Source organism: Medicago sativa, chromosome 6 (genome assembly GCF_051527215.1).
Source record: "Medicago sativa cultivar Bolivia chromosome 6, Bolivia_mono, whole genome shotgun sequence".
NCBI classification, from domain to species: Eukaryota; Viridiplantae; Streptophyta; class Magnoliopsida; order Fabales; family Fabaceae; genus Medicago; species Medicago sativa.
The window spans coordinates 92,361,877-92,475,892 of record NC_140754.1 but is presented as its reverse complement, the minus strand read 5'-3'; the positions used below and the strand labels follow the sequence as shown (position 1 = coordinate 92,475,892).

The 114,016-nt window shown below is 33.6% G+C and overlaps 9 protein-coding genes and 2 long non-coding RNA genes across 12 annotated transcripts; 9 read left to right on the top strand and 2 right to left on the bottom strand.

Moving 5' to 3' along the window:
• The first annotated feature begins 2,720 nt into the window (after positions 1-2,720).
• LOC146918262 (uncharacterized) lies at positions 2,721-3,029 on the top strand. Its single transcript, XM_085722033.1, has one exon. The coding sequence runs from the start codon at positions 2,721-2,723 to the stop codon at positions 3,027-3,029; it is 309 nt and encodes a 102-aa protein (XP_085578159.1).
• A 24,987-nt stretch (positions 3,030-28,016) lies between these two features.
• Positions 28,017-31,618, top strand: LOC146918261 (uncharacterized). Its single transcript, XM_085722032.1, has 2 exons — positions 28,017-28,050; positions 31,245-31,618. Exons 1-2 carry the CDS (start codon positions 28,017-28,019, stop codon positions 31,616-31,618), a joined length of 408 nt encoding a protein of 135 aa, XP_085578158.1.
• A 15,000-nt stretch (positions 31,619-46,618) lies between these two features.
• On the top strand, positions 46,619-46,927 carry LOC146918260 (uncharacterized). Its single transcript, XM_085722031.1, has one exon. It carries the CDS (start codon positions 46,619-46,621, stop codon positions 46,925-46,927), a length of 309 nt encoding a protein of 102 aa, XP_085578157.1.
• An 8,803-nt stretch (positions 46,928-55,730) lies between these two features.
• On the top strand, positions 55,731-56,039 carry LOC146918259 (uncharacterized). Its single transcript, XM_085722030.1, has one exon. It carries the CDS (start codon positions 55,731-55,733, stop codon positions 56,037-56,039), a length of 309 nt encoding a protein of 102 aa, XP_085578156.1.
• Positions 56,040-62,121: 6,082 nt separating this feature from the next.
• LOC146918258 (uncharacterized) lies at positions 62,122-62,594 on the bottom strand. The gene is made up of 2 exons (XR_015014278.1): positions 62,505-62,594; positions 62,122-62,346 (listed from the first exon to the last, which is right to left on the bottom strand). It is a non-coding gene; the product is annotated as an uncharacterized LOC146918258 (long non-coding RNA).
• Positions 62,595-64,834: 2,240 nt separating this feature from the next.
• On the top strand, positions 64,835-68,733 carry LOC146918257 (uncharacterized). The gene is made up of 3 exons (XM_085722029.1): positions 64,835-64,868; positions 66,003-66,071; positions 68,360-68,733. The coding sequence occupies exons 1-3, from the start codon at positions 64,835-64,837 to the stop codon at positions 68,731-68,733; spliced, it is 477 nt and encodes a 158-aa protein (XP_085578155.1).
• Positions 68,734-74,432: 5,699 nt separating this feature from the next.
• LOC146918256 (uncharacterized) lies at positions 74,433-77,049 on the top strand. Its single transcript, XM_085722028.1, has 2 exons — positions 74,433-74,466; positions 76,676-77,049. The coding sequence occupies exons 1-2, from the start codon at positions 74,433-74,435 to the stop codon at positions 77,047-77,049; spliced, it is 408 nt and encodes a 135-aa protein (XP_085578154.1).
• An 8,230-nt stretch (positions 77,050-85,279) lies between these two features.
• Positions 85,280-86,883, bottom strand: LOC146918255 (uncharacterized). Of its 2 annotated transcripts, none has more exons than XR_015014277.1 (2): positions 85,638-86,883; positions 85,280-85,537 (listed from the first exon to the last, which is right to left on the bottom strand). It is a non-coding gene; the product is annotated as an uncharacterized LOC146918255 (long non-coding RNA). The 2 variants fall into 2 exon arrangements; XR_015014276.1 differs by having other exon boundaries at positions 85,393-85,537; positions 86,610-86,883.
• Positions 86,884-90,362: 3,479 nt separating this feature from the next.
• On the top strand, positions 90,363-90,671 carry LOC146918254 (uncharacterized). The gene has a single exon (XM_085722026.1). It carries the CDS (start codon positions 90,363-90,365, stop codon positions 90,669-90,671), a length of 309 nt encoding a protein of 102 aa, XP_085578152.1.
• Positions 90,672-96,885: 6,214 nt separating this feature from the next.
• On the top strand, positions 96,886-100,313 carry LOC146918253 (uncharacterized). Its single transcript, XM_085722025.1, has 3 exons — positions 96,886-96,958; positions 97,593-97,661; positions 99,940-100,313. The coding sequence occupies exons 1-3, from the start codon at positions 96,886-96,888 to the stop codon at positions 100,311-100,313; spliced, it is 516 nt and encodes a 171-aa protein (XP_085578151.1).
• Positions 100,314-111,238: 10,925 nt separating this feature from the next.
• LOC146918252 (uncharacterized) lies at positions 111,239-112,643 on the top strand. Its single transcript, XM_085722024.1, has 2 exons — positions 111,239-111,550; positions 112,581-112,643. The coding sequence occupies exons 1-2, from the start codon at positions 111,239-111,241 to the stop codon at positions 112,641-112,643; spliced, it is 375 nt and encodes a 124-aa protein (XP_085578150.1).
• Positions 112,644-114,016: the final 1,373 nt, after the last annotated feature.

Genomic DNA, 114,016 nt, shown 5'->3' with positions numbered 1-114,016 from the left:
GCTCATGCTGGAATGTTTATCATTCAACCGTTGGGGGCTTATGCCGTGGAATGTTTATCATTCATCTGTTGGGGGCTTATGCCACAGGATGCTTTAACCATCCAATTTGTTGGGGGCTTATGCCACTGGGATGTAGCATTCAACGCGCGTAGATTGGTACCACTGCATGATGCATAGTTGTTGTTGTCGTAGCATTGTTGAGTCGTTGTTGTCGTTGTAGCATTGTCGAGTTGTTGTCGTTGTCGAATTGTCGAGTTGTCGGTGTCGTTGTAGATAATGTTGTTGTTGTTGTTGTACCTTGTTGCTTTGAAAATAATTATGTTGTTGCTTATGTATTTATTTATATACTTTATTAGTGATGCATGTTGTGATATGTTGTTGTTTTCATTAATTCGATGAATTATATATTATTATTATTGGATAAGTTTCTCGCCCCTTGCGTATATGTTGCCTCGACCGTGGGTAATGTGCAGGTAATGATGGCTTGTAGGTTGATTGGCTCGAAGTGTCTAGGGCTGCGATACATATTAGGATGGGGATCGTCGCGAATGTCTTCTTCATTTCTTTTATGTATCACATATTTTGGAAAAGACTTGTTATTGGAGCTTCTTGTTGTTGAAAATAAAGTTGAATTATGTTGAGGCCTTTGTGCCAAGATTTTCATTGAGGTTGAATTTGGTTGAAACTATATTTTTAAAGAATTATTCATTGCGAGTTTATTAAGATATTCTAAACGTTGATTTTAAATAAATAGATATTTCCTATTTATGAATTTTTGATTAGTAGTGTGACACTCCGTTGTGTGGTTACTACGATTAAATTAACTAATATTACGTTGTTGGGAGAACGGGGTGTTACGGTCACGTTTTAAGTGAATCGTGACACGTTTTTACCTTCTGGAGCAAGAAAGCTGAATTAGGGTTTCTCATAATCGTGTCACGTTTTACCAATCGTGACATGTTCCCTTAATGTTGAACCCATGCTTCGGTCTTCACCAAATCGTGTCACGTTTGTACCAAATCGTGACACGTTTGCTTTCTTTGCATTTTCTTCGGTTTTTTTGCTCTTTTTGCTTTGCATAAGTCTTCTTGTGAACTCCTTTTTGTGATGAAATAAAATTACGTAATGACAAGATGTCATCATTACCAAAAAAATTATGAGAAAATAGGATGCGAGACTTTTTTACTTTTACACTATCATCTTTTTCCTGCCCCTATCACCAAAAAAATTGATATGTCCGCCCCTAGTTGAAAACTATTGATAGAAATGCCTGTTCTTCATTTGAATTGGCGAACATAACCATTTTTTCAACATCTTGCTGCTTTTTCTGAACCTCTCTGCTGCTCTACATTTTAGTTGGCGAGCATAATTTCTTTTTGTTTTTTTCTTCATGTTCTTTATTTTAAATGGCGAACTAGCCATTTTAGTTTTTCTGCTCTTTGTTTAAAATGGCGAGCATGCCATATTGATTTTGTTTTTGAACTAACCATTTACATAACAGGCACCATGAATTGATTGTATTATTGCATGTGAGTGCTTTACATAAGAGCACTATGAATTGATTTACATAACAACACTATGAATTGCTTTTATTATTGCATGTGAGAGAAATTCATGTGAGAGCAACAATGATGACCGCATGAACAAAAAAATTGGAAAAAAAATGGGCATGGTCGCCATTTTCATTGGCAAACATGTAAAAAGTAAATGAAAAAAACATGCATGCTCGCCATTTCAAATAGAACGGGAAAAATAAAATAAAATCATGCTTGCCATTTCATTTGTAGAACTTAGAAAAAGCCCGCAACTGCTCGGAGAGTAGAGAAAAAATGGTTATGTTCGCCATTTCAATTGGAGGACAAGGGTATTTGTATCAATAGTTTTCAACTAGGGGCGGACATATCAATTTTTTGATGATAGGGGCGGGGAAAAAAATTTCACCGTGTATCCCAGCCAATCATCCCACTACACCCACCCCACTTTAGTGGTATGCTCTTAAGAAATAGTTAAATAATTTTTTGTTTGTGTCTTTGCAAGCGGTTTTTAAACTAGTCACCGACTCTGTTAATATTTTAAACTTGTCATGTTTTTGTCAAAAAAAAAAATTAATTAGGTGATTCGTCATGTGATAAAGACATAAAGACAAAAAGTTTTACATGTGTATTTAATGATATGTTATTACATCGTTTTTAATGAATAAAAGACATATAACTTATTACCAAAAAAAAAGACATATAACTTGTGGTACTTCATTAGTTGATGTTGCAACACATTGTTGAATATTTGGTACATGTGCAAAACTTTTGTGTCAACCGTATATAACTTTTTTAAGGGAAAGGTATCTAACTTAAACTCTACACCTTCGGTCGCAAATATAAGTAAAAATCCATGTTTTAGATTCATTCAATAAATGATGTATGTGGTTTTTATTGTATACAACATACATCATTTATTGAATGAATCTAAAATATGGATTTTTGCTTATATTTGTGACCAGAGGGTGTACTTAAAAAAAATAAAGTATTTACCTATATTTTCTTCATGAAAACTTAATTACCTATACTTATCCACAAAAGAACTATATTTACGATGTGACGTGTAATTAAAAATATCAATACAATAATTTTTGAGAATTCTATCTTCCTGGTTTCTCAGGTTTTATTCCGTCCTCTACTGATATTTTGCACGCAAAGCTTTCAGCAATTTCTCACGGCCTTAAAATGGCAAAAGATTTGGGTTTTGCCCCTGTAGCTTGCTATTCAGACTCTACTCTTGCTATCAATACGATCAAGGAAGCATTCTCCAAATACCACGTCTACGCGGTGCTTCTTCATGAAATTAAAGAACAGCTATCTCAGGATAATGTGTCTCTTCATCACACGCTCCGTGAAGGAAACCAATGTGCCGATTTTCTCGCCAAGTTGGGAGCTTCATCTGATGACAATCTGGTCGTGCATCCTCAGCCTCCTGATGACCTCCGCCTGCTGCTTAGGCTTGATGCTCAAGGAACTTTGTTCTTAAGAGCTTAGTTTCCCTTTTTTTCTCTTTCTGCTGTTTCCGTTTTTCCTTTATTAGCTTTGTAACCAAAAAAAACTTTTCTTTTGAGTAAGGTTAAATTATAGCCATTTAATTTCGTCATTTCTTTTTTCTGGAAGAGCAACCTAATTAAAACTCACACCCACATCATTCCTATTCTCACATGTTCATCTCCCTAACACAAACAAATTTTTTCCTCCATCAAGAAAAATAATGCGAGCCTTCATAAATTGATTCGCATCAGTTTTTGGTAAATACATGTCAAATTGATTTTTTATTTCAATGTTAATTGTGGAACCTCTGTAAACAAAAATTATATAAAAAAAAATAAAACCAAATTACAAAATTAATTCAACGATAGAGGAGTAAAAATTTAAATCAGTGAATTGAAATATATTTAATTTAAAAGATGAAATGGACTAACGAGTTCATCCTTATAAATTTTTACCATTTTTTTTCTCTTTATTTTGTTTTTTCTTAATTTTTGTAGCATATTTTTGATAATTTTTTTTAGGTTTGTATATATCCATTCTTCATAAGCATATAAACCTACTATTCGTTTCTCTATATTGTGTGTATGATTGTTACCATAATTTCTTATAAATCAAAACCACGAGTCCTTCACAATTTCAAGCAAAGAAAGAAATCATCTCTCTTTCTATATAAAAAAAAAAAATCGTCTCAACCACCACAACATCTACCATCGACACCAACGTTAATACATTGTTACCATGACATTTGAAAATCAATAAAGAATCCGATGCGCAAAAAATCATCAGCACCACTATGTCCCTCATCAAACATATGTGATATGAAGCACAAACACTCGCTTAAATTAGGTGTGTTTCAATGTCGATCGCGTGTGGTGTTCGACATTCAATACATATAATTACACTAAATTATGTAATTTTCTCGAATCACTAACATGTCAATGTCCGTTTATGTCTGATGTCTGTATCTATGTATGTGTTTCATGGTATGAATACAGTTGGTGGCATCAAATAAATCACCACAAAATACACATCAAGGCATGGAGTCTTGTACATTCTGACTTCTCTCTATGTTCACGCGGTCCCCTCTCCTAAATGATCCATTGGTTCATATGATTCCTTGACTATTGTTCCACCACAATAAATTAGATGGACATGAATAATTAGAAAATCACGTGATTAAATTGGGGACATTGGTTTCTGAAGAGAGAGACTATACAAGCTAACCAGAAAGAAATAATTAGGGTTTCGGAAGTGGAGAGAAAACAATACAGTACTGCTGCAGCTTTGGAAGACCGAATGAAGGCTGATTTAATTGACTTTGACTCTCCTAAATGCACTCATTGGTTCATGCATGATATTTTTTTCTTCTGACCCTCAGTCCAAAAAAATTATACATATGCCCTTTGTTGAAAAGTATTGATAAAAATACCCTTGTTAGCCAAATAAATTGGCGAACATAGGTTTTTTCAATTTTTTTATACATGTTATACTGTGTGTTTGGTAAACATGTAGGTGTGCAGGAAAATTGCAGGCTTTGCCATGTTTGTTCTTTTGTTTGGCGAATATGTAACTTCCTTTTCTTTCTCTTTTAAATTACACCAAAAGTCTTTTAAATTGTTTATTAATTGTAATAAGTAAATCCTTTAAGTATTTTTCGTAACGCTTAGGTCATTTAAGTTAATTAATTGTAACTTTTAGACTCAACGAAATAACATTTTTATAGTCAAACTTACTTAAAAGATATAATTGGAAGAAGAAAAAGTTATCCCAAAACGGCTTATAAATACATTTTAATTAAAATATTTTAATTCATATTTTAATTAAAACATATTTTGATATCAAAAAATATTTATAATCCTTATAAAAATATCAAAATATGTTTTTTAATAAAAAAACAAAAAAAACTAATTCAATTTCAATGTTCGCCGGATTATAAATATAACACAAGAAATTTTTTCAACAAAAAATAACAAAAGCGGCCATTTAGTCCTTATAACATAAAAAAAATTGCATGTTCGCCAAATTTAGGAACAAACATGAAAAAGGCCTGCAACTTTTCTGTGTGCACTGCATGTTCGCCAAACTGACCATATAACATGCAGAAAATAATTGAAACAAATCTATGTTCGCCAATTCATTTGGCTAACAAGGGTATTTCAACAAAGGGTAGATGTATCATTTTTTTGGACTGAGGGTCAGAAGAAAAAATATCTTCATGCATCCCTTGACTCTTCATCATTAGAAAATCACGTGATTAACTTGAGGACATTGGTTTCTGAAAAGAGAGACACTAACATAAGCTACTAACGACAAAGAAATAATTAGGGTGAAGGGTGATTTAATTGGCTTTTGACGAATATCATGAGTAGATAATTTTTCTCTTGTTATGGATGAGTTGTATTGACAAAAACATGACCTTAATGCTATCCAACCTTAAATTGATGTAAGATTTACAATTTGAAATGAGAGTGAAATTTGTAAATATTTGAGATTAAATATATTCTTACTATCGTAGTCTAGATATAGTTGTGAACCCTTGAAATTATTATAATTTTTTATATTTGTAGTTTAATCTTGATTTTAAATTTACTAAGAGATTAATTAAGGATTATCTCAAGGTTAAAGGTTTGATCACTAATAGATTAGAATTAAACAATCTAAGAAATTGATTTTTTTGAATCCAATCTAAGAAATTGATAGTAACATGAATAATGAATTAAATTTATAGGATGAGATGAATAGTGTATAGTTTGTAACCAAGCCGTACTCAATTTTCGTAGTTGCAAAAATTACAAACAACACACTCGTACCTTTTTGTTCAGTTAAGTTTTAAAATACAATTCGACAATATGACGCAGTCCTCAAGTTCAACACTCGGTTTTCCGTTTTAACTTTACTAATTGTACGATTTCGTACACTTGCGAAAATCGGCATTATCTTGTTACTCTTTCTCTCTTCCTCTTCCTCTATCTATTGTTTTTGCCTCAAAAGAATAAAAAAAAAATTGTCCTAAAAATGGATGTATACATATATTATATCTCTACTAACGTTCAACGTACGCAGTTTCTTTATTACGTTAATACATATAAATTATGAACAATAAAATAATTAAAAACAAATAAAATGTGGCTATTTAACTTGCGAAAATCGGTATTATCTTGTTACTCTTTCTCTCTTCCTCTTCCTCTATCTATTGTTTTTGCCTCAAAAGAATAAAAAAAATTGTCCTAAAAATTTATGTATACATATATTATATCTCTACTAACGTTCAACGTACGTCGGTTTCTTTATTACGGTTAATACATATAAATTATGAACAATAAAATAATTAAAAACAAATAAATTGTGGCTATTTATGCGGTAGAATATGTATAACAAATATTTCAAAATTAAAAACAATTAAGTTTCAAAACAACTCTGTTTTATCTTGGTTTTTCGGGTGTCAAACATTGATTAAGTTTGAACCTTTCTAACCTTTGATATCTCATTTTTTCTTGGGAAGGGAAAAATAAGAAAAACCCTTGAGAATCGAGGTCCGGGAGTTGTTTTCGTCATGGGAAGGTGTTAGGCACCCATAACGACTATTGTATCCTATAGGAACCGTCTTTACTTTCTACGCACGCGCTTTATTTTTAAATGCTATTTGAAAATGTTATTTACACCTAAGGGTTTTGCTAGGTTAAGAATTGGAGGGAGAAGAATGTGTTTGAATTTTTGTTTTATTGGAATTGGAGAAGTTTTGACTTCTTGCATACATACCCTTTTAAGGGATCAAAATCCATGTAGTTCTCTTCCAAAAAATGTTTTTGTTTTTGTTGGTTGATTTTAATTTTGAAAATGGAATTTTGAAGAATAAGAGAGAGAGGCCTCAAGGGCATAAGATTTGGAAAGTATGAGGTGGAATTAGTTATTTTGCAAAAAAAAAAGTCTAAGTATGATTAAAATTCATTAAGGTTTTTGTTTAAGAAAATAAAGGGAAAATTCAATGGGATTTTGATCCCAAGGTTTCTTTGGAAAATTATTTGAGTGAAGTTGTTCATGTTTTTGGAAAAGAGGATTTTTCTAAGTATCGTGATTCCTAAGCATACATCTAAAGTATCCATGTGATGTGTGTGCATGTGTCGGTGCTTGTGTCGGTGTACATCATTAGAGTCCATTGTCCATTACATAGGCCCTAGTTTACATGCTATGGTCTTGCAAGAATTTAAATTGCATAAAAGAAATTACAAAATCCCTAAGTCTTTACATGCTAAGTCTTGGCAAAATTTAAAGTGCAAGAAATAAAAGCTAAGAATATAAGATGGAGGATGAGATTGTCATGGAATGTATGAAACATGATGAAATTGTTAGTGACAAAATTAACAACAAAAAGAAAGCATCAAAACTTAACAAAAAGAAGCAAAATACATCTAAGAATGCATCACAAAAACAAAGCAAATACATGACCTCTAATCCTCACATCATGACAATTTTTCAAAGGTTTTATTTCAATCATAATCATGAGAATTAGGAGAAAGTATCAAGCCAAGATTTATGATACATTCATAGACACATTTTACACTTTATTCACATACTAAAGTATTCACATAACTTGTAAAACAAGGTATTAACAAATTGCATTCACAAACGGTAAAAAAAAAAAGACACAAATCGAGGCAAACATATCACAAGATCGCATATCAAGTATCAATATCAAATTGACAAGATATCATAGCAAAACATAGCAAGAATTTGCAAAAATTTAACAAAGAAAGCAAACAAAACACAAGAGACATCACATATATTTTCCATCAATTTTTAACATGTAAAACATTCACAAAAATATCAAGAAACACATCAAAAGCACATAGGAAATTTTTTAGGAATTTTTACAAGATTTTTAGGTAAAACGGTGGTGTAAACAACAATATACGGTGTCAAAATAGCAAGAAAAAAGATCAAAACAAAATTAATCAGCAAAATTAGGCCCAAGCCCACACGCATATGGGTTACTGGATCACCGGGGATGCTCTGGAGCGTTGGATTGATCCATACGAGATCAAAACCTAGATCCAACGGTTGAGGAAGAAGGGAAGGTGAACCAAAGGCTGAACCGGACCGGTTCGAGTGTCTATAAAACCCTAAACCTACCGGTTCAATTCATTTCCTTCGTTCACTTCTCTCTCTAACTCCTCTCCTAGTGAGAGAAGCTCTCACCTCTCTCTTTTTCTCCGTCGTCTTCTCCGACGAACACAACGGCGGAGGTACGGTGGTCGCCGGTGGCGCCACCGTACACGAACGTTTTACGAAAAAAATTTACATCGTTGTGTTCGTCTTTGTCTCCTCTTTATGGTTACTGAAACTAGTTTTTGAAACGAAACTTAGATAGGAGCGGATCTATACTTGAACCTTTCTGTTTCAACGTTTTCGAATCTTTTCAAAGCTTCTTGAAACGAAACCCTAATCTAACCTATTTTTCACCGATTACGAATATGAACTTAGATTTTGCAAATAAACGGTGAATCTTCGTAGATCTACGTTTTAGGGTTCGGTTTTCATTTTTTGCAAAGTTTTTGAAAGAACAAGTCTGAGACTTGTTTATCTACCTTGATTCACGGTTTATCTGTTCCTATGAACCTTCGTTGAGCCTTTGCGATGAAAATGAGAAGGTTTTTGTGATTACTGAATTTTGAATTGGAGATTCGAACAAAAGATCCGTAAAAGCTTACGAGTAAGTTTGAACCGAAAATAAATCGGTATTCTTCTCTTCTTCTTCTTCTTCCTTTGGTTCAATTAAAACTTCGATCCCTCTTCTTCTCTCTCAATCTCTCTGTGATCGTACGAATTCACACCTCCGGTGGAGAATTTATGCTTGAATTGCGAGAGGAGCACCGTTCAATGATGAAGATTCAACTTTGAATCACTTGAGAATGGTGAAGAAGTAGCTTCAATTTGGTTCAATTTTGCCGGAAAAGTTTGGGTTTCAATGTGTTCTTCGTGTTCTTGAGCTTTTCGAATTTTTGATCTAGCGCCAAGAGAGAAACTCGACTTTGTTTATGATGTGGCGTTTACGGAATGGTGTGATTCGACACATGTGATGAGTTGGCTTTGTATTTATAGGCCGAGTTTGTGATTTTTGATCCAATGAGTTCTTGACACTGTCTTGGACTAAGAAAGGCTCGACCTTGGACTAATTCTGGACTTTGGGACCTTTTTTGCAATTTTTGGAAATTAAGGGACTAATCTGCAATTTTTAAAGATACGGGGACCATACCGCAAATTGAAACACAAATAAGAATTTACTGCAATTCTTAAAACTTTGAAGGACTAAAATGCAAATTAAAAATAAAATTGGGTAAAACATGTAAAATGGAAAATAACGTAAAGTGAAACAATTAAAAAAACACAAAAAGGACTAAAATGAACCAACTACAAAATGAGGTACTTTAAAGTAACCTCTCTCTGTCAAAATTTCATGTGAAATGACCAAAATGCCCCTAGGGACTAAGCGGCTCAAAATGACTCAAATGTAATTTTTGAAATGGATTTTAACATGGAATTAAAGCAAGGATTTATTCAAATAAATTGAAAAGACTCGAGAGACAATTTTCGGGGACTAAAATGAGTTTGAATGCGGGAAATGACTAAAATGCCCTTTTTTATGAATTTGCAAATAACATTGAAATAAAATGCGAGAGAAACATGCAATTGATCGAGAGGGACTTTCCAATAACTTGTAATGCAAGAAAAACTTTTTGGATGGCTTGAAATGCAAGAAAACATAGACAAAATCACAATTGAAAAGATTTTCAAAGCAAAATTGGCGAGATAAAGCAAGGCAAAATATCGGGGTAAACAATATCAAATTGGCAATCTCTCAAGAGTAATAGACACATATCAAAGATGGAAAAACATTTTGAGCAAGTATTTTTAGGTCCAAAATTAGGGTATGACGGCTGCCCCTATTTAAGTTTCTTTGTCGGAGGGTCGAGACGAAGTCTTTGATGTGACGGGACGAAGATACTTAAATATTAACATCTGCCTGCTTGTTTTTGGACATAAAAATACGTTCTCACATTTGCAAAATCATGAATGCCATGCAACATTTTGATTATGAATGCAAGACAAACAATGGAGTCTACAGAGCATGTCATATCACTAGGGATCTAGGTAGACATTAACGGGGTAGACAAACCGGGGGACAAAAGATAGGTACAAATTTGTTCTTTGGATCGAACTTGTCACTTGACCAAATAATACAAACAAAAGGTGGGTACAAGCTATTCTTTGGATCGAACTTCTGCTTATTGGGAATAGAAATACAAGGCAGTACAAGTTGTTCTTTGGATCGAACTTGTCACTTGACGGAAACATAGACATATAGGCGGATACAAGTTGTTCTTTTGATCGAACTTGCTACTTGACCAAAAACATAGGCAAAAGACGGATACAAGCTGTTCTTTGGATCGAACTTGCTACTTGATCAATATCACAACATGCGGGCAGGCGCAAAGCTGTTCTTTGGATCGAACTTGCTAAAGCGTTCTTTGGATCAAACTTGTCGTTTGACGGAAACACGAGCATATAAGCGAGTACAAATTTGTTCTTTGGATCGAACTAGCCACTCGACCGGTAACAAAACATATAACAAGATACATTGGGAGTTTGATTCAACAAGATACAAATTGAGGGTAAATTGACATTGACTTGACTTGAAGATAGACATGACCATCATCGTTGGCCCAAAAGGAACTTTCACAGAGATATCAAATTTGCGGTAGAAACATGGCCAAGTAACGTTGGCTCACGGGAGTTTCACGGGAGTTTTTACATAGACATAAACGAGACTTTAATAGAGACATTAACAGAGACATTGAACGAGACATTGAATTGAAAATTGAGATTGAAAGAGATATAGGCATTGGATTGAATTGAAAGTTGAGATAGAAAATGCAACATGTATGTATGGTATAACAATATCATCAAATGTGTGAGCACATAGAATGCATGATCATGCATGTATGAATGCTTGAAATGCATGATTGGTTCATAGTTTGGCGGAAAGTTTCACGAGAGACGGACAAAACATTGGAAGATTGGGCACGTAATGGCTCGTGCTATAACATATACACATAGGAATCCTCTTTGAAGAGACCGTCGTTGAGAGACGTATCGAGAACCATGGCTGAGGGCAATATATCACTTCACATATACAAAACTTACAGAAGAGGGAACCTTGGAAGATTCTTTGATACGGGTCGCCATTGCTAGGCGTGTCGATCTTTGGGTAAACATTGGATGTTCGCATCGGTGGTCAATGCTTTTCATACCATTTTCATTCTTTCATTTTTCATTCTTTCATTTTTCAATCCCATTTTTGCTGAACCGCCCTTTCGGGTTTTCGATTCATCGGGAATAAATTATTTTCATTGCCCCATTTTTGCCTGGATTGCCTTCATAGGTTGTCAATCGGCGGGGTGCTCATTTTTGCCTAAGCCGCCCTTTCGGGTTTTCGACTTAGCGAGCTTTTCATTTTCATTTTTCATTTTTTCATTTTCATTCTGTTTTTTCATTCTTGCCATTGACCACGGATCATCTGGGGAACCACACCTTGTAACATGTATTGAAATGGACATTGACACACATTTATTCATGCATGTTTCTTGGAATGTACCCTATTGCTCAAGTTTGCTTCCAAAATAGACAGAAAAAGGTTTTTCAATTTTCAAAGATGTTTGTTTCGAGATATTGACATTTATCAAATAGAAAGAAAATATTTTGTATATAGCATTGAAAATAGAAGGAAAATAGAATTTCAAACAAAAGCACGAGCTCAAATTGATGTAGAAGAGTGAAAGTCGGCCAAAGGCATAACTCCACGGATTTACAAAGCTTGGAAAATGGTAATTTTATTGGTTGGTGGTACATTGAACACGATGACCACTACATTTCATAGAAATTTTGAATTCACGAAGTACGAAGCTTCGATGAAGACGATCATTGACGAGTGAGATGCCCCGATGGGTGATGGTGATTTGCCGAGATATAGTTACTTGTCTTTCATTATCAATCTCATTTTTGCATGAACCGCCCTTTCGGGTTTTCGGCTCATCGAGACGCTCATTTTTGCACGAGTTGCGTATAATCTCAACGAGCTTTTTTCATATTCATTTTTTTTGTCCCTAACTTTTGCTGGACCGCCCTTTCGGGTTTTCGATCCCTTAGGGAAGCGCATTTTTGCCTAGGCCGCCCTTTCGGGTTTTCGACCTACCACACCGTTCTTTTCATATTTTTAGACAAAGTATTTCTTGACTATGTCGGCATTTACGGGATTCGGAAGTTCAACACCATCAATTTGTGTAAGAATCAAAGCACCGCCAGAGAAAGCCTTCTTGACAACATAAGGACCCTCATAGTTAGGTGTCCACTTGCCGCTTGGGTCGGGTTCTTTGGCTTATCCTTCTTTTCAAAACAAGTTCGCCTTCCTTGAATTCTCGAGGTCGGACTTTCTTGTCAAAAGCATTCTTCATACGCACTGATACAACTGTCCATGAGCCATAGCACCCATACGTTTCTCTTGATCAAATTCAGCGGTCGTATCGACTTTGGCACCATTCAACCTCGGTTAATTTTGCTTCCATGATCACCCGAAGAGACGGAATCTCCACTTCCGGAGGGAGAACTGCTTCCATGCCATATACAAGAGAGAAGGGAGTTGCCCGGTTGAGCTAGCCTTGTAGTTCGGTAACTATGCAAGGCAAAAGGTAGCATTTCATGCCGGTCTTTGTAAGTAGTGACCATCTTACGAACAATCTTCTTGATGTTCTTGTTAGCGGCCTCAATGCACCATTCATGCTGAGGTCTATAAGGAGAAGAGTTGTGATCTTCAATCTTGAATTCTTCACATAAAGCTTGCATCATGTTATTGTTCGGATTGGAACCATTGTCGGTGATGATCTTGCTTTGGGAATACCGTATCGGCAAATGATGTTATTCTTGATAAACTTTACTACCACTTGCTTGGTCACATTCGCATGGGAAGCGGCTTCAACCCACTTGGTGAAGTAGTCAATTGCTACTAGAATGAAGCGATGTCCATTAGAAGCCTTTGGCTCGATTCTTTCGATCAAGTCAATGCCCCACATAGAGAAAGGCCATGGGGAAGAGATAACATTGAGGGCATGTGGAGGCACATGAATCTTGTCGGCATAGATTTGGCATTTGTGGCATCTCTTGGCATGTTTGTAACGGTCACGCTCCATAGTCATCCGGTAATATCCGGCTCTTAACGAGTTTTCTTGACATGGTATGGCCGTGGCATGGGTCCCAAAAGTGCCGTCATGTACATCATGCATCAATTTCTCGGCTTCTTGTTCATCAACACATATCAACAAGACCATGTCATAGTTCCTCTTGTATAGGATTTCTCCGTCCGGAAGGAATCTACTAGCCCATCTTCTCAACATTTTCTTGTCTTTGTTAGAAGCACCGGTGGATATTCACGATTCCGCAAGAAGCTGTTTGATATTATAATACCAAGGTTTTCCATCATTCACATCTTCATCGGTCGACTAGGTGCTTTTTCAATAGTAAACACATGAGCGGGTCTATCAAGACGCTGCACTTTGATTATGGGCATGTCACTCCGGTGGTTCACACGAAACATGGAAGATAAAGTAGCAAGAGCATCGGCCATCTGGTTTTCATCCCGAGAGATATGGTGCGGCTACAACCTTTGTAAAGTACGTCAACGGACGTCTTGCATAGTCACGGTAAGGGATCAACTTCTCATGATGAGTCTCCCATTCACCTTTTATACTGATTAATAACAAGCGCGAGAATCTCCATAGATGTCAAGATGCTTGATTCTCATATCAATGGCTTCTTGAATACCCAAGATGCATGTTTAATATTCAGCCGTATGTTGTTCGTGCATTCAAAAGTTATTCGGGCGAGTGAAAGGAATGTGGTGCCCTAACGGAGTTACAATGATGGCCCCAATCCCTTTACCATAAGCATTGACGGCACCATCAAATACCAATCCCCATTTGCTATTGAGATGCGGCCCTTCATTGATCGGTGGTTCTTCACGGTCCTTTGCTTTCGGATACATAATCTCTTCATCGGGGAATTCAAACTTAATCGGTTGGTAATCATCAAGAGGTTGACAAGCAAGATGCTCGGCGAGGATACTTCCTTTGATTGCTTTTTGAGCTTTATACACAATATCATATTCAGGACAACAACATTTGCCAACATGCAATCTTTCCGGTAACGACGGGCTTTTCAAAGATGTACTTGATCGGATCCATTCGGGATATCAACCAAGTTGTATGATTCACCATATAATGACGCGAGGCGTTTGGCAGCCCAAGCTAAAGCACAACAAGTCTTTTCAAGCATTGTATACCGAGTCTCACGGTCGGTGAATTTCTTGCTCGGATAATAGATAGCATGTTCTTTCTTTCCGGTCTCGTCTTGTTGACCGAGAACACAACCCATGGATCCATCTAACAGCGACGGATACATAATCAAAGGTCTTCCTTCCTTTGGCGGGACAAGGATAGGTGGTTCCAACAGGTATTCTTTAATGCTATCAAAAGCTTCATGGCATTCATCATTCCATACAACATGCCGATTCTTTACGAGCAATTTGAAAATTGGTCCACAAGTAGCAGTCATGTGAGATATAAATCTTGAAATATAATTCGGGCGTCGAGGAAACCTCGACTTGCTTTTTAGTTTGAGGGGCCGGCATCTCTACGATGGCTCGGACTTTGTCGGGATCAACTTCAATGCCTCTTTGGGCGACAACGAAGCCTAGCAACTTTCCGGATCTTACACCAAATGTACATTTGTTAGGATTCAACCGCAACTTGTACTTCCTCAACCTTTCAAACATCTTTTTCAAATATACAACATGCTTCTCTTCATCACTTGATTTCACAATCATGTCATCAACATATACTTCAATTTCTTTGTGAATCACATCATGAAACGAGTAGTAGTCATGCCTCTTTGATATGTTGCACCGGCATTTATCAAACCAAATGGCATCACTTTATAACGAATGTTCCCCATGGAGTAATGAAAGAAGTTTTTTCTCTATCTTCGGGTGACATCCGTATCTAGTTATAGCCGGAGAAACCATCCATAAAGGAGAACACTTTGGATTGAGCAAGATGTCAACGAGTACATCAATATGAGGCAATGGGAAGTTATCTTTTGAATGGCTTTATTCAAATCTCTGTAATCAACACACATTCGCACTTTCTCATCTTTCTTTGGCTTGGTACAATGTTGGCGATCCACTCGGGATATTCAATTTGTCATGAGAAAGCTCGCATCAATTTGCTTTTGCACCTCGGCCTTAATCTTAAGAGCCATGTACGGACGAGACCTTCTCAATTTCTACTTGACGGGAGGGCATTCGGGTCTTGTCGGTATCCGATGCTCCACAATCTTGGGATCTAGACCCGGCATGTCCTCATAGGACCATGCAAAAACATTTAGATAATCATGGAGAAGCCGAGTAATCTTCTTTTTACTTCGGCTCAAGTGCGGCACCAATTTTGATCTCCCGCTTGTTCTCTTCGGTGCCCGGGTTGACGAGCTCAATTTCTTCTTGGTGAGGCTGAATGGCTCTTCTTTCTTGCTCAAGCAATCGAGTGATCTCATATGGTATCTCCTCATCATCCTCCTCATCTTCGGCTTCATATACGGGAATTCAAAATTTGGAGGAACCATAGGGTCCTTGTGTTCAACGGGTTTATTATGGTTCCATCTCGCATAATATGATTGGGATGATTTTAGAAAAAGGTTTTTCATGTAGATTTTTGAAATTAAATAAGAAAATAAAGATGTTTTGGTTTTTTACGGCATTACCATTATTTCCAAGAAAAAGGCACTAAAAAGTAAAAAGAAGCAAAGAGTCGCGGAAAAGAAGACAACTTTTATTGATAACGGCAATGCCGAAACAAACACGCCACTTACAAAGACATCACTTTCGCCTTGGGCGAGCGAAAGGATTGTTATTACGAAAACAAAGGAAAGCATGAGCAACAAGACACATTACATGGAGGTATGCATGACTAAAGGAATGTCAATGGCCTCCCAATTTCTCACGGTGCCTCGGTACAACAAACAATGGCACACAACTACTCTTAGCGGCATCTTCGGCAATAGCGTTGATAAACCCGGCATTGTAGAAAGTTCTGTTGAAACGCCCGAGGTCGGGGAGAATCCAAGGCCCTCTGCGCTTATTCTCCAAGATCCGTATCACTTTGCCCCGGCCGTGACTTACCCTTCTTGAACGGCTTTACGGGCGTCTTTCAATGAAGCCATAGTAGGACTAGCTGTCCGAGGTTCTGCACCTTCAACGGTCAAGCCTTGAAATGACGTCCCTTCGGCGGACCACAGCTTCAACACAAGAGAAAGATGACACTTGGCTAACCGGATACGCTTCTTCACCATGCACGGTGACAAGCTTACCATTCCTCACAAACTTGAGCTTTTGATGCGAGTGGAAGTTACCGCCCCAACATCGTGAATCCACGGTCTTCGAGGAGGCAACCGTAAGAGGCGTTGATGTCCATGATTTGAAAAGTGACCTGGAACATCTCCGGTCCAATGGTAATTGGCGGATCTACTTCTCCAAGAACATCTTTACGAGATCCGTCAAAAGCCATAACCAAATAGTTTGCTTCCCCTTAGAGAAATTCCATGATGACTCAGCGTGTCGGTGTAGACTCGAGCATTACATTTAAGGACGATCCGGTGTCCACCAACACATTGGATATCATGTCGGACTTACGATTACCTTTGAGATATGCAAAGCTAAGTTGTGGTATTTCCCTGCTTCGGGGGTTCATCGTCACCAAACCCCAAGTTATTACAAGCGGTAATGTTACCCACTATTCCATCGAATCTGATCCACAGAGACTTCATGATCAACATAGGCCTGTTCCGGTACTTTCATCAACACTTTCTGTGAGCTTCGAGCTCGGGAGCAAAGACAAGATGGATATTTTTGACGGAGTTTGCAGCGGTTGGTCTACAATCTTATAATCGCTTTTTTAATGAACCTTAAAATCTCGTCCAAATTAGACTCTTCAATAGACTAACCCGATGGGCTGGTATTCTTGTCAACGGGAGGGGCAACCGGTGGAGTTCTTGTGGCAGCGAGATGTAACAACCTTCTTCGGAACAAGGGTGGACGGACCCTTCCACTTCTCGGATTTGTAGTTTCTTCGGCAATGTTACTAATCGCGAGTGGGGATACCGGAGACACTTCCACCCCATTCTCAATCACGGTCGTATCATACTTGTAAGGGATTGCCTTAGTAGAGGCATAAGATACCGGGCAGTAGCACGATCACCAAGGGTTCGACTTTCTTTGTACGAGGCACACTCTGGCGGGAGAATCATGAAACAACGGCACAATCACACAAACATCGCCGGCAATCAAGTGTTTGTTATCCATTAGACTTTGTATATCACCCTGCACGATACAACAGCCCATAGGATTACGAAGACACTCCGAACGGGAACCATGATCGTGATTAAACAAGGAAGCTTGGCAAAGTTTGACATGTAGTGGCACCAAAGGAGTAGCAACATTACGGACATCTAAAGCGGGGACTTCTCGAAGAACCCGAGATGTTTCAATCTTATCAAGAGTACGAGACTCTTTCGAAAGCCTCGATCATGTTAACGGCTCGCATGGTTTGGAAGTGGATTGTCAAGAACGTGTGGAATACTATTTTTAAAAGTCAACTTGTCCCCTGTCTATTAGATCTTTTACGACGTACTTCGAGCATAGCAACCTTCAACATCATGGCCTTGAGCGCCACTGATGGAATTCACATTGGAGATCTGTCGAAACACAGGAGGCAAAGGCGTAGGCGGAGGCTTGCACAGTGCAGTGAGGCAATGTCCTTTAGCAAGTAGAGTTGGGAGCGGATCGGCATCTTGCATTGGTATTGGTGGAAAATGAGGCATGGGCCGAGGGCCTGTTGTTGAGGAGGTTGCTTTGTTGAGCGGAGGCTGTTGTTGTACTTGCCGAGCAATGGCATTAACGGGTGCGATGGTTGACCGGTGGCGAGAGGATACTTCTTGGTAGAATGGTGGGAAGAAGGGATGTTGTGAGTCTTGCATATATTGGTAGGGCGAGAGGTAAGCGAGCGGCATTAATAGGAGCGACAACGGTATGGGCGGTTACCGGACACCATCCCTACTTCGGATTCCTTCTTCTTATGGTGGCCATTACCGTACTTCTTTGGCGCGCTAGTGAGGACTCACCTTTTTCAAGAACAATGATACCCTCTCGACGGCCTCCTCTAGACGAGTTCCCATAGTAACCATGTCGGAGAAATTATTTGGTGCGAGACTATCATTCTTTCAACATATTCCTTCTTTAAAGTTTTCGGGAATGTACGTGTCGAGTTCTTCCTCATCAAGCCGAGGAAAAACACGGGCGGCTGCCCCTCTCCATCTACGAGCATATTCACGGAAGGTTTCATCGACTTCGAGACAAAGACTTAAGAGAATCTCGATTTGGCTTCAAGCGGGTGTTAAACTCATAATGATTTTCAAAAGCGACGGCGAGTTCTTCAAAAGTATGGATATTGTCTTTACTCGAACCGGTGTACCGGTCTGCCGCATCTTCGTCGGACTATCCCGGAAACGGTGGATCATCGGCGCATCATTATCTGCGTAGTTGGCCATTTTCCGAACGTCTTAGGAATGACATGGCTATGTGGACAAGATGATCCATTGTATTTGTCAAAATCTGGCACTTTGAACTTCTTAGGAACCTCAAATCGGGATACCAAGCATAGATCACGAGCCTTAGCGAAACACCGTTCCCACGGCTAGCTTTGACCTCACGAGAGCTCTCCGGCTAGCTCTCTTAAGCTGTTCTCTCATAGCCTCCATTATAGGGTCCTGCCCACGCGGAGTGTCAACATCGATTACTGTTGCACGGTGTGCACAACGGGGTCGGTAACAACGAGTAGTCACCGAGGCATAGAGGTAGTTGTAGAATCAAAGGTTATTCTTGGAATGTTGTCCTTGATTGCCGGTACCGGGAATACCGGCGAGCGAGTGTTAGGAGCATAGAAGGTGAGAGTCCATAAGGACGCCCGTTGGGCATAACAAGCCGAGCATCGAAGCCACGGTAGACAATGGGATAGATGGAATCCCTTCGATAGAAGGCTGGAACGAGATGTGGCTGGTTGTTCTTGCGCGGCCATCGAGTAGACATAGTATCATGAGCCTTAGCCGGGTCTTCTTTCATAGCGGCCAATTCGGCGCGGAGCTGAGCATTTTCTTCTTCAAAGTTAGCCATGTTTCTTTTCTTGTACAATCTTGTACGATGAATTCTAGCTGGTTGGTGAACCTTGCGTGCACGAGCCACCTTTCGAATTTGCGGCGGAAAAACCGGGAGGCAATGAGCACGAGGGAAGTTTTTTGTGACCAATGAATGCATATGATGCATGAGATGTGTAAATGCATATGCAAAAAGACTCTTTTTTGTGTTATCGAAGGGTTTTAGACAAATTAGAAATTTGTAAACATTACTAAACAACTGAAACATCATAACCGGACGAAACATTCAACCATCACAAGGTCTTACAAGATAATTCCCTTTGCAATGCTAAGCCAAGGGATAGACTTTGAAATATAAAACAACATAAACAACAACCGGAAACAACAACGGGAAACATAAATCCTCGAAGCATAAGAAGTGGAAGGATCATCCTCGGACTCGGACTCGGACTCGTAGCGCAATATTGGGCATAGAAGTTACGGGCACCCCTAGCCCTCTTGGAATCCCTCATAAGCAACTTATCCTTTTCTTCAATTTCTTTTACGGCCTTAGCCAACTCCCTCTTCAATGTCAAAACCTCATGAGTCTTCTCGCTTATCTTTTCCATCCAAAGTCATGATCGGATTCTCGGCCTCATAGTACCTAGTCTTCCACGATGCTTCTCTCGGCTCTCCATAGCTAGATGCTCTGATACATCTCCCGAGTAGGCGGAGGTAGAGGTAAAGGCATGGTTGGAATAGATGCGGACACATATCTCATGGCGGGGTAAGGCATGCCAATCTTCTCGGCTGGTTTATTAGCCATTGAGTATATGCCTCAAGAGCAATACGGGACCTCACACCCATATGTTTCACCTCTTTCTTCGAATCTTGGACCAAGCCTCTATGAAATCTTCTCTTATTCATGTAGGAGCATTAGAGTAATGGAAGAAATAAGGAGATGTAGCAAGATAGACGGGCTTCTCTTTCATCGGGAAACCAAATTGTCGCAAGGCGAGCTGCGGGTTATAGTTGATTCCACCCGGGTACCAAGAAGAGGTACATTAAGAAACTTTCCACCACCGAAGATAATTTCTTTGACTCTAGCGACGGGAGTGAACCAAACCACTTCATTAGGGGTGAGAGCCATAATCCGTTGTGAAATAGTCCAATTCTCTCGGATTATCATCGAAAGACTTCGGAAGGTGCAAAATAAACCACCTATAGAGGAGAGGTACACGGCAAAGAATGTATCCACGACCACTTTCCGGATCGATCGTGAATAGCATGGTATGTGTCGGCCCGATAAAGCGAGAACCGGATTCTTGGAGCGGAAGATCATAATAGCATTCATATCCACGAAGTCATCAAGATTTGGAAAGAGGATAAGCCCATAGATGAGTAGTGCAAGAATAGCCTCGAGGGTGTCCCGACAAGTAGTTTTGAGATTGGCTTTTTCAAGTAGATACTTCGAAGTGAACCCTCGGATGCGAGCCTTAGTGACAAGATTCTTGGAGACATCGGAGGTCTTGAGATAAAGATCACGGGCAATATCCAAAGGAGTAGGAGGATGCTCAAGTCCCGCAAAAGGCGTCCCTTCGACTATGGGTAAACCGGTCAAGGAAGAATAAGCCTCAAGAGTAGGCACCAGGCGAAAGTCGGGAAAAGTGAAGCACCGATAATCCCGATCACGAATTGCACTAGAGTGTGCACAAGCTTCTCTTCCACATTAGTCGGAGAAGAGTAAGTAAGTCCCCGTAACGATGTCGGAAGCCGGTCGGATCCTTGATCTTGAGTGCCAAATCTCTCAAACTAGCCAAATCCACTTCCTTGAACTTGTAGGACTTAGTCTTCCCCATTCCTACAATGTTTACAAATTCAACTTGTCTAAGCCCTTCAATAAATGTATGACAAAGGTTTATGCATGTATGCATGTATGCATGATCACATTCAAGTACGGAGAGAACATGGTGGGTTGAAATTCAAAGTCAAGGAGTCATGGGTGGACACGATGTCCGGTGAAACTAGAGTTTTGGGTAATAGTAATGCTGGGTTCTACAAAAGGTTCCCAAGTCGCAACCTCTCTTACGTATATCATGGTGCCACGAGACAAACACTCGCTCCATGATTATCCGTAAAAAGGTCTAACTTGAGTGTAGTATCGCGTGACGACTAAAACTCGAGACAAACACTCGGTTTAGCCTCCGCACTACATCCTAAAAAATGGCCATGGATGGGTTCGGTTATCTACGGTCCATAGCGTCATAGAACAATTGGAAGCAAAGTGCCTAAACGCGACAACACATGCCGACAACATCACCCCCAAAATGCCTCGGCTATGTAGGATTGATCGCATAATCCAATACACGAGGCAACCCTCGGAATGAATTGTCGATTATATCCCCCTAAATCCTAAGTTCACTCAGCCCGGGTGTAGGGCTTTGATATTCTCACTCCCACACGTTTGCAAAAATTTAAACAAATAAGCAAGTATAGCAAAAATAAGTAAAGCGCAAACGTGAGAAATAAAGACTAGGCGTAACTCTCGAATCTCCCCGGTGAAGTCGCCACTGTTTTATCTTGGTTTTTCGGGTGTCAAACATTGATTAAGTTTGAACCTTTCTAACCTTTGATATCTCATTTTTCTTGGGAAGGGAAAAATAAGAAAAACCCTTGAGAATCGAGGTCCGGGAGTTGTTTTCGTCATGGGAAGGTGTTAGGCACCCATAACGACTATAGTATCCTATAGGAACCGTCTTTACTTTCTACACACACGCTTTATTTTTAAATGCTATTTGAAAATCTTATTTACACCTAAGGGTTTTGCTAGGTTAAGAATTGGAGGGAGAAGAATGTGTTTGAATTTTTGTTTTATTGGAATTGGAGAAGTTTTGACTTCTTGCCTACATACCCTTTTAAGGGATCAAAATCCATGTAGTTCTCTTCCAAAAAATGTTTTTGTTTTTGTTGGTTGATTTTAATTTTGAAAATGGAATTTTGAAGAATAAGAGAGAGAGGCCTCAAGGGCATAAGATTTGGAAAGTATGAGGTGGAATTAGTTATTTTGCAAAAAAAAGTCTAAGTATGATTAAAATTCATTAAGATTTTTGTTTAAGAAAATAAAGGGAAAATTCAATGGGATTTTGATCCCAAGGTTTCTTTGGAAAATTATTTGAGTGACGTTGTTCATGTTTTTGGAAAAGAGGATTTTTCTAAGTATCGTGATTCCTAAGCATACATCTAAAGCATACATACATCTAAAGTATCCATGTGATGTGTGTGCATGTGTCGGTGCTTGTGTCGGTGTACATCATTAGAGTCCATTGTCCATTGCATAGGCCCTAGTTTACATGCTATGGTCTTGCAAGAATTTAAATTGCATAAAAGAAATTACAAAATCCCTAAGTCTTTACATGCTAAGTCTTGGCAAAATTTAAAGTGCAAGAAGTAAAAGCTATGAATATAAGATGGAGGATGAGATGCTCATGGAATGTATGAAACATGATGAAATTGTTAGTAATATAAGGCATAAGGAAATAGAGGTATAGGCAAGTAAAAATGGCATAACAAAATGACAAAATTAACAACAAAAAGAAAGCATCAAAACTTAACAAAAAGAAGCAAAATACATCTAAGAATGCATCACAAAAACAAAGCAAATACATGACCTCTAATCCTCACATCATGACAATTTTTCAAAGGTTTTATTTCAATCATAATCATGAGAATTAGGAGAAAGTATCAAGACAAGAATTATGATACATTCATAGACACATTTTACACTTTATTCACATACTAAAGTATTCACATAACTTGTAAAACAAGGTATTATCAAATTGCATTCACAAACAGTAAAAAAAAGACACAAATCGAGAGGTAAACATATCACAAGATCGCATATCAAGTATCAATATCAAATTGACAAGATATCATAGCAAAACATAGCAAGAATTTGCAAAAATTTAACAAAGAAAGCAAACAAAACACAAGAGACATCACATATATTTTCCATCAATTTTTAACATGTAAAACATTCACAAAAATATCAAGAAACACATCAAAAGCACATAGGAAATTTTTTAGGAATTTTTACAAGATTTTTAGGTAAAACGAGTGGTGTAAACAACAATATACGGTGTCAAAATAGCAAGAAAAAAGATCAAAACGAAATTAATCGGCAAAATTAGGCCCAAGCCCACACGCATATGGGTTACGGATCCGGGGATGCTCTGGAGCGTTGGATTGATCCATACGGATCAAAACCTAGATCCAACGGTTGAGGAAGAAGGGAAGGTGAACCAAAGGCGAACCAAACCGGTTCGGGTGTCTATAAAACCCTAAACCTACGGTTCAATTCATTTCCTTCGTTCACTTCTCTCTCTAACTCCTCTCCTAGTGAGAGAAGCTCTCACCTCTATCTTCTTCTCCGTCGTCTTCTCCGACGAACACAACGACGGAGGTACGGTGGTCCGCCGGTGGCGCCACCGTACTCGAACGTTTTTACGAAAAAAAATTTACATCGTTGTGTTCGTCTTTGTCTCCTCTTTATGGTTACGAAACTAGTTTTTGAAACGAAACTTAGATAGGAGCAGATCTATACTTGAACCTTCTGTTTCAACGTTTTCGAATCTTTTCAAAGCTTCTTGAAACGAAACCTTAATCTAACCTATTTTTCACACTCGATTACGAATATGAACTTAGATTTTGCAAATAAACGGTGAATCTTCGTAGATCTACGTTTTAGGGTTCGGTTTTCATTTTTTGCAAAGTTTTTGAAAGAACAAGTCTGAGACTTGTTTATCTACCTTGATTCACCGTTTATCTGTTCCTATGAACCTTCGTTGAGCCTTTGCGATGAAAATGAGAAGGTTTTTGTGATTACTGAATTTTGAATTGGAGATTCGAACAAAAGATCCGTTAAAGCTTCGGTAAGTTTGAACCGAAAATAAATCGGTGTTCTTCTCTTCTTCTTCTTCAACGGTTCAATTCGGCTTCGATCCCTCTTCTTCTCTCTCAATCTCTCTGTGATCGTACGAATTCACACCTCCGGTGGAGAATTTGTGCTTGAATTGCAGAGGAGCACCGTTCAATGATGAAGATTCAACTTTGAATCACCGAGAATGGTGAAGAAGTAGCTTCAATTTGGTTCAATTTTGCTTCGGAAAAGTTAGGGTTTCAATGTGTTCTTCGTGTTCTTGAGCTTTTCGAATTTTTGATCTAACTGCCAAGAGAGAGAAACTCGACTTTGTTTATGATGTGGCGTTTTTGGAATGGTGTGATTCGACACATGTGATGAGTTGGCTCGTATTTATAGGCCAGCCGTGATTTTTGATCCAATGAGTTCTTGACACTGTCTTGGACTAAGAAAGGCTCGGCCTTGGACTAATTACGGACTTTGGGACCTTTTTTGCAATTTTGGAAATTAAGGGACTAATCTGCAATTTTGAAGATACAAGGACCATACTTGCAAATTGAAAAAAAGGACTAAAAAATGGACTTTGACACAAATAAGGACTGTTCCGCAATTAAGAAAAAGGACTAAAGAAAGCAATTTTAAAACCAAAAGGACTTAAATGCAATTCTTAAAACTTTGAAGGACTAAAATGCAAATTAAAAATAAAATTGGGTAAAACATGTAAAATGGAAAATAACGTAAAGTGAAACAATTAAAAAACACAAAAAGGACTAAAATGAACCAAATACAAAATGAGGTACTTTAAAGTAAACTCTCTCTGTCAAAATTTCATGTGAAATGACCAAAATGCCCCTAGGGACTAAACCGACTCAAAATGACTCAAATGCAATTTTTGAAATGGATTTTAACATGGAATTAAAGCAAGGATTTATTCAAATAAATTGAAAAGACTCGAGACAATTTTCGGGGACTAAAATGAGTTTGAATGCGGGAAATGACTAAAATGCCCTTTTTCATGAATTTGCAAATAACATTGAAATAAAATGCGAGAGAAACATGCAATTGATCGAGAGGGACTTTCCAATAACTTGTAATGCAAGAAAAACTTTTTGGATGGCTTGAAATGCAAGAAAACATAGACAAAATCACAATTGAAAAGATTTTGAAAGCAAAATTGGCGAGATAAAGCAAGGCAAAATATCGGGGTAAACAATATCAAATTGGCAATCTCTCAAGAGTAATAGACACATATCAAAGATGGAAAAACATTTTGAGCAAGTATTTTTAGGTCCAAAATTAGGGTATGACACACTCATGTATGTCATTGAAACAATCGACTATTTTGCCACCGAACATCAAAAGTCGGTTAATTCAATGGATCTCACATCGTTAATCGAAATGGAGATGTATACCGAAGTATATACGGTGTTATATTTGAAGCATAAAAATATACAATCGATTAGAAGGAAAAATACGAGGAATAGCTATTGATGAAATCTAATCCCAACACAATTTTATCTATCTTGGACTATTTTACTTTTGATCACGTTAACAAAAAGCTTTTGTAAAACTTTGTTTAGAAATTTGGTGAAATCGAGTTAAGCGCGATCTCTGTGGTTCCATAATTTATTTATGATAAAACATACATTATACTTACTATTGTGCGAGGATAGGGTTCCATAAATTATTTTTGAAGAAACATACATAATACTTACTATTGTACCATGATAGGAATAATCCTCCTTATCATTGGCTTATAACTTATTTTTATCAAATACACAATGCAAAGAAAAGCTGATAGAAGAACATGTTAGAGTGTCTAGTCTATCTGCTAGTAGGTATATAATATATACTCTCTCCGTCCCTAATTATAAGCAAATTTGACTTTTTTGATTCATTCAATTAATAATGTATGTGGTCTATAATATGAACCATATACATCAATAATTGAATGAACCAAAAAAGTCAAATTTCGTTTATAATTAGGGACGGAGGGAGTATTCCAAAAGTAAAAACAATTAAGTTTGAAAACCATTCTCATCATCATCACCAACAAAAGCATCATAAATCATATGTTCAACTCCAGTCACCCCACTGGTTATTGCACATGCAACTCCAATCAACCCTACTTTTAATCCCAATCTTTCAAGACGACTCCTCTTAGGTTTTTGTGGTCTCAGATTAACATGTGGATACATTGGTGGAGCCTGCAAATAAGGTGGTGGAGTATATAGATAGGTCGCTGGAACCGGTGGAGCCTGTAGATAAGCCTGTGGATAAGACGGTGAAGCGTATGGATAAGCCGGCGGTCGAGGTTGTGGATAAGCCAGCTGATCCTGTGGACAAACTGATGGAGGTTGTGGGTAAGTTGGTGGAGCCTGTGAATAAGTCTGTGGAACTGGTGGAACCTGTGAATAAGTTGGTGGATCCTGTGGATATGCATGTGGATAAGCCTGTGGGTATCCACACTAAGCCATGTTCATGAACAAAATATCAGAGAGATTTGAGAGATTTTGTGTTCTTGGTTATCGAATTACAATAAGGTCTTATGATTCTTGCATGTTTATACGACGTTGTAATAAGGTACTTTCCTCCGGCTATTTATTATAAGAATTTCTACTTTTAGATTCATTCGATAAATGATGTATGTGAGTGCATATTGTAGACCACATACATCATTTATCAACGAACCTAAAAAGTCAAAATTTGCTTATAATAATGACGGAGGAAAAGTATATATATGGAGAAAGAAAGCAAAAAAAATAAAAATTTATGGAATAGCGCGTGAGATTTTTTTCCATTCTTCCCATCTTCATGGTACTTCACTACTCAATTAGGTTTTGATTCCAATAATTGACTATTATCGTCAACTACTATATGATTAATTCATCACTAAGAGGTCATATATGCTGATGTAAGTAATGACACCCACAAAAGGACAAAAGGAACTAACATACAAAGTGTACACAATAAATATTTTTAATGGAAATGATATTTAAGAAACTATTTTATAACTCCCTAAAAAAAAAAACTATTTTATAACTACTTTTGTGACAATTTTATATTTCATTCTTACAAATGTGTTTTTGTTTACTCTCTCTATTGTTTTGATTTATGTGTTAATACATACACTACACATTTTTTTTTGAGAGGAAAAGACTTATAACATTTCATTACTTAAAATGTGTTCAATACAATACGGTATAGTAACCAAAAAATTTGGAAACTACTCCCTCCGTCCCAAATTGTATGTCGATTTAGGGAAAAAAATTGTCTCAAATTATATGTTGCTTTAAAATACCAATGCAACATTAATGTTACTTTTCCTATTATAACCTCAACTATTTAATACTCTCTCTTCTTTCAATTCTTTCATTTATCTTTCCCATATTATTTATTATGGACAATTTTGTAAAACAACTCATAATATATTTTTTCCACACAATATTAATTGCATTTTTAATAAGTGTGAAATGCCCAAAACGTCATACAATTTGGGACGGAGGGAGTAGCTAATAATGTGGCCGCTTTAGCTAATACATGGGCAACCTCATTTGCTTGTATCCGAACAAACTCCACACTAGAGTTTTCATAATATAAACCGAAAAGAGTTCTACGAGTTGTTGATAATACTTCCAAATTACGTAATATCATTGTTAGTGGATAAGAAGCTGTCAACAACTCTTTTCGCATCAAGCTCGAAGTCATCAATAGGTCTGAAGTTCGTGAACCCATTCTAAAGTCGATAATAAGCCGAGAGCTTCCCCAACATGAACGTCACATAGATGGCTGATCCATTCGGTTTTAGCCAACACAAAGGTACTCGAGTCATCTCTAATGCACATACCGATGCCAATCCTATTTAGATGTACGGAAAAGGATGCATCGATATTGCATTTGAATCTCCCTTCCAAAGGTTTACGCCATCTAGGATTTTCGGTAGGCCTATGTAATACATACACTACACATATTTGTATATTTTGATTGTCTTTGTCCAAATAACATTTAACTTTTTTAATTTCTTGATTTAGATCATGCATGCATTTAAAACTCAAACATCTTTCAAACTAGCCGACACCGATCATTACATTACTTTTAAGGGAAAAGAAGATCGCTCATCTCACATTGCGAATTGTTTAGAGGCACGTGGAAGAGTCGGTATTAACTCCGGCGGCACTTAACTCGCTAGATAAATAACGATATTTAATTGTCGGTATTGCAACGACACTCAAGTGTCGCTCTGAAAAATGACTTTTATCATGAAAGTTCCTTCCACCTCACTATTCTCGTATCTCACTTATCGGGAAAGCGCGATGGAGGTGTTATTTACTTGAAAATTTAAAATAGATTACGGTACTTCATACTACCTCCGTCCCAATTTAATTGACCTACTTTGGTTTTTCATACGAGATTAAGAAAAGTGTATAAATAAAAGGGAAAGTGGAATATATTGTATTGGGAATGATAAAAGTAGTATTATTTAGTGTTATATTGTATTGGGAATGATGAAAGTTGTATTGAAAATTGAAATGGGTCGGTTAGTTTGGGACACTTTTTTTAGAAAATAGGTCGGTTATTCGGGACGGAGGGAGTAATAATTTTCTCCCCTTAACTTCTTTCTTTCTTTTGTCAACACTCTTTATGATATTTGCGTGTGGCGGCTGAATTTTGTCCACCATTCTTCCTATTCTTGCGGCTGAATTTGGTTTGTTAGACGGCGAAGGATTTGTTTGTCTTGAACATTTGACTAAAAGCAAAATCCTTAAATGTTGAATAATAGTAAACTACCCATGCGTCTACGCAAGGGTTCATGCATTGTGCTCCGTTTTATGGATAATTCAATTGACTTTGAACATAATTCAATTGTTATTTTACATGTAATTCTCAATATATTCTTTTTAAAAAAACAAAACGATATTCATTCATTTAAATTAATATAGTACATCGGATACAAACATCGTTATAAACATGTATGATGAATGCGAACAAACTCACAACATTCAATTTTGTTGTATTTTGACTCAAAAATGAAAGTTCACAACCGTGACACGATTTGTGAAGCGTGTCACGATTTCGCAATGTCGTGAGCATGTTTTGCGGGGTGTCCAATCGTGTCTCGATTGGAAAAACGTGACACGGTTTTTGGCTTGCTTGACACCGTTTTTGGTCTCGGTGGTACAGGTTCTCCCATAGTTGTAGACTTAGGAGAAGAGATTGTTTCAGGATTCGGTAATTAATGGCTCCGGTAACGGTATTCGTGCACTAGGTGGCACCGATTGAGACAACATTTGCAACCGGACGGCTTTCGGAGTGCTCTAGCAGTTCTCTCGATTTACGGATCGTACTCTAAGTCGTCGAGCTCTGTTTACCTCGCATAAACAGCAAAATACCTTAGTAGCACTTTGCACAATTCCAAGTAATCAAATGAATACCGAAACGAGAAAATTTAAAATAAAAACGAAATTTAAATTGCGAAATCCTAAATTATAACGTAATTGCCTTGTTGAAATAAATCAACGGTCCCGGCAACGGCGCCAAAAACTTGATAGGAGATTGGCAAGTGCACCAAATACTATCGAAGTAGTAAAAATATCGATCCCACGAGGAATTTGTTTTTAATCTCAATAATTCAACTACGTTGTATTTTAGGATGTATAAAAGTTGTTTTGATTTGCCACTAGGCGATAGATTGGTTTGATTGCATAAAAGTAATTGCTGAAAATAGAATTGGTTTTTAAGAATAAGAGAGAGATGAGTTTAGGTCTTTCGAATCATCGATGTTTCCCTAATTGTTATGCTGCACCTATTCGTATGAATGATCTTCTAATCCCACGATAGTTAACAAAATAGTCCTAATCAATCCCTTGATTTTATTATTGCATGTGAGTGCTTTACATAAGAGCACTATGAATTGATTTACATAACAGCACTATGAATTGCTTTTATTATTGCATGTGAGAGAAATTTCATGTGAGAGCAACAATGGTGACCGCATGAACAAAAAAATTGGAAAAAAAAAATGGGCATGGTTGCCATTTTCATTGGCAAACATGTAAAAATTAAATGAAAAAAAAAACCATGCATGCTCGCCATTTCAAATAGAACGGGAAAAATAAAATAAAATCATGCTCGCCATTTCATTTGTAGAACTTAGAAAAAGCCTGCATAGCTTGCTCGGAGAGTAGATAAAAAATGGTTATGTTCGCCATTTCAATTGGAGGACAAGGGTATTTGTATCAATAGTTTTCAACTAGGGGAGACATATCAAATTTTTTGATGATAGGGGCAGGAAAAAAAAATTCACCATGTATCCCACCCAATCATCCCACTACACCCACCCCACTTTAGTGGTATGCTCTTAAGAAATAGTTAAATAATTTTTTGTTTGTGTCTTTGCAAGCGGTTTTTAAACTAGTCACCGACTCTGTTAATATTTTAAACTTGTCATGTTTTTGTCAAAAAAAAATTAATTAGGTGATTCGTCATGTGATAAAGACATAAAGACAAAAAGTTTTACATGTGTATTTAATGATATGTTATTACATCGTTTTTAATGAATAAAAGACATATAACTTATTACCAAAAAAAGACATATAACTTGTGGTACTTCATTAGTTGATGTTGCAACACATTGTTGAATATTTGGTACATGTGCAAAACTTTTGTGTCAACCGTATATAACTTTTTTTTTTAAGGGAAAGGTATCTAACTTAAACTCTACACCCTTCGGTCACAAATATAAGTAAAAATCAATGTTTTAGATTCATTCAATAAATGATGTATGTGGTTTTTATTGTAAACAACATACATCATTTATTGAATGAATCTAAAATATGGATTTTCGCTTATATTTGTGAAAGTATGTACTTAAAAATAAAGTATTTACCTATATTTTCTTCATGAAAACTTAATTACCTATACTTATCCACAAAAGAACTATATTTACGATGTGACGTGTAATTAAAAATATCAATACAATAATTTTTGAGAATTCTATCTTCCTGGTTTCTCAGGTTCTATTCCGTCCTCTACTGATATTTTGCACGCAAAGCTTTCAGCAATTTCTCACGGCCTTAAAATGGCAAAAGATTTGGGTTTTGCCCCTGTAGCTTGCTATTCAGACTCTACTCTTGCTATCAATACGATCAAGGAAGCATTCTCCAAATACCACGTCTACGCGGTGCTTCTTCATGAAATTAAAGAACAGCTATCTCAAGATAATGTGTCTCTTCATCACACGCTCCGTGAAGGAAACCAATGTGCCGATTTTCTCGCCAAGTTGGGAGCTTCATCTGATGACAATCTGGTCGTGCATCCTCAGCCTCCTGATGACCTCCGCCTGCTGCTTAGGCTTGATGCTCAAGGAACTTTGTTCTTAAGAGCTTAGTTTCCCTTTTTTCTCTTTCTGCTGTTTCCTTTTTTCCTTTATTAGCTTTGTAACCAAAAAAAACTTTTCTTTTGAGTAAGGTTAAATTATAGCCATTTAATTTCGTCATTTCTTTTTCTTTCAAAAGAAAAAAAAAAGAAAATTCGTCATTTCTTTTTTCTGGAAGAGCAACCTAATTAAAACTCACACCCACATCATTCCTATTCTCACATGTTCATCTCCCTAACACAAACAAATTTTTTCCTCCATCAAGAAAAATAATGTGAGCCTTCATAAATTGATTCGCATCAGTTTTTGGTAAATACATGTCAAATTGATTTTTTATTTCAATGTTAATTGTGGAACCTCTGTAAACAAAAATTATATAAAAAAATAAAACCAAATTACAAAATTAATTCAACGATAGAGGAGTAAAAATTTAAATCAGTGAATTGAAATATATTTAATTTAAAAGATGAAATAGACTAACGAGTTCATCCTTATAAATTTTTACCATTTTTTTCTCTTTATTTTGTTTTTTCTTAATTTTTGTAGCATTTTTTTGATAATTTTTTTTAGGTTTGTATATATCCATTCTTCATAAGCATATAAACCTACTATTCGTTTCTCTATATTGTGTGTATGATTGTTACCATAATTTCTTATAAATCAAAACCACGAGTCCTTCACAATTTCAAGCAAAGAAAGAAATCATCTCTCTTTCTATATAAAAAAAAAAATTGTCTCGACCACCACAACATCTACCATCGACACCAACGTTAATACATTGTTACCACGACATTTGAAAATCAATAAAGAATCCGATGCGCAAAAAATCATCAGCACCACTATGTCCCTCATCAAACATATGTGATATGAAGCACAAACACTCCTTAAACTAGGCGTGTTTCAATGTCGATCACGTGTGGTGTTCGACATTCAATACATATAATTACACTAAATTATGTAATTTTCTCGAATCACTAACGTGTCAATGTCCGTTTATGTCTGGTATCTGTATCTATGTATGTGCTTCATGGTATGAATACAGTTGGTGGCATCAAATAAATCACCACAAAATACACATCAAGGCATGGAGTCTTGTACATTCTGACTTCTCTCTATGTTCACGCGGTCCCCTCTCCTAAATGATCCATTGGTTCATATGATTCCTTGACTCTTCTTTATCATTGTTCCACCACAATAAATTAGATGGACATGAATAATTAGAAAATCACGTGATTAACTTGGGGACATTGGTTTCTGAAGAGAGAGACTATACAAGCTAACCAGAAAGAAATAATTAGGGTTTCGGAAGTGGAGAGAAAACAATACAGTACTGCTGCAGCTTTGGAAGACCGAATGAAGGCTGATTTAATTGACTTTGACTCTCCTAAATGCACTCATTGGTTCATGCATGATATTTTTTTTCTTCTGACCCTCAGTCCAAAAAAATTATACATATTCCCTTTGTTGAAAAGTATTGATAAAAATACCCTTGTTAGCCATATAAATTGGCGAACATAGGTTTTTTTCAATTTTTTTATACATGTTATACTGTGTGTTTGGTAAACATGTAGGTGTGCAGGAAAATTGCAGGCTTTGCCATGTTTGTTCTTTTGTTTGGCGAACATGTAACTTCCTTTTCTTTCTTTTTTTTTAAATTACACCAAAAGTCTTTTAAATTGTTTATTAATTGTAATAAGTAAATCCTTTAAGTATTTTTCGTAACGCTTAGGTCATTTAAGTTAATTAATTGTAACTTTTAGACTCAACGAAATAACATTTTTATAGTCAAACTTACTTAAAAGATATAATTGGAAGAAGAAAAAGTTATCCCAAAACGGCTTATAAATACATTTTAATTAAAATATTTTAATTCATATTTTAATTAAAACATATTTTGATATCAAAAAATATTTATAATCCTTATAAAAATATCAAAATATGTTTTTTAATAAAAAAACAAAAAAAACTAATTCAATTTCAATGTTCGCCGGATTATAAATATAACACAAGAAATTTTAGTCCTTATAACATAAAAAAAAAACTGCATGTTCGCCAAATTAAGGAACAAACATGAAAAAAGCCTGCAACTTTTCTGTGTGCACTGCATGTTCGCCAAACTGACCATATAACATGCAGAAAATAATTGAAACAGTTCTATGTTCGCCAATTCATTTGGCTAACAAGGGTATTTCAACAAAGGGTAGATGTATCATTTTTTTTGGACTGAGGGTCGAAGAAAAAAATATCTTCATGCATCCCTTGACTCTTCATCATTAGAAAATCACGTGATTAACTTGAGGACATTGGTTTCTGAAAAGAGAGACACTAACATAAGCTACTAACGACAAAGAAATAAGAGCAATGCTATATCTCTAGAAAAATATCATCAAGAATTCTTCAAGAATAAAGAGCAGCCAATCACAATGCATTATTTGCCACAATTCAAGGAGGTGAGACTGAAAAATAGGAAGTAAACAAATAAATTATGCAATTAAAACTTGTCAACTGTGTCTTGAAAAATTCTTGATGCTATTTTTCTAGAGAAATAGCATTTTCCAAGAAATAATTAGGGTGAAGGGTGATTTAATTGGCTTTTGACGAATATCATGAGTAGATAATTTTTCTCTTGTTATGGATGAGTTGTATTGACAAAAACATGACCTTAATGCTATCCAACCTTAAATTGATGTAAGATTTACAATTTGAAATCAGAGTGAAATTTGTAAATATTTGAGATTAAATATATTCTTACTATCGTAGTCTAGATATAGTTGTGAACCCTTGAAATTATTATAATTTTTTATATTTGTAGTTTAATCTTGATTTTAAATTTACTAAGAGATTAATTAAGGATTATCTCAAGGTTAAAGGTTTGATCACTAATAGATTAGAATTAAACAATCTAAGAAATTGATAGTAACATGAATAATGAATTAAATTTATAGGATGAGATTAATAGTGTAAAGTTTGTAACCAAGCCGTACTCAATTTTCGTAGTTGCAAAAATTACAAACAACACACTCGTACCTTTTTGTTCAGTTAAGTTTTAAAATACAATTCGACAATATGACGCAGTCCTCGAGTTCAACACTCGGTTTTCCGTTTTAACTTTACTAATTGTACGATTTCGTACACTTGCGAAAATCGGCATTATCTTGTTACTCTTTCTCTCTTCCTCTTCCTCTATCTATTGTTTTTGCCTCAAAAGAATAAAAAAAAAATTGTCCTAAAAATGGATGTATACATATATTATATCTCTACTAACGTTCAACGTCCGTCGGTTTTCTTTATTACGTTAATACATATAAATTATGAACAATAAAATAATTAAAAACAAATAAATTGTGGCTATTTATGCAGTAGAATATGTATGACAAATATTTCAAAATTAAAAACAATTAAGTTTCAAAACCACTCATGTATGTCATTGAAACAATCGACTATTTTGCCATCGAACATCAAAAGTCGGTTAATTCAATGGATCTCACATCGTTAATCGAAATGGAGATGTATACTGAAGTATATCTGGTGTTATATTTGAAGCATAAAAATATACAATCGATTAGAAGGAAAAATACGAGGAATAGCTATTGATGAAATCTAATCCCAACACAATTTTATCTATCTTGGACTATTTTACTTTTGATCACGTTAACAAAAAGCTTTTGTAAAACTTTGTTTAGAAATTTGGTGAAATCGAGTTAAGCGCGGTCTCTGTGGTTCCATAATTTATTTATGATAAAACATACATTATACTTACTATTGTGCGAGGATAGGGTTCCATAAATTATTTTTGAAGAAACATACATAATACTTACTATTGTACCATGATAGGAATAATCCTCCTTATCATTGGCTTATAACTTATTTTTATCAAATACACAATGCAAAGAAAAGCGGATAGAAGAACATGTTAGAGTGTCTAGTCTATCTGCTAGTAGGTATATAATATATACTCTCTCCGTCACTAATTATAAGCAAATTTGACTTTTTTGGTTCATTCAATTAATAATGTATGTGGTCTATAATATGAACCATATACATCAATAATTGAATGAACCAAAAAAGTCAAATTTGCTTTATAATTAGGGACGGAGGAAGTATTCCAAAAGTAAAAACAACTAAGTTTGAAAACCATTCTCATCATCATCACCAACAAAAGCATCATAAATCATATGTTCAACTCCAGTCACCCCACTGGTTATTGCACATGCAACTCCAATCAACCCTACTTTTAATCCCAATCTTTCAAGACGACTCCTCTTAGGTTTTTGTGGTCTCGGATTAACATGTGGATACATTGGTGGAGCCTGCAAATAAGGTGGTGGAGTATATAGATAGGTCGCTGGAACCGGTGGAGCCCGTAGATAAGCCTGTGGATAAGACGGTGAAGGGTATGGATAAGCCGGCGGTCGAGGTTGGATAAGCCGGCTGATCCTGTGGATAAACTGATGGAGGTTGTGGGTAAGTTGGTGGAGCCTGTGAATAAGTCTGTGGAACTGGTGGAACCTGTGAATAAGTTGGTGGATCCTGTGGATATGCATGTGGATAAGCCATGTTCATGAACAAAATATCAGAGAGATTTGAGAGATTTTGTGTTCTTGGTTATCGAATTATAATAAGGTCTTATGATTCTTGTATGTTTATACGACGTTGTAATAAGGTATATATATGGAGAAAGAAAGCAAAAAAAAAAATTATGGAATAGCGCGTGAGATTTTTTTCCATTCTTCCCATCTTCATGGTACTTCACTACTCAATTAGGTTTTGATTCCAATAATTGACTATTATCGTCAACTACTATATGATTAAATAAATCATTAAATAAATCATTAAATAAATCATTAAAACATCACGAAGTAGAAAGAAAAATCACTTTTTTTTGGTAACAGCAAAAATATTAGCAAGAGCTTAAAGCAAGAACACAACTTGTATAATCATAGGTTACATTAAAACCAAAACATAAGTAAAACGCTCAGTCTAATGCAACGTATATCCAAGAGGCATACCAAAACATCACAAACAACCAAGGTAGAGAATTCAGCAAACACAAAAACAAATCAGAAACTAATTCCAAAATACCAACAGTTTAACTTCCAAGATTTAAACTCAAATCTAACTCTTAATCATTAAAACTCTAATCCATCAAAATATCCAACAGCTAATTTCTTTATGAATTTCCTGGTTGCTACAAGGGTGACTAACAAACTCATCAAAAATAAGGTCTTCTCAATTATTAGACTATCCTACTCAAATCCAGCAAAAAAAAAAAAAAAAATTACTCAAGTTAGGCAGAACATGACATACTGACTCCCATATTTTCCTACCAACTTTTTAACCAAGAATATCATAATCAAAATTAAGATAACTATTCAAGACCATAAACAAAGTGACTCTTAGTACATATCATCTAATCGTTAATCTCCTTCACACATTCAATATCTCTAGTAACCGACCATAATTGATTAATCATACCAAAGCTATAAACTAAAACCTCAATAAGAATTTAAAAGACATTATTATAGTCACTCTATCCTATCAAACAATTAAAACGATTAGGTACACTATTTCTATAAGCCAACTAACAACAAGTATCATATCTATAGTTATTACATCATATATTAAGTCTCACCACTTTCTATCACTACAACTAAAACCTAAATCATCATAATCACTAATATTATATTCCATTAGAATGTTTAATATTCAATTTCATTATAAGTTATAATTTTCTACAAGAATGCAAAAAAAGTAAATAAGAAAATAAAAATTCATCACACATAAAGTCCTGTCAATTCTTATACTATGCTACTCAAATTTACCAGGTTAATTATTCAATTTAGGAAAAACACCACACTTAAATTCAAGATTCAACCTTAATCTAGGACTAAGATCACCATAGGAAAAAAAAATTAACTAACTTGTAGTACTTCACATCACAACTGCTAATTGAAATAATTATAAGTTAGTCACTAATATGTCATACATTTAATACTGCTAAAAATAATCCAAATTCAAACTATTAATAGCAAAACTTCAACTCAATAATAAAAAATAAAATAAAATTAAAATGCCTTATTTAGCTACTTTATTCTAACAAGCAACTAACAAAAGTTAGGTCCGCTATATCTTATATCTACAAACAAAACGATCAAAATAACACAAGGGTCAAACAAAACACAAACAAAAAAATTCACATAGATTCAAATAATAATGAAGAATGCACAAAAGAACAATACACTCATGACTTACACATAACGCACATAGTCTAACCGGACGGACCTGCTCGATACCAATATGTGACACCCTAAATCCCAAGAATAATTATTGCTATTATTTAATTAAAAATAGAGTTTGATTCGCGGCGGAAAGTGTCAAATAAAAACTTCTCTAATGATATAGGAATTCTTCCACAAAATTTAGGATATCACATTGACTCATAACAAACATAATTCATATTTCATTTCATTGAAAATTATAATAATAATAACATCGAATCTTTTTCTTTTGAAAATATTTCATTTTACATCATAGACAATGGTTTTCTTGCACAAAATTAAATAAGTAAGCATATCCCTTTTCCCGTGTCACTATCGGAGCGGTGCTTTTCCCCAAAATAATCGACGACACAAGACAAGTCCTCACGAAAGGCATGCACTTGACTCCAAGACTCATAACCTATATAACTACGGTTTCGCAACCGCAGGGCCAAGCCGGCAAACTCAAACAACGAAGGGGTGAGTTCCGAGAACATGTAATAGTATAAAAAAAATGAGTAGAACACGTAAGCAATTAAGTCAAAGTCGTTTCACATCACAAACATAATATTCAGAACCTTGAAGAATATACTATACCATCTCAATCTATATTAGTAGAAAATATCATTACAACTTAAGAACCAAAAAAAACTTCACAAACACAATGTCACAATTCAATTCCAACTAGTCACAACACATGTAGTCACCAATAACCATCTTCATAAGAACATCAACAAATAATCACATTCATCATCATCATCTCACACAATTACATTAATAGACATCACAAAGTAATTCGTTAAAACATCACAACTTAACAACTTGACTCGACAACACAACTCAACTTGACAATGCACTCTTAACAACTTAACAACTTAAATCATCGTGAAACTTCTTGATATGCAAATGCAATGTGGTACCATTCAACAACGTAAATGAGCGTAATTAGGCTCTTCAACATGTGAGCACAAAGGCTGCCGGGCCTAAAGCCCCCAACTTTAATGAGCACAAAGGCTGCCGGGCCTAAAGCCCCCAACTTTAATGAGCACAAGGCTGCCGGGCCTAAAGCCCCCAACTTTAATGAGCGCAAAGGCTGCCGGGCCTAAAGCCCCCAACTTTAATGAGCGCAAAGGCTGCCGGGCCTAAAGCCCCCAACTTTAATGAGCACAAGGCTGCCGGGCCTAAAGCCCCCAACTTTAATGAGCGCAAAGGCTGCCGGGCCTAAAGCCCCCAACTTTAATGAGCACAAGGCTGCCGGGCCTAAAGCCCCCAACTTTAATGAGCACAAGGCTGCCGGGCCTAAAGCCCCCAACTTTAATGGGTATGCAATGGACTCAATCTTCTTACAACTTAGACAACAACGTGAACATCTTATACAACTTCATAATCATAGACAACTTAAATTCTTGCAACTTAGACCGACACTTACAACTTTATGACATTAATGGTCAACATCATCAAACAATAAACATCAACATCTTATACATCGCATAAACATAAGCATCATAAATAACACATATTTAAATCACACATCTTCCAAATAGCACTTCATTATATAACACATTTTAAATAGCACCATTATGAAATACACATCATTAAATAGCACTATGGTATCCAAGACACATCTATAAGGAGAATAAATCTTATTTCAAACACATTCAAAGATAGTAAGAATAATTTCAATTATTATCTCTATAAAATCACTTAAAAAAATAAACTATTATTTATACTAGGCATACGACACCACTACAATTCCAACTTCTAATACATAACATCACATCTATATCAATCATTAAATAAATCATCAATCTAAATAGTTGCGGCAAATCAAGCATAAGCACCCGCAAATTTATCCATGACTTCAAATACCACATATTCACATGATTTAAATCAAGCAACACCTTAATAATGTTTCTAATTCTTCTTTTAACCTCCCACATCTAAATTTGCACATTAATTAATTATTCTCTCAAAGGGCTACAACCGTCGCGGTGAGCCTCGAATGAACTTTGGGAAATACGGCTTTCCCGTTCATCCCAATTAATTTACACTCATGATCTCGAACTCTTCTCTCTCACCCCATACCTGGATTAAAGGTTTCAGAAGACGTAATGAACTCAATGATAGCAACGGATTCAAACAATTCCATATGGTTGCGTCTCTTTTTCACCGGCATAGCGACAAATAACTCAAATGCTAATCGAAACAAATAGCTACCTTGTTTCCCATAACAGCTTTACTTCTCCTTCTCTCGCTCTTAGGTTACTAGGGTTTTAAGTCTCTTAATCTAAATATATTGCATATGGATCAATCCATTCTAACACTCGTTGGTTCATATCTTCTCGGGTATTAATTAGGCCCACTCGACTATATACACCCACTCATTTATTCTATTCATCCACTCATAATATAAGCTAATTTTATTTTACTCATTCATAACTAATATTTTCCCAAAAATACTATCATTTTTCTATAATGATTAGAATAATAAATCGATAAATAAAATATCTTAAATAGCTTTACTATCATCAAACTTCGGTAATTTATTATGCAAACACGCAAACCAAACAAGTAGAAATTATCACATCATATCAAAGATATACATTATAATGATAATCAATCACAATATTTTTTTTTTGACACAATATTATTCATTTTTAAGTATAAGAAAATTGGGGTGTTACAACTCTAACCCCCTTAAAAGGAATTTCGTCCTCGAAATTCAGAGCACAAGAGAAAATGGAATTAATTATTGCTTAAACATCTTCAAGTATAAAGTATTTCAAACATTAACTCTCCATAAGCCTCACAATAATACAACAAAAAATCAAAACTATTTTTTTTTTCTTTTCTAAAGATCCCCATCAATGAAAGGAAGAACTTCAAGAATCACAAGGCAAATGAATTAGCCATTCATAAAGATCACATAATTAACAAGGATAGAAATAGACACAATACCCACATCTACACAAAAATTTCAAAAATAAAAATAAAAATATTACTCTAAATCATTTAAATTATCCAATATAACATCTTGTTGCCTAATCTCTAATAACACTTTTGATCCCAAAACAAAGCAAGAAAAATAATAAATAATAAAACATCACGAAGTAGAAAGAAAAATCACTTTTTTTTTGGTAACGGCAAAAATATTAGCAAGAGCTTAAAGCAAGAACACAACTTGTATAATCATAGGTTACATTAAAACCAAAACATAAGTAAAACGCTCGGTCTAATGCAACGTATATCCAAGAGGCATACCAAAACATCACAAACAACCAAGGTAGAGAATTCAGCAAACACAAAAACAAATCGAAACTAATTCCAAAATACCAACGAGTTTAACTTCCAAGATTTAAACTCAAATCTAACTCTTAATCATTAAAACTCTAATCCATCAAAATATCCAACAGCTAATTTCTTTATGAATTTCCCGGTTGCTACAAGGGTGACTAACAAACTCATCAAAAATAAGGTCTTCTCAATTATTAGACTATCCTACTCAAATCCGGCAAAAAAAAAAAAAAAAATTACTCAAGTTAGGCGAACATGACATACCGACTCCCATATTTTCCTACCAACTTTTTAACCAAGAATATCATAATCAAAATTAAGATAACTATTCAAGACCATAAACAAAGTGACTCTTAGTACATATCATCTAATCGTTAATCTCCTTCACACATTCAATATCTCTAGTAACCGACCATAATTGATTAATCATACCAAAGCTATAAACTAAAACCTCAATAAGAATTTAAAAGACATTATTATAGTCACTCTATCCTATCAAACAATTAAAACGATTAGGTACACTATTTCTATAAGCCAACTAACAACAAGTATCATATCTATAGTTATTACATCATATATTAAGTCTCACCACTTTCTATCACTACAACTAAAACCTAAATCATCATAATCACTAATATTATATTCCATTAGAATGTTTAATATTCAATTTCATTATAAGTTATAATTTTCTACAAGAATGCAAAAAAAGTAAATAAGAAAATAAAAATTCATCACACATAAAGTCCTGTCAATTCTTATACTATGCTACTCAAATTTACCAGGTTAATTATTCAATTTAGGAAAAACACCACACTTAAATTCAAGATTCAACCTTAATCTAGGACTAAGATCACCATAGGAAAAAAAAATTAACTAACTTGTAGTACTTCACATCACAACTGCTAATTGAAATAATTATAAGTTAGTCACTAATATGTCATACATTTAATACTGCTAAAAATAATCCAAATTCAAACTATTAATAGCAAAACTTCAACTCAATAATAAAAAATAAAATAAAATTAAAATGCCTTATTTAGCTACTTTATTCTAACAAGCAACTAACAAAAGTTAGGTCCGCTATATCTTATATCTACAAACAAAACGATCAAAATAACACAAGGGTCAAACAAAACACAAACAAAAAAATTCACATAGATTCAAATAATAATGAAGAATGCACAAAAGAACAATACACTCATGACTTACACATAACGCACATAGTCTAACTGGACGGACACTGCTTTCCGATACCAATATGTGACACCCTAAATCCCAAGAATAATTATTGCTATTATTTAATTAAAAATAGAGTTTGATTCGCGGCGGAAAGTGTCAAATAAAAACTTCTCTAATGATATAGGAATTCTTCCACAAAATTTAGGATATCACATTGACTCATAACAAACATAATTCATATTTCATTTCATTGAAAATTATAATAATAATAACATCGAATCTTTTTCTTTTGAAAATATTTCATTTTACATCATAGACAATGGTTTTCTTGCACAAAATTAAATAAGTAAGCATATCCCTTTTCCCGTGTCACTATCGGAGCGGTGCTTTTCCCCAAAATAATCGACGACACAAGACAAGTCCTCACGAAAGGCATGCACTTGACTCCAAGACTCATAACCTATATAACTACGGTTTCGCAACCGCAGGCCAAGCCAGACAAACTCAAACAACGAAGGGGTGAGTTCCGAGAACATGTAATAGTATAAAAAAATGAGTAGAACACGTAAGCAATTAAGTCAAAGTCGTTTCACATCACAAACATAATATTCAGAACCTTGAAGAATATACTATACCATCTCAATCTATATTAGTAGAAAATATCATTACAACTTAAGAACCAAAAAAAACTTCACAAACACAATGTCACAATTCAATTCCAACTAGTCACAACACATGTAGTCACCAATAACCATCTTCATAAGAACATCAACAAATAATCACATTCATCATCATCATCTCACACAATTACATTAATAGACATCACAAAGTAATTCGTTAAAACATCACAACTTAACAACTTGACTCGACAACACAACTCAACTTGACAATGCACTCTTAACAACTTAACAACTTAAATCATCGTGAAACTTCTTGATATGCAAATGCATGTGGTACCATTCAACAACGTAAATGAGCGTAATTAGGCTCTTCAACATGTGAGCACAAAGGCTGCCGGGCCTAAAGCCCCCAACTTTAATGAGCACAAAGGCTGCCGGGCCTAAAGCCCCCAACTTTAATGAGCACAAGGCTGCCGGGCCTAAAGCCCCCAACTTTAATGAGCGCAAAGGCTGCCGGGCCTAAAGCCCCCAACTTTAATGAGCGCAAAGGCTGCCGGGCCTAAAGCCCCCAACTTTAATGAGCACAAGGCTGCCGGGCCTAAAGCCCCCAACTTTAATGAGCGCAAAGGCTGCCGGGCCTAAAGCCCCCAACTTTAATGAGCACAAGGCTGCCGGGCCTAAAGCCCCCAACTTTAATGAGCACAAGGCTGCCGGGCCTAAAGCCCCCAACTTTAATGGGTATGCAATGGACTCAATCTTCTTACAACTTAGACAACAACGTGAACATCTTATACAACTTCATAATCATAGACAACTTAAATTCTTGCAACTTAGACCGACACTTACAACTTTATGACATTAATGGTCAACATCATCAAACAATAAACATCAACATCTTATACATCGCATAAACATAAGCATCATAAATAACACATATTTAAATCACACATCTTCCAAATAGCACTTCATTATATAACACATTTTAAATAGCACCATTATGAAATACACATCATTAAATAGCACTATGGTATCCAAGACACATCTATAAGGAGAATAAATCTTATTTCAAACACATTCAAAGATAGTAAGAATAATTTCAATTATTATCTCTATAAAATCACTTAAAAAAATAAACTATTATTTATACTAGGCATACGACACCACTACAATTCCAACTTCTAATACATAACATCACATCTATATCAATCATTAAATAAATCATCAATCTAAATAGTTGCGGCAAATCAAGCATAAGCACCCGCAAATTTATCCATGACTTCAAATACCACATATTCACATGATTTAAATCAAGCAACACCTTAATAATGTTTCTAATTCTTCTTTTAACCTCCCACATCTAAATTTGCACATTAATTAATTATTCTCTCAAAGGGCTACAACCGTCGCGGTGAGCCTCGAATGAACTTTGGGAAATACGGCTTTCCCGTTCATCCCAATTAATTTACACTCATGATCTCGAACTCTTCTCTCTCACCCCATACCTGGATTAAAGGTTTCAGAAGACGTAATGAACTCAATGATAGCAACGGATTCAAACAATTCCATATGGTTGCGTCTCTTTTTCACCCGGCATAGCGACAAATAACTCAAATGCTAATCGAAACAAATAGCTACCTTGTTTCCCTTAACGGCTTTACTTCTCCTTCTCTCGCTCTTAGGTTACTAGGGTTTTAAGTCTCTTAATCTAAATATATTGCATATGGATCAATCCATTCTAACACTCGTTGGTTCATATCTTCTCGGGTATTAATTAGGCCCACTCGACTATATACACCCACTCATTTATTCTATTCATCCACTCATAATATAAGCTAATTTTATTTTACTCATTCATAACTAATATTTTCCCAAAAATACTATCATTTTTCTATAATGATTAGAATAATAAATCGATAAATAAAATATCTTAAATAGCTTTACTATCATCAAACTTCGGTAATTTATTATGCAAACACGCAAACCAAACAAGTAGAAATTATCACATCATATCAAAGATATACATTATAATGATAATCAATCACAATATTTTTTTTGACACAATATTATTCATTTTTAAGTATAAGAAAATTGGGGTGTTACACCGGCAACGGCGCCAAAAACTTGATAGGAGATTGGCAAGTGCACCAAATACTATCGAAGTAGTAAAAATATCGATCCCACGAGGACTTTGTTTTTAATCTCAATAATTCAACTACGTTGTATTTTAGGATGTATAAAAGTTGTTTTGATTTGCCACTAGGCAGTAGATTGGTTTGATTGCATAAAAGTAATTGCTGAAAATAGAATTGGTTTTTAAGAATAAGAGAAAGATGAGTTTAGGTCTTTCGAATCATCGATGTTTCCCTAATTGTTATGCTGCACCTATTCGTATGAATGATCTTCTAATCCCACGATAGTTAACAAAATAGTCCAAATCAATCCCTTGATTGTATTATTGCATGTGAGTGCTTTACATAAGAGCACTATGAATTGATTTACATAACAGCACTATGAATTGCTTTTATTATTGCATGTGAGAGAAATTTCATGTGAGAGCAAAAATGGTGACCGCATGAACAAAAAAATTGGAAAAAAAAAATGGGCATGGTTGCCATTTTCATTGGCAAACATGTAAAAATTAAATGAAAAAAAAAAAACCATGCATGCTCGCCATTTCAAATAGAACAGAAAAATAAAATAAAATCATGCTCGCCATTTCATTTGTAGAACTTAGAAAAAGCCTGCAACTCGCTCGAGAGAGTAGATAAAAAATGGTTATGTTCGCCATTTCAATTGGAGGACAAGGGTATTTGTATCAATAGTTTTCAACTAGGGGCGAGACATATCAAATTTTTTGATGATAGGGGCAGGAAAAAAAAAATTCACCATGTATCCCACCCAATCATCCCACTACACCCACCCCACTTTAGTGGTATGCTCTTAAGAAATAGTTAAATAATTTTTTGTGTGTCTTTGCAAGCGGTTTTTAAACTAGTCACCGACTCGTTAATATTTTAAACTTGTCATGTTTTTGTCAAAAAAAAATTAATTAGGTGATTCGTCATGTGATAAAGACATAAAGACAAAAGTTTTACATGTGTATTTAATGATATGTTATTACATCGTTTTTAATGAATAAAAGACATATAACTTATTACCAAAAAAAAGACATATAACTTGTGGTACTTCATTAGTTGATGTTGCAACACATTGTTGAATATTTGGTACATGTGCAAAACTTTTGTGTCAACCGTATATAACTTTTTTTTAAGGGAAAGGTATCTAACTTAAACTCTACACCCTTCGGTCACAAATATAAGTAAAAATCCATGTTTTAGATTCATTCAATAAATGATGTATGTGGTTTTTATTGTAAACAACATACATCATTTATTGAATGAATCTAAAATATGGATTTTTGCTTATATTTCATGACCGTAGTGCGTACTTAAAAAAAATAAAGTATTTACCTATATTTTCTTCATGAAAACTTAATTACCTATACTTATCCACAAAAGAACTATATTTACGATGTGACGTGTAATTAAAAATATCAATACAATAATTTTTGAGAATTCTATCTTCCTGGTTTCTCAGGTTTTATTCCGTCCTCTACTGATATTTTGCACGCAAAGCTTTCAGCAATTTCTCACGGCCTTAAAATGGCAAAAGATTTGGGTTTTGCCCCTGTAGCTTGCTATTCAGACTCTACTCTTGCTATCAATATGATCAAGGAAGCATTCTCCAAATACCACGTCTACGCGGTGCTTCTTCATGAAATTAAAGAACAGCTATCTCAAGATAATGTGTCTCTTCATCACACGCTCCGTGAAGGAAACCAATGTGCCGATTTTCTCGCCAAGTTGGGAGCTTCATCTGATGACAATCTGGTCGTGCATCCTCAGCCTCCTGATGACCTCCGCCTGCTGCTTAGGCTTGATGCTCAAGGAACTTTGTTCTTAAGAGCTTAGTTTCCCTTTTTTTCTCTTTCTGTTGTTTCCTTTTTTCCTTTATTAGCTTTGTAACCAAAAAAAACTTTTCTTTTGAGTAAGGTTAAATTATAGCCATTTAATTTCGTCATTTCTTTTTCTTTCAAAAAGAAAAAAAAAGAAAATTCGTCATTTCTTTTTTCTGGAAGAGCAACCTAATTAAAACTCACACCCACATCATTCCTATTCTCACATGTTCATCTCCCTAACACAAACAAATTTTTTCCTCCATCAAGAAAAATAATGTGAGCCTTCATAAATTGATTCGCATCAGTTTTTGGTAAATACATGTCAAATTGATTTTTTATTTCAATGTTAATTGTGGAACCTCTGTAAACAAAAATTATATAAAAAAATAAAACCAAATTACAAAATTAATTCAACGATAGAGGAGTAAAAATTTAAATCAGTGAATTGAAATATATTTAATTTAAAAGATGAAATAGACTAACGAGTTCATCCTTATAAATTTTTACCATTTTTTTCTCTTTATTTTGTTTTTTCTTAATTTTTGTAGCATTTTTTTGATAATTTTTTTTAGGTTTGTATATATCCATTCTTCATAAGCATATAAACCTACTATTCGTTTCTCTATATTGTGTGTATGATTGTTACCATAATTTCTTATAAATCAAAACCACGAGTCCTTCACAATTTCAAGCAAAGAAAGAAATCATCTCTCTTTCTATATAAAAAAAAAATTGTCTCGACCACCACAACATCTACCATCGACACCAACGTTAATACATTGTTACCACGACATTTGAAAATCAATAAAGAATCCGATGCGCAAAAAATCATCAGCACCACTATGTCCCTCATCAAACATATGTGATATGAAGCACAAACACTCCTTAAACTAGGCGTGTTTCAATGTCGATCACGTGTGGTGTTCGACATTCATACATATAATTACACTAAATTATGTAATTTTCTCGAATCACTAACGTGTCAATGTCCGTTTATGTCTGGTATCTGTATCTATGTATGTGCTTCATGGTATGAATACAGTTGGTGGCATCAAATAAATCACCACAAAATACACATCAAGGCATGGAGTCTTGTACATTCTGACTTCTCTCTATGTTCACGCGGTCCCCTCTCCTAAATGATCCATTGGTTCATATGATTCCTTGACTCTTCTTTATCATTGTTCCACCACAATAAATTAGATGGACATGAATAATTAGAAAATCACGTGATTAACTTGGGGACATTGGTTTCTGAAGAGAGAGACTATACAAGCTAACCAGAAAGAAATAATTAGGGTTTCGGAAGTGGAGAGAAAACAATACAGTACTGCTGCAGCTTTGGAAGACCGAATGAAGGCTGATTTAATTGACTTTGACTCTCCTAAATGCACTCATTGGTTCATGCATGATATTTTTTTCTTCTGACCCTCAGTCCAAAAAAAATTATACATATTCCCTTTGTTGAAAAGTATTGATAAAAATACCCTTGTTAGCCATATAAATTGGCGAACATAGGTTTTTTTCAATTTTTATACATGTTATACTGTGTGTTTGGTAAACATGTAGGTGTGCAGGAAAATTGCAGGCTTTGCCATGTTTGTTCTTTTGTTTGGCGAACATGTAACTTCCTTTTCTTTCTTTTTTTTTAAATTACACCAAAAGTCTTTTAAATTGTTTATTAATTGTAATAAGTAAATCCTTTAAGTATTTTTCGTAACGCTTAGGTCATTTAAGTTAATTAATTGTAACTTTTAGACTCAACGAAATAACATTTTTATAGTCAAACTTACTTAAAAGATATAATTGGAAGAAGAAAAAGTTATCCCAAAACGGCTTATAAATACATTTTAATTAAAATATTTTAATTCATATTTTAATTAAAACATATTTTGATATCAAAAAATATTTATAATCCTTATAAAAATATCAAAATATGTTTTTTAATAAAAAAACAAAAAAAAACTAATTCAATTTCAATGTTCGCCGGATTATAAATATAACACAAGAAATTTTAGTCCTTATAACATAAAAAAAAGCTGCATGTTCGCCAAATTAAGGAACAAACATGAAAAAAGCCTGCAACTTTTACGTGTGTGCCTTTGCATGTTCGCCAAACTGACCATATAACATGCGAGAAAATAATTGAAACAGTTCTATGTTCGCCAATTCATTTGGCTAACAAGGGTATTTCAACAAAGGGTAGATGTATCATTTTTTTTGGACTGAGGGTCGGAAGAAAAAAATATCTTCATGCATCCCTTGACTCTTCATCATTAGAAAATCACGTGATTAACTTGAGGACATTGGTTTCGAAAAGAGAGACACTAACATAAGCTACTAACGACAAAGAAATAAGAGCAATGCTATATCTCTAGAAAAATATCATCAAGAATTCTTCAAGAATAAAGAGCAGCCAATCACAATGCATTATTTGCCACAATTCAAGGAGGTGAGACTGAAAAATAGGAAGTAAACAAATAAATTATGCAATTAAAACTTGTCAACTTTGTGTCTTGAAAAATTCTTGATGCTATTTTTCTAGAGAAATAGCATTTTCCAAGAAATAATTAGGGTGAAGGGTGATTTAATTGGCTTTTGACGAATATCATGAGTAGATAATTTTTCTCTTGTTATGGATGAGTTGTATTGACAAAAACATGACCTTAATGCTATCCAACCTTAAATTGATGTAAGATTTACAATTTGAAATCAGAGTGAAATTTGTAAATATTTGAGATTAAATATATTCTTACTATCGTAGTCTAGATATAGTTGTGAACCCTTGAAATTATTATAATTTTTTATATTTGTAGTTTAATCTTGATTTTAAATTTACTAAGAGATTAATTAAGGATTATCTCAAGGTTAAAGGTTTGATCACTAATAGATTAGAATTAAACAATCTAAGAAATTGATAGTAACATGAATAATGAATTAAATTTATAGGATGAGATTAATAGTGTAAAGTTTGTAACCAAGCCGTACTCAATTTTCGTAGTTGCAAAAATTACAAACAACACACTCGTACCTTTTTGTTCAGTTAAGTTTTAAAATACAATTCGACAATATGACGCAGTCCTCGAGTTCAACACTCAGTTTTCCGTTTTAACTTTACTAATTGTACGATTTCGTACACTTGCGAAAATCGGCATTATCTTGTTACTCTTTCTCTCTTCCTCTTCCTCTATCTATTGTTTTTGCCTCAAAAGAATAAAAAAAAAATTGTCCTAAAAATGGATGTATACATATATTATATCTCTACTAACGTTCAACGTACGTCGGTTTCTTTATTCTGTTAATACATATAAATTATGAACAATAAAATAATTAAAAACAAATAAATTGTGGCTATTTATGCGGTAGAATATGTATAACGAGATATTTCAAAATTAAAAACAATTAAGTTTCAAAACCACTCATGTATGTCATTGAAACAATCGACTATTTTGCCACCGAACATCAAAAGTCGAGTTAATTCAATGGATCTCACATCGTTAATCGAAATGGAGATGTATGCGAAGTATATCCGGTGTTATATTTGAAGCATAAAAATATACAATCGATTAGAAGGAAAAATACGAGGAATAGCTATTGATGAAATCTAATCCCAACACAATTTTATCTATCTTGGACTATTTTACTTTTGATCACGTTAACAAAAAGCTTTTGTAAAACTTTGTTTAGAAATTTGGTGAAATCGAGTTAAGCGCAGTCTTCGTGGTTCCATAATTTATTTATGATAAAACATACATTATACTTACTATTGTGCGAGGATAGGGTTCCATAAATTATTTTTGAAGAAACATACATAATACTTACTATTGTACCATGATAGGAATAATCCTCCTTATCATTGGCTTATAACTTATTTTTATCAAATACACAATGCAAAGAAAAGCGGATAGAAGAACATGTTAGAGTGTCTAGTCTATCTGCTAGTAGGTATATAATATATACTCTCTCCGTCCCAATTATAAGCAAATTTGACTTTTTGGTTCATTCAATTAATAATGTATGTGGTCTATAATATGAACCATATACATCAATAATTGAATGAGCAAAAAAGTCAAATTTCTTTATAATTAGGGACGGAGGAAGTATTCCAAAAGTAAAAACAACTAAGTTTGAAAACCATTCTCATCATCATCACCAACAAAAGCATCATAAATCATATGTTCAACTCCAGTCACCCCACTGGTTATTGCACATGCAACTCCAATCAACCCTACTTTTAATCCCAATCTTTCAAGACGACTCCTCTTAGGTTTTTGTGGTCTCGGATTAACATGTGGATACATTGGTGGAGCCTGCAAATAAGGTGGTGGAGTATATAGATAGGTTGCTGGAACCGGTGGAGCCCGTAGATAAGCCTGTGGATAAGACGGTGAAGGGTATGGATAAGCCGGCGGTCGAGGTTGTGGATAAGCCGGCTGATCCTGTGGATAAACTGATGGAGGTTGTGGGTAAGTTGGTGGAGCCTGTGAATAAGTTTGTGGAACTGGTGGAACCTGTGAATAAGTTGGTGGATCCTGTGGATATGCATGTGGATAAGCCTGTGGGTATCCACAGTAAGCCATGTTCATGAACAAAATATCAGAGAGATTTGAGAGATTTTGTGTTCTTGGTTATCGAATTATAATAAGGTCTTATGATTCTTGCATGTTTATACGACGTTGTAATAAGGTATATATATGGAGAAAGAAAGCAAAAAAAAAAAAAATTTATGGAATAGCGCGTGAGATTTTTTTCCATTCTTCCCATCTTCATGGTACTTCACTACTCAAATAGGTTTTGATTCCAATAATTGACTATTATCGTCAACTAATATATGATTAATTCATCACTAAGAGGTCATATATGCTGATGTAAGTAATGACACCCACAAAAGGACAAAAGGAACTAACATACAAAGTGTACACAATAAATATTTTTAATGGAAATGATATTTAAGAAACTATTTTATAACTCCCTCAAAAAAAAAAAAAAATTTTATAACTACTTTTGTGACAATTTTATATTTCATTCTTACAAATATGTTTATGTTTACTCTCTCTATTGTTTTGATTTATGTGTTAATACATACACTACACTTTTTTTTTTGAGAGGAAAAGACTTATAACATTTCATTACTTAAAATGTGTTGTCAATACATCTATTTATAGTAACCAAAAATTTGGAAACTACTCCCTCCGTCCCAAATTGTATGTTGATTTAGGGAAAAAAATTGTCTCAAATTATATGTTGCTTTAAAATACCAATGCAACATTAATGTTACTTTTCCTATTATAACCTTAACTATTTAATACTCTCTATTCTTTCAATTCTTTCATTTATCTTTCCCATATTATTTATTAAGGACAATTTTGTAAAACAACTCATAATATATTTTTTCCACACAATATTAATTGCATTTTTTAATAAGTGTGAAATGCCCAAAACGTCATACAATTTGGGACGGAGGGAGTAGCTAATAATGTGGCCGCTTTAGCTAATACATGGGCAACCTCATTTGCTTGTATCCGAACAAACTCCACACTAGAGTTTTCATAATATAAACCGAAAAGAGTTCTACGGTTGTTGATAATACTTCCAAATTCTGTAATATCATTGTTAGTGGATAAGAAGGCTGTCAACAACTCTTTTCGCATCAAGCTCGAAGTCATCAATAGGTCCCGAAGTTCGTGAACCCATTCTAAAGTCGATAATAAACCGAGAGCTTCCCCAACATGAACGTCACATAGATGGCTGATCCATTCAGTTTTAGCCAACACAAAGGTACTCGAGTCATCTCTAATGCACATACCGATGCCAATCCTATTTAGATGTACGGGAAAAGGATGCATCGATATTGCATTTGAATCTCCCTTCCAAAGGTTTCTGCCATCTAGGATTTTCGGTAGGCCTATGTAATACATACACTACACATATTTGTATATTTTGATTGTCTTTGTCCAAATAACATTTAACTTTTTTAATTTCTTGATTTAGATTATGCATGCATTTAAAACTCAAACATCTTTCAAACTAGCCGACACCGATCATTACATTACTTTTAAGGGAAAAGAAGATCGCTCATCTCACATTGCGAATTGTTTAGAGGCACGTGGAAGAGTCGAGTATTAACTCCGGCGGCACTTAACTGCTAGATAAATAACGATATTTAATTGTCGGTATTGCAACGACACTCAAGTGTCGCTCTGAAAAATGACTTTTATCATGAAAGTTCCTTCCACCTCACTATTCTCGTATCTCACTTATCGGAAAGCACCGATGGAGGTGTTATTTACTTGAAAATTTAAAATAGATTACAAGGTACTTCATAATAATTTTCTCCCCTTAACTTCTTTCTTTCTTTTGTCAACACTCTTTATGATATTTGCGTGTGGCGGCTGAATTTTGTCCACCATTCTTCCTATTCTTGCGGCTGAATTTGGTTTGTTAGACGACGAAGGATTTGTTTGTCTTGAACATTTGACTAAAAGCAAAATCCTTAAATGTTGAATAATAGTAAACTACCCATGCGTCTACGCAAGGGTTCATGCATTGTGCTCCGTTTTATGGATAATTCAATTGACTTTGAACATAATTCAATTGTTATTTTACATGTAATTCTCAATATATTCTTTTTAAAAAAACAAAACGATATCCATTCATTTAAATTAATATAGTACATCGGATACAAACATCGTTATAAACATGTATGATGAATCCGCAAACAAACTCACAACATTCAATTTTGTTGTATTTTGACTCAAAAATGAAAGTTCACAATCGTGACACGATTTGTGAAGCGTGTCACGATTTCGCAATGTCGTGAGCATGTTTTGCGGGGTGTCCAATCGTGTCTCGATTGGAAAAACGTGACACGGTTTTTGGCTTGCTTGACACCGTTTTTGGTCTCGGTGGTACGGGTTCTCCCATAGTTGTAGACTTAGGAGAAGAGATTGTTTCGGATTCGGTAATTAATGGCTCCGGTAACGGTATTCGTGCACTAGGTGGCACCGATTGAGACAACATTTGCAACCGGACAGCTTTCCGGAGTGCTCTAGCGAGTTCTCTCGATTTTCGGATCGTACTCTAAGTCGTCGAGCTACGTTTACCTCGCATAAACAGCAAAATACCTTAGTAGCACCGCACAATTCCAAGTAATCAAATGAATACTCGAAACGAGAAAATTTAAAATAAAAACGTAAATTTAAATTGCGAAATCCTAAATTATAACGTAATTGCCTTGTTGAAATAAATCAACGGTTCCCGGCAACGGCGCCAAAAACTTGATAGGAGATTGGCAAGTGCACCAAATACTATCGAAGTAGTAAAAATATCGATCCCACGAGGATCGTTTTTAATCTCAATAATTCAACTACGTTGTATTTTAGGATGTATAAAAGTTGTTTTGATTTGCCACTAGAGCAAGTAGATTGGTTTGATTGCATAAAAGTAATTGCTGAAAATAGAATTGGTTTTTAAGAATAAGAGAAAGATGAGTTTAGGTCTTTCGAATCATCGATGTTTCCCTAATTGTTATGTTGCACCTATTCGTATGAATGATCTTCTAATCCCACGATAGTTAACAAAATAGTCCTAATCAATCCCTTGATTGTATTATTGCATGTGAGTGCTTTACATAAGAGCACTATGAATTGATTTACATAACAGCACTATGAATTGCTTTTATTATTGCATGTGAGAGAAATTTCATGTGAGAGCAACAATGGTGACCGCATGAACAAAAAAATTGGAAAAAAAAAATGGGCGTGGTTGCCATTTTCATTGGCAAACATGTAAAAATTAAATGAAAAAAAAAACCATGCATGCTCGCCATTTCAAATAGAACAGGAAAAATAAAATAAAATCATGCTCGCCATTTCATTTGTAGAACTTAGAAAAAGCACGAACTGCTCGAGAGTAGATAAAAAATGGTTATGTTCGCCATTTCAATTGGAGGACAAGGGTATTTGTATCAATAGTTTTCAACTAGGCGAGACATATCAAATTTTTTGATGATAGGGGCGGGGAAAAAAAAATTCACCATGTATCCCACCCAATCATCCCACTACACCCACCCCACTTTAGTGGTATGCTCTTAAGAAATAGTTAAATAATTTTTTGTTTGTGTCTTTGCAAGCGGTTTTTAAACTAGTCACCGACTACGTTAATATTTTAAACTTGTCATGTTTTTGTCAAAAAAAAATTAATTAGGTGATTCGTCATGTGATAAAGACATAAAGACAAAAAGTTTTACATGTGTATTTAATGATATGTTATTACATCGTTTTTAATGAATAAAAGACATATAACTTATTACCAAAAAAAAGACATATAACTTGTGGTACTTCATTAGTTGATGTTGCAACACATTGTTGAATATTTGGTACATGTGCAAAACTTTTGTGTCAACCGTATATAACTTTTTTTAAGGGAAAGGTATCTAACTTAAACTCTACTTTTTTCTTCGGTCACAAATATAAGTAAAAATCCATGTTTTAGATTCATTCAATAAATGATGTATGTGGTTTTTATTGTAAACAACATACATCATTTATTGAATGAATCTAAAATATGGATTTTCGCTTATATTTGTGACCAGAGGGTGTACTTAAAAAAAATAAAGTATTTACCTATATTTTCTTCATGAAAACTTAATTACCTATACTTATCCACAAAAGAACTATATTTACGATGTGACGTGTAATTAAAAATATCAATACAATAATTTTTGAGAATTCTATCTTCCTGGTTTCTCAGGTTTTATTCCGTCCTCTACTGATATTTTGCACGCAAAGCTTTCAGCAATTTCTCACGGCCTTAAAATGGCAAAAGATTTGGGTTTTGCCCCTGTAGCTTGCTATTCAGACTCTACTCTTGCTATCAATACGATCAAGGAAGCATTCTCCAAATACCACGTCTACGCGGTGCTTCTTCATGAAATTAAAGAACAGCTATCTCAAGATAATGTGTCTCTTCATCACACGCTCCGTGAAGGAAACCATTGTGCCGATTTTCTCGCCAAGTTGGGAGCTTCATCTGATGACAATCTGGTCGTGCATCCTCAGCCTCCTGATGACCTCCGCCTGCTGCTTAGGCTTGATGCTCAAGGAACTTTGTTCTTAAGAGCTTAGTTTCCCTTTTTTTCTCTTTCTGCTGTTTCCTTTTTTCCTTTATTAGCTTTGTAACCAAAAAAAACTTTTCTTTTGAGTAAGGTTAAATTATAGCCATTTAATTTCGTCATTTCTTTTTCTTTCAAAAAGAAAAAAAAAAAGAAAATTCGTCATTTCTTTTTTCTGGAAGAGCAACCTAATTAAAACTCACACCCACATCATTCCTATTCTCACATGTTCATCTCCCTAACACAAACAAATTTTTTCCTCCATCAAGAAAAATAATGTGAGCCTTCATAAATTGATTCGCATCAGTTTTTGGTAAATACATGTCAAATTGATTTTTTATTTCAATGTTAATTGTGGAACCTCTGTAAACAAAAATTATATAAAAAAATAAAACCAAATTACAAAATTAATTCAACGATAGAGGAGTAAAAATTTAAATCAGTGAATTGAAATATATTTAATTTAAAAGATGAAATAGACTAACGAGTTCATCCTTATAAATTTTTACCATTTTTTTCTCTTTATTTTGTTTTTTCTTAATTTTTGTAGCATTTTTTTGATAATTTTTTTTAGGTTTGTATATATCCATTCTTCATAAGCATATAAACCTACTATTCGTTTCTCTATATTGTGTGTATGATTGTTACCATAATTTCTTATAAATCAAAACCACGAGTCCTTCACAATTTCAAGCAAAGAAAGAAATCATCTCTCTTTCTATATAAAAAAAAAAATTGTCTCGACCACCACAACATCTACCATCGACACCAACGTTAATACATTGTTACCACGACATTTGAAAATCAATAAAGAATCCGATGCGCAAAAAATCATCAGCACCACTATGTCCCTCATCAAACATATGTGATATGAAGCACAAACACTCCTTAAACTAGGCGTGTTTCAATGTCAGTCACGTGTGGTGTTCGACATTCATACATATAATTACACTAAATTATGTAATTTTCTCGAATCACTAACGTGTCAATGTCCGTTTATGTCTGGTATCTGTATCTATGTATGTGCTTCATGGTATGAATACAGTTGGTGGCATCAAATAAATCACCACAAAATACACATCAAGGCATGGAGTCTTGTACATTCTGACTTCTCTCTATGTTCACGCGGTCCCCTCTCCTAAATGATCCATTGGTTCATATGATTCCTTGACTCTTCTTTATCATTGTTCCACCACAATAAATTAGATGGACATGAATAATTAGAAAATCACGTGATTAACTTGGGGACATTGGTTTCTGAAGAGAGAGACTATACAAGCTAACCAGAAAGAAATAAATAGGGTTTCGGAAGTGGAGAGAAAACAATACAGTACTGCTGCAGCTTTGGAAGACCGAATGAAGGCTGATTTAATTGACTTTGACTCTCCTAAATGCACTCATTGGTTCATGCATGATATTTTTTTTCTTCTGACCCTCAGTCCAAAAAAAATTATACATATTCCCTTTGTAGAAAAGTATTGATAAAAATACCCTTGTAAGCCAAATAAATTGGCGAACATAGGTTTTTTTCAATTTTTTTATACATGTTATACTGTGTGTTTGGTAAACATGTAGGTGTGCAGGAAAATTGCAGGCTTTGCCATGTTTGTTCTTTTGTTTGGCGAACATGTAACTTCCTTTTCTTTTTTTTTAAATTACACCAAAAGTCTTTTAAATTGTTTATTAATTGTAATAAGTAAATCCTTTAAGTATTTTTCGTAACGCTTAGGTCATTTAAGTTAATTAATTGTAACTTTTAGACTCAACGAAATAACATTTTTATAGTCAAACTTACTTAAAAGATATAATTGGAAGAAGAAAAAGTTATCCCAAAACGGCTTATAAATACATTTTAATTAAAATATTTTAATTCATATTTTAATTAAAACATATTTTGATATCAAAAAATATTTATAATCCTTATAAAAATATCAAAATATGTTTTTTAATAAAAAAACAAAAAAAAACTAATTTAATTTCAATGTTCGCCGGATTATAAATATAACACAAGAAATTTTTTCAACAAAAAATAACAAAAGCGGCCTTTTAGTCCTTATAACATAAAAAAAAATTGCATGTTTGCCAAATTAAGGGACAAACATGAAAAAAGCCTGCAACTTTTCTGTGTGCACTGCATGTTCGCCAAACTGACCATATAACATGCAGAAAATAATTGAAACAAATCTATGTTCGCCAATTCATTTGGCTAACAAGGGTATTTCAACAAAGGGTAGATGTATCATTTTTTGGACTGAGGGTCAGAAGAAAAAAAATATCTTCATGCATCCCTTGACTCTTCATCATTAGAAAATCACGTGATTAACTTGAGGACATTGGTTTCTGAAAAGAGAGACACTAACATAAGCTACTAACGACAAAGAAATAATTAGGGTGAAGGGTGATTTAATTGGCTTTTTGACGAATATCATGAGTAGATAATTTTTCTCTTGTTATGGATGAGTTGTATTGACAAAAACATGACCTTAATGCTATCCAACCTTAAATTGATGTAAGATTTACAATTTGAAATGAGAGTGAAATTTGTAAATATTTGAGATTAAATATATTCTTACTATCGTAGTCTAGATATAGTTGTGAACCCTTGAAATTATTATAATTTTTTATATTTGTAGTTTAATCTTGATTTTAAATTTAACAAGAGATTAATTAAGGATTATCTCAAGGTTAAAGGTTTGATCACTAATAGATTAGAATTAAACAATCTAAGAAATTGATAGTAACATGAATAATGAATTAAATTTATAGGATGAGATTAATAGTGTAAAGTTTGTAACCAAGCCGTACTCAATTTTCGTAGTTGCAAAAATTACAAACAACACACTCGTACCTTTTTGTTCAGTTAAGTTTTAAAATACAATTCGACAATATGACGCAGTCCTCGAGTTCAACACTCGGTTTTCCGTTTAAACTTTACTAATTGTACGATTTCGTACACTTGCGAAAATCGGCATTATCTTGTTACTCTTTCTATCTTCCTCTTCCTCTATCTATTGTTTTTGCCTCAAAAGAATAAAAAAAATTGTCCTAAAAATGGATGTATACATATATTATATCTCTACTAACGTTCAACATCTGTCAGTTTCTTTATTCTGTTAATACATATAAATTATGAACAATAAAATAATTAAAAACAAATAAAATGTGGCTATTTAACTTGCGAAAATTGGTATTATCTTGTTACTCTTTCTCTCTTCCTCTTCCTCTATCTATTGTTTTTGCCTCAAAAGAATAAAAAAAAATTGTCCTAAAAATGGATGTATACATATATTATATCTCTACTAACGTTCAACGTCTGTCGGTTTCTTTATTCTGTTAATACATATAAATTATGAACAATAAAATAATTAAAAACAAATAAATTGTGGCTATTTATGCAGTAGAATATGTATGACAAATATTTCAAAATTAAAAACAATTAAGTTTCAAAACCACTCATGTATGTCATTGAAACAATCGACTATTTTGCCACCGAACATCAAAAGTCGAGTTAATTCAATGGATCTCACATCGTTAATCGAAATGGAGATGTATACCGAAGTATATCTCGGTGTTATATTTGAAGCATAAAAATATACAATCGATTAGAAGGAAAAATACGAGGAATAGCTATTGATGAAATCTAATCCCAACACAATTTTATCTATCTTGGACTATTTTACTTTCGATCACGTTAACAAAAAGCTTTTGTAAAACTTTGTTGAGAAATTTGGTGAAATCGAGTTAAGCGCAGTCTCTGTGGTTCCATAATTTATTTATGATAAAACATACATTATACTTACTATTGTGCGAGGATAGGGTTCCATAAATTATTTTTGAAGAAACATACATAATACTTACGATTGTACCATGATAGGAATAATCCTCCTTATCATTGGCTTATAACTTATTTTTATCAAATACACAATGCAAAGAAAAGCGGATAGAAGAACATGTTAGAGTGTCTAGTCTATCTGCTAGTAGGTATATAATATATACTTTTCTCCGTCCCTAATTATAGAAATTTGACTTTTTTTGTTCATTCAATTAATAATGTATGTGGTCTATAATATGAACCATATACATCAATAATTGAATGAACCAAAAAGTCAAATTTGCTTATAATTAGGGACGGAGGGAGTATTCCAAAAGTAAAAACAATTAAGTTTGAAAACCATTCTCATCATCATCAGCAACAAAAGCATCATAAATCATATGTTCAACTCCAGTCACCCCACTGGTTATTGCACATGCAACTCCAATCAACCCTACTTTTAATCCCAATCTTTCAAGACGACTCCTCTTAGGTTTTTGTGGTCTCGGATTAACATGTGGATACATTGGTGGAGCCTGCAAATAAGGTGGTGGAGTATATAGATAGGTCGCTGGAATCGGTGGAGCCTGTAGATAAGCCTGTGGATAAGACGGTGAAGGGTATGGATAAGCCGGCGGTCGAGGTTGTGGATAAGCCGGCTGATCCTGTGGATAAACTGATGGAGGTTGTGGGTAAGTTGGTGGAGCCTGTGAATAAGTTTGTGGAACTGGTGGAACCTGTGAATAAGTTGGTGGATCCTGTGGATATGCATGTGGATAAGCCTGTGGGTATCCACAGTAAGCCATGTTCATGAACAAAATATCAGAGAGATTTGAGAGATTTTGTGTTCTTGGTTATCGAATTATAATAAGGTCTTATGATTCTTGCATGTTTATACGACGTTGTAATAAGGTATATATATGGAGAAAGAAAGCAAAAAAAAAAAAAAAAAATTTATGGAATAGCGCGTGAGATTTTTTTCCATTCTTCCCATCTTCATGGTACTTCACTACTCAATTAGGTTTTGATTCCAATAATTGACTATTATCGTCAACTACTATATGATTAATTCATCACTAAGAGGTCATATATGCTGATGTAAGTAATGACACCCACAAAAGGACAAAAGGAACTAACATACAAAGTGTACACAATAAATATTTTTAATGGAAATGATATTTAAGAAACTATTTTATAACTCCCTCAAAAAAAAAACTATTTTATAACTACTTTTGTGACAATTTTATATTTCATTCTTACAAATGTGTTTTTGTTTACTCTCTCTATTGTTTTGATTTATGTGTTAATACATACACTGCACTTTTTTTTTGAGAGGAAAAGACTTATAACATTTCATTACTTAAAATGTGTTCAATACAATCTGGTATAGTAATCAAAAATTAGGAAACTACTCCCTCCGTCCCAAATTGTATGTCGATTTAGGGAAAAAAATTTGTCTCAAATTATATGTTGCTTTAAAATACCAATGCAACATTAATGTTACTTTTCCTATTATAACCTTAACTATTTAGTACTCTCTCTTCTTTCAATTCTTTCATTTATCTTTCCCATATTATTTATTAAGGACAATTTTGTAAAACAACTCAAAATATATTTTTTCCACACAATATTAATTGCATTTTTTAATAAGTGTGAAATGCCCAAAACGTCATACAATTTGGGACGGAGGGAGTAGCTAATAATGTGGCCGCTTTAGCTAATACATGGGCAACCTCATTTGCTTGTATCCGAACAAACTCCACACTAGAGTTTTCATAATATAAACCGAAAAGAGTTCTACACACTACTACAAAAATGGGCTTATATAGCGCTTTTTTTGGCTTTAGGTAGCGCTTTTGAAGCGCTATTGTAAATGGCGCCGGTAAAGGTAATATAGCGCTTTTTTCTCGTATAAAGCGCTAGCTATAGCAGGGTTTATATAACGCTTTATGTCAAAAAGTGCTAGCAAAGGTTATCCTTAGATAGCGCTTTCAAAAATAAACGTCATCTAAGACAAGTTTAAAAACAGCGTTTTTGTTTTAAAAGCGCTATGTAACAATAGGTTTAGATAACGCTTTATAAAGGAAAAAAGCGCTAGGAAAAGCATTTATTTTATTTTATTTTTGTCAAAAAAATTCCTTTCCAGATAGCGTTTTTTATTAATTTAAAGTAATATATATATATATATATATATATATATAAAGTTTGAAATTTAAAGGGAAATGTATATAATTTAGGCACATTATAATTGAGACTATTATTTATCGAATAAAACATAACCATATCATAAAAAATGTATGTATATATAGCATAAAAGTCAGAAATGTATAGCCTCTAATATGGTAACATGGATATCTCTAAGAGTTACAACTAATTAGTTGACATAAAGATCAATATCTTCTATGGTATCATGCGGTCTTCATCTATCTTCTTGGTCTTCTCAACATTTTTATCCAAAACAAGCACGCAAATCATCATTCATTTCCAAATTTCGTTCACTCTCCTCCACCTGAATATATACCGAAAACGCCATTAAGCAATAACGCTATATTATATTAGAGATAAATTCAAAGTACTACCGATCATGAGTAGAAATTAAAGCAAGATTATAAATTAAAACAACTACGTACCACTTCTAGCAAATATATTTAGAAACATTAAACTCACCTTATTATAAAAAAAATCATATAACTTTTAGGCTGATCATGAACCGACACCATTCTTCTTAAATTTCTATTAGTTTATCTTTTGAGTATGTCACACACTTGAAACCATCAATGTACCGTATATATTATAACATTAAAAATAACCATGTTACTTAATAAACTTAATTATACATAGATATTATACTTTAATATAAAAACATACCAACTTTGGAATCTCATTTAGTTTTGAAATGAGAATATCTTTCATAAACCTCATCACAAAGTACTCGCAATCTATACCATTTTCTTGGCAAGGACACTACAAAAAATAAAATAATAAGTAATTGTATAAGTTAGTTTATTTGGTATGCCATGTAGAAGTCACGATGGATGATTATGGAATTGATTAGTAGGTTATACAAAAGGCATATGCATAGTGTATATCATATTATCACATCATTCAATTAGTTTATTAGAAAATAATTCTAGTCACACACAAAAAGTGTCATTGTTTATATATATAAAAAAAAAAATTGAACCAAAAGAAAAATTATTCATCTTACTAGTTGTGTAGAGTTTAATTAAACCCAAAATCTTTAATAAACAATTGTCAAATTTCAGTAATTATTCATCAAACAAAAATTTTGAATTTTCGATTGTCAAATTCATCCTAATCACAAACAGTGAAGTCTTAAATTTAGTTTGAACCTTGAAAACCTAAAATATCCGAGATGAAAATATGAAAAAAATTAAAGAATATTTGAGTTAAATTGAGGTAAGGAAAGAATGAAGATGGTACCTGAGATGAAGAATTGAGTATTGAAAAAGCTGTAACCGGTCGACGGCGGCGACGATATGATGCACCGCAATTAAGAGTGAGATAGAGGTGGTTGTTCCGGAATGAATCGAAAGAGACGGTTATGGTTTTGGAATAGATCGAAGGAAGCGAGTGATGGTGATGAATGAATTGATAGATATAGGTGGTTGGTGATGAATGAATCAATAGAGGTGGTGGTTACGGACTGAATTTCCCGCACACGATCTAATGAAAATTTTGAGTAAAGTAGTTTTGGGTTATGTTATTAATTGCTTTAAAAAATACGTTTAATGAAAATTATGTTATAGTTTTTATTTTATCTTTAGGATGCATTAAAATAGGGATTTCCATTAAAATTGGGATTCTTTGTTACTTTTGAGTATATAACAAAAAGAAGTTACGCTTTGTTGTTAGTGTATAAAGCGTTTTTTTGTGTAACAAAAAAAAGCATTTTTTTTTCAAATATAAATAAAAAAACAAAAAACGCAAACTTCATGAAAATTATGTTATAGTTTTTATTTTATCTTTAGGATGCATTAAAATAGGGATTTCCATTAAAATTGGGATTCTTTGTTACTTTTGAGTATATAACAAAAAGAAGTTACGCTTTGTTGTTAGTGTATAAAGCGTTTTTTTTTCAAATATAAATAAAAAAACAAAAAACGCAACGTGTAAAGTAGGATTTATGGAAAAGTAGGATTTAGTGGGACCAGGACATTTGATTTGTTTTTTTAGTTTGGATTTGTTTTTTGGGAAAAAGTTTAGATTTGTTTTTTTTTTAAAAGTTTAGATTTAGTTTGTTATATATAATATACATAACAAAGGTTTGTTATATATATGATAAAAGAATTAAAAAAGGTTTGTACCAAATTTTTTTTTAAAAAAAAGGCGTGCTTTGTTACTGCAATCCATTTTTCATTTTTTTTTTGAAAGATGCAATCCATTTTTCATAAAAATTCAAAAAATATTTGAAATATGCTATGCGGGGATCGAACAGGGGACCCGTTAGTTAATGTACATTAAATCGCTTAATAAAATGGCGCTTTTTTTAACCTATAAGCGCTATCTTTCTCAAGCATACGATATCACTTTTTTTAACCTATAAGCGCTATTTAAGGTTGATTTATATATAGCGCTTTTCATAAAAAGTGCCATATACGATTAATCATGTTTTTTATTTAAATAACTATTATTTTTATTTAGCCTATACCGATGCTTTCAATACAAAGCGCTATATATACTTAAAATGATAAATAGCGCTTTTTCAAAAAGCGCTAGCTAAGACCTCCGTGTTTTAATTTATAGCGCTTTAGTGTTAAAAGCGTTATTTATGAGGCGCTATATTTTCCCAATTTTGTAGTAGTGACGGTTGTTGATAATACTTCCAAATTCTGTAATATCATTGTTAGTGGATAAGAAGTTGTCAACAACTCTTTTCGCATCAAGCTCGAAGTCATCAATAGGTCCCGAAGTTCGTGAACCCATTCTAAAGTCGATAATAAACCGAGAGCTTCCCCAACATGAACGTCACATAGATGGCTGATCCATTCAGTTTTAGCCAACACAAAGGTACTCGAGTCATCTCTAATGCACATACCGATGCCAATCCTATTTAGATGTACGGAAAAGGATGCATCGATATTGCATTTGAATCTCCCTTCCAAAGGTTTCGCCATCTAGGATTTTCGGTAGGCCTATGTAATACATACACTACACATATTTGTATATTTTGATTGTCTTTGTCCAAATAACATTTAACTTTTTTAATTTCTTGATTTAGATTATGCATGCATTTAAAACTCAAACATCTTTCAAACTAGCCGACACCGATCATTACATTACTTTTAAGGGAAAAGAAGATCGCTCATCTCACATTGCGAATTGTTTAGAGGCACGTGGAAGAGTCGGTATTAACTCCGGCGGCACTTAACTCGCTAGATAAATAACGATATTTAATTGTCGGTATTGCAACGACACTCAAGTGTCGCTCTGAAAAATGACTTTTATCATGAAAGTTCCTTCCACCTCACTATTCTCGTATCTCACTTATCAGAAAGCACCGATGGAGGTGTTATTTACTTGAAAATTTAAAATAGATTACGTACTTCATAATAATTTTCTCCCCTTAACTTCTTTCTTTCTTTTGTCAACACTCTTTATGATATTTGCGTGTGGCGGCTGAATTTTGTCCACCATTCTTCCTATTCTTGCAGCTGAATTTGGTTTGTTAGACGACCGAAGGATTTGTTTGTCTTGAACATTTGACTAAAAGCAAAATCCTTAAATGTTGAATAATAGTAAACTACCCATGCGTCTACGCAAGGGTTCATGCATTGTGCTCCGTTTTATGGATAATTCAATTGACTTTGAACATAATTCAATTGTTATTTTACATGTAATTCTCAATATATTCTTTTTAAAAAAACAAAACGATATCCATTCATTTAAATTAATATAGTACATCAGTATACAAACATCGTTATAAACATGTATGATGAATACGCAAACAAACTCACAACATTCAATTTTGTTGTATTTTGACTCAAAAATGAAAGTTCACAATCGTGACACGATTTGTGAAGCGTGTCACGATTTCGCAATGTCGTGAGCATGTTTTGCGGGGTGTCCAATCGTGTCTCGATTGGAAAAACGTGACACGGTTTTTGGCTTGCTTCGACACCGTTTTTGGTCTTGGTGGTACAGGTTCTCCCATAGTTGTAGACTTAGGAGAAGAGATTGTTTCGGATTCAGTAATCAATGGCTCCGGTAATGGTATTCGTGCACTAGTTGGCACCGATTGAGACAACCTTTGCAACCGGACAGCTTTCCGGAGTGCTCTAGCAGCTTCTCTCGATTTCCGGATCGTACTCTAAGTCGTCGAGCTCGTTTACCTCGCATAAACATCAAAATACCTTAGTAGCACTGCACCATTCCAAGTAATCAAATGAATACCGAAACGAGAAAAATTTAAAATAAAAACGAAATTTAAATTGCGTAAATTCTAAATTATAACGTAATTGCCTTGTTGAAATAAATCAACGGTGCCCGCAACGGCGCCAAAAACTTGATAGGAGATTGGCAAGTGCACCAAATACTATCGAAGTAGTAAAAATATCGATCCCTCGAGGATCGTTTTTAATCTCAATATTTCAACTACGTTGTATTTTAGGATGTATAAAAGTTGTTTTGATTTGCCATTAGAGCGGTAGATTGGTTTGATTGCATAAAAGTAATTGCTGAAAATAGAATTGGTTTTTAAGAATAAGAGAGAGATGAAAAAGTTTTGCCGGTCTTAGTTTTTTAGCGAGAGAAACTCTAACTTCTCTCTAAACTTTCTTTCTCCTTCGTTCATCGAAGAGGGGTGGTTTTAGGTCATTTTTTGACCTAGAATCACCCCTCTACATCTTTTTTTCCCTTTTCTTTCAATCTAAATAAGTGGTTTTCACATATATCAAGTTTTTTCTTTTGTGTTTTTTGTGATTTCGTCGTCTAAGTGCGGTGTTGTGTTGTTCGTCGTCTTGTGCGGCGCTTGATTTCGCGTCTTGTCGCGGTGTTCGTTTAGTTCCTATTGAAAGATCTACATCAGTCAATTACAAATTCAACCAATGATTTGGGCGTCAACGTTGCAGATCCGGAAGCATGGGTATTTCGGTGAATTAGGTTTTATCATATTATTTGTAGGCATTTTGCCGTTGTATGCTATTAACTTAGGTGATGTGAGTTTGTTCGCAGTAGATTGGTTTGATTGCATAAAAGTAATTGCTGAAAATAGAATTGGTTTTTAAGAATAACGAGAGAGATGAGTTTAGGTCTTTCGAATCATCGATGTTTCCCTAATTGTTATGCCGCACCTATTCGTATGAATGATCTTCTAATCCCACGATAGTTAACAAAATAGTCCTAATCAATCCCTTGATTGTATTATTGCATGTGAGTGCTTTACATAAGAGCACTATGAATTGATTTACATAACAGCACTATGAATTGCTTTTATTATTGCATGTGAGAGAAATTTCATGTGAGAGCAACAATGGTGACCGCATGAACAAAAAAATTGGAAAAAAAATGGGCATGGTTGCCATTTTCATTGGCAAACATGTAAAAATTAAATGAAAAAAAAAACCATGCATGCTCGCCATTTCAAATAGAACAGAAAAATAAAATAAAATCATGCTCGCCATTTCATTTGTAGAACTTAGAAAAAGCCTCGCAACTGCTCGTAGAGTAGATAAAAAATGGTTATGTTCGCCATTTCAATTGGAGGACAAGGGTATTTGTATCAATAGTTTTCAACTAGGGGCAGACATATCAAATTTTTTGATGATAGGGGCAGGAAAAAAAAATTCACCATGTATCCCACCCAATCATCCCACTACACCCACCCCACTTTAGTGGTATGCTCTTAAGAAATAGTTAAATAATTTTTTGTGTGTCTTTGCAAGCGGTTTTTAAACTAGTCACCGACTCGTTAATATTTTAAACTTGTCATGTTTTTGTCAAAAAAAAAATTAATTAGGTGATTCGTCATGTGATAAAGACATAAAGACAAAAAGTTTTACATGTGTATTTAATGATATGTTATTACATCGTTTTTAATGAATAAAAGACATATAACTTATTACCAAAAAAAAGACATATAACTTGTGGTACTTCATTAGTTGATGTTGCAACACATTGTTGAATATTTGGTACATGTGCAAAACTTTTGTGTCAACCGTATATAACTTTTTTTTAAGGGAAAGGTATCTAACTTAAACTCTACACTTTTCGGTCACAAATATAAGTAAAAATCCATGTTTTAGATTCATTCAATAAATGATGTATGTGGTTTTTATTGTAAACAACATACATCATTTATTGAATGAATCTAAAATATGGATTTTTGCTTATATTTGTGACCAGAGGGTGTACTTAAAAAAAATAAAGTATTTACCTATATTTTCTTCATGAAAACTTAATTACCTATACTTATCCACAAAAGAACTATATTTACGATGTGACGTGTAATTAAAAATATCAATACAATAATTTTTGAGAATTCTATCTTCCTGGTTTCTCAGGTTTTATTCCGTCCTCTACTGATATTTTGCACGCAAAGCTTTCAGCAATTTCTCACGGCCTTAAAATGGCAAAAGATTTGGGTTTTGCCCCTGTAGCTTGCTATTCAGACTCTACTCTTGCTATCAATACGATCAAGGAAGCATTCTCCAAATACCACGTCTACGCGGTGCTTCTTCATGAAATTAAAGAACAGCTATCTCAAGATAATGTGTCTCTTCATCACACGCTCCGTGAAGGAAACCAATGTGCCGATTTTCTCGCCAAGTTGGGAGCTTCATCTGATGACAATCTGGTCGTGCATCCTCAGCCTCCTGATGACCTCCGCCTGCTGCTTAGGCTTGATGCTCAAGGAACTTTGTTCTTAAGAGCTTAGTTTCCCTTTTTTTCTCTTTCTGCTGTTTCCTTTTTTCCTTTATTAGCTTTGTAACCAAAAAAAACTTTTCTTTTGAGTAAGGTTAAATTATAGCCATTTAATTTCGTCATTTCTTTTTCTTTCAAAAAGAAAAAAAAAGAAAATTCGTCATTTCTTTTTCTGGAAGAGCAACCTAATTAAAACTCACACCCACATCATTCCTATTCTCACATGTTCATCTCCCTAACACAAACAAATTTTTTCCTCCATCAAGAAAAATAATGTGAGCCTTCATAAATTGATTCGCATCAGTTTTTGGTAAATACATGTCAAATTGATTTTTTATTTCAATGTTAATTGTGGAACCTCTGTAAACAAAAATTATATAAAAAAATAAAACCAAATTACAAAATTAATTCAACGATAGAGGAGTAAAAATTTAAATCAGTGAATTGAAATATATTTAATTTAAAAGATGAAATAGACTAACGAGTTCATCCTTATAAATTTTTACCATTTTTTTTCTCTTTATTTTGTTTTTTCTTAATTTTTGTAGCATTTTTTTGATAATTTTTTTTAGGTTTGTATATATCCATTCTTCATAAGCATATAAACCTACTATTCGTTTCTCTATATTGTGTGTATGATTGTTACCATAATTTCTTATAAATCAAAACCACGAGTCCTTCACAATTTCAAGCAAAGAAAGAAATCATCTCTCTTTCTATATAAAAAAAATTGTCTCGACCACCACAACATCTACCATCGACACCAACGTTAATACATTGTTACCACGACATTTGAAAATCAATAAAGAATCCGATGCGCAAAAAATCATCAGCACCACTATGTCCCTCATCAAACATATGTGATATGAAGCACAAACACTCCTTAAACTAGGCGTGTTTCAATGTCGATCACGTGTGGTGTTCGACATTCATACATATAATTACACTAAATTATGTAATTTTCTCGAATCACTAACGTGTCAATGTCCGTTTATGTCTGGTATCTGTATCTATGTATGTGCTTCATGGTATGAATACAGTTGGTGGCATCAAATAAATCACCACAAAATACACATCAAGGCATGGAGTCTTGTACATTCTGACTTCTCTCTATGTTCACGCGGTCCCCTCTCCTAAATGATCCATTGGTTCATATGATTCCTTGACTCTTCTTTATCATTGTTCCACCACAATAAATTAGATGGACATGAATAATTAGAAAATCACGTGATTAACTTGGGGACATTGGTTTCTGAAGAGAGAGACTATACAAGCTAACCAGAAAGAAATAATTAGGGTTTCGGAAGTGGAGAGAAAACAATACAGTACTGCTGCAGCTTTGGAAGACCGAATGAAGGCTGATTTAATTGACTTTGACTCTCCTAAATGCACTCATTGGTTCATGCATGATATTTTTTTCTTCTGACCCTCAGTCCAAAAAAAATTATACATATGCCCTTTGTTGAAAAGTATTGATAAAAATACCCTTGTTAGCCATATAAATTGGCGAACATAGGTTTTTTTCAATTTTTTTATACATGTTATACTGTGTGTTTGGTAAACATGTAGGTGTGCAGGAAAATTGCAGGCTTTGCCATGTTTGTTCTTTTGTTTGGCGAACATGTAACTTCCTTTTTTTTTTTTTTTTAAATTACACCAAAAGTCTTTTAAATTGTTTATTAATTGTAATAAGTAAATCCTTTAAGTATTTTTCGTAACGCTTAGGTCATTTAAGTTAATTAATTGTAACTTTTAGACTCAACGAAATAACATTTTTATAGTCAAACTTACTTAAAAGATATAATTGGAAGAAGAAAAAGTTATCCCAAAACGGCTTATAAATACATTTTAATTAAAATATTTTAATTCATATTTTAATTAAAACATATTTTGATATCAAAAAATATTTATAATCCTTATAAAAATATCAAAATATGTTTTTTAATAAAAAAACAAAAAAAACTAATTCAATTTCAATGTTCGCCGGATTATAAATATAACACAAGAAATTTTAGTCCTTATAACATAAAAAAACTGCATGTTCGCCAAATTAAGGAACAAACTTGAAAAAGCTCGCAACTTTTACGTGTGCACCGCATGTTCGCCAAACCGACCATATAACATGCAGAAAATAATTGAAACAGTTCTATGTTCGCCAATTCATTTGGCTAACAAGGGTATTTCAACAAAGGGTAGATGTATCATTTTTTTTGACCGAGGGTCGAAGAAAAAAATATCTTCATGCATCCCTTGACTCTTCATCATTAGAAAATCACGTGATTAACTTGAGGACATTGGTTTCGAAAAGAGAGACACTAACATAAGCTACTAACGACAAAGAAATAAGAGCAATGCTATATCTCTAGAAAAATATCATCAAGAATTCTTCAAGAATAAAGAGCACCAATCACAATGCATTATTTGCCACAATTCAAGGAGGTGAGACCGAAAAATAGGAAGTAAACAAATAAATTATGCAATTAAAACTTGTCAATCTGTGTCTTGAAAAATTCTTGATGCTATTTTTCTAGAGAAATAGCATTTTCCAAGAAATAATTAGGGTGAAGGGTGATTTAATTGGCTTTTGACGAATATCATGAGTAGATAATTTTTCTCTTGTTATGGATGAGTTGTATTGACAAAAACATGACCTTAATGCTATCCAACCTTAAATTGATGTAAGATTTACAATTTGAAATCAGAGTGAAATTTGTAAATATTTGAGATTAAATATATTCTTACTATCGTAGTCTAGATATAGTTGTGAACCCTTGAAATTATTATAATTTTTTATATTTGTAGTTTAATCTTGATTTTAAATTTACTAAGAGATTAATTAAGGATTATCTCAAGGTTAAAGGTTTGATCACTAATAGATTAGAATTAAACAATCTAAGAAATTGATAGTAACATGAATAATGAATTAAATTTATAGGATGAGATTAATAGTGTAAAGTTTGTAACCAAGCCGTACTCAATTTTCGTAGTTGCAAAAATTACAAACAACACACTCGTACCTTTTTGTTCAGTTAAGTTTTAAAATACAATTCGACAATATGACGCAGTCCTCGAGTTCAACACTCAGTTTTCCGTTTTAACTTTACTAATTGTACGATTTCGTACACTTGCGAAAATCGGCATTATCTTGTTACTCTTTCTCTCTTCCTCTTCCTCTATCTATTGTTTTTGCCTCAAAAGAATAAAAAAAAATTGTCCTAAAAATGGATGTATACATATATTATATCTCTACTAACGTTCAACGTCCGTCGATTTCTTTATTCCGTTAATACATATAAATTATGAACAATAAAATAATTAAAAACAAATAAATTGTGGCTATTTATGCAGTAGAATATGTATAACAGATATTTCAAAATTAAAAACAATTAAGTTTCAAAACCACTCATGTATGTCATTGAAACAATCGACTATTTTGCCACCGAACATCAAAAGTCAGTTAATTCAATGGATCTCACATCGTTAATCGAAATGGAGATGTATACCGAAGTATATCTGGTGTTATATTTGAAGCATAAAAATATACAATCGATTAGAAGGAAAAATACGAGGAATAGCTATTGATGAAATCTAATCCCAACACAATTTTATCTATCTTGGACTATTTTACATTTGATCACGTTAACAAAAAGCTTTTGTAAAACTTTGTTTAGAAATTTGGTGAAATCGAGTTAAGCGCAAATCTCTGTGGTTCCATAATTTATTTATGATAAAACATACATTATACTTACTATTGTGCGAGGATAGGGTTCCATAAATTATTTTTGAAGAAACATACATAATACTTACTATTGTACCATGATAGGAATAATCCTCCTTATCATTGGCTTATAACTTATTTTTATCAAATACACAATGCAAAGAAAAGCGGATAGAAGAACATGTTAGAGTGTCTAGTCTATCTGCTAGTAGGTATATAATATATACTCTCTCCGTCCCTAATTATAAGCAAATTTGACTTTTTTGGTTCATTCAATTAATAATGTATGTGGTCTATAATATGAACCATATACATCAATAATTGAATGAACCAAAAAAGTCAAATTTGCTTATAATTAGGGACGGAGGAAGTATTCCAAAAGTAAAAACAACTAAGTTTGAAAACCATTCTCATCATCATCACCAACAAAAGCATCATAAATCATATGTTCAACTCCAGTCACCCCACTGGTTATTGCACATGCAACTCCAATCAACCCTACTTTTAATCCCAATCTTTCAAGACGACTCCTCTTAGGTTTTTGTGGTCTCGGATTAACATGTGGATACATTGGTGGAGCCTGCAAATAAGGTGGTGGAGTATATAGATAGGTTGCTGGAACCGGTGGAGCCCGTAGATAAGCCTGTGGATAAGACGGTGAAGGGTATGGATAAGCCGGCGGTCGAGGTTGTGGATAAGCCGGCTGATCCTGTGGATAAACTGATGGAGGTTGTGGGTAAGTTGGTGGAGCCTGTGAATAAGTCTGTGGAACTGGTGGAACCTGTGAATAAGTTGGTGGATCCTGTGGATATGCATGTGGATAAGCCATGTTCATGAACAAAATATCAGAGAGATTTGAGAGATTTTGTGTTCTTGGTTATCGAATTATAATAAGGTCTTATGATTCTTGTATGTTTATACGACGTTGTAATAAGGTATATATATGGAGAAAGAAAGCAAAAAAAAAAAAAAAATTATGGAATAGCGCGTGAGATTTTTTTCCATTCTTCCCATCTTCATGGTACTTCACTACTCAATTAGGTTTTGATTCCAATAATTGACTATTATCGTCAACTACTATATGATTAATTCATCACTAAGAGGTCATATATGCTGATGTAAGTAATGACACCCACAAAAGGACAAAAGGAACTAACATACAAAGTGTACACAATAAATATTTTTAATGGAAATGATATTTAAGAAACTATTTTATAACTCCCTCAAAAAAAAAAAAAACTATTTTATAACTACTTTTGTGACAATTTTATATTTCATTCTTACAAATATGTTTTTGTTTACTCTCTCTATTGTTTTGATTTATGTGTTAATACATACACTACACTTTTTTTTTTGAGAGGAAAAGACTTATAACATTTCATTACTTAAAATGTGTTCAATACAATCCGCTATAGTAACCAAAAATTTGGAAACTACTCCCTCCGTCCCAAATTGTATGTGGATTTAGGGAAAAAAATTGTCTCAAATTATATGTTGCTTTAAAATACCAATGCAACATTAATGTTACTTTTCCTATTATAACCTTAACTATTTAATACTCTCTATTCTTTCAATTCTTTCATTTATCTTTCCCATATTATTTATTAAGGACAATTTTGTAAAACAACTCATAATATATTTTTTCCACACAATATTAATTGCATTTTTTAATAAGTGTGAAATGCCCAAAACGTCATACAATTTGGGACGGAGGGAGTAGCTAATAATGTGGCCGCTTTAGCTAATACATGGGCAACCTCATTTGCTTGTATCCGAACAAACTCCACACTAGAGTTTTCATAATATAAACCGAAAAGAGTTCTACGGTTGTTGATAATACTTCCAAATTCTCGTAATATCATTGTTAGTGGATAAGAAGCCGTCAACAACTCTTTTCGCATCAAGCTCGAAGTCATCAATAGGTCCCGAAGTTCGTGAACCCATTCTAAAGTCGATAATAAACCGAGAGCTTCCCCAACATGAACGTCACATAGATGGCTGATCCATTCAGTTTTAGCCAACACAAAGGTACTCGAGTCATCTCTAATGCACATACCGATGCCAATCCTATTTAGATGTACGGAAAAGGATGCATCGATATTGCATTTGAATCTCCCTTCCAAAGGTTTCGCCATCTAGGATTTTCGCAGGCCTATGTAATACATACACTACACATATTTGTATATTTGATTGTCTTTGTCCAAATAACATTTAACTTTTTTAATTTCTTGATTTAGATTATGCATGCATTTAAAACTCAAACATCTTTCAAACTAGCCGACACCGATCATTACATTACTTTTAAGGGAAAAGAAGATCGCTCATCTCACATTGCGAATTGTTTAGAGGCACGTGGAAGAGTCGCATTAACTCCGGCGGCACTTAACTCGCTAGATAAATAACGATATTTAATTGTCGGTATTGCAACGACACTCGAAGTGTCGCTCCCGAAAAATGACTTTTATCATGAAAGTTCCTTCCACCTCACTATTCTCGTATCTCACTTATCGGGAAAGCAACGATGGAGGTGTTATTTACTTGAAAATTTAAAATAGATTACAGTACTTCATAATAATTTTCTCCCCTTAACTTCTTTCTTTCTTTTGTCAACACTCTTTATGATATTTGCGTGTGGCGGCTGAATTTTGTCCACCATTCTTCCTATTCTTGCGGCTGAATTTGGTTTGTTAGACGACCGAAGGATTTGTTTGTCTTGAACATTTGACTAAAAGCAAAATCCTTAAATGTTGAATAATAGTAAACTACCCATGCGTCTACGCAAGGGTTCATGCATTGTGCTCCGTTTTATGGATAATTCAATTGACTTTGAACATAATTCAATTGTTATTTTACATGTAATTCTCAATATATTCTTTTTAAAAAAACAAAACGATATCCATTCATTTAAATTAATATAGTACATCGGATACAAACATCGTTATAAACATGTATGATGAATTCGCAAACAAACTCACAACATTCAATTTTGTTGTATTTTGACTCAAAAATGAAAGTTCACAATCGTGACACGATTTGTGAAGCGTGTCACGATTTCGCAATGTCGTGAGCATGTTTTGCGGGGTGTCCAATCGTGTCTCGATTGGAAAAACGTGACACGGTTTTTGGCTTGCTTGACACCGTTTTTGGTCTCGGTGGTACGGGTTCTCCCATAGTTGTAGACTTAGGAGAAGAGATTGTTTCGCATCTCGCAATTAATGGCTCCGGTAACGGTATTCGTGCACTAGGTGGCACCGATTGAGACAACATTTGCAACCGGACAGCTTTTCCGAGTGCTCTAGCAGCTTCTCTCGATTTTCGGATCGTACTCTAAGTCGTCGAGCTCTGTTTACCTCGCATAAACGGCAAAATACCTTAGTAGCACCGCACAATTCCAAGTAATCAAATGAATACCGAAATAGAAAATTTAAAATAAAAACGAAATTTAAATTGCGTAAATCCTAAATTATAACGTAATTGCCTTGTTGAAATAGAAATTTTTTGATGATAGGGGCAGGAAAAAAAAATTCACCATGTATCCCACCCAATCATCCCACTACACCCACCCCACTTTAGTGGTATGCTCTTAAGAAATAGTTAAATAATTTTTTGTTTGTGTCTTTGCAAGCGGTTTTTAAACTAGTCACCGACTCGTTAATATTTTAAACTTGTCATGTTTTTGTCAAAAAAAAAATTAATTAGGTGATTCGTCATGTGATAAAGACATAAAGACAAAAAGTTTTACATGTGTATTTAATGATATGTTATTACATCGTTTTTAATGAATAAAAGACATATAACTTATTACCAAAAAAAGACATATAACTTGTGGTACTTCATTAGTTGATGTTGCAACACATTGTTGAATATTTGGTACATGTGCAAAACTTTTGTGTCAACCGTATATAACTTTTTTTTAAGGGAAAGGTATCTAACTTAAACTCTACATTTTTCGGTCACAAATATAAGTAAAAATCCATGTTTTAGATTCATTCAATAAATGATGTATGTGGTTTTTATTGTAAACAACATACATCATTTATTGAATGAATCTAAAATATGGATTTTTGCTTATATTTGTGACCAGAGCGTACTTAAAAATAAAGTATTTACCTATATTTTCTTCATGAAAACTTAATTACCTATACTTATCCACAAAAGAACTATATTTACGATGTGACGTGTAATTAAAAATATCAATACAATAATTTTTGAGAATTCTATCTTCCTGGTTTCTCAGGTTTTATTCCGTCCTCTACTGATATTTTGCACGCAAAGCTTTCAGCAATTTCTCACGGCCTTAAAATGGCAAAAGATTTGGGTTTTGCCCCTGTAGCTTGCTATTCAGACTCTACTCTTGCTATCAATACGATCAAGGAAGCATTCTCCAAATACCACGTCTACGCGGTGCTTCTTCATGAAATTAAAGAACAGCTATCTCAAGATAATGTGTCTCTTCATCACACGCTCCGTGAAGGAAACCAATGTGCCGATTTTCTCGCCAAGTTGGGAGCTTCATCTGATGACAATCTGGTCGTGCATCCTCAGCCTCCTGATGACCTCCGCCTGCTGCTTAGGCTTGATGCTCAAGGAACTTTGTTCTTAAGAGCTTAGTTTCCCTTTTTTTCTCTTTCTGCTGTTTCCTTTTTTCCTTTATTAGCTTTGTAACCAAAAAAAACTTTTCTTTTGAGTAAGGTTAAATTATAGCCATTTAATTTCGTCATTTCTTTTTCTTTCAAAAAGAAAAAAAAGAAAATTCGTCATTTCTTTTTTCTGGAAGAGCAACCTAATTAAAACTCACACCCACATCATTCCTATTCTCACATGTTCATCTCCCTAACACAAACAAATTTTTTCCTCCATCAAGAAAAATAATGTGAGCCTTCATAAATTGATTCGCATCAGTTTTTGGTAAATACATGTCAAATTGAGTTTTTATTTCAATGTTAATTGTGGAACCTCTGTAAACAAAAATTATATAAAAAAATAAAACCAAATTACAAAATTAATTCAACGATAGAGGAGTAAAAATTTAAATCAGTGAATTGAAATATATTTAATTTAAAAGATGAAATAGACTAACGAGTTCATCCTTATAAATTTTTACCATTTTTTTTCTCTTTATTTTGTTTTTTCTTAATTTTTGTAGCATTTTTTTGATAATTTTTTTTAGGTTTGTATATATCCATTCTTCATAAGCATATAAACCTACTATTCGTTTCTCTATATTGTGTGTATGATTGTTACCATAATTTCTTATAAATCAAAACCACGAGTCCTTCACAATTTCAAGCAAAGAAAGAAATCATCTCTCTTTCTATATAAAAAAAAATTGTCTCGACCACCACAACATCTACCATCGACACCAACGTTAATACATTGTTACCACGACATTTGAAAATCAATAAAGAATCCGATGCGCAAAAAATCATCAGCACCACTATGTCCCTCATCAAACATATGTGATATGAAGCACAAACACTCCTTAAACTAGGCGTGTTTCAATGTCGATCACGTGTGGTGTTCGACATTCATACATATAATTACACTAAATTATGTAATTTTCTCGAATCACTAACGTGTCAATGTCCGTTTATGTCTGGTATCTGTATCTATGTATGTGCTTCATGGTATGAATACAGTTGGTGGCATCAAATAAATCACCACAAAATACACATCAAGGCATGGAGTCTTGTACATTCTGACTTCTCTCTATGTTCACGCGGTCCCCTCTCCTAAATGATCCATTGGTTCATATGACTCCTTGGCTCTTCTTTATCATTGTTCCACCACAATAAATTAGATGGACATGAATAATTAGAAAATCACGTGATTAACTTGGGGACATTGGTTTCTGAAGAGAGAGACTATACAAGCTAACCAGAAAGAAATAATTAGGGTTTCGGAAGTGGAGAGAAAACAATACAGTACTGCTGCAGCTTTGGAAGACCGAATGAAGGCTGATTTAATTGACTTTGACTCTCCTAAATGCACTCATTGGTTCATGCATGATATTTTTTTCTTCTGACCCTCAGTCCAAAAAAAATTATACATATTCCCTTTGTTGAAAAGTATTGATAAAAATACCCTTGTTAGCCAAATAAATTGGCGAACATAGGTTTTTTTCAATTTTTTTATACATGTTATACTGTGTGTTTGGTAAACATGTAGGTGTGCAGGAAAATTGCAGGCTTTGCCATGTTTGTTCTTTTGTTTGGCGAACATGTAACTTCCTTTTCTTTTTTTTTTAAATTACACCAAAAGTCTTTTAAATTGTTTATTAATTGTAATAAGTAAATCCTTTAAGTATTTTTCGTAACGCTTAGGTCATTTAAGTTAATTAATTGTAACTTTTAGACTCAACGAAATAACATTTTTATAGTCAAACTTACTTAAAAGATATAATTGGAAGAAGAAAAAGTTATCCCAAAACGGCTTATAAATACATTTTAATTAAAATATTTTAATTCATATTTTAATTAAAACATATTTTGATATCAAAAAATATTTATAATCCTTATAAAAATATCAAAATATGTTTTTTAATAAAAAAACAAAAAAAAACTAATTTAATTTCAATGTTCGCCGGATTATAAATATAACACAAGAAATTTTTTCAACAAAAAATAACAAAAGCGGCCATTTAGTCCTTATAACATAAAAAAAAATTGCATGTTTGCCAAATTAAGGGACAAACATGAAAAAAGCCTGCAACTTTTCTGTGTGCACTGCATGTTCGCCAAACTGACCATATAACATGCAGAAAATAATTGAAACAAATCTATGTTCGCCAATTCATTTGGCTAACAAGGGTATTTCAACAAAGGGTAGATGTATCATTTTTTTTGGACCGAGGGTCGAAGAAAAAAATATCTTCATGCATCCCTTGACTCTTCATCATTAGAAAATCACGTGATTAACTTGAGGACATTGGTTTCGAAAAGAGAGACACTAACATAAGCTACTAACGACAAAGAAATAATTAGGGTGAAGGGTGATTTAATTGGCTTTTTGACGAATATCATGAGTAGATAATTTTTCTCTTGTTATGGATGAGTTGTATTGACAAAAACATGACCTTAATGCTATCCAACCTTAAATTGATGTAAGATTTACAATTTGAAATGAGAGTGAAATTTGTAAATATTTGAGATTAAATATATTCTTACTATCGTAGTCTAGATATAGTTGTGAACCCTTGAAATTATTATAATTTTTTATATTTGTAGTTTAATCTTGATTTTAAATTTACCAAGAGATTAATTAAGGATTATCTCAAGGTTAAAGGTTTGATCACTAATAGATTAGAATTAAACAATCTAAGAAATTGATAGTAACATGAATAATGAATTAAATTTATAGGATGAGATTAATAGTGTAAAGTTTGTAACCAAGCCGTACTCAATTTTCGTAGTTGCAAAAATTACAAACAACACACTCGTACCTTTTTGTTCAGTTAAGTTTTAAAATACAATTCGACAATATGACGCAGTCCTCGAGTTCAACACTCAGTTTTCCGTTTTAACTTTACTAATTGTACGATTTCGTACACTTGCGAAAATCGGCATTATCTTGTTACTCTTTCTATCTTCCTCTTCCTCTATCTATTGTTTTTGCCTCAAAAGAATAAAAAAAATTGTCCTAAAAATGGATGTATACATATATTATATCTCTACTAACGTTCAACATCTGTCAGTTTCTTTATTACGTTAATACATATAAATTATGAACAATAAAATAATTAAAAACAAATAAAATGTGGCTATTTAACTTGCGAAAATTGGTATTATCTTGTTACTCTTTCTCTCTTCCTCTTCCTCTATCTATTGTTTTTGCCTCAAAAGAATAAAAAAAAATTGTCCTAAAAATGGATGTATACATATATTATATCTCTACTAACGTTCAACGTCCGTCAGTTTCTTTATTACTGTTAATACATATAAATTATGAACAATAAAATAATTAAAAACAAATAAATTGTGGCTATTTATGCAGTAGAATATGTATGACAAATATTTCAAAATTAAAAACAATTAAGTTTCAAAACCACTCATGTATGTCATTGAAACAATCGACTATTTTGCCACCGAACATCAAAAATCAGTTAATTCAATGGATCTCACATCGTTAATCGAAATGGAGATGTATACTCGAAGTATATCTGGTGTTATATTTGAAGCATAAAAATATACAATCGATTAGAAGGAAAAATACGAGGAATAGCTATTGATGAAATCTAATCCCAACACAATTTTATCTATCTTGGACTATTTTACTTTCGATCACGTTAACAAAAAGCTTTTGTAAAACTTTGTTGAGAAATTTGGTGAAATCGAGTTAAGCGCAGTCTCTGTGGTTCCATAATTTATTTATGATAAAACATACATTATACTTACTATTGTGCGAGGATAGGGTTCCATAAATTATTTTTGAAGAAACATACATAATACTTACTATTGTACCATGATAGGAATAATCCTCCTTATCATTGGCTTATAACTTATTTTTATCAAATACACAATGCAAAGAAAAGCGGATAGAAGAACATGTTAGAGTGTCTAGTCTATCTGCTAGTAGGTATATAATATATACTCTCTCCGTCCCTAATTATAAGCAAATTTGACTTTTTTTGTTCATTCAATTAATAATGTATGTGGTCTATAATATGAACCATATACATCAATAATTGAACGAACCAAAAAAGTCAAATTTCGTTTATAATTGTGGACGGAGGGAGTATTCCAAAAGTAAAAACAATTAAGTTTGAAAACCATTCTCATCATCATCAGCAACAAAAGCATCATAAATCATATGTTCAACTCCAGTCACCCCACTGGTTATTGCACATGCAACTCCAATCAACCCTACTTTTAATCCCAATCTTTCAAGACGACTCCTCTTAGGTTTTTGTGGTCTCGGATTAACATGTGGATACATTGGTGGAGCCTGCAAATAAGGTGGTGGAGTATATAGATAGGTCGCTGGAATCGGTGGAGCCTGTAGATAAGCCTGTGGATAAGACGGTGAAGGGTATGGATAAGCCGGCGGTCGAGGTTGTGGATAAGCCGGCTGATCCTGTGGATAAACTGATGGAGGTTGTGGGTAAGTTGGTGGAGCCTGTGAATAAGTTTGTGGAACTGGTGGAACCTGTGAATAAGTTGGTGGATCCTGTGGATATGCATGTGGATAAGCCTGTGGGTATCCACAGTAAGCCATGTTCATGAACAAAATATCAGAGAGATTTGAGAGATTTTGTGTTCTTGGTTATCGAATTATAATAAGGTCTTATGATTCTTGCATGTTTATACGACGTTGTAATAAGGTATATATATGGAGAAAGAAAGCAAAAAACAAAAAAAATTATGGAATAGCGCGTGAGATTTTTTTCCATTCTTCCCATCTTCATGGTACTTCACTACTCAATTAGGTTTTGATTCCAATAATTGACTATTATCGTCAACTACTATATGATTAATTCATCACTAAGAGGTCATATATGCTGATGTAAGTAATGACACCCACAAAAGGACAAAAGGAACTAACATACAAAGTGTACACAATAAATATTTTTAATGGAAATGATATTTAAGAAACTATTTTATAACTCCCTCAAAAAAAAAACTATTTTATAACTACTTTTGTGACAATTTTATATTTCATTCTTACAAATGTGTTTTTGTTTACTCTCTCTATTGTTTTGATTTATGTGTTAATACATACACTGCACATTTTTTTGAGAGGAAAAGACTTATAACATTTCATTACTTAAAATGTGTTCAATACAATCTGGTATAGTAATCAAAAATTAGGAAACTACTCCCTCCGTCCCAAATTGTATGTCGATTTAGGGAAAAAAAATGTCTCAAATTATATGTTGCTTTAAAATACCAATGCAACATTAATGTTACTTTTCCTATTATAACCTTAACTATTTAGTACTCTCTCTTCTTTCAATTCTTTCATTTATCTTTCCCATATTATTTATTAAGGACAATTTTGTAAAACAACTCATAATATATTTTTTCCACACAATATTAATTGCATTTTTTAATAAGTGTGAAATGCCCAAAACGTCATACAATTTGGGACGGAGGGAGTAGCTAATAATGTGGCCGCTTTAGCTAATACATGGGCAACCTCATTTGCTTGTATCCGAACAAACTCCACACTAGAGTTTTCATAATATAAACCGAAAAGAGTTCTACGAGTTGTTGATAATACTTCCAAATTCCGTAATATCATTGTTAGTGGATAAGAAGCCGTCAACAACTCTTTTCGCATCAAGCTCGAAGTCATCAATAGGTCCCGAAGTTCGTGAACCCATTCTAAAGTCGATAATAAACCGAGAGCTTCCCCAACATGAACGTCACATAGATGGCTGATCCATTCAGTTTTAGCCAACACAAAGGTACTCGAGTCATCTCTAATGCACATACCGATGCCAATCCTATTTAGATGTCCGGAAAAGGATGCATCGATATTGCATTTGAATCTCCCTTCCAAAGGTTTCGCCATCTAGGATTTTCGCAGGCCTATGTAATACATACACTACACATATTTGTATATTTTGATTGTCTTTGTCCAAATAACATTTCACTTTTTTAATTTCTTGATTTAGATTATGCATGCATTTAAAACTCAAACATCTTTCAAACTAGCCGACACCGATCATTACATTACTTTTAAGGGAAAAGAAGATCGCTCATCTCACATTACGAATTGTTTAGAGGCACGTGGAAGAGTCGGTATTAACTCCGGCGGCACTTAACTCGCTAGATAAATAACGATATTTAATTGTCGGTATTGCAACGACACTCAAGTGTCGCTCCCGAAAAATGACTTTTATCATGAAAGTTCCTTCCACCTCACTATTCTCGTATCTCACTTATCAGAAAGCACCGATGGAGGTGTTATTTACTTGAAAATTTAAAATAGATTACAAGGTACTTCATAATAATTTTCTCCCCTTAACTTCTTTCTTTCTTTTGTCAACACTCTTTATGATATTTGCGTGTGGCGGCTGAATTTTGTCCACCATTCTTCCTATTCTTGCGGCTGAATTTGGTTTGTTAGACGACCGAAGGATTTGTTTGTCTTGAACATTTGACTAAAAGCAAAATCCTTAAATGTTGAATAATAGTAAACTACCCATGCGTCTACGCAAGGGTTCATGCATTGTGCTCCGTTTTATGGATAATTCAATTGACTTTGAACATAATTCAATTGTTATTTTACATGTAATTCTCAATATATTCTTTTTAAAAAAACAAAACGATATCCATTCATTTAAATTAATATAGTACATCGTATACAAACATCGTTATAAACATGTATGATGAATCCGCAAACAAACTCACAACATTCAATTTTGTTGTATTTTGACTCAAAAATGAAAGTTCACAATCGTGACACGATTTGTGAAGCGTGTCACGATTTCGCAATGTCGTGAGCATGTTTTGCAGGGTGTCCAATCGTGTCTCGATTGGAAAAACGTGACACGGTTTTTGGCTTGCTTGACACCGTTTTTGGTCTTGGTGGTACAGGTTCTCCCATAGTTGTAGACTTAGGAGAAGAGATTGTTTCGGATTCGCAATCAATGGCTCCGTAATGGTATTCGTGCACTAGTTGGCACCGATTGAGACAACCTTTGCAACCGGACAACTTTCCGGAGTGCTCTAGCAGCTTCTCTCGATTTCCGGATCGTACTCTAAGTCGTCGAGCTCGTTTACCTCGCATAAACATCAAAATACCTTAGTAGCACCGCACAATTCCAAGTAATCAAATGAATACTCGAAACGAGAAAATTTAAAATAAAAACGAAATTTAAATTGCAGTAAATTCTAAATTGTAACGTAATTGCCTTGTTGAAATAAATCAACAAGGTGCCGGCAACGGCGCCAAAAACTTGATAGGAGATTGGCAAGTGCACCAAATACTATCGAAGTAGTAAAAATATCGATCCCACGAGGATCGTTTTTAATCTCAATATTTCAACTACGTTGTATTTTAGGATGTATAAAAGTTGTTTTGATTTGCCATTAGGCGAGATTGGTTTGATTGCATAAAAGTAATTGCTGAAAATAGAATTGGTTTTTAAGAATAAGAGAGAGATGAAAAAGTTTTGCCGGTCCTAGTTTTTTAGCGAGAGAAACTCTAACTTCTCTCTAAACTTTCTTTCTCCTTCGTTCATCGAAGAGGGGTGGTTTTAGGTCATTTTTTGACCTAGAATCACCCCTCTACATCTTTTTTCCCTTTTCTTTCAATCTAAATAAGTGGTTTTCACATATATCAAGTTTTTTCTTTTGTGTTTTTTGTGATTTCGTCGTCTAAGTGCGGTGTTGTGTTGTTCGTCGTCTTGTGCGGCGCTTGATTTCGCGTCTTGTCGCGGTGTTCGTTTAGTTCCACTACAACATTTTTTGCTTTAAGCAACGCTGGAAAAGCGTGGTAATAGGTACTTAAACCGTTGCCTATACGTTTAGGCCGCGCTTTTGAGGCGTGGTATATACGGCCGTTGCCTTAGGGTTCAGGCCACGGATTTTGGACTTCTGACCACGAATACGAATAACCGTACCTTATATGCGTCAATAAGCCACGGTTTTGGTGTTAGGTAGAGGCGACGGTTGTTTCTTGGCTACACTCTAGGAACCGATGCCTGTTCTTTAGGCCACAGTACTTAAATCCTTTTAGACCGCGGTTTTTGTTTAGGCCATGATTGAATAACTTTAATTTATGCCCATAAACAATAAATAATTTTTTTAGGAAAATTATAAAAATTATTTGAAATCATTATATTAAATCAGATATTATATGATTCTCACAATTTTTTTTTTAAATATCAATAACATTAATAACTTAAATTAGATTCAAATATACATTGTGATCATTACATCAAAAGAATTCTACAAAAATTGTACAACTATTTGTAAAAAAAATTAATAAATATACAACTAATTCCACTAGATACAATAGAATTATTGACTAATCATTTTTCTTTTTTGGTACAATACTCAACATATAGAACACCAATGAGATGAACAATCTAACTTCAAAAGATTCCGAGTGATTTTTTAAGCAACATCCCTGTGAACGACACTTGAGCTACCTAAAAAACCAAACAATGAAATGTTCATATGATTAATCAACATGAGCTAAAACAATAGATAACAAATGACACTTATCGGTTAAAGAAAATCATATAGTACCTTCATTCAAATGTTGAATTAGCACCACTCACACCTCACTCCTAAAAACTACAAACAAAAAGTATGTCTTGCAACATTTTATCTAAACAACATATAAGTACCTAAAGCTTTAAATTATGAACTTAATGATCTCAAGCTTGTAATGATCCAATTGATAACTAACTTGAAATCACATATTGTTTCTACTTAATCATACTTCTAACTATTGAAAGTTTTCACCACAATTTGATATCAACCATGGTCTCGTAACTAATTTATAACAAGTTATCGCAACAAAAGCATCACTTCAAGAATTAGACTTTAGGCAAAACCAAAAGTTTAGTATTTTAAAAATTGATTCAAGCTTACTTAAATTAAATCCTTCAATTGTAACTAAACAAGTACAACACAACCGGTGTAACTTAAACTATTTAACTTGTGACGATCACTACTTTTTTTTTGTAAGAAGGTGACTAGCTTTATCACTACTATAGACAACTTATCACTACTATAGACAACTTGTTGAACACAAATAGAAAATGCACTTTTATATAAACTTGTGTCTTGAGAAATTTATAGTAGCAATTCATAACCCAAATTTAACATTAATCATTCAACATCTAATCCATCAAATACTCAAATTAATCTTATCCTTACACAATAAAATCTCTAAAACACTAGTTTGAGAATCAAACCTTATTGACACTTAAGCTAAACTTAACAATAATATCTTTTACAACTTCAAACTATAGTGTAGCCACCAATAAACACTACAAATAGATTTATAGTGTTTAATAAAAATCAGAGTTTTTCAGTTTTTAAGCATAAACTAACCAAGATAAACACTCAATTGAACATAGAAGTTCATTTCATTACAAGAAAAATGATAATTTTCGGATTCTTAAACATGGGAAAAATGAGGGTTTCAAACAAAAATGAAGTTTTTCATGTTTTAAGCATAAACTAAGGAATTTTCAGAAGAAAAATGCTTACTACTTGCTAGAGGAGGAGTAACAAACGAAGACATAGGTACTCCGGCGCGGTGGTTTACGGCGGAAGAGGAAAAATGGGTCGACAAAAAGTTGCTTCTTTCATGAAACTAATTGGACCAAAAGAAAGCTCTTGTCGAGAAGATAAAGAAAACGAGGACACTTTTTCCGATCGATAAACATGGTGTCCAGATCGAAGCCGACAAGCTACGGTGGTGGTGGTTCAATAAGGAACAATGAGAGACATTGTTATGAGTTTTGTGAGATGAGAGATAATAATAAAAGGTAAATCATATTTTGTGGAGGTGGAGTGGGGCCAAGAAGATAAAATAAGAAACAAAATAAAATTTGTGTGGCTAAGAGATATGTCACGTGAGCAAATTAAGGGGATGAGATAAATTAAAATAATTATTTTATTATACTCTCAATTAATGGTTTAGATCTCATTTTTTAAAATAAAATCAAAACGAAATATCTTCAAATAAAAAGGACTGAAATTTGAATTTTTTAATCCCCGTGAATTTACGGATCGTTTGTTACGAATTAAAATAAAAATGATTTTGACATTAGATAATTTAGAGATTATGTTTTTATAGATTTTATAAAAAAAGAAAATGTATTTTTCATTTGTTTACGGTAATAATAAAAATATTTTTATTAAAAAAATAATTTAGTTTGTTTGGATGCAATTATATAAAAGGGATTTCTTGTTACAAAATCAGTTCAATTTTCTTATATTTATTTTCTCTATCGTCTATAAAAATAAGAATATTTGTTATATTTGTTGTATTATTGTTGTCATTGAAAAATATAAATATGGTTTTTTGAGTTTGTTTCACAAATACACATACTTATAAATAGGGATGACAATGGGTATCCTATGAGTAGGGTACTATATACGGTGCCCTTCACCATACCCTCATTTATAAAAAATACCCGTACATGTGTCCGTACCCTCTTGAGCAACAACTTTAGTCCTCGTCCTCATACCCTATGGGTATCTAAGTGCCCATACCCGCACTCATTACTTGCACTTTAACTTTGAAAAGACAATAAAAACATCTCAATTGAAATAAAAGTGTGGTCCAAATTTTTTAAAATTAACTCATAAAATAGTACAAATCGTACACCGACATGATGGAGTTGTTATTGTATTAAGCAGCTTTTTGTTTTAAGTTTAGGTGTAGGCTTAAATAGTTAAATAAATTAATTAGTTATACAGCAAAAATAAATAAATTATTTTTGATATTATATAAATATGTATATGCGGATTGCGGGTTCGGGCAAGTATACTACCCTTACCCGTGCCCAACCTATTTAAATTTGTGGGTATCATCCCTACTTATAATTTACATTTGAAAGTCACAAATACCCGTGCATACTTATAATTTTAATCTACTACCTCCGTCCCTAATTATAATACCCTTTTGAGAATTTTTTTGTCCCTTTTTATAAGACCCCTTTGCTATTTAAAACTACATTAATTATTTCTTTACATACATGCCCCTATTTATTATACATCTTTCTCCCAAAAAGAATTAATTTTTTTTACCAAAACATGAATTAAATATAAACTTTTATATTTTTTACCGTAATAAATTAATGTTTAAATTATGTTTTGTTCAAAAATTCTAATTTTTTTTAGGAGTGATTTTTACAATATGATAATTATTTATATACAATTTCATTAAAAAAATTACAAAAATTTACTTTAAAATTGGGAGCAAAAGTAATGATTGAAAATTTTATAGGGACTAAAGATTGAAGGAAAATTTTAGAGGAACTAAAACAATATATTTATAGAGACCAAAATTATGGTTAACCCTAAACTAAAATTGGGAGAATAATGAAGGTCAGGTTACTAGCAACGGTTATATAGTGTGGCATGATTCAGCATAAAGCCGTGGCTAGAACATGCATAGGCCACGGATATATATAGATAGTCTTTTGTATAAGAAACTGGCACGGTTATTCATTGTGGCCGAGATATCCACGGCTAAATGGCATTGCCTATAATGAATAGGCGACGGTTGATTTACTCCCACATTTAAACTCCGTGGCTAAAAGATAATAGGCAACGGTTTTTAACATGTTTTAAAACGCTATCAACGTCCATACAACCGTGGCTTATCACCCCTTTAGGCCACTGTTTTCCAGCCGTGGCCTAATGTTTCGTTGCCTAAAGCCAAAAATAGTGTAGTGTTCCTATTGAAAGATCTACATCGAGTCAATTAGAAATTCAACCAATGATTTGGGCGTCAACGTTGCAGATCCGAAGCATGGGTATTTCGGTGAATTAGGTTTTATCATATTATTTGTAGGCATTTTGCCGTTGTATGCTATTAACTTGGGTGATGTGAGTTTGTTCGCGGTAGATTGGTTTGATTGCATAAAAGTAATTCTTGAAAATAGAATTGGTTTTTAAGAATAACAGAGAGATGAGTTTAGGTCTTTCGAATCATCGATGTTTCCCTAATTGTTATGCCGCACCTATTCGTATGAATGATCTTCTAATCCCACGATAGTTAACAAAATAGTCCTAATCAATCCCTTGATTGTATTATTGCATGTGAGTGCTTTACATAAGAGCACTATGAATTGATTTACATAACGGCACTATGAATTGCTTTTATTATTGCATGTGAGAGAAATTTCATGTGAGAGCAACAATGGTGACCGCATGAACAAAAAAATTGGAAAAAAATGGGCATGGTTGCCATTTTCATTGGCAAACATGTAAAAATTAAATGAAAAAAAAAACCATGCATGCTCGCCATTTCAAATAGAACGGGAAAAAATAAAATAAAATCATGCTATCCATTTCATTTGTAGAACTTAGAAAAAGCCTCGCAATTGCTCGTAGAGTAGATAAAAAATGGTTATGTTCGCCATTTCAATTGGAGGACAAGGGTATTTGTATCAATAGTTTTCAACTAGTGCGTACATATCAAATTTTTTGATGATAGGGGCAGGAAAAAAAAAATTCACCATGTATCCCACCCAATCATCCCACTACACCCACCCCACTTTAGTGGTATGCTCTTAAGAAATAGTTAAATAATTTTTTGTGTGTCTTTGCAAGCGGTTTTTAAACTAGTCACCGACTCGTTAATATTTTAAACTTGTCATGTTTTTGTCAAAAAAAAAAATTAATTAGGTGATTCGTCATGTGATAAAGACATAAAGACAAAAAGTTTTACATGTGTATTTAATGATATGTTATTACATCGTTTTTAATGAATAAAAGACATATAACTTATTACCAAAAAAAAGACATATAACTTGTGGTACTTCATTAGTTGATGTTGCAACACATTGTTGAATATTTGGTACATGTGCAAAACTTTTGTGTCAACCATATATAACTTTTTTTAAGGGAAAGGTATCTAACTTAAACTCTACACCCTTCGGTCACAAATATAAGTAAAAATCCATGTTTTAGATTCATTCAATAAATGATGTATGTGGTTTTTATTGTAAACAACATACATCATTTATTGAATGAATCTAAAATATGGATTTTTTATATTTGACTCAATGTACTTAAAAAAAATAAAGTATTTACCTATATTTTCTTCATGAAAACTTAATTACCTATACTTATCCACAAAAGAACTATATTTACGATGTGACGTGTAATTAAAAATATCAATACAATAATTTTTGAGAATTCTATCTTCCTGGTTTCTCAGGTTTTATTCCGTCCTCTACTGATATTTTGCACGCAAAGCTTTCAGCAATTTCTCACGGCCTTAAAATGGCAAAAGATTTGGGTTTTGCCCCTGTAGCTTGCTATTCAGACTCTACTCTTGCTATCAATACGATCAAGGAAGCATTCTCCAAATACCACGTCTACGCGGTGCTTCTTCATGAAATTAAAGAACAGCTATCTCAAGATAATGTGTCTCTTCATCACACGCTCCGTGAAGGAAACCAATGTGCCGATTTTCTCGCCAAGTTGGGAGCTTCATCTGATGACAATCTGGTCGTGCATCCTCAGCATCCTGATGACCTCCGCCTGCTGCTTAGGCTTGATGCTCAAGGAACTTTGTTCTTAAGAGCTTAGTTTCCCTTTTTTTCTCTTTCTGCTGTTTCCTTTTTTCCTTTATTGGCTTTGTAACCAAAAAAACTTTTCTTTTGAGTAAGGTTAAATTATAGCCATTTAATTTCGTCATTTCTTTTTCTTTCAAAGAAAAAAAAAAAAGAAAATTCGTCATTTCTTTTTTCTGGAAGAGCAACCTAATTAAAACTCACACCCACATCATTCCTATTCTCACATGTTCATCTCCCTAACACAAACAAATTTTTCCTCCATCAAGAAAAATAATGTGAGCCTTCATAAATTGATTCGCATCAGTTTTTGGTAAATACATGTCAAATTGATTTTTTATTTCAATGTTAATTGTGGAACCTCTGTAAACAAAAATTATATAAAAAAATAAAACCAAATTACAAAATTAATTCAACGATAGAGGAGTAAAAATTTAAATCAGTGAATTGAAATATATTTAATTTAAAAGATGAAATAGACTAACGAGTTCATCCTTATAAATTTTTACCATTTTTTTTCTCTTTATTTTGTTTTTTCTTAATTTTTGTAGCATTTTTTTGATAATTTTTTTTAGGTTTGTATATATCCATTCTTCATAAGCATATAAACCTACTATTCGTTTCTCTATATTGTGTGTATGATTGTTACCATAATTTCTTATAAATCAAAACCACGAGTCCTTCACAATTTCAAGCAAAGAAAGAAATCATCTCTCTTTCTATATAAAAAAAAATTGTCTCGACCACCACAACATCTACCATCGACACCAACGTTAATACATTGTTACCACGACATTTGAAAATCAATAAAGAATCCGATGCGCAAAAAATCATCAGCACCACTATGTCCCTCATCAAACATATGTGATATGAAGCACAAACACTCCTTAAACTAGGCGTGTTTCAATGTCGAGTGCACGTGTGGTGTTCGACATTCATACATATAATTACACTAAATTATGTAATTTTCTCGAATCACTAACGTGTCAATGTCCGTTTATGTCTGGTATCTGTATCTATGTATGTGCTTCATGGTATGAATACAGTTGGTGGCATCAAATAAATCACCACAAAATACACATCAAGGCATGGAGTCTTGTACATTCTGACTTCTCTCTATGTTCACGCGGTCCCCTCTCCTAAATGATCCATTGGTTCATATGATTCCTTGACTCTTCTTTATCATTGTTCCACCACAATAAATTAGATGGACATGAATAATTAGAAAATCACGTGATTAACTTGGGGACATTGGTTTCTGAAGAGAGAGACTATACAAGCTAACCAGAAAGAAATAATTAGGGTTTCGGAAGTGGAGAGAAAACAATACAGTACTGCTGCAGCTTTGGAAGACCGAATGAAGGCTGATTTAATTGACTTTGACTCTCCTAAATGCACTCATTGGTTCATGCATGATATTTTTTTTCTTCTGACCCTCAGTCCAAAAAAAATTATACATATGCCCTTTGTTGAAAAGTATTGATAAAAATACCCTTGTTAGCCAAATAAATTGGCGAACATAGGTTTTTTTCAATTTTTTTATACATGTTATACTGTGTGTTTGGTAAACATGTAGGTGTGCAGGAAAATTGCAGGCTTTGCCATGTTTGTTCTTTTGTTTGGCGAACATGTAACTTCCTTTTCTTTTGTTTTTAAATTACACAAAAAGTCTTTTAAATTGTTTATTAATTGTAATAAGTAAATCCTTTAAGTATTTTTCGTAACGCTTAGGTCATTTAAGTTAATTAATTGTAACTTTTAGACTCAACGAAATAACATTTTTATAGTCAAACTTACTTAAAAGATATAATTGGAAGAAGAAAAAGTTATCCCAAAACGGCTTATAAATACATTTTAATTAAAATATTTTAATTCATATTTTAATTAAAACATATTTTGATATCAAAAAATATTTATAATCCTTATAAAAATATCAAAATATGTTTTTTAATAAAAAACAAAAAAAAACTAATTTAATTTCAATGTTCGCCGGATTATAAATATAACACAAGAAATTTTTTCAACAAAAAATAACAAAAGCGGCCATTTAGTCCTTATAACATAAAAAAAATTGCATGTTTGCCAAATTAAGGGACAAACATGAAAAAAGCCTGCAACTTTTCTGTGTGCACTGCATGTACGCCAAACTGACCATATAACATGCAGAAAATAATTGAAACAAATCTATGTTCGCCAATTCATTTGGCTAACAAGGGTATTTCAACAAAGGGTAGATGTATCATTTTTTTTGGACTGAGGGTCAGAAGAAAAAAATATCTTCATGCATCCCTTGACTCTTCATCATTAGAAAATCACGTGATTAACTTGAGGACATTGGTTTCTGAAAAGAGAGACACTAACATAAGCTACTAACGACAAAGAAATAATTAGGGTGAAGGGTGATTTAATTGGCTTTTTGACGAATATCATGAGTAGATAATTTTTCTCTTGTTATGGATGAGTTGTATTGACAAAAACATGACCTTAATGCTATCCAACCTTAAATTGATGTAAGATTTACAATTTGAAATGAGAGTGAAATTTGTAAATATTTGAGATTAAATATATTCTTACTATCGTAGTCTAGATATAGTTGTGAACCCTTGAAATTATTATAATTTTTTATATTTGTAGTTTAATCTTGATTTTAAATTTACCAAGAGATTAATTAAGGATTATCTCAAGGTTAAAGGTTTGATCACTAATAGATTAGAATTAAACAATCTAAGAAATTGATAGTAACATGAATAATGAATTAAATTTATAGGATGAGATTAATAGTGTAAAGTTTGTAACCAAGCCGTACTCAATTTTCGTAGTTGCAAAAATTACAAACAACACACTCGTACCTTTTTGTTCAGTTAAGTTTTAAAATACAATTCGACAATATGACGCAGTCCTCGAGTTCAACACTCAGTTTTCCGTTTTAACTTTACTAATTGTACGATTTCGTACACTTGCAAAAATCGGCATTATCTTGTTACTCTTTCTATCTTCCTCTTCCTCTATCTATTGTTTTTGCCTCAAAAGAATAAAAAAAATTGTCCTAAAAATGGATGTATACATATATTATATCTCTACTAACGTTCAACATCTGTCGGTTTCTTTATTCTGTTAATACATATAAATTATGAACAATAAAATAATTAAAAACAAATAAAATGTGGCTATTTAACTTGCGAAAATTGGTATTATCTTGTTACTCTTTCTCTCTTCCTCTTCCTCTATCTATTGTTTTTGCCTCAAAAGAATAAAAAAAAATTGTCCTAAAAATGGATGTATACATATATTATATCTCTACTAACGTTCAACGTCTGTCGGTTTCTTTATTCTGTTAATACATATAAATTATGAACAATAAAATAATTAAAAACAAATAAATTGTGGCTATTTATGCAGTAGAATATGTATAACAAATATTTCAAAATTAAAAACAATTAAGTTTCAAAACCACTCATGTATGTCATTGAAACAATCGACTATTTTGCCACCGAACATCAAAAGTCAGTTAATTCAATGGATCTCACATCGTTAATCGAAATGGAGATGTATACCGAAGTATATCCGGTGTTATATTTGAAGCATAAAAATATACAATCGATTAGAAGGAAAAATACGAGGAATAGCTATTGATGAAATCTAATCCCAACACAATTTTATCTATCTTGGACTATTTTACTTTCGATCACGTTAACAAAAAGCTTTTGTAAAACTTTGTTGAGAAATTTGGTGAAATCGAGTTAAGCGCAGTCTTCGTGGTTCCATAATTTATTTATGATAAAACATACATTATACTTACTATTGTGCGAGGATAGGGTTCCATAAATTATTTTTGAAGAAACATACATAATACTTACTATTGTACCATGATAGGAATAATCCTCCTTATCATTGGCTTATAACTTATTTTTATCAAATACACAATGCAAAGAAAAGCGGATAGAAGAACATGTTAGAGTGTCTAGTCTATCTGCTAGTAGGTATATAATATATACTCTCTCCGTCCCTAATTATAAAGAAATTTGACTTTTTTTGTTCATTCAATTAATAATGTATGTGGTCTATAATATGAACCATATACATCAATAATTGAATGAACCAAAAAAGTCAAATTTGCTTATAATTAGGGACGGAGGGAGTATTCCAAAAGTAAAAACAATTAAGTTTGAAAACCATTCTCATCATCATCAGCAACAAAAGCATCATAAATCATATGTTCAACTCCAGTCACCCCACTGGTTATTGCACATGCAACTCCAATCAACCCTACTTTTAATCCCAATCTTTCAAGACGACTCCTCTTAGGTTTTTGTGGTCTCGGATTAACATGTGGATACATTGGTGGAGCCTGCAAATAAGGTGGTGGAGTATATAGATAGGTCGCTGGAACCGGTGGAGCCTGTAGATAAGCCTGTGGATAAGACGGTGAAGGGTATGGATAAGCCGGCGGTCGAGGTTGTGGATAAGCCGGCTGATCCTGTGGATAAACTGATGGAGGTTGTGGGTAAGTTGGTGGAGCCTGTGAATAAGTCTGTGGAACTGGTGGAACCTGTGAATAAGTTGGTGGATCCTGTGGATATGCATGTGGATAAGCCTGTGGGTATCCACAGTAAGCCATGTTCATGAACAAAATATCAGAGAGATTTGAGAGATTTTGTGTTCTTGGTTATCGAATTATAATAAGGTCTTATGATTCTTGCATGTTTATACGACGTTGTAATAAGGTATATATATGGAGAAAGAAAGCAAAAAAAAAAAAAAAATTATGGAATAGCGCGTGAGATTTTTTTTCCATTCTTCCCATCTTCATGGTACTTCACTACTCAATTAGGTTTTGATTCCAATAATTGACTATTATCGTCAACTACTATATGATTAATTCATCACTAAGAGGTCATATATGCTGATGTAAGTAATGACACCCACAAAAGGACAAAAGGAACTAACATACAAAGTGTACACAATAAATATTTTTAATGGAAATGATATTTAAGAAACTATTTTATAACTCCCTCAAAAAAAAAAACTATTTTATAACTACTTTTGTGACAATTTTATATTTCATTCTTACAAATGTGTTTTTGTTTACTCTCTCTATTGTTTTGATTTATGTGTTAATACATACACTGCACATTTTTTTGAGAGGAAAAGACTTATAACATTTCATTACTTAAAATGTGTTCAATACAATCTGGTATAGTAATCAAAAATTAGGAAACTACTCCCTCCGTCCCAAATTGTATGTCGATTTAGGGAAAAAAATTTGTCTCAAATTATATGTTGCTTTAAAATACCAATGCAACATTAATGTTACTTTTCCTATTATAACCTTAACTATTTAGTACTCTCTCTTCTTTCAATTCTTTCATTTATCTTTCCCATATTATTTATTAAGGACAATTTTGTAAAACAACTCATAATATATTTTTTCCACACAATATTAATTGCATTTTTTAATAAGTGTGAAATGCCCAAAACGTCATACAATTTGGGACGGAGGGAGTAGCTAATAATGTGGCCGCTTTAGCTAATACATGGGCAACCTCATTTGCTTGTATCCGAACAAACTCCACACTAGAGTTTTCATAATATAAACCGAAAAGAGTTCTACGCTTGTTGATAATACTTCCAAATTCGTAATATCATTGTTAGTGGATAAGAAGCCGTCAACAACTCTTTTCGCATCAAGCTCGAAGTCATCAATAGGTCCCGAAGTTCGTGAACCCATTCTAAAGTCGATAATAAACCGAGAGCTTCCCCAACATGAACGTCACATAGATGGCTGATCCATTCAGGTTTTAGCCAACACAAAGGTACTCGAGTCATCTCTAATGCATATACCGATGCCAATCCTATTTAGATGTCCGGAAAAGGATGCATCGATATTGCATTTGAATCTCCCTTCCAAAGGTTTCGCCATCTAGGATTTTCGGTAGGCCTATGTAATACATACACTACACATATTTGTATATTTTGATTGTCTTTGTCCAAATAACATTTAACTTTTTTAATTTCTTGATTTAGATTATGCATGCATTTAAAACTCAAACTAGCCGACACTGATCATTACATTACTTTTAAGGGAAAAGAAGATCGCTCATCTCACATTGCGAATTGTTTAGAGGCACGTGGAAGAGTCGGTATTAACTCCGGCGGCACTTAACTCGCTAGATAAATAACGATATTTAATTGTCGGTATTGCAACGACACTCAAGTGTCGCTCCCGAAAAATGACTTTTATCATGAAAGTTCCTTCCACCTCACTATTCTCGTATCTCACTTATCGGGAAAGCACCGATGGAGGTGTTATTTACTTGAAAATTTAAAATAGATTACGGTACTTCATAATAATTTTCTCCCCTTAACTTCTTTCTTTCTTTTGTCAACACTCTTTATGATATTTGCGTGTGGCGGCTGAATTTTGTCCACCATTCTTCCTATTCTTGCCGCTGAATTTGGTTTGTTAGACGACCGAAGGATTTGTTTGTCTTGAACATTTGACTAAAAGCAAAATCCTTAAATGTTGAATAATAGTAAACTACCCATGCGTCTACGCAAGGGTTCATGCATTGTGCTCCGTTTTATGGATAATTCAATTGACTTTGAACATAATTCAATTGTTATTTTACATGTAATTCTCAATATATTCTTTTTAAAAAAACAAAACGATATCCATTCATTTAAATTAATATAGTACATCGGATACAAACATCGTTATAAACATGTATGATGAATCCGCAAACAAACTCACAACATTCAATTTTGTTGTATTTTGACTCAAAAATGAAAGTTCACAATCGTGACACGATTTGTGAAGCGTGTCACGATTTCGCAATGTCGTGAGCATGTTTTGCGGGGTGTCCAATCGTGTCTCGATTGGAAAAACGTGACACGGTTTTTGGCTTGCTTGACACCGTTTTTGGTCTTGGTGGTACAGGTTCTCCCATAGTTGTAGACTTAGGAGAAGAGATTGTTTCGTATTCGGTAATCAATGGCTCCGGTAATGGTATTCGTGCACTAGTTGGCACCGATTGAGACAACCTTTGCAACCGGACAGCTTTCGGAGTGCTCTAGCGATTCTCTCGATTTCCGGATCGTACTCTAAGTCGTCGAGCTCGTTTACCTCGCATAAACATCAAAATACCTTAGTAGCACCGCACCATTCCAAGTAATCAAATGAATACCGAAACAGAAAATTTAAAATAAAAACGAAATTTAAATTGCGTAAATTCTAAATTAGAACGTAATTGCCTTGTTGAAATAAATCAACGGTGCCCGGCAACGGCGCCAAAAACTTGATAGGAGATTGGCAAGTGCACCAAATACTATCGAAGTAGTAAAAATATCGATCCCACGAGGATCGTTTTTAATCTCAATATTTCAACTACGTTGTATTTTAGGATGTATAAAAGTTGTTTTGATTTGCCATTAGGCAAGAGATTGGTTTGATTGCATAAAAGTAATTGCTGAAAATAGAATTGGTTTTTAAGAATAAGAGAGAGATGAAAAAGTTTTGCCGGTCCTAGTTTTTTAGCGAGAGAAACTCTAACTTCTCTCTAAACTTTCTTTCTCCTTCGTTCATCGAAGAGGGGTGGTTTTAGGTCATTTTTTGACCTAGAATCACCCCTCTACATCTTTTTCCCTTTTCTTTCAATCTAAATAAGTGGTTTTCACATATATCAAGTTTTTTCTTTTGTGTTTTTTGTGATTTCGTCGTCTAAGTGCGGTGTTGTGTTGTTCGTCGTCTTGTGCGGCGCTTGATTTCGCGTCTTGTCGCGGTGTTCGTTTAGTTCCTATTGAAAGATCTACATCAGTCAATTACAAATTCAACCAATGATTTGGGCGTCAACGTTGCAGATCCGGAAGCATGGGTATTTCGGTGAATTAGGTTTTATCATATTATTTGTAGGCATTTTGCCGTTGTATGCTATTAACTTGGGTGATGTGAGTTTGTTCGCAGTAGATTGGTTTGATTGCATAAAAGTAATTGCTGAAAATAGAATTGGTTTTTAAGAATAAGAGAGAGATGAGTTTAGGTCTTTCGAATCATCGATGTTTCCCTAATTGTTATGTTGCACCTATTCGTATGAATGATCTTCTAATCCCACGATAGTTAACAAAATAGTCCTAATCAATCCCTTGATTGTATTATTGCATGTGAGTGCTTTACATAAGAGCACTATGAATTGATTTACATAACAGCACTATGAATTGCTTTTATTATTGCATGTGAGAGAAATTTCATGTGAGAGCAACAATGGTGACCGCATGAACAAAAAAATTGGAAAAAAATGGGCATGGTTGCCATTTTCATTGGCAAACATGTAAAAATTAAATGAAAAAAAAAACCATGCATGCTCGCCATTTCAAATAGAACAGGAAAAATAAAATAAAATCATGCTTGCCATTTCATTTGTAGAACTTAGAAAAAGCCTGCAACCGCTCGTAGAGTAGATAAAAAATGGTTATGTTCGCCATTTCAATTGGAGGACAAGGGTATTTGTATCAATAGTTTTCAACTAGGGGCGTACATATCAAATTTTTTGATGATAGGGGCAGGAAAAAAAAATTCACCATGTATCCCACCCAATCATCCCACTACACCCACCCCACTTTAGTGGTATGCTCTTAAGAAATAGTTAAATAATTTTTTGTGTGTCTTTGCAAGCGGTTTTTAAACTAGTCACCGACTCGTTAATATTTTAAACTTGTCATGTTTTTGTCAAAAAAAAATTAATTAGGTGATTCGTCATGTGATAAAGACATAAAGACAAAAAGTTTTACATGTGTATTTAATGATATGTTATTACATCGTTTTTAATGAATAAAAGACATATAACTTATTACCAAAAAAAAGACATATAACTTGTGGTACTTCATTAGTTGATGTTGCAACACATTGTTGAATATTTGGTACATGTGCAAAACTTTTGTGTCAACCATATATAACTTTTTTTTAAGGGAAAGGTATCTAACTTAAACTCTACACCCTTCGGTCACAAATATAAGTAAAACTACGTTTTAGATTTATTCAATAAATGATGTATGTGGTTTTTATTGTAAACAACATACATCATTTATTGAATGAATCTAAAATATGGATTTTTGCCTATATTTGTGACCGTAGGAGTGTACTTAAAAAAAATAAAGTATTTACCTATATTTTCTTCATGAAAACTTAATTACCTATACTTATCCACAAAAGAACTATATTTACGATGTGACGTGTAATTAAAAATATCAATACAATAATTTTTGAGAATTCTATCTTCCTGGTTTCTCAGGTTTTATTCCGTCCTCTACTGATATTTTGCACGCAAAGCTTTCAGCAATTTCTCACGGCCTTAAAATGGCAAAAGATTTGGGTTTTGCCCCTGTAGCTTGCTATTCAGACTCTACTCTTGCTATCAATACGATCAAGGAAGCATTCTCCAAATACCACGTCTACGCGGTGCTTCTTCATGAAATTAAAGAACAGCTATCTCAAGATAATGTGTCTCTTCATCACACGCTCCGTGAAGGAAACCAATGTGCCGATTTTCTCGCCAAGTTGGGAGCTTCATCTGATGACAATCTGGTCGTGCATCCTCAGCCTCCTGATGACCTCCGCCTGCTGCTTAGGCTTGATGCTCAAGGAACTTTGTTCTTAAGAGCTTAGTTTCCCTTTTTTCTCTTTCTGCTGTTTCCTTTTTTCCTTTATTAGCTTTGTAACCAAAAAAAACTTTTCTTTTGAGTAAGGTTAAATTATAGCCATTTAATTTCGTCATTTCTTTTTCTTTCAAAAAGAAAAAAAAGAAAATTCGTCATTTCTTTTTTCTGGAAGAGCAACCTAATTAAAACTCACACCCACATCATTCCTATTCTCACATGTTCATCTCCCTAACACAAACAAATTTTTTCCTCCATCAAGAAAAATAATGTGAGCCTTCATAAATTGATTCGCATCAGTTTTTGGTAAATACATGTCAAATTGATTTTTTATTTCAATGTTAATTGTGGAACCTCTGTAAACAAAAATTATATAAAAAAATAAAACCAAATTACAAAATTAATTCAACGATAGAGGAGTAAAAATTTAAATCAGTGAATTGAAATATATTTAATTTAAAAGATGAAATAGACTAACGAGTTCATCCTTATAAATTTTTACCATTTTTTTTCTCTTTATTTTGTTTTTTCTTAATTTTTGTAGCATTTTTTTGATAATTTTTTTTAGGTTTGTATATATCCATTCTTCATAAGCATATAAACCTACTATTCGTTTCTCTATATTGTGTGTATGATTGTTACCATAATTTCTTATAAATCAAAACCACGAGTCCTTCACAATTTCAAGCAAAGAAAGAAATCATCTCTCTTTCTATATAAAAAAAAAATTGTCTCGACCACCACAACATCTACCATCGACACCAACGTTAATACATTGTTACCACGACATTTGAAAATCAATAAAGAATCCGATGCGCAAAAAATCATCAGCACCACTATGTCCCTCATCAAACATATGTGATATGAAGCACAAACACTCCTTAAACTAGGCGTGTTTCAATGTCACTACGTGTGGTGTTCGACATTCATACATATAATTACACTAAATTATGTAATTTTCTCGAATCACTAACGTGTCAATGTCCGTTTATGTCTGGTATCTGTATCTATGTATGTGCTTCATGGTATGAATACAGTTGGTGGCATCAAATAAATCACCACAAAATACACATCAAGGCATGGAGTCTTGTACATTCTGACTTCTCTCTATGTTCACGCGGTCCCCTCTCCTAAATGATCCATTGGTTCATATGATTCCTTGACTCTTCTTTATCATTGTTCCACCACAATAAATTAGATGGACATGAATAATTAGAAAATCACGTGATTAACTTGGGGACATTGGTTTCTGAAGAGAGAGACTATACAAGCTAACCAGAAAGAAATAATTAGGGTTTCGGAAGTGGAGAGAAAACAATACAGTACTGCTGCAGCTTTGGAAGACCGAATGAAGGCTGATTTAATTGACTTTGACTCTCCTAAATGCACTCATTGGTTCATGCATGATATTTTTTTTCTTCTGACCCTCAGTCCAAAAAAAATTATACATATGCCCTTTGTTGAAAAGTATTGATAAAAATACCCTTGTTAGCCAAATAAATTGGCGAACATAGGTTTTTTTCAATTTTTTTATACATGTTATACTGTGTGTTTGGTAAACATGTAGGTGTGCAGGAAAATTGCAGGCTTTGCCATGTTTGTTCTTTTGTTTGGCGAACATGTAACTTCCTTTTCTTTCTTTTTTTAAATTACACCAAAAGTCTTTTAAATTGTTTATTAATTGTAATAAGTAAATCCTTTAAGTATTTTTCGTAATGCTTAGGTCATTTAAGTTAATTAATTGTAACTTTTAGACTCAACGAAATAACATTTTTATAGTCAAACTTACTTAAAAGATATAATTGGAAGAAGAAAAAGTTATCCCAAAACGGCTTATAAATACATTTTAATTAAAATATTTTAATTCATATTTTAATTAAAACATATTTTGATATCAAAAAATATTTATAATCCTTATAAAAATATCAAAATATGTTTTTTAATAAAAAAACAAAAAAAAACTAATTTAATTTCAATGTTCGCCGGATTATAAATATAACACAAGAAATTTTTTCAACAAAAAATAACAAAAGCGGCCATTTAGTCCTTATAACATAAAAAAAAATTGCATGTTTGCCAAATTAAGGGACAAACATGAAAAAAGCCTGCAACTTTTACGTGTGCACCGCATGTTCGCCAAACTGACCATATAACATGCAGAAAATAATTGAAACAAATCTATGTTCGCCAATTCATTTGGCTAACAAGGGTATTTCAACAAAGGGTAGATGTATCATTTTTTTTGGACTGAGGGTCGAAGAAAAAAAATATCTTCATGCATCCCTTGACTCTTCATCATTAGAAAATCACGTGATTAACTTGAGGACATTGGTTTCGAAAAGAGAGACACTAACATAAGCTACTAACGACAAAGAAATAATTAGGGTGAAGGGTGATTTAATTGGCTTTTTGACGAATATCATGAGTAGATAATTTTTCTCTTGTTATGGATGAGTTGTATTGACAAAAACATGACCTTAATGCTATCCAACCTTAAATTGATGTAAGATTTACAATTTGAAATGAGAGTGAAATTTGTAAATATTTGAGATTAAATATATTCTTACTATCATAGTCTAGATATAGTTGTGAACCCTTGAAATTATTATAATTTTTTATATTTGTAGTTTAATCTTGATTTTAAATTTACCAAGAGATTAATTAAGGATTATCTCAAGGTTAAAGGTTTGATCACTAATAGATTAGAATTAAACAATCTAAGAAATTGATAGTAACATGAATAATGAATTAAATTTATAGGATGAGATTAATAGTGTAAAGTTTGTAACCAAGCCGTACTCAATTTTCGTAGTTGCAAAAATTACAAACAACACACTCCCTTTTTGTTCAGTTAAGTTTTAAAATACAATTCGACAATATGACGCAGTCCTCGAGTTCAACACTCAGTTTTCCGTTTTAACTTTACTAATTGTACGATTTCGTACACTTGCGAAAATCGGCATTATCTTGTTACTCTTTCTATCTTCCTCTTCCTCTATCTATTGTTTTTGCCTCAAAAGAATAAAAAAAATTGTCCTAAAAATGGATGTATACATATATTATATCTCTACTAACGTTCAACATCTGTCGGTTTCTTTATTCTGTTAATACATATAAATTATGAACAATAAAATAATTAAAAACAAATAAAATGTGGCTATTTAACTTGCGAAAATTGGTATTATCTTGTTACTCTTTCTCTCTTCCTCTTCCTCTATCTATTGTTTTTGCCTCAAAAGAATAAAAAAAAATTGTCCTAAAAATGGATGTATACATATATTATATCTCTACTAACGTTCAACGTCTCGTCGGTTTCTTTATTCTGTTAATACATATAAATTATGAACAATAAAATAATTAAAAACAAATAAATTGTGGCTATTTATGCAGTAGAATATGTATAACAAATATTTCAAAATTAAAAACAATTAAGTTTCAAAACCACTCATGTATGTCATTGAAACAATCGACTATTTTGCCACCGAACATAAAAGTCGCTTAATTCAATGGATCTCACATCGTTAATCGAAATGGAGATGTATACCGAAGTATATCTCGGTGTTATATTTGAAGCATAAAAATATACAATCGATTAGAAGGAAAAATACGAGGAATAGCTATTGATGAAATCTAATCCCAACACAATTTTATCTATCTTGGACTATTTTACTTTCGATCACGTTAACAAAAAGCTTTTGTAAAACTTTGTTGAGAAATTTGGTGAAATCGAGTTAAGCGCAGTCTCTGTGGTTCCATAATTTATTTATGATAAAACATACATTATACTTACTATTGTGCGAGGATAGGGTTCCATAAATTATTTTTGAAGAAACATACATAATACTTACTATTGTACCATGATAGGAATAATCCTCCTTATCATTGGCTTATAACTTATTTTTATCAAATACACAATGCAAAGAAAAGCGGATAGAAGAACATGTTAGAGTGTCTAGTCTATCTGCTAGTAGGTATATAATATATACTCTCTCCGTCCCTAATTATAAAGAAATTTGACTTTTTTTCGTTCATTCAATTAATAATGTATGTGGTCTATAATATGAACCATATACATCAATAATTGAATGAACCAAAAAAAGTCAAATTTCGCTTATAATTGTGACGGAGTGAGTATTCCAAAAGTAAAAACAATTAAGTTTGAAAACCATTCTCATCATCATCAGCAACAAAAGCATCATAAATCATATGTTCAACTCCAGTCACCCCACTGGTTATTGCACATGCAACTCCAATCAACCCTACTTTTAATCCCAATCTTTCAAGACGACTCCTCTTAGGTTTTTGTGGTCTCGGATTAACATGTGGATACATTGGTGGAGCCTGCAAATAAGGTGGTGGAGTATATAGATAGGCATGTGGATAAGACGGTGAAGGGTATGGATAAGCCGGCGGTCGAGATTGTGGATAAGCCGGCTGATCCTGTGGATAAACTGATGGAGGTTGTGGGTAAGTTGGTGGAGCCTGTGAATAAGTCTGTGGAACTGGTGGAACCTGTGAATAAGTTGGTGGATCCTGTGGATATGCATGTGGATAAGCCTGTGGGTATCCACAGTAAGCCATGTTCATGAACAAAATATCAGAGAGATTTGAGAGATTTTGTGTTCTTGGTTATCGAATTATAATAAGGTCTTATGATTCTTGCATGTTTATACGACGTTGTAATAAGGTATATATATGGAGAAAGAAAGCAAAAAAAAATTTATGGAATAGCGCGTGAGATTTTTTTCCATTCTTCCCATCTTCATGGTACTTCACTACTCAATTAGGTTTTGATTCCAATAATTGACTATTATCGTCAACTACTATATGATTAATTCATCACTAAGAGGTCATATATGCTGATGTAAGTAATGACACCCACAAAAGGACAAAAGGAACTAACATACAAAGTGTACACAATAAATATTTTTAATGGAAATGATATTTAAGAAACTATTTTATAACTCCCTCAAAAAAAAAACTATTTTATAACTACTTTTGTGACAATTTTATATTTCATTCTTACAAATGTGTTTTTGTTTACTCTCTCTATTGTTTTGATTTATGTGTTAATACATACACTGCACATTTTTTTTTGAGAGGAAAAGACTTATAACATTTCATTACTTAAAATGTGTTCAATACAATCTGGTATAGTAATCAAAAATTAGGAAACTACTCCCTCCGTCCCAAATTGTATGTCGATTTAGGGAAAAAAATTTGTCTCAAATTATATGTTGCTTTAAAATACCAATGCAACATTAATGTTACTTTTCCTATTATAACCTTAACTATTTAGTACTCTCTCTTCTTTCAATTCTTTCATTTATCTTTCCCATATTATTTATTAAGGACAATTTTGTAAAACAACTCATAATATATTTTTTCCACACAATATTAATTGCATTTTTTAATAAGTGTGAAATGCCCAAAACGTCATACAATTTGGGACGGAGGGAGTAGCTAATAATGTGGCCGCTTTAGCTAATACATGGGCAACCTCATTTGCTTGTATCCGAACAAACTCCACACTAGAGTTTTCATAATATAAACCGAAAAGAGTTCTACAGTTGTTGATAATACTTCCAAATTTCGTAATATCATTGTTAGTGGATAAGAAGCCGTCAACAACTCTTTTCGCATCAAGCTCGAAGTCATCAATAGGTCCCGAAGTTCGTGAACCCATTCTAAAGTCGATAATAAACCGAGAGCTTCCCCAACATGAACGTCACATAGATGGCTGATCCATTCAGCTTTAGCCAACACAAAGGTACTCGAGTCATCTCTAATGCACATACCGATGCCAATCCTATTTAGATGTCTGGAAAAGGATGCATCGATATTGCATTTGAATCTCCCTTCCAAAGGTTTCTGCCATCTAGGATTTTCGGTAGGCCTATGTAATACATACACTACACATATTTGTATATTTTGATTGTCTTTGTCCAAATAACATTTAACTTTTTTAATTTCTTGATTTAGATTATGCATGCATTTAAAACTCAAACATCTTTCAAACTAGCCGACACCGATCATTACATTACTTTTAAGGGAAAAGAAGATCGCTCATCTCACATTGCGAATTGTTTAGAGGCACGTGAAAGAGTCAGCATTAACTCCGGCGGCACTTAACCGCTAGATAAATAACGATATTTAATTGTCGGTATTGCAACGACACTCAAGTGTCGCTCCCGAAAAATGACTTTTATCATGAAAGTTCCTTCCACCTCACTATTCTCGTATCTCACTTATCGGAAAGCACCGATGGAGGTGTTATTTACTTGAAAATTTAAAATAGATTACAGTACTTCATAATAATTTTCTCCCCTTAACTTCTTTCTTTCTTTTGTCAACACTCTTTATGATATTTGCGTGTGGCGGCTGAATTTTGTCCACCATTCTTCCTATTCTTGCGGCTGAATTTGGTTTGTTAGACGACCGAAGGATTTGTTTGTCTTGAACATTTGACTAAAAGCAAAATCCTTAAATGTTGAATAATAGTAAACTACCCATGCGTCTACGCAAGGGTTCATGCATTGTGCTCCGTTTTATGGATAATTCAATTGACTTTGAACATAATTCAATTGTTATTTTACATGTAATTCTCAATATATTCTTTTTAAAAAAACAAAACGATATCCATTCATTTAAATTAATATAGTACATCGATACAAACATCGTTATAAACATGTATGATGAATCCGCAAACAAACTCACAACATTCAATTTTGTTGTATTTTGACTCAAAAATGAAAGTTCACAATCGTGACACGATTTGTGAAGCGTGTCACGATTTCGCAATGTCGTGAGCATGTTTTGCGGGTGTCCAATCGTGTCTCGATTGGAAAAACGTGACACGGTTTTTGGCTTGCTTGACACCGTTTTTGGTCTTGGTGGTACAGGTTCTCCCATAGTTGTAGACTTAGGAGAAGAGATTGTTTCGTATTCGGTAATCAATGGCTCCGTAATGGTATTCGTGCACTAGTTGGCACCGATTGAGACAACCTTTGCAACCGGACGGCTTTCGGAGTGCTCTAGCAGCTTCTCTCGATTTCCGGATCGTACTCTAAGTCGTCGAGCTCTGTTTACCTCGCATAAACATCAAAATACCTTAGTAGCACCGCACAATTCCAAGTAATCAAATGAATACCGAAACATAAAATTTAAAATAAAAACGTAAATTTAAATTGCAGTAAATTCTAAATTATAACGTAATTGCCTTGTTGAAATAAATCAACCGTGCCCGGCAACGGCGCCAAAAACTTGATAGGAGATTGGCAAGTGCACCAAATACTATCGAAGTAGTAAAAATATCGATCCCACGAGGACTGTTTTTAATCTCAATATTTCAACTACGTTGTATTTTAGGATGTATAAAAGTTGTTTTGATTTGCCATTAGGCAAGTAGATTGGTTTGATTGCATAAAAGTAATTGCTGAAAATAGAATTGGTTTTTAAGAATAAGAGAGAGATGAAAAAGTTTTGCCGATCCTAGTTTTTTAGCTAGAGAAACTCTAACTTCTCTCTAAACTTTCTTTCTCCTTCGTTCATCGAAGAGGGGTGGTTTTAGGTCATTTTTTGACCTAGAATCACCCCTCTACATCTTTTTTTCCCTTTTCTTTCAATCTAAATAAGTGGTTTTCACATATATCAAGTTTTTTCTTTTGTGTTTTTTGTGATTTCGTCGTCTAAGTGCGGTGTTGTGTTGTTCGTCGTCTTGTGCGGCGCTTGATTTCGCGTCTTGTCGCGGTGTTCGTTTAGTTCCTATTGAAAGATCTACATCAGTCAATTACAAATTCAACGAATGATTTGGGCGTCAACGTTGCAGATCCGGAAGCATGGGTATTTCGGTGAATTAGGTTTTATCATATTATTTGTAGGCATTTTGCCGTTGTATGCTATTAACTTGGGTGATGTGAGTTTGTTCGCATTCACCCTTTACGTTTTTAGCGATGTTTGTATCCGATGTATTCTATCGATTTGAATGAATGAATATCCTTTTGTTTTTGTCAAAAAAAAGAATAAAAGAGAGATGAGTTTAGGTCTTTCGAATCATCGATGTTTCCCTAATTGTTATGCCGCACCTATTCGTATGAATGATCTTCTAATCCCACGATAGTTAACAAAATAGTCCTAATCAATCCCTTGAGTTAGGACCCTCTTCTCAAACTACAGCCCCTAATCCCTTAGGTGGTCTAATAATCTTTGAAGGTTTAAAGCATGTTAACCTAATATCACTAATAAACGATTATCCATTCCTAGACTAACCATGTTTATTAGAACAATTCAATAGGTATAAGTAGAAAGCTATGGTCGGTAGTCATTCATTCTCACAAAATCATGTTTATATTTGATCGGGATATAAAAAGCATTAAGAACAATTGAATTGAATAAAGACTAGAATATCATTCACAATAAATAGAGTTTCACGGCATAAGGTATCAATTAGGGTTACAAAGAATCATCTCGTACCTAACCTCTAATGGATTTAGCTACTCATAATAGTGTTTACAAATAATATAATCATTAGAGGTAATAAAACATACACAAAGTGGTTGAAGGATGAAGAAATCGTCCTCCTTGGCTTCCTTGCGGTCACAAAATCGCACTTTGCTCTCTAGAATTCGTAACCCTTATTTTTGGAATAGACTTCAGCTTAAATAGGCACAAAATATCGCCCAAATCGTGTCACATTTTAAGTGAATCGTAACACGTTTTTACCTTCCGGAGCAAGAAACCGAATTAGGGTTTCTCATAATCGTGTCACGTTTTACCAATCGTGACACATTTCCTTAATGTCGAACCCATGCTTCGGTCTTCACCAAATCGTGTCACGTTTGTACCAAATCGTGACACGTTTGCTTTCTTTGCATTTTTTTCGCTTTTTCTACTCTTTTTGCCGCATAAGTCTTCTTGTGAACTCCTTTTTGTGATGAAAATACATATAAAATTACGTAATGACAAGATGTCATCATTACCAAAAAAAATATGAGAAAATAGGATGCGGACTTTTTACTTTTACACTATCATCTAATAGGCAACCATGTATGAATTTTTTTCCTGCCCCTATCACCAAAAAAATTGATATGGCCGCCCCTAGTTGAAAACTATTGATAGAAATGCCCCCGTTCTTCATTTGAATTGGCGAACATAACCATTTTTTCAACATCCCGCAGGCTTTTTCGGAACCTCTCTCGTCGCTATACATTTTAGTTGGCGTGCATAATTTCTTTTTGTTTTTTCTTCATGTTCTTTATTTTAAATGGCGAACTAGCCATTTTAGTTTTTTTTCCCCGCTTCTTTGTTTAAAATGGCGAGCATGCCATATTGATTTTGTTTTTGAACTAACCATTTACATAACGGCACCATGAATTGATTGTATTATTGCATGTGAGTGCTTTACATAAGAGCACTATGAATTGATTTACATAACAGCACTTCCGAATTGCTTTTATTATTGCATGTGAGAGAAATTTCATGTGAGAGCAACAATGGTGACCGCATGAACAAAAAAATTGGAAAAAAAATGGGCATGGTCGCCATTTTCATTGGCAAACATGTAAAAATTAAATGAAAAAAAAACCATGCATGCTCGCCATTTCAAATAGAACAGGAAAAATAAAATAAAATCATGCTCACCATTTCATTTGTATAACTTAGAAAAAGCCCGCAACTGCTCGTAGAGTAGAGAAAAAATGGTTATGTTCGCCATTTCAATTGGAGGACAATGGTATTTGTATCAATAGTTTTCAACTAGGGGCGTACATATCAATTTTTTTGATGATAGGGGCAGTAAAACAAAAAAATTCACCATGTATCCCACCCAATCATCCCACTACACCCACCCCACTTTAGTGGTATGCTCTTAAGAAATAGTTAAATAATTTTTTGTTTGTGTCTTTGCAAGCGGTTTTTAAACTAGTCACCGACTCTGTTAATATTTTAAACTTGTCATGTTTTTGTCAAAAAAAAACTTAATTAGGTGATTCGTCATGTGATAAAGACATAAAGATAAAAACTTATTGAGAAACTTTTGACCAAGGCAAAAACTAGTTTGAAATATTAACAAAGTTAAAGACTAATTTGAGAATGACTTACAACAATAAATACCAAATTGATAATTTATTCAATTTTGTTAGCTACATGTAAAATTCAGAGGTTCGAGCCCAACCTCTTTTCATAGCTACATGTACTTACGAGACAATTCGTTATTTGATTTCTATTAGATATAAGTATAAAATTAATTTAAGCCACACTACATATCCATTAAACAAAAAAATTAATCGGTAAAGTGGTAAACCATTTACTTTGTTACAAGAGTTTAATTTATCGAGACCGTCGATGTATAAAAGTTTTACATGTGTATTTAATGATATGTTATTACATCGTTTTTAATGAATAAAAGACATATAACTTATTACAAAAAAAAAAAAAAAAGACATATAACTTGTGGTACTTCATTAGTTGATGTTGCAACACATTGTTGAATATTTGGTACATGTGCAAAACTTTTGTATCAACCGTATATAACTTTTTTAAGGGAAAGGTATCTAACTTAAACTCTACACTTTTTCGTCATTACAAATATAAGTAAAAATTCATGCTTTTAGATTCATTCAATAAATGATGTATGTGGTCTTTATTGTAAACAACATACATCATTTATTGAATGAATCTAAAATATGGATTTTTGCTTATATTTGTGACCGTAGAGGGTGTACTTAAAAAAAATAAAGTATTTACCTATATTTTCTTCATGAAAACTTAATTACCTATACTTATCCACAAAAGAACTATATTTACGATGTGACGTGTAATTAAAAATATCAATACAATAATTTTTGAGAATTCTATCTTCCTGGTTTCTCAGGTTTTATTCCGTCCTCTACTGATATTTTGCACGCAAAGCTTTCAGCAATTTCTCACGGCCTTAAAATGGCAAAAGATTTGGGTTTTGCCCCTGTAGCTTGCTATTCAGACTCTACTCTTGCTATCAATACGATCAAGGAAGCATTCTCCAAATACCACGTCTACGCGGTGCTTCTTCATGAAATTAAAGAACAGCTATCTCAAGATAATGTGTCTCTTCATCACACGCTCCGTGAAGGAAACCAATGTGCCGATTTTCTCGCCAAGTTGGGAGCTTCATCTGATGACAATCTAGTCGTGCATCCTAAGCCTCCTGATGACCTCTGCCCGCTGCTTAGGCTAGATGCTCAAGGAACTTGCTCCGTGAAGGAAACCAATGTCCCTTTTTTCTCTTTCTGCTGTTTCCTTTTTTCCTTTATTAGCTTTGTAACCAAAAAAAACTTTTCTTTTGAGTAAGGTTAAATTATAGCCATTTAATTTCGTCATTTCTTTTTCTTTCAAAAAGAAAAAGAAAAGAAAATTCGTCATTTTTTTCTTCTGGAAGAGCAACCTAATTAAAACTCACACCCACATCATTCCTATTCTCACATGTTCATCTCCCTAACACAAACAAATTTTTTCCTCCATCAAGAAAAATAATGTGAGCCTTCATAAATTGATTCGCATCAGTTTTTGGTAAATACATGTCAAATTGATTTTTTATTTCAATGTTAATTGTGGAACCTCTGTAAACAAAAATTATATAAAAAAATAAAACCAAATTACAAAATTAATTCAACGATAGAGGAGTAAAAATTTAAATCAGTGAATTGAAATATATTTAATTTAAAAGATGAAATAGACTAACGAGTTCATCCTTATAAATTTTTACCATTTTTTTCTCTTTATTTTGTTTTTTCTTAATTTTTGTAGCATTTTTTTGATAATTTTTTTTAGGTTTGTATATATCCATTCTTCATAAGCATATAAACCTACTATTCGTTTCTCTATATTGTGTGTATGATTGTTACCATAATTTCTTATAAATCAAAACCACGAGTCCTTCACAATTTCAAGCAAAGAAAGAAATCATCTCTCTTTCTATATAAAAAAAAAAATTTGTCTCGACCACCACAACATCTACCATCGACACCAACGTTAATACATTGTTACCACGACATTTGAAAATCAATAAAGAATCCGATGCGCAAAAAATCATCAGCACCACTATGTCCCTCATCAAACATATGTGATATGAAGCACAAACACTCCTTAAATTAGACGTGTTTCAATGTCGGTCACGTGTGGTGTTCGACATTCATACATATAATTACACTAAATTATGTAATTTTCTCGAATCACTAACGTGTCAATGTCCGTTTATGTCTGGTATCTGTATCTATGTATGTGCTTCATGGTATGAATACAGTTGGTGGCATCAAATAAATCACCACAAAATACACATCAAGGCATGGAGTCTTGTACATTCTGACTTCTCTCTATGTTCACGCGGTCCCCTCTCCTAAATGATCCATTGGTTCATATGATTCCTTGACTCTTCTTTATCATTGTTCCACCACAATAAATTAGATGGACATGAATAATTAGAAAATCACGTGATTAACTTCGGGACATTGATTTCTGAAGAGAGAGACTGTACAAGCTAACCAGAAAGAAATAATTAGGGTTTCGGAAGTGGAGAGAAAACAATACAGTACTGCTGCAGCTTTGGAAGACCGAATGAAGGCTGATTTAATTGACTTTGACTCTCCTAAATGCACTCATTGGTTCATGCATGATATTTTTTTTCTTCTGACCCTCAGTCCAAAAAAAATTATACATATGCCCTTTGTTGAAAAGTATTGATAAAAATACCCTTGTTAGCCAAATAAATTGGCGAACATAGGTTTTTTTCAATTTTTTTATACATGTTATACTGTGTGTTTGGTAAACATGTAGGTGTGCAGGAAAATTGCAGGCTTTGCCATGTTTGTTCTTTTGTTTGGCGAACATGTAACTTCCTTTTCTTTTTTTTTAAATTACACCAAAAGTCTTTTAAATTGTTTATTAATTGTAATAAGTAAATCCTTTAAGTATTTTTCGTAACGCTTAGGTCATTTAAGTTAATTAATTGTAACTTTTAGACTCAACGAAATAACATTTTTATAGTCAAACTTACTTAAAAGATATAATTGGAAGAAGAAAAGTTATCCCAAAACGGCTTATAAATACATTTTAATTAAAATATTTTAATTCATATTTTAATTAAAACATATTTTGATATCAAAAAATATTTATAATCCTTATAAAAATATCAAAATATGTTTTTTAATAAAAAAACAAAAAAAAAACTAATTCAATTTCGATGTTCGCCGGATTATAAATATAACACAAGAAATTTTAGTCCTTATAACATAAAAAACTGCATGTTCGCCAAATTAAGGAACAAACATGAAAAAAGCCTCGCAACTTTTTCGTGTGCACTACATGTTCGCCAAACTGACCATATAACATGCGAGAAAATAATTGAAACAGTTCTATGTTCGCCAATTCATTTGGCTAACAAGGGTATTTCAACAAAGGGTAGATGTATCATTTTTTTTGACCGAGGGTCGAAGAAAAAAATATCTTCATGCATCCCTTGACTCTTCATCATTAGAAAATCACGTGATTAACTTGAGGACATTGGTTTCGAAAAGAGAGACACTAACATAAGCTACTAACGACAAAGAAATAAGAGCAATGCTATATCTAGAAAAATATCATCAAGAATTCTTCAAGAATAAAGAGCAGCCAATCACAATGCATTATTTGCCACAATTCAAGGAGGTGTGACTGAAAAATAGGAAGTAAACAAATAAATTA

What these genes read in the sequence shown, in the direction of transcription:
- LOC146918262 (XM_085722033.1), top strand. Translation starts at nt 2,721, where the DNA reads ATGGCAAAAGATTTGGGTTTTGCCCCTGTAGCTTGCTATTCAGACTCT.
- LOC146918261 (XM_085722032.1), top strand. Translation starts at nt 28,017, where the DNA reads ATGGCTGATCCATTCGGTTTTAGCCAACACAAAG. An exon ending in CGGTTTTAGCCAACACAAAG is followed by an intron (nt 28,051 to 31,244) that starts GTACTCGAGTCA and finishes CTGGTTTCTCAG; the next exon opens with GTTCTATTCCGTCCTCTACT.
- LOC146918260 (XM_085722031.1), top strand. Translation starts at nt 46,619, where the DNA reads ATGGCAAAAGATTTGGGTTTTGCCCCTGTAGCTTGCTATTCAGACTCT.
- LOC146918259 (XM_085722030.1), top strand. Translation starts at nt 55,731, where the DNA reads ATGGCAAAAGATTTGGGTTTTGCCCCTGTAGCTTGCTATTCAGACTCT.
- LOC146918257 (XM_085722029.1), top strand. Translation starts at nt 64,835, where the DNA reads ATGGCTGATCCATTCAGTTTTAGCCAACACAAAG. An exon ending in CAGTTTTAGCCAACACAAAG is followed by an intron (nt 64,869 to 66,002) that starts GTACTCGAGTCA and finishes TTGGTGGTACAG; the next exon opens with GTTCTCCCATAGTTGTAGAC. An exon ending in AATCAATGGCTCCGGTAATG is followed by an intron (nt 66,072 to 68,359) that starts GTATTCGTGCAC and finishes CTGGTTTCTCAG; the next exon opens with GTTTTATTCCGTCCTCTACT.
- LOC146918256 (XM_085722028.1), top strand. Translation starts at nt 74,433, where the DNA reads ATGGCTGATCCATTCAGTTTTAGCCAACACAAAG. An exon ending in CAGTTTTAGCCAACACAAAG is followed by an intron (nt 74,467 to 76,675) that starts GTACTCGAGTCA and finishes CTGGTTTCTCAG; the next exon opens with GTTTTATTCCGTCCTCTACT.
- LOC146918254 (XM_085722026.1), top strand. Translation starts at nt 90,363, where the DNA reads ATGGCAAAAGATTTGGGTTTTGCCCCTGTAGCTTGCTATTCAGACTCT.
- LOC146918253 (XM_085722025.1), top strand. Translation starts at nt 96,886, where the DNA reads ATGACTTTTATCATGAAAGTTCCTTCCACCTCACTATTCTCGTATCTC. An exon ending in TCGGGAAAGCACCGATGGAG is followed by an intron (nt 96,959 to 97,592) that starts GTGTTATTTACT and finishes TTGGTGGTACAG; the next exon opens with GTTCTCCCATAGTTGTAGAC. An exon ending in AATCAATGGCTCCGGTAATG is followed by an intron (nt 97,662 to 99,939) that starts GTATTCGTGCAC and finishes CTGGTTTCTCAG; the next exon opens with GTTTTATTCCGTCCTCTACT.
- LOC146918252 (XM_085722024.1), top strand. Translation starts at nt 111,239, where the DNA reads ATGGCAAAAGATTTGGGTTTTGCCCCTGTAGCTTGCTATTCAGACTCT. An exon ending in GCTCCGTGAAGGAAACCAAT is followed by an intron (nt 111,551 to 112,580) that starts GTCCCTTTTTTC and finishes GTATGAATACAG; the next exon opens with TTGGTGGCATCAAATAAATC.